This window comes from Eleutherodactylus coqui, chromosome 3 (assembly GCF_035609145.1).
Source record: "Eleutherodactylus coqui strain aEleCoq1 chromosome 3, aEleCoq1.hap1, whole genome shotgun sequence".
Taxonomy (NCBI): Eukaryota; Metazoa; Chordata; class Amphibia; order Anura; family Eleutherodactylidae; genus Eleutherodactylus; species Eleutherodactylus coqui.
Genome location: NC_089839.1, coordinates 201788108 through 201892993, shown reverse-complemented (window position 1 = coordinate 201892993; position 104886 = coordinate 201788108). Strand labels below are relative to the sequence as shown.

Sequence of the window (104886 nt, the reverse complement as noted above, 5' to 3'; positions counted from 1 at the left end):
GTACCCGCAGACAGTGTCAGCCAGGAAGTGTCACAAAAAATAGTGTTTATTAGAGAGTACCCTCTAAATAGTGTCAGCCAAAATGTCCCAACAAATACTGTTTACTAGAGAGTACCATCCTAAATAGTGTCAGCCAGTGTGTCCCAACAAATATTGTCTACTAGAGAGTACCCCCAAAAACAGCGTCAGCCAGAGAATCTCCCAACAAATAGTATCTACTATAGAGTACCTTCTGAATAGTGTCAGCCACAGTGACACAACAAATAGTGTTTACTAGAGAGTACCCTCCTAAAAAGTGTTAGCTAGAGAGTGTCCCAACAAATAGTGATTACTAGAGAGTACCATCCTAAATAGTGTCATTCAGAGTGTCCCAACAAATAGTGTCAGCTAAAGAGTGTCCCAACAAATACTGTCTATTAGAGAGTACCCCCATAAATAGTGTCAGTCAGTGAATACCCCCACAAACAATGTCAGCCAGAGACTGTCCCAACAAATAGTGTTTACTAGAAAATACCCTCCTAAATAGTATCAGCCACTGTGTCCCTACAAATAGTGTCTACTAGAGAGTACCCCCATAAGTAGTGTGAGCCTGACAGTACCCCCCATAAATAGTGTCAGCCAGACTGTCCCAAAAAATAGTTTGTGCTACAGAGTATCCCCAGAAGCCGTGTCACATAGATAGTATCTGCATAAACAGTGTGAACCAGAGTGCCCTTATATATTGTGTCACATACAGTGTCCCCATATATAGTGTCCGCTAGAAATTGTCCCTACGAACAGTATCAGATAGATAGTATCCCCATTAATAGCGTCAACCAGTGTCCCCATGAACAGTATCAGCCATTGGGTATCCCCATGAATAGTGTCTGACAGGCAGTACCTCCATAAACAGTGTGAACAGAAAGAGTCCCAAAAAATAGTGTCAACCAAAGTGTCCTCATGAAAAGTAAGTAGCTAAAGAATGTTCTCGTCAGCAGTGCGGCCAGAGTCCCCATAAATAGTGCCGTCAAAGGGTTTCCCTAAATGTATGTCTAGCAAGAAGGAGGGAACATACGGACACAGGGTTTGTTTGTAGTCTGTTACCATAGTGACACATAGGTCTGCATAGTAGCTTTATACACAAATTGGTAGATTTTTAAACAAGACCATTTACAAACTTGCCTGATGTTTTATTCTAGATGTACTGCAGAAAAGAAGATAACTGAAAAGGTGGACATGTTGTGTAGTCATGGCATCATTGATCCTATAGTGCCAATTACAAGACTGTGAATCTATACCCGTGTACCCCATGTGAGACAGTGAAGCGGGTTGGCTTAGTTATTGAAATCATCCAAAAATCTCTGCAAAGACATCACTGACAATCGAAAGTGGAAGAAGTCTCACAACCACATGAGTGGGCGATGCTAGCACCACTGGATCGGACTAGAAGGGATAAGCATTTTGGTGCCCGGATAACCCCTTTAAGGACACGGACCGTTTTTTTTAAGGCACTTTTAAAAAATTGTAACTCTTTTATTTATCCGTGACGTAGCTGTCTGAGGGCTTGTTTTTTGCGTGACAAGTTGTATTTTGTAATGGATGTAATGTACCGTATAATGGAAAGCTTTTAAAAATCTCTAAGTGGAGTGAAAAGGGGGAAAAACCGTCAATGCAGCATCTATGGGGGGGGGTCACAGCATAAGCATACATATTGCAGCTAAAATGACAACTTTATTCTGTGGGATTACAATGACACCCAATTTAGGGTGACTACCCACTACAGTTTTTTTTCACTGCGAAATTCGCAGCGTTTTTTTTCCTGCAGGGGTCTATGGGACTTGTCAATGTTAAAATCGCGATCGCGCAAAATCGTTAAAAAAATTATATCTTTGGAACATTTTTTTAATTATTTTCTGCCGTAATCTTCTGATAGCCATAACATTGAATTTTTTTGGTTGAGATAGTTGTGCGGGGCTCATTTTTTGCAGAACGTACTGAGGTTTCAATTGATACAGTTTTGACGTTTATGTAACATTTTGATCCCTTTATATTACATTTTTTCTTGAAGATTGGGTGACAAATAAGAGAACTTCTGGTGTTGTTTTCATTTTTTTCTTCTGATAACATTGACCATGCAGGATAATGTGTTACTTTGACAGATTGGTCTCTTTAAGATGCGGCGATACCAAATATGCTCTTATTTTATTTTTTCTTATTAATATGGGAAGTGTTTTTTTAATTTTTACTTTTATTTTTCCCAATAATTAATAAAACTTTTTTAACATTTATTTTGACTCTTTTTTTTAATTCCTTATAGGTATAACTTGAATTTATAATGGTTTGATTGCTTATATAGTATAATGTAATATTACATTAGACAGGCAATCTATTATGCTACGGCCACAGGTATGTCTTGATAGACATTTATTCATGGCAGCCCTGGAGGCCTTCAGAAGGCCCCCAGCTACCATGACAGCTGAACGCCACTCCGCCATCTGATCATGGAGGGGCCATTAGACCAGCATCAGCACTGATTACAGTTGTTTCAGACAGATGTCCACTCCATATACATCCTGCACACCCAAGGCGTTACTGTACGTTCTGTGGTGTTAAGGGGTTAAAGGGTCTATTAGGGTGGACTCACATGGACGTAAAAATTGTGTACGCAATTTGCAGAGAATAGAACACATTGATTTTCATGGGTTCATTCCCATTTTTCGTTTTTGCGTGCACGAAAAAAACAGCATGCTCTATTTTAGTGCGCATTTGCGTACCCAAAGCCCCATAACCCCATAACCACGTAATTGTACAATACGACACTCAATTTCATGGGAAATCGAAGACATCTGGTACTAATTAGGCTGCACTGCCTTTTAAATCACGGCACTGGTGTGTCCCGTGCCGATGTGAAGGTCCCTGACAGAGCAAAAAGTACAGTAAAATGCGCAGATGCGCACACAATAGTGTGAAGTCCACGGCTCAAAAGTTTTGCACTATCTTATGTCTTTTTACACATATGCGCGTGTAGGTCCGCCTGTATACTTACTGTCATTATCATACCCCCACTGTCAGACTACCCAGAACTACTACTTCTCATTCTATGTGTGTGCAGAAGTAGTCCCCGGGATGCAGGAAGCGACAGCTCTGCGGACGGATAGTGGGGGAACAATGAAGAAGGTAAGAGAAACATGAGAGGTATCCCTGGACTCAGCCCCTATAAGCCCAGTGGGTTAGTTAAGGCTCCCAGTCCCTTTAACCATATAAATGTCTCCTTAGCTAGAGGTGTATGAATTTACCTAACCAATCATAATCCGGTAACATTATGTAAGCGAATTACACCACCTAGTGGAGGGAAATGTCATTACAAGTACAAGGTAAGGTTTATAGGCTCTATGGCCCTGGTCTCCCACCACAGGAGAACACTTCTCTAGATAACCTAATGTATTTAATGTAGAGGTGCGTCTTCAGCCACTAAACCGCCCCTCTGCTGCGTTCACATGTCGCTGATCTGCGGCAGTTTTCATCCTTTACAATGTAGTCAAATTAACCCCTTCGCAACCACAGAATGTAACTTTCCGTCATGCGGTCGTGAAGTGTGGATGGTGCAGGCTCGGGAGTGGAGTCTACCTCATACCCAGAGGCGATCAGCTGATTCTGACGGCTGACAACCACCAGTAACTGCTGCAATCACACCTAACTCTCATTGCAGCAGTTAACTGTTAGGATGCCGCAGTCAAAGCTGATTGCAGACCTAAATAGTCAGTGGGACAGGTAGGTCCTCTATTCACACCACAATGACACCCCATATCATGTGCCAGTGGGTCCACATGGCAGCCCAGAGCCTACTGAAGACTCCCAGGGCTGTTATGCATAGATGCCTATCATAGGCAACACCACAATAGTGATATATTGCTTTACCGAAGTGATCAAATGTTTGCAAGTTCAAGTCCCCTGTGTGGACTAATTGAAAGAGTAAAAAAATTTTGATTTTTTTGTAACATTAAAAAAAAATTAAAAGTTCAAATCCCCTCCCCCTTTTTCTAATTAAAAAATCCAATCAATTAAAAAAAACAAAACACATATTCGGTATCGCTGTGTACGTAAAAGTCCAAATTTTTTAAATTTCACAATTTTCTGTATGGTATAGGGCGTCAAAAAAGAATGCTAGAAATGCTAAGTTTTTTGGTAAATCGGCTCCCAAAAAAATTTGCATAAAAATTGATCAAAAAGAGGTAAAAAAAACAAGCCCTCACACAGTGCAATTTGCAAAAAAGACAACGTTATGGGTCTTAGACTAGGGCGTTGGAAAGCAATTTTTGTGCAAGAAAAAATCTTGTTGACTTTTATATCTAAACACTGGCTGATATGCCCGGCTTCACCCGAGGTAACTTGGTAGAGGTGTTCTACTGTTGTTCGAGTGGTGGTTACTTCTGAGGAACCGAGGAATCAAATATGTATACACATAGAGGAGCTAGAAGGAGCTGCTCAGCACTTCTCATTAGCAGACAGGACTGGGGCTCCCTTTTTTGCGTATGATGCATACAAATTTTAACCCTCTAATTACCAGATAGACTATTTATTAGGGCATCTGATGCATGATCTAAAGATGAATTTTGGGCGCTGTGTTGTTGTCCAATGAAAAGAAGTCAGAACTATCTGATGGATAGAGGTCCGACTGCTGGTGTGCCAACTTATCAGGAGAACGGGGTCTTGAGTGTCCGTGAATAAATGGAGTGGTGGTCATGCTTGCATGCTGCTGCTCCATACATTTCAGCGGGGCGGTTGGAGATTGCTATTTCTGCAAGTTCCACTGAAATAAATGAAGCGGTGCCACGCATGTATAACTACAGGACCTCAGGACCCTCGTCTTCTGATAGGTGGATGTTCCAATGGTCAGATCCCTACCATCAGCTAGTTATCCCCTATCCTCTGAATAGGGGATAACTTATTTTTGTGGGTCAACCCCTTTATTAGGGGGCACTAAAAAGTACATCCTTACTGTGTGGGAGCAACACTAATGTGAGAGGGCACAAAAGGGTCCTACTCTGGTGGCACTAAGTAGGCATCCTGTGTGTGGGGCTACTAATAGAGGTATCACTACTGTGAGGAAGTTCAAAGGAGACAGGCATCCTTATTAATAGGTGGGTCTAAGGGGGCATCCTTACTGTGTGGAAAGCAATAATGGGGCAACACTACTGCGAAGGGGCACCAAACGGCCGTGCTGTAGTTGGGGCATACTTTGTGTCTGGCATTATTAGTGGAGGCATCACTACTGTGTCGGGGCACTGAGGGGGCAAGCATCCTTGTGATGTGGGCACTAAAGGGGCATTCTTACTGTGTGTGTTGGGAGGTACTAAGGCAACATCAGTAGAGGTACTTTTTTGTGTGGGGACACTAAGGAGACTTCTTTATTGTGTGGGGGCATCACTAGCTTGAGGGGGCATTAAGGAGGCAGACATCCTTATTGTGGGGGGCACTAAGGGGGCATTCTTTGTAAAGGGGGCATCCTTACTGTGTGGGGGCACTAAGAGGGCCTCATTACTGTGTGAGGACACTATTACTGTATGGTACACAAAGGAGGGTTAGAAGTATGGCTTTATAGCAAAAGATTTGCCACTACGAGCACTGTGAGGAATGTTTCTCTTTTCATCTTTGGATAGCTGGGAAGTATGTCCCTCCTATAACTACCCCTGTCAGGAGAATAGAGATAGCATGTGCGTGTACCCATGTATGATAGCCAACATGGCACACAAATAACATTTCCACCAAGCTTTCCCAGATCCACTTAGTCACTTGGCATTTTGGTAGTGTTCAATGCATTTTCCCATTCAGGGCTCTAGAAAAGCTGGGTGAGAACCCCTCTGGGGGCCATGTTTGTTATCGCATATTGTTTCTAGAACCAGCTATTGTCTTCAGTAGAATTGTCCTATTCTTGTTGGATGCGATTTTCCCAGACACCTTCAGTCCGGCGCACCTGTCCATCACAAATGCTATTTAATTACCACTAAGAAGATGGCTATTAATTATCATGAGGTCTGGGTGAGCGAGCGCAGTCTGCAATTACACAGTGGCTGCCGCACGCCTCTAAAGAAGAAAACAACAGCCCTCGCCGCCTGTTGAGGATGGCGGTGGGCACTCTGGGAGAGAAGAGATCCCTAAGCAGGTGACGTATCGGTGTATTGTTGGGGGTGGGCGGATACATCACAGATGGTCCCTGTAACCGACACTCTCATTATCCTCCTTCCCAGGAAAACTTTCCTACATAGAACAGGATTTGTTAACTCTTTCGCTACCGGGCTATAGAGCTGCATTCCGCCTCAAAGAGAAATTCACCCTAAAACTATAAGTTCCCAGTAAATATAATGGAAGTAATTGATTTGTTCTGTAAAAAGTCCTTATATTCCCTTTTGGGAAAGCTGGGTGGCAACCAGTATGTCCTCTCTTAGCTCTAACATGGATTGTCAGCTAGATTTCTCCAAAGGGGCTTCCAGCGCCACTCCTGCTCAGAGGTTGTGTTTGGTATTGCAGCTAAACCCCAGTCACTTTAAAGGATCTGAGATTCAATACTAGTCACAACCCATGGACTGTGTGATGCTGTACGTAGAAGAAATCAGCCATGTTTTTCTAATCCCTATAGCGGCAAATCTTTGGGCTCGTTCACATGACTCTATATCCATTGTTTTATGGAGCTTTGCTATCATATTGTTTTGTACGTTGGTCATATCTTACCTCTGGAGGCATTGTGTCACCAAAGATGGTCACCAAACCACTGGATTACCAGCAAAGGTCACTAAACCAGGATTACAGGTCACTAAATATAAAGAGAAGGGTACCAGACTAGAATGCTAGCCTCAGGTTAGGTGGCACCTTCTACAGAATTGTTTTGGCACTATCCTTCATAAGAAAAAAGTGATATATATATCCACGCCGGTGAGTAAATACTGTAGCAGAACCAAGGTCATAGCATAAATACAGCACCAGAACCAAGCTCATAACATGAATACAGCACCAGAACAGCTCAATGAATAATTGCAGCATCAGAACCAAGTACATAACATACATAAAGCACTAGAACAAAGCTCATAACATAAATACAGCACCAGAGTCAAGCACATAACATCCACGTCAGTAAGTAAATACTGTAGTAGAACCAAGGTCATAGCATAAATACAGCCCCAGAACTAACCTCATTGCATAAATACAGCACCAGAACTGAGCTCATAACATAAATACAGCACAACAACCAACTTATAAAATACAGCCCCAGAACAAAGCTCATAACATTGAAACAGCCACAGAACCAACCTCATAACATAAATACAGCACCACAATCAAGCTTATAACATAAATACAGCATGAACCAACCCGTGTACATAGATACAATACCAAAACAAAGCTCATAACAAATATACAGCTTCAGAACCCAGCTTATTACAGTAGCAAAACTAAGTGATTGTGTTATGGGCATCAATGGACTGACAACAGCACCTTAGAACATCAAAGGGAAGGAAATAGTGCAAGGAGGAGGATTACTCATGTAGGTCCACAAGACGCTGTTACACAGAGGAAGTAGATCATCTGGCTGAGTGGACCTAAAGGGTCCCCCCCCCCCCAGTTACCCCTGCAACTGCACGGATTGCATACCATAGCTAAGGCCAGCTAAAGAAAACCATGATCATAGATGATTACCGGATTTCCAGGATGATCAATAAATCACAAAAGGACCTTCAGGGATGCTCACCAAACCAGTTGATGATCGGGGAAGATCATCTAAGATGACAACTTAACCACTTTATCACTGGGTAGGTAGGATCAATACCTTGTTTTTCAGGGAGGATTATTATATTTCCCCAAATCGTCAATAAATCACTAGATTATCAATAAATACTACAGGTTTTCTAGATATGTTAATTATATGATTGAAATTACCATTAAACCATTTAGTTACCTGGAAGAGTAACTAAACCATTATCATGACCAATAGATCTCCTAAAATGGCTAATAAATCACAAAAGGTTCTTCAGGGATTATCACCAAACCATTTCATTACCAGTGATGACCACTAGATCTCCAACGATGTTGAATAAACCAGCAACAAAAATTGACATCCATGGGGTGTTCTGGAACCACCAGTAAATCACTGGATGATGGGTAATGACTTCGTAGAATGGACCATCAAGGATGATCGCTAAACTATTTGATCACCAGGAAAGGTCACTGAATCACCCAAGTTGGCAACTCAACTACTTTATCACCATAGGCACTAAGCTACTAGGTAGGCAAGATCAAGACATCGCCACAACAAAGATTGAGCGCTATATCAAAATATATCATGAAGCAGTGAATAGATTCTCTTTCACGTCCCATCGAACATAGTAGAGTATTGAGGTTTGTACTGTAGGCCTCCAAAATGTATGAAGTCAGCCATTATTGATCTATACTTGGGTTCTGCTTTGTTCTATTTCTAAATTTTCCACACAAGCCATGAACTGCCAATATGCTGAGCCAACGGCGTACCTAATTAGTCCGATAATTATAGGATAACTTTCAACAGAAACACACCATGTGAGGAACATCTGCCCCATAAATATTGCTTCATCGGCGTCTACCCTGTCAACAGGAATCAAGATTAATGATTCTGCGGTCAAGTTATGGACATTCACTATTGATAAATGAGATGATGATGTCGTAAAACCCAAGACAGCCAAGACCTAGGTACTTTCCACACCTTAATGGGCCCATTCCTTGCAGCTATCTGAAGCGGAACAGTAATGATGCCTGGTTTATGAATCAATTATGGTAGTGACCATGCATGGAGAGATCTTGACACCCCACCTGCCCTTTTCTCTCCATTCCCACAACTCCTATCCACTTCATCATCCTAGATATGGGAACGTCACATTAACCCCTTCATACCAACCATCTATAATAATGTATATAGCGAAGACATCTATATACAATGATGATATTATCAGAGTATAGTTCCCCGTGAACATTAGTTGACGTTGGCACCGATTTCGTGTCTCAAGTCTCCTGTGAGGGTAGATGTTAGGGGAAAGGAGAATCAGCGTGTTGAATTTCAAGATGTCGGATCCTTTATTCTCACGGGAGATAAGTCAGAACCAGAAGTGTTCGGCAGCGGCTGAAAGTAAATATAATAATAATCTTTATTTGTATAGCGCCAACTTACTTCCAAACAGCACCATAAACTAAGTTATAGTGCTGTTCAGCGAGGTGACGTGGAGCCAGGGGATGTCTTTTTGATATTCACCCGCTCCTCTGTTCCCTTGCTGTTTGCCGGTGAAGTCAGTGCAGAGTCTAAATGGATCAAGATAACTTGAACGGCAGTTTTGAGAGATCATTTTGCATAAACTAGGTAGCTACTCAGTAGGTAGCTACTCAGCTACTTAGTAGCTTATTAATGTGCAAATGGAGCTTTTGCTGAATGCAGATAACAGCTGGAGGTCTGTTATCTGCATTCAGCTCCATTGTTCTAAAGCAGGATAGCAGCTGAAAGAATGCTATCCTGCAGAGAACTCAGCGTGTGGTCTGATAAGATTGCACAATGATTTTCAGGCTGGCTTGAAGTCAGCGATAAACAAATAGTGTACGCGAAAAGTGCACGATGCTTGCGTGTTTAGACACAGCAATTATCGCTCAAAAGTTTACTTTTGAGCGAATTTTGAGCGATAATGGTTGTATCTAAATGGGCCTGAAGGCCCCTCTCACAAGTTCATTAGCATCTGAGTTTGCAACTGAATGCAGTCATTTACACGTGCGATGTTTTTTTCATAGACTGATGATCCGTGTTAAAAAATATTGTAGGATATTCTATTCTGGTGTGTTTTCATGTACCTAAATTGGCCAGTAAAATCAGCGCGTGCCTGAAAAAAAACAGAATGCACTCGCATGGCATGCGTCTGTGCTCCCTTTTTTACACGCACCCACTTACATCAATAGGTTGTGACTTAAATTACATCAATAGGGCCACCTTCCTTTTTTTATGCGTGTGAAAAACTAATGACTCTTGGATGACACATTGAAAGTATGTTCGCAAGGTGGAATTCACAGCAGACGCTTTCTATGACGAGTTCCACATAAACAAATGTGTAAAAATCCACAGCGTTTTGACGCAGTTTTTTGGCCCGGATCAGCGCGTGCAATTTGCTCGATCAATGGGCAGAAATAACGCATGCAATTCCGACAGGGACAATCGTATTTCATGTCACTTATTGATGCTGAAATGCTCGTTTCCATGTTGGAATTCTGCACACTGATTTTTCCCATTGATTGGGCAAATTTCATGGGCCTATCTATGCCAAAAACCATAGCAGAATGCTGCAGCTTTTGACACAGCCTGTTTCACACGGGCTACAAAATCTCGCTACCAAATCTCGCTACAAAACACATGTATGTGAAGCCCGTGGTTTTCAATGGGTTCATCCACATAAGAGATGTTTTGTAGCCTGAAAGAACCCATTGGAAATCATGGGCTTCACATACATGTGTTTTGTAGCGAGATTTTGTAGCCCGTGTGAAAGAGGGTCCGGGGTCCGTGCAATATCGCTTCTTTTTCCTCCGGCGATACCGTGATTTTGTGGCCCTCGCAAGTGGTGCTACAAAGTTACGCGACTTTGAAGCACCACTTGTGAAGATTTTCGGGGGTGGGGTGGTAAAATATAAGCCATATCCTGAAGATAAGGCCTAGCTGCAGAAAAAAAAGGAATACATCACCTTAGAAGTGCTGTCCGGCTCCACGGCATCTTTTTCCTGATCCTCAGCACTGTTTTTGATCATCTCTTCTGGCCGGGGACTGAAACATCCCGCCTCCTGGAAGCGCTGCCTCTGATTGGCTGAGTGCTGTGACGCTTAGCTTATCAGAGCCAGTGCTCGATGAACGAATTATAACCATTCAATGAATTAATGAACGGCTGTGATTGGTTCATTGAGCGCCAGCTCTGATTGGCTGAGCCCTTGGTGCTCATGAACCAATCACAGCCAGCCCTTCCTAGAGGCGGGGATTTTGATCCTCCAATCCAGGAAGGGCTGGCAGAAGACTGAAGACGAGTGCTGCAGCTGAAGAAGAGACCCGCGCCGGAGCTGACAGCGCTTCTTAGGTGATGTATTATTATTTTTTGTTTTTTTACTGCAGTTAGGGCTTATTTTTTGGGGTAGGGCTTCCGCAGCTTCTCCCTGTTTCTCTTCATCATGTTCTGCCTGGGGATTGAAAAATCTCCGCCTCCTGGAAGCACTGGCTGTAATTGGCTGATGATCAGCCAATCACAGTCAGTGTTTCATGAATGGCTGTGATTGAACAAACGTGGGAGTAGTAATGTATACTTATTTTTTACTTAGGCTTTTTACCTATGGGAATAAGGTTTAAGGCCCACATGTCAAACATAAGGCCCGCGAATGAATCCAGCCCACCACTTCATTTCATGTGGCCCACTGGCCGTGCAGCAACAGGCATTCCACTCACCCAGCCTGTAGCTCCGGTCCGGTTGTGACAGCAGTGCAGAGTCTGTGACCGCTGACCTTCCACCCCCCCACTGCGCCTGCATGCGCCATCCTGTATGTAGCGCAGACACTAAGGGGAGAGGTCAGCGGTTGCAGACTTAACAGTGGCCGCCTACCAAACCGAAGCTGCAGGTTGGGTGAGTGGCATGCCTGTAGGGATGCTGCCCGGCCAGTGGCCAATAGGGGGGACACTATTACTACTGGAACTACAATGGGGTCCCTTATTACTATTGGGGGACACTATTACTACTGGACCCACCATGTGGGGCACTATTACTACTGGGGCCAGCAATATAAGGGTCAATTACTACTGGGCCACTATGGGGATCACTATTACTATTGGAGCCACTATAGGGCACCCTATTACTACTGCGGTGACTATGTGGGTCACTATTACTATGGAGGTCACTTACTACAGGGGCCATTAGGAGGGCACTATTACTACTGAGGTCACTATGGGAGCACTATAACTGCTGAGGCCACTAGGGGGTCACTATTATTACTGGGACTACTATGAGGGTCACTTACTACTGGGGCCAGTATGGGGTACTCTATTACCATATAGTCTTACAATTACAATCGGCTTTTTGAAGGTAACCATAAAGCTGATGGTGCCCTTGGTGAAAATGAATTTGACATCCCTGGCCTGAAGCTAAGACTTCATGGCGACTTTGACCCTATTGTGGCCAAAGTCACTGTGTAGTACTATCCTAAGAAATCTGGAATGTGACCTACCTGTAAGTATGAGGTGTAAATAATCCAGGAGTGTGCTGGTTGGAGCGGAAAAAACATAGTTTGTAAAATCATCCATAAAGGTATTTGGGTGGGTTAGTGGCTTCATTGAACTGTTGATGTTGAAGTCAGAAAACCCCTTTAATTAAATGATAAAATTCTGACTGCTGTGGGCCTCCAGTAGGAGGCGCTCCTTCACATACAAATATAAAAATAACTAAATAAGGCTGCTGTCACGCCTGCGTTAGGGTCAGTTCATGGCTTCCGTTTCTCTGCTCTGTTCTGGGAGGAGACAAACAAAACGGAAAAAAAATGGATCTGTTCTATCTTCATTGATTTCAATAGGGTTTTGAAAAGCATGCGTTCTGTTAGATTCCATCTTTGGGACGGGAAAATAGCGCGGTCTGCAGTTATTTTTCCGTCCAACCCCTCCCCCCCCCCCCCCAGAAAATTGACGGAATGGATACAAATGGAAGCATCTCTGCTTTCCGTTTTTTTGTAACCTCATTAAAATCAATGGGGAAAAAATGGATCCGTTTTTATTTCAGTTTCTTTCTTCCAACGTCGGAGCAAAGCAACGCAAGCCCTAAGCCGACCCAAACGCAGGCGCGACGGCGGTCTGTCTCTGGTAATACAAGTATAAAATGAGATTTTAAGAAAGTGCTAATTGAGGCGTTAGGCCACCTGCACACAGGCGGGTCGGACCCCACAGTGGAGTTCGACCGGATGCTCAGCCGGTGATCCCTGCTTACCTCTCCGCTGTCCCATGGTGTTGATGTGCCATCCGACACGCCGGCGCACTTGCGCAGTAGAGATGACGCAGTGCCGTTGCTATGGCAAGGACGCGGCTGCCGCGACCATTCTGCAATGATGATTGCAGAATGGCGGTGGGATGGATGGCTTCCACTGACATCAATGGAAGCCGGCAGTGCGTAGTTCACACAAAATCGCAACCTGTTGCTATTCCTCCCACACGAGCGGAAAATCGCAATCGATTTCCACTCATGGGCAGGAAATCGCATTGTGGACATAGCATGCTATGTGCTGGATTTGCTGCAGCATCCGGAGGCGGAATCCCGTGTGCGGGAGGCCTTATTTACAATGGCGCAGGCACTTTTGGTCCATGAAAAAATGACCTTTTTCCATTCGATTTTCTTGTGCGTTTTTCTCTGCTCTGCGCTTCCTTTTTTTCATGCGGTCCTCATAGTTGCACATAAAACATATCGCGCTTGCAGGCAGATCACATGACGCGCAAGTACGATATGTTTTTTTAAATTCTCCCATAGAAAATAATGAAGAATCTCCCAAAAATGGGACATGCAGTGATATTTCTTACTAGGACCATGAGTCTGAGCGAAAATTTGCTTGTGTGAAATAACCCATTCAAAAACAATAAAATAAAATTTAGGCCTCATTTATCAAAACTGTAAAAGAAAATTAATTTTTCTTTCCGATAGCAACCAATCACAGCACAGCTTTCATTTTACCTCAGCCGTATAAGAAATAACAACCAATCACAGCGCAGCTTACATTTTACCTGTTACGCTGTGATTGGTTGCTATGGGTAACAAGGACAGGTCTTCCTTGGACAGTTTTGATAAACGGGGCCCACTGTGTACAAGTACAGTTAACTCACGCTGTAAATATGTCTACGCAGAATCTATTCCACTCCCAACCACAGGGGGGAGCAGCGAGCAGATGCTGCGGGGAGCTGTGCACTGGGTGTTCTCTATGATAAGTGTCGTGTCCTGGCGGCCATGTTGTGTGTACAAGGACATACATGTGCAGGAGGCTGGTTATGCAGCTGATACTTCTATAGGTGAGATATTTCCTTTACGTGGCTTCTCTGTCCTGGATGCTGTGTGGGTTTTGCAGTATGGAGCACTCTGTTTGCACTGCTGATTAATCATCATCCATTAGATTGTCAGCTCTGTGGCTTGTTTGCAGATCTGTTAGTTTGTGGATTCTTTTTCCTCCTGTCATTGGAAGTTGCTGACAGGAGGTTGGAGGCGCCTCAGTGATGGGATCTTTAAATGTTTTATTGTGTGATGTTCTGTCATGGCGGCTCCCAGGGATCAGCGTATCAAGACGGACCCATGAGATGGGATTATAGAATCCTTATTAACGCAACCTGTCATTTTCTCCCCATTTTCAAAAACGAAATCCTAAGGGCGCCTTCACAGTTGCGATCGCGATATCGCTGCGTTTTTCTTTTAACTCGACCGTCAATAGGACTTTATAATGTTAAAAATGCATCGGACAAACTTGCGATTTTTGTGCGATGCGTTTTTAACATTAGAAAGTCCCATTGACGCGTAAAAAAAGCGCTGCAACATTTTGCGACCGCAAGTGTGAAGGCGCCCTTATTCTTATTTTTCCATCGCCGTCGCTGTCTGAGCTTTATTTGCGGGACGAGATGTATTTCTCAATGTTACTATTTAATATACCATATAATGTGCTGAAAAACTTCTAGTTTATAAGACTTTTGCGCCGTACGGTTTTCAGCTTATTTTGCAGAAGCACAAGTGCACCTGCTCACTTAATTTTTGCGAAAAAACCCTGTTTTTTGTGTGTGCATCGGCATATTTAAATGTACGTTTTCTGCGCGCAGAACATAATCATTAGCGAACGGCACGCAAACACACTGATTTGAAATGGCTAATTAGTTCCAGGTCTTTTTTTTTCCTCGCTGAGTTACGCAGTGTTTAACGCATCTCCTTGCCTATGGGGTTGCACACATTTGTGCAACCCCATTGACTTCTATGGAAAATATGCAGAAAAATAGAACACATTCAATTTTTTTTTTTTTTGCACATGACTGAAATGCAAACGCAAAATCCGAAAAATGTGAATGAATCCATTGAAATCGATGGGCTCCATTCTCTGTATTGCACATGTGAAGCCGGCCTTAGCGCTCAGCAGTCTGCTGACTGTATCCGGACTGTAGAAGCAGCCTGAATCCGCCCTAGGGGCTCATTCACACAAGTGTTTGTGTAGCATATTACGCTTGCAGATTTTGCGCGCACAATATACAGTGAAGGGAAGCCATTGATTTCAATGCATTCTTTCAGATGAGCATAATTTTTCATGCGACTGCACGTTGCGTGAAAAAATACACAGCGTGACCTATCTTGTGCGCATTTGTGCACCACGAACCCATTGAAATCAATGGTCTTGTGTAAATGCGCACGACATACGCAGAAAACCTACATATTCGCTGTGTATGACGAAGAAAAGCAATGGGAATTCGTACGTTTTTTTTTAACTTTTGGTTGGACAAACACGCACTGCATTTGCGTACACAAATACACAGGAGCGGACAAAATATGTGGGTGAAAGCGTGTTTCAGTGGCGTATTTGCGCAGCTTACGCACTTCCACCGTGTGACCCAGCCTGTCGGTTAATAAGACCCTGTCACCTTCAGCGCTAAACAATAAGTCATGCTGCTGTTCGGGGAGCCGGGTGATGTATTTTTTTTAATACTCACCCGCTCCCTGGTCCCTTCGGCTACTGAAGATCACATGCCGCATGGCAATCCGACGCTTACATTGCGGTGCCATAGCCTTGTATAGAAGAGCGTACGCACGGCAATCTGAAAAGATTCGGATCGTCAAGCGCGTGTGATCATCGGCGACTAACGGCAAAGGAACCAGTTGCCGCGGGCTGTAGGTGTGACGTATTTTTGGATACATGTTCTGGATCCAGCACTTCAATTAGTCGACAGATTAGCAAACGTTCTTTCATCAGCTGATCATGTTGTCTCTGCAGGCTGATAAATCCTCATTCTTGGCAGCACATCTCCCCATGTGATTGGGGGATGTGCTTCGCAGAGTTACCATGCTCAATGTGGTATGAACGATTGTATAGACAGTCATTCATCACCCACTCTGAATCGCCTGGTGTGAAGGCCCAACAAACTAGCGCCAACCTCGTTGATCATTGCTTGTTACACGGCTCAGGTCAATCCTGACAGCGGGGGTCCCAGTGGTTCATGTATGAGTGGAGGTCACCCTTGCCCGCTGCCACCCATTCTTTTCAAAGACCATGCTTTAAATTGCTTTGCCTGCAGTAATTGTATTTTTCCTTTCCAGGGTTCTGCCCAGTTGCCCCCCATGGCTCCTTTAACTTCCTTAGGGCTTCCTCTGTTGCGGCTGTCCGCTCTGCACTTGGTGAAATCTGGGCCGGTCATCGGCGCACATGCGTGGTAAGTGATATACTGCCCCTTCTAGAACGGGCCTTGTGTATTTATTGTCCGCAGCAACCAATGAGGGTTTAGCTTGTATCTTCTCAGTGTAATTTTGGAAATGAAAGTTAAAACTTGATTGGTTGCCATTTACAAAAGACACTTTCGAAGAAACGGTCCGCCTCCGCTGTGAGGGGGGGGGGGGGGTGCACTTTAAATAATGTTACTTAATTTGTAGGCAACAAAGTAGATCTCACCGACTGTCGCCGACAGGAGACGAAATGTACCAGAAAACCACGATTATGCGTCTCGAAAGAGACTCTCCAGAGGTGGTGTTCATTGAGCGTTACAGCCCCACTGGGTTTATCATCAATGGAAACCACGTAGTGGGGCCCTGCGCTGTGATACCCCGCAGCATCCTGCAGTGGAATGTGAGTATGGACCCGCAGAACCTGATGTTTCCATGCATGTTCCTTCCGACTTTTTTCTTTTCATGTCATGTCTGGCATATTAAACTATTTCATTAGTACAGTGTAACTCCAACACTGTTTTCAGCGGTAAAATTGTGCCAATTTTCTTAATTCTGTAATCTATCTTTATAGGGGTTGGACTTCTGTTTATATTCAAATCCCCTCACCAGTAAGGGGAGCTCACTGGGCATAGATTTATAAATTTCCCATTATATGTCTGCAGTAAGCTCCTGAGCTCCCCCTAGTGCTGCTGGAATTTTGTTATTTTAATGCTTTACGAGAAGAAGCACAGGCCTTGGGTTTATTTTAAGAGTCCCTAGCCAGACCCCTAAATAAAAATGTGTCTCCCAACCATGTTGTATATTATGGTCCTCATCTGTTCTGTATTTAGGTGGGCTCTCATGAGGACATTTCAGTGGAAAGCTTATCCTTGTTTCATCTGCTGGTTCCCAAAATAGGTAAAGGCCTTTTTTTTTTTTCCCTCTTAACCCCTCATTAAAATTGCTGCCTGCTGTTACAAACACCGGCCACTATACAGGGATGAGAGCAGCAGCTCTGTGTGTAACAGTGCTGATGATGGGCACTTGATCAGCTATCAAATTCCTGAGGATAGGTCATTTAATAGTTATTTTCTGGAAAACCCCTTCCTCTCATGGTCATCATCCTGACATTTATTGATGCCACACATGCCCAGCTTACTCCATCCATCATGTATAACCATCTTTCTTCCTGTGGCAGAAATCCTGGTACTGGGCACAGGAAGCCGGGTGGAGAGATTAGACCCCGCCATCACCAGGTTTATGAGAGAGAAAGGAGTGGCCGTAGAGGTTCAAGACACAGTAAGTGAATTGTACTGATAATAAATATGTGCCCCCGGGCAAAATACCTGCTCACCTTATACAACAGCAGCCAGGATGTGTCTATGTAGTTTTCCCATGACTCTACATAGTAATCTCCAGTATTCAAACTGCTCATACATACGGCCGTATTAGGAGTCTGTAGGGCACTAGTAAAATCCATGGGCCTACATGCACACCGTACAGGCAGTTGATAAGCGGTGGCCTTTACATCTGGTGGCACTTATCTCATGGGAAACAAATGCTTGCGCATGATGAACTCCAGCAGGAAGTCTTTCATTTCCTGTGACAGTTTTCTTGGACTCCACTATTGATGGCCTATCCTTAAAAGGGTTGTACTACTATTGCAAGTTATCTCCTATCTTCAGGCTTGGGGATCTCACCCCAGAGACCCCTGCCAATCTCGAGAATAGGACTGTTGTGCTCTGCACCCCTGTCAGTGATGTCACCCGCTGTGGTGTGAACAGAGTAGGTGATCGATGCTGCATTCAGTCTCCTCACTGTAGAAGTTGGGGTGCAGAAACCCCACAGCGAGGAGGATGAGGGACACCCATTTAAGATCATCAGGGGTCTCAGCAATGAGATCCCACACCCTGTGGATAAGGAATAACTTGCAACTGTGGTACAAGCTTCTTAAGATGGATGGCGTTAGCTGGCTGGAGAGACCATAGTCCTTGGGCTCTTTACTGTATACCAGGCACAGTGCTGTACATTTCGTAGTGGCGGTGCCTGGTGTAGCAGCTCTGACCCGTTCACTTGAATGGGACTGAGCGGCTCTGACCACGTGCTGAATGAATATGATGGTGCTGGCCTCAGAAGAGGCTGCAGTGCTCATCCAAGCGCCACAGTCTCTTTAACCAGCTGCTGATTGATGATTTATTCTAAGGCTAAAGTTATTGATATTGGAGTCCTAGGAAACCACTTTAATTCCTCCCATTAATGAGCTGGGGCTATTAAGATCCCATTTATACTGTTTAGATCAGAACTATAGAAATGAGATGAAGCTCAGAGGTCCTTACTATGTTGAATGTGTAGTAGCGCTCTCGCATTCTAGCAACCCTCAGGGCCTGGATGAACAAAGATGGCTGCTCTGCTTCCCATACTGCACACTGCGTAAAGACTGATGTACACACAATGGTTATCGCTCAAAATTCATCCAAATGACAGCTTTTGAGCGATAGTCCTTGCGTGTAAATGTGTGCCCATCGTGCACTTGCTTTGCACTCTTCATCCATCAGCATAAAGCAGTTGTCCCTGAAAAGACAGACTGCATGCGGTGTTCTCCGCAGGCAGCGCTGCTGCCCATGGCAGAACAAAAGTGATGTATTTAAGGAACAGAACACCCGCTGTTCTCTAAATACATGCAAATGAAGCTAGTAAGCTACTAATGGGCTAATTAGCCCATTAGTACCTAATGCAAAAATGATAACTCAAAACGGGTCAGTTTCTGATGAATTTTGAGTGATCGTCTTTGCGTGTAAATGGACCTTTGGTATACACTGCATGCTGATATGACTGGCTAATCAAAACAGCCTGTAGCGTCTTAAGGCTCTTCTATATACAAAGATTATCACTCAAAAGCCATCTTTTGAGCGATAATCGTTGCATGTAAATGTGCCCATCTTTCACTTTTCTGCTGAACGATTATTTTATGGTCGGTGTAAAATCCATTGTTCGGTAGAAGAGCTGATAGCAGGACTTCACACGGTCTTCTCCGCAGGGTGAGTTGATAACATTATCTCAGCTATCAGCCCTTCAGCAGAACAAAGGGAATATACCTTGTTCTCTTATTATAGCTCCTGGCGGCTCACACGCTTTAATAACCTAATTGGCATTATTAATTAGTAGTTTATGCAAACCGATCGCTGGAAACCCATCTTTGGAGTAATCATTATGTGTGTAAAAGGGCCTTTAGGTTAATGAGGCATAGAAATGCAGTGTGCATCAGGTACTCAGAAGTGGATGCAGCTATCTTTGTTCAGAACTGGAGCTGCCCCTTTATTAAATCACCCCCTTGTACCATTCACATGCCTGTTCTTTGTTCTTCACAGCCCAATGCTTGTGCCACATATAACTTTATGATCAGTGAGAGACGAGTCACCGCAGCTGCCTTAATCCCAGTAACGGAGTAGAGGAGAACTGTTTGTTTATTGAAATCTGGATGTGTAGCAGAGGACGCCCCCTGCTGGTCAACGGTGTACAGCAGAAGACCAATCACAACTGATGCCGCTTTATGAATCTTCCACTATCCTCTTACTGAACAGGTTTGACCCAAGTGCTCTGTTCTACATCTGGCCCAATAGAAAAACGCAGAAGATTTTAGACTTTTATTGTAAAACTTCAGTTGCAGCAGTGAGAACAACAAACAGTATGTTCTAATTACCCACAATCCCCTTTTATGAAGACTGACCCATGAGAACAAGGCAGCGATTGGTGTGATGATCTCCTCGCAGACGACATGCAATGCAGGCAGCAGTTACATTCTGTGCTGTGGACGGTGGCGGAGGATGATGTTCAGCAGCATTAAAAGAGTCGCTTCTCATATCTGGAAGAGGAAGGAACAATTACTAAGTGTTCACTATTGGGCTACGTTCACCTGGGAGAGTGCGAGATTTTTCATTCAAAACGCCTCTCGTTGCGCTCCTCAGGTGTGTTTTACGTGCGTCAGATGATCACAAGGATTTCCCATTAACTTCAATATTAAACCTTGCATGCACATGTCTTTTATGGTCCCATTAATAACAATGGGCGAGGCGTTCTGAGGGAAAGTCAAAAGATAGAAGATGCTGTGATTTGTATCCTAGCAGCATCGCTACAAGGGCAAATAAATTTGAAAAAGAAAATTGCTCATGTGAATAAGTCCATTCGACAGCATGGAGTTCATGTTCGTGTGTCTTGCAATGCACAAAACCTGCGTGAGATTCTCACCCTTGTGAATATAGCCTTAGAGGTGTTGAGGCAAACCTGCTACCCTTATGCTTGAGGGGGTAGAGCACGACAGACTCTTTAGTGTCCTTTCACGTTCTGCCCCCTGCCGCCCTGAACTAGGTATAACTTTGCATTGGTTTTGCCTCAAGTGTTCCTTTAAATATTTATGAATAGACAATAAATCAGAGTCTGATCATAGTAATTACTATACTGAGACATACTGATCTGCTCTACTCAGCTATGGGGGTTGCCCCATTACAGATGATTAAACTTAGGCTCCGTGCTGTGATCGGAGCCTTCAGCCGGAAGTATGTTAGGAAGGCTCTGACATATGTCACCATATATGCAATGTAAGAAGTAAACTGCACACTATACCGTAACCCTCTGTATAGGAAAGCACAGTCCTAAAAGAAATACCATTCCGATGGCCTCTGTCTGATGAATGAAGCCCTACCGATAGGTTTGACTGGTATGCTGAGCACTTTTCCTAGCCTGTAGCCTAACTATAGGACTCTAATGTGTGATCATACCCTTAGGCTGCATCCATAATACGGACGAGTGTTCTGACCCAAATCTAACCATTTTAGGGATTGATGATGCTCAGTGTCAGTCAGGATAGCAGTCCACATTACAGGCACATAAATGCAGCTAGAATAAGTTCATCTGTCATTAGCCTTAGGGTGTATTCACATGGTCATATGCTTGGTCTGTGTGCAGTCCATGTATTTCACGGTCAGCACACAGAACCATTATGGCCAATTATGCTCTACAAATGGATTTTAATCAGTCCCTGTGGAAAAAAGAAGTCCTACTTTTGTTCATCACGGACGTGTGTCATTCAATACGAGTTGGGCCTGGGAATCCTGGGTGCAACTTGCACATGGCTGTGTGACTCCAGCAGAGTAAATGTGTGGGAAAACGCATGCAGATTTTCATTGTAGAAATCACTCGTTGAAATGAATGAATGACATCTCCATGGTTGTGTTCCTGCGCCGGAGCATGCGGTGGAGTGGAGAAGCCCCAGCTTGTCTATTTTCTGCAGTGACTGAATGCGGTTTGGTAAAACTGTTCAATTACATTGTTGTGAAATGTCAGCTTGCATTCCACAGTGTGTGAACGGACCCCTGCAGTGGCACATGGTGCTCACAAGGCCTTCCGTGTAACAAACCTTCCACCATGGGCCAGGTTTTCTTTACAGTAGCCTTATGCATAGGAAAATGCTGCTGCGCTTTCTTACACAGCTGAAATAAAGGTGTACCAGGACAGAGGAAAATATCAGTGTTAGGGGAGCCGATGGCTGCGTTGGGCATATACAGCCTTCACTACATTCATGTAGGAGTTTCCAGAAGTGCCAATTTGCATTCACTCAGATGCTGCACTTAGCTTTTATGCCACGTTCACCAACCCCTGGCTCTTTAGCTGCCGGCTACAGTATAACGGGCTCTGACCCTGCAATCTGTAAACTATGCAGTAATGGAAGTGTTCCATGCTACTTCACGTCCGGCTTTATACAAGGAGGGAAGCGCTGAGCATTTATATCCAGCGATATTTTTTATGCAGACAATCTCAGCGATAACGAGATCAGAACAGATAATTTTTTTTGTATTCACAAGGGATGATTATCGTTGACGTTCGTCCATTTGAACACATTTTGAGCAATAATCATCCTGTGTAGAAAAACTGTTTGGGACCTTTCACACGGGCCAGAACTGGCCCCAGGAGGCTACATAGATGTGGATTTAGTTGCGTTTAACTGCAGCATGGGTTTTGTTTCTGCAGACTTTAATAATTGCAGAACTGCATTTCCTGTATATTAGAACTCTGCAACAATTCCATAAGACGCCCTTAATGCTGCAGCAGAAAGCTGTTCACTGCGAAGTTTAACCTTGCGTCTCTGAAGTAAAGACGTGTGAATTTTAACAGGTACAGAATTCAAGGCTCATAGGGATAACACTAACACAAGTGTACGTTTTTTAACTGTACGTCTTGGCAGGGAGGTACTTAGCGCAACAGGACATACAGTTACGCCCTGAGGATAGCACAAGATCAGAAGAGATCCCGCGCTATCCGGCAGTGGGAGCCAGCTGTCACCGATAGCCAGGCTCCCCCTGCAACAGTGGAGTGCATGAGGACAGCGACAACTGCTGTTAACACCTTCCCTGCCGCGATCTATGTAGATTGCGGCATGTAAAGGCTTCAAAGAGGGAGCGTGATCTCTCTGTGATGCCATCAGACTCTCGCGGTGCCATGGCAATCCGTCAGGCTCTCTGCGATTACAACAGGATGCCAGCTACAGGCGACCTGCTTTGCCATTGCCTCTGATCGCTGTAACAAGTGATAAGGCATTGCAGGACAGAAGTCCTGCAATGCTTCATCATAGCGATCATAGGTGTTATGGTGCAAGTTCCCCACAGGGAAACAAAAAAAAAAAAAAGCTAAAAATAATGTAAGGAAAAAAAAAAAAAAAAAGTTTTTTTTTTGTACTTTTCCATATTAGCATACTCGTACTGAATGGCTGCTGTTTAAACTGATTGTTCAGTTTAAACACCATCCGTTCAGTACTGAACGGCTGCTGTGTATCTCAATGGAGGGGGGCAGGGGAGCGAGAGGAGAGAAATTTCCTGCCCCCTGCTGGCCACTCCGTGAGCAAGCTAGCAGCAGTAGCTCCCGTGCGACAGCACAGGAGCGCGGACACACAGGGACGAGTGGCAGGCATCGTTTGCCAGACAGTCATCCCGTGTAAATTGACCTTTATACAGCCGTGTCGACGAAAAAATAAAAGTTATGGCTTTTGAAAAATGGAGATGCAAAACCGCCAAAAATCGTTGCATCCTTAAGGGGTTGATTAGATCTTCTTAGTATAGGTCATAAATGGCTGATTAACTGGGATCCGCCGTCTAGGACCTCAGACGACCAGCTATTCCAACAGGCCCCTGCACTAACGCATCGAGCTACTGCGGTGCTGGAAGCACAGAGCTCCGGCTGTTGTGCAGCAGCCCAGGTTGGCGTTGCCTCTGAGGCCCATTGAAGTGAATGGGAGTTAGGTTTCCAGTGGAGAAAACTGGAAAGGGCACAGTACAGAAGCATTCATCCGAACAACAAATGCAATATGTGATACGAAACTTACGAGTGAAGCCCATGGACGCCTCCCTCCACCTGTGCAGACATGGTTCTCTTCTCAAACTTGAGCTCACCAGCATACATCATGGCCCTACAATGAAGCGGATAGTTTATAGGACGCATCGGTGCACCTACCAGCTGTCTCGAATCCACAAGACAATGTTCTCAGATGCTCATTCACTACAGGAGAAGCGGTTGTGTTCTCGGATGTAACAGAGAGCTGATCACTTACCTGACTTGCGTTAAGCTCTTAGCGCCTATATCCTGGCAGGAGTGCTGGATGCCAGCAATCAAATATGGGATAAACTTGTGGATGGATCCTTTGTCCTGTACAGCGCCAGACACGCCCTGCGCCACTTTAATCTTATCTGCCTCACTGAAATAAAAAGCTATTAATGAGGTCCCTGAGGCACCATCGTGCAAAGTGACAGAGTTTGGAACTAGAATTCACCTGAAATATCTCTTCTGGCTGCTCACGTTCTTGTCCATGGCGTCTAGCGAGCCCATACCACGGTACTTCTTCAGCCGTATGCCATCCGAGAAGAAGTATTCACCCGGAGCTTCTGTGGTCGCTGCCAACAATGACCCCATCATCACTGCAAACAAGTAGCTGGTTATAGACCTGGAAATGCACTAACAACCCAATGTTATCAACTCTCATCCTGTCCCAGGATACTCCACATTACATAGAATCTCCATAACGGAGCAGCTTAAAGGGGTTGTCCCACTGCTAGGTGTTTACAGACAACTCTGTACCTTGTGCAGTGGACAGGGTTGGTACTGCACCCTGGGTCCTATTCAATAGGATTCAGCCTGCAGTACCAACCTGGGCCACTGTGCAATGTACAGAGCTGTTTGAAAACAGTAAGAAGTGGAACAGCCCCTTTAATACTTTGCTCATGATCACCCCATGCTGATCTATGGTTTTTGTATGAGCTGCTAAGAACAGTGAAGAAAGGGAAGTGACAATTGCTCTGAGTACAAGTCTGGCGCACAAGTGATTGTTGGGTCACTATTACAAATTACTACTCTGCTCAAATAAATGAAAGGGGCTTTCTGGGACTAAACTATTAGAGGGGTATTCCCATCTGTGCTTTTCACAGGTGGGAAACCACTGCTATAGATACCAGTCACATGGCTGGTAACTACTAAAAGAGCAAAGTGCTTCAGTGCAGCGCTCTTTTCATAGCTCCAACTGAAGTGAAGGGAAACAGCATAGCACGGCATGCTGCACTTTCTCCATAACTCGGTAAGATACAGATACAGAGTAGTGCATTGTGCTAATCTGCTTCCGTAACTTCCATTAAGTTCAATGAGAGCTACACTCAAGTGCTCAACTATTTGACACGTTGTCGGAAACACAGGGTCAAGTTTTCCCATCTCGGCCATGAAAACCTGGGATAAGAACACTCCTTTAATATCTTAAGGATAGGTCATCAATTATAGATCACTGGTGGTCCACCGCTCAGGATCCCAGCTGATTGAGGCGGCCATGGGATTTGGGCGAGTTCTGCAGCCTCTTCTCAGGCCTGTGATGTCACATTCATTGGTCACATGACCCGAGAGCTGCTCAGTCCCATGCAAGTGAATTGGGATTGTGCTGAAATACCAGGGATAGACGCTATACAATGTATAAGGCTGTGCTTCGTATGGACTGAAGTGAAAGCCATGTTCACACAAATGCTGTGGCCACTTTAAATAGCTGATCAACTGTTAGCCTTTCCGATTAAACTATTGAGGACTTATCCTCTGGATTGGTCATCCATAGTTGGGGTCATATGTTTATGCTCAAATGTTCCATTAAAGGGGTTTTCTGAAACTAAGTTACTTACACTTCAGGGAAAGCAAACTGTCTAGTTAGGAGACAGAAGGGATTGGGAATCCATTTCACCTGCTTTGGTGTAAATGAACGTTATATCAGGCGCACTGAAGAGACAACAGCGAAACACCCTCAAAAAGGGACTGGAGACTATTCCTCTCTCCTCCTTCACAGATTATTCTGTAGTTCTGCTGGTGTCACTACTGGTACATGAGGGGGGTACCTGCAGCCTCATCAGGCTGTACAGGTGATCCCGCTCCTCCAGGATAGCACATCCATGGTGGGGGACAAGGAGGTTGGCTGCCTCTCTGAGCACAAGAGCGTGAAGCAGATAGCAGGACACGAGGAGAGCTGGACAGACGGGCATCAACCTAGCATCAGGATAGGAGGAACAAGAGGAGCGCTACAAAACTACCTCCAGTGCCTACTGACCAAACTATCATACACAGACTCCATGAGGGCCCGACGTCCTCTAGTGGGACCTGCATGCTCAGCTTAGTTGGCATTCAGCAGGAGACACTAGAATTGGCAGGTCCACCATGGGTGCTTCCCGTTCTCTTTAGGGAGGACAGCAAATTCACACTGAGTGCATGTAACAGACGTTAAAATGTCTGAAGACGCTATGGTGAATGTTATGTTGCCGGCGACATTAGGGTTTCCTTAATTTTTTTTTCAGCAATGTATACTACTATGTCTAAGAAATTGTCAGATTTCTACAGATAGGAGCAGTTTCCAACAAACATGGCTGATTAACTGTCCCTGAGTTACACCCTGGAGGCTGGGGCACAACTCACATGAACACCTGGCCATGTGCTGTCCTATATACCGTAGGCCCGCACATTCTATGTCCTAATTCTAGTCTAGGATATGGACAAGAATAGGACATGTGATCAGTTTTTTTTAGTCTGCGTGAAAAAAAACAGCAGTCTGTATAGACCTATGGGCTATAATGGGTCCGTGTATTATAACACAAAGCACACAGAACTAAATACACTAGTGTGCCGGGAGGCCTAAGGTTGCTATTACACAAGCGTTTCTCCCCTGCAAAATGCAGGCAGGGCTACACTGATGGCGGCCGGCAAAGGCTTATTAACACAAATAACAAAAACTCACAGGAGTGAATCTATTCTTTTGAATGGATTTATTCATATGAACAATTTGTTCTACTTTTGGGTGTTCCCGGATGAGGGACTGCCCGTTTCCTATGGTAACTTGGAAAAGAAAAATCATTCGGCACTCGCATGCCATGCGATGTGCATGCAAGTGTGATGTGATTTTTTTCCCATTAAAGTCAATGGGATATACTTGTGATCCTTTCATGCGAATGAAGATCGCAATTTCACAAATGCGATGCAATTTTATCAAAAACGTATCACCGTAAAAAGTCGCACATTGGCCCGATATCTCGCTTACCCATGAGAATGTAGCTTAACAAGCGCGGCGGAATAAGTTATTACAAGTAAAGGTTCTGGCTGCATTTTGCAGGGCAGAAACACTTCTGTGCGGTGGTGGTCCAAGGCCTCCCTCACAGGGACGTTCGTTTACAGCGTTTAGCGCTGCCTTTTTAGCAAAGCGCTAAACACTGTACAAAGCCCCTATTCATTTCAATGAGACTGTTCACACAAGCATCAACACTTGACAGCGATGCAGGTCCTATCTTTGCCTGCCTTCAGCTCTGCTTCGCCTACTGAAATGAAGGGGCAGCGTTAGCAGCGCTGCTGACAATGCGACACAACTTGGTGGCACGTTTTGGGCAGCGCTAAACGCAGCGCTAGCTGCACTACAAAAAAAAAAGCTATACTCGCCTAGCTGCCGCCATCGGGTCCCTGCAGCTGCTTTCCGGGGCTCCGGGCACTTGTCAAAGGATCTTTTGCTAGTGATGGAGTTTGAAGACCCTGCCTCCAGCAAGAGATTGCTCAGATTGGCTAATCCTGCGCCAATTACAGCCAGTGCTGGCTGCATCAATCACAGCCATTCAATGAATTGCTCACGGCTCAGCCAATCTGGGCAATCTCTTGCTGGAGGCGTGGTCTTGAAACCCTATTACCAGCAAGAGATGCTCTGCAGGCAGAGACAAGTGCCTGGAAGCCTGCACGGACGGCGTTTATTAGGCGAGTATTTTTTTCAGCTTCCTTGGCTACGTTATCCGCTGTGCTGAAAACACAGCCGAAACGCTGGCATAACGCACGCCACGCTGCTGAAATCGCAGTAAACTCAGCGTTGAAAAGCGCTGTGTTTACTGCAAACGCCAGTGTGAGGGGGGTCTAACGCTGCTATTAACCCCTTAATAACACGGCCTATTTTGGCGTTGAGGACCAAGCGATTTTTTGGTATTTTTCCATCTCCATTTTTCAAAAGCCATAACTTTTTTATTTTTCCGTCGATGCGGCCGTATAAGGGCTTGTTTTTTGCGTGGCGAGCTGTAGTTTTTAATCGGTGCCACTTTTGGGTACATAGACAATCTCGTAAAATTTTTTAATTTTTTTTTTAATGATAACAGGGAGAGAAAACGCATCAATTCTGCCATAGATTTCTTTTTCTTTTTTTTTACAGCGTTAATCATCCAGCGTAAATGACATACTAAATTTTTTCTGCGGGTCGGTACGGTAACAACGATACCAAAATTGTTATATTTTTTTTTAGGTTTTTACACTTTTTTTTGGAAATCTTTTTTTTCCTCTATAGCTGCATTCAAAGTCCTGTAACTTTTTTATTTTTCTATGTACGGAGCTCTATGAGGGCTTATGTACGGCTTTTTTGATCCCTTTTATTTCATTTTTTGGGAGGCAAAATGCTAAAAATTAGCATTTTGCCAATTAGCATTTTGCCTCTGCTTTTTAGCGTTGTTTTTTACGCTTTTTATCGTACAAAATAAAAAGGGTGTTCAACTTTTTGTACACTTCATTACGGACGCGTCAATACCAAATATGTGGGGTTTTAATTTTTTCCCCCTTTTTTATGCTAATATTAGAAAAAGCATAAAAAAGGGGGTTTTTTTACATTTTTTTTTAACATTTTTCTTTTTTTTACACTTTTCTTTTTTTTATACTATTTGAGTCCCTCTGAGGGACTTACAACACTGTGCCTATGATCGCTGGTATAAGGCATGGCAGAGCTACTGCTCTGCCATGCCTTATCGCTTATACAGCGATTATAGGCACAGGCAATACAGGACGCCAGTGTCTGGCGTCCTGTTACCATGGCGACAGGCCGGGCTCTCGCGATGACATCGCGAGTTCCGGCCGGAGACACAGAAGGAGCGCGATCCTTCTGTGAACTCTTTCCCTGCCGCGATCTACTTAGATCGCGGCAGGGAAGGGGTTAACAGCGGGCGGCGCATCTCCGATGCCCCCCCGCTGCGGGATAGCGCTGGATCTTATGTGATCCCGCGCTATCTCCAGGACGTACCGGTACGCCCTGTTGCGGGAAGTACCAGGCTGCCAGGACGTACCGGTACACCCTGGAGCGGGAAGGGGTTAATGCTTGTATAATAATGCTAATTGCCATGTCACTCCCCGGCCGCCGGCTCCGCTCTGCACATGCACCAGCTGCTGGTACATCAAAGAGCCGAAGCCGCGGGAGAGGTGAGTGCCGCGCTGGTCCTTGCAGGGGCTCAGAATCCGACCCGGCTGTCTGCAGGCGGCCTAAGGGTCATTTTACACTAATCAATTTTACTCAGACAGGCACTGATCAAGACGATCAATCCTGGTTTGTCCAACCTTCACACATGCTAATCAGACTTTATTACAGGAAGAACAATCATGGACAACGACAATATTTTTGTGCCGCATAAAAGATGCAATTATCAAATAAACAAGCTTTTGCTCTGAGTGGATGACTGGCGGCACATTCATTCAGCCCAAGAATTCGGCAAAGAACATTCCTAGGAACGTTCTTGCCCGATCACCGGGCCATTTAAAAGGCTGCACAGAAATAAAGTGTCAATAACAGAGCGCTGTGAACTTGTTAAGTTTTCACCCCTTTTTGTGTACACAAAACATATCACCCAGATAAAGGTCTATTTACCTGTGGAAGCGCCGAGGGCCAGAGCTTTTGCAATGTGTCCGACCGTCTGAATTCCACCATCGGCGATGACCGGCACCCCAAACCTTCTTGCATATTCAGAAACTTTGTAGACGGCAGTGGCCTGAGGCCTCCCGCATGCCAGCACTGCAGTAAGAACACATGTATGTATCAGATACTAGAGGTCCATTATACAAACGGCTTCCTAATATTGGCTACGGGGGCATATACGTCATACATGATCAACCAAGATGCAGTGAGATGATTATATTGGCTGTAACTATGATATAATGGTACCAGAAGGCATAACAAGGAGATTAAAGTAATTATCCCACCTAAATACTTTATCATCTACACTAATTGCTGGACCTCCAGGGGACACAGGAACAGCGCACCTCCAGTGTGGTGTCCATGCGTGATCACTGCTCCAATAATGGTGTATGGAGACAGCCAAATGCACCGCGTGTTCTACAGAAGTGAATAGAGCGGTGGTCATGCATGTGCACTATCCCCTCTATTCACCTGGTGACTTTCGGTATGAGGTTTTTGTTTCCAGTCAGGTGCAGATGCCCGACAGGTTGTCCCAGCAATAATCGTTCCAGTGCTTTCGCACTGGAGTAAGAATTGCTCAGTGAATGGAGGTGGAGCAGCCGGGGATTGTTCAGGCCCACCTGCTTCCATTCACTGTAAACAGGTTGTCATTCATAAACTGCCTGTTTACACGGAACAATATGTTCCTCCATGCATAAATTGAAGAACGAATGAGAAGCTCATGAATTCCCATTTGGCGTTTAGTAAGGGAATGCGTTCACACTGAACGATAATGGCTAAGATTCTGGCTGGATGCGAGAATCAGAACGATTTATCAGCCCCGTGTAAAAAGGCTCTAAGTGAATTTTGGTGGAACAACCCCTTTAATTCAATGTAGGGACGGATGCTTTACAGTTACAGAAGTGAAGCCGGAGCTTGATCTGATGGTTAAAGGTGTTGAGAATTGTGTTTGACTAAGGCTGTAGTTACACGGGCGAGTGGGATATTGCACTCGTGAAACCTACGATTTTACCAGTGGTTGCGATGTGCTTTGCAAGAAAAATGCATCACATCAGTGTACATGCGATATCCACAGGTGTGAAAATAGCATGCTGTTCCAAAAGTAAAAATAAAAGGCATCACACTAACATGGTAAGAAGAAAAAAAAAAAAGATAGCCTTAACATGCGAAATAATGCATGATTCTTGAACAGAATTGCCCAAATATAGGACATGCTGCAATTTTCCACAACTGCATTTTCGTTGTGAGCCTCATGTAAGTTAACCCATAGAAAAGAATGGGTTCTATTCACATGTGCGTTACATGTGTTTTGCAACACACAGAACTCGAATGTAAAAAAAAAAAAGCCCTGTGTAAATACTTTCCAAGGGCTTATTCCAACGTACGTATATCGGCGCGGTTTTCCCTCCGGCCGATATACGCTGTCTCTCTGCAGGGTGCTGAGGTGAGCCGGGAGCAGTGCACTGAGCTCCAGCCCCCTCTCCGCCCTTCGCCGCTATTTGCAATGAGGGGGAAGGGGCGCAGAACCTTGCTCCGCCCCTGACCCGCTCCTCCCATTGCAAATAGTGGCGAAGGGCGGAAGTTCAGTGCACTGCTCTTGGCCCGCCTGCTCCCCCTGCAGAGAGGAACAGCATATAGCGGCCGCGCGTGACAACCTGGCCGATATATGCACGTCGGAATAAGCCCTAAGGCTACACGCACACAGACGTGTATTCTGTCCAACTTTTGGACTAAAATCCAGAAAAGTTATTGGACTGCTGTGAGGAAAGCGAGATACGTGACTCTTTTCCTTGAAAGCGGTGGGAATCTCAGCAGAGACCCTCATGATCAGTCTTATTACCTAACCTATGGATAGGTAATAAAAATCCATTGGTATTATTCCTGTAATAGACATTCTTCTTTCTTCCCCTACTTGAATAGGTATGGGGGTCTATGGTGAACCACTGCACCTAAACCACAGACTTCCCACCATTTGCTGTAATATAATCATATATTGGGGGAGGGCTGGATGAGAACGATCCTTTTTACACACAACATTTTTTGGGGTAATGATTCAGGGAACAATATGGCGGCCTCCAGTGTATTAAAGTGACAGGTCCACTGTGGTGACATGAACACATGCAAGATTAGTAATCCAGGTGCAGAGACCCCAACCAATGACAAAATACAGAATGGATGACACTTTTTGGGATTTTCGTGCTCCTGTAAAGGCAAATCGGCATAACACAAGGCAGCGGTCTATTTCCCAGAGTTCGAACGTCAGTAACAGGCAGGCGGATTAGAGTTCTTATCTGGTACTAAGCATCATGAAGCCTGACTGTCACTGACAGCACACGGCACCTGCAAGATCATCAGAGAGAATGTCCCCCCTATTAAAAACCAGCCTAACACGTCACGCTGACAACAGCTGGTGTGGGGAGATTAAGTGTCACAGCTAAGAAGTCCCAAGTCCTTGTGCCAGAGAGTTAGGAGGGTGCAAACACTTTCCCAAAAAGCAGGGTTCAGAGGTGAGCTAAACAGAATGGATTCCTCTTTATTTGGGGGTTTCAGCATCTCCTTCCCAATTTTATCAATGAAGAGGGGAAGTGAACTCTGCAGAAAAGGCTACAAAGGCTTTCTACAATGGCGGGGTAATGTGAAAGATGAACAAAGGCAATTAAAAATGTAATGACTGCCTTTGTACACAATTTTACATATAAAGTGGAGTCACTGTGTCCAAACATCACATATCCTGTACTGCTCCCGAGTTACATCCTCCACTATACTCCAGAGCTGCACTCACTATTCTGCTGGTGGAGTCACTGTGTACATACATTACTTATCCTGTACTGCTCCTGAGTTACATCCTGTATTATACTCCAGAGCTGCACTCACTATTCTGCTGGTGGAGTCACTATGTACATACATTACTTATCCTGTACTGATCCCGAGTTACATCCTCCACTATACTCCAGAGCTGCACCCACTATTCTGCTGGTGGAGTCACTATGTACATACATTACTTATCCTGTTCTGATCCTGAGTTACATCCTCCACTATACTCCAGAGCTGCACTCACTATTCTGCTGGTGGAGTCACTGTGTACATACATTACATTACCTAACCTGAGTTAAAAGACTTTATACTCCTTACAATTCTGCAAGGTTAAAATTCCACAGCATTCTCTGCAAGTTCGGTGTCTGCACATATTGTATTCTAAATAGTGCTGGCTTTACATCAGGCACTGTATAGTAATCTGCATTATAGGAGATCGGCTTCGCTTTTTGCTTAACGTATCTTATTTAAAGTTGGTTGTCCAATTACACATAAACATCAGCAGTTACTCACCTGTCAACATTCTACCATTCGCCGTGGTCTACCTGTGACGTCAGTTTGCATACTAAGCCTGTCTACAAGCAAGCGTTCAGCGATTATGGCTGAGGGCTGTCTCTGGCAGCTACAGCAGGTTTACCGGATGCCACAGCTGCCTGTAAGCAGACAGCGGAGACCGGAGCCAGCAATGGGGAATAAACGGGAGAGCAAGGAGAGGCGAGAAAGATCACGGTGACAGGGGTTTCCCTTATCTCGGACAACTCCTTTAAGTCCAAATGAGTTAAAACAGTACAACAAAGGGTACTTATTCATCCTCGTCGCCCACGATCCAGCACTGCAGTCCTGCGATTCCCCTGGTCTCTTAACAGCAGAGGTCAGATGACTGCTGCCTGCCAATCAGAGGCCACAGAATCACTGCCCATTCTCCTGGCATCAACACTCACATCCTGGGCACCATGATACTAGGAGTTTGGAACAGTGATGCTGCGGCCACTCATTAGCAGGAACGGGCAACTGACTTTTGCTATCAACAGAGACTGAGGGAGTCGTGGGACTGCAATGCTGGATTGTGGGTGCGGAGGATGTTTTACAGTTTTAACTCATTTTGACTTAATTTTAAGACTTATATATGTACACGGAAAACCCCCGTTAAAGCTTGATAATTGTTTTTGATAACTGATTGCAGAATTGTGAGTGCAGCTGTGGAGTATAATAATGTAATGTAATAAGTCCAAAATGATGTTCAAGGTGGACATAGGCTTTTCACTGAAGACTTGAGTAATGTGGGACATATTGATTGTTAAGGACAGGCTTCCTGATACCCTCATGTAAAGACTGTAGGCAAGAAGTGTATACGAGCAGCCTAGTTGTCTTAAACAACCAAGTAACGCAACTTAAATCCAACACGGCACAGTGCTGACAGAAGAGAGGGAGGGCTCAGAAGATGGAGAGATGGAGTTGTAGTCTTCCAAGTGTGAGAAGGAGGGCAGCTGTCAGTATAAGATATGCTTGGAGGAATTGAAGAGGGGGGTTACGTTTTCATTAGAAGAGCTGAATCCCAAGTACTGAGGAGTATTATGTAGGAACCCTGCTTTCTCAAACGCTCCCTCCCCAACCCTCAAAACATTCAACCAGTCCCCCAAAGCCGCAAAACCCCAAAGTGCATCTACAACTACCAATCAGTCAAGCAGGGCGCTGCCTCGGGGCTCAGGCCAGACAAGCCTGTGACTTACTATAGGAGCCTGTCACAGTAGAGGGGCATTTGGGGCTGTGAGACTTTAGGTCTGGAGGGATCGTTGGAGCAGCTAAATAGAGAAGATAAATACAGTGAAATCATTCAGCAGCAGAGACCCTGCGGTGGTGGCAGCTGGCACAGCAACAGACAAGAGGATTTTGTCTAGCGCAGCAGGCATCACTTTCAAGCAGCATCAGTTGCAACCCCAGAACAGTCATGCATGAAGTCTATAAGTGTTTGAGATGTGACTTTCATGAAATTTAAAAAGGGACACCATCAGCAAAATAATTACAATAGGGCACAGATCAACTGATGTTTTATCTTGATTTAGTCTGTATTATTCCATCTACTTCTTAGTCGACCCCCCTCATTGTAGGAGATGGATTCTTTATAGTCAATGAAGTCTGAAAGTTAAGAAGGGTAGTGATATCACATTAGCCCTTCCCTTATAGCCCCACCTCCTCACTATGACATCAGCAGCCCTCCTAAGATAATGCCGTCACTGTGACATGACTAGCCCTCCCAAAATAATCCCTTCCCCTCACTGTGACATCACTAGCCCTCTCAAGATAATCCCTTCCCTGTCACTGTGACATCACTAGCCCTCCCAAAATAATCCCTTCTCCTCACTGTGTTATTCCCATAACACTAGCCCTCCCAAGATAATCCCTTCTCCTCACTGTGACTTTACTAGCCCTCGCAAAATAATCCCTTACCCTCACTGTGACATCACTAACCCTCCCAAGATAATCCCCTCTCTTCACTGTGACATCACTAACCCTCCCAAGATAATCCCCTCTCTTCATTGTGACATCACTAGCCCTCCCAAGATAATCCCATTAGCCCTCCCAAGATAATCCCATTCCTCACTAGGTCATTACTAGCCCTCCTAAAATAATCTCTTTCCCTCACTGTGAAATCACTAGCTCTCTCAAGATTCTTCACTGTGACATCAGCCCCCCTAAAGAATCCCCCTTACTGTGACATCACTAGTCCTCCATAAAATATTGCTCCCTCTCACAGTGACATCACTAGCCCTCCAAAAATAATCCCTTTCCTCACTGTAACCTCCCTGGTCTTCTCAGGTCTTCTTATTGTGACATCACTAGCCTTCCCCAAAATAATCCCTTTCCTCACTGTGACCTCCCTAGCCTTCTCAGGTCTTCCTATTGTGACATCACTAGCCTTCCCCAAAATAATCCCTTTCCGCACTGTGACATCACTAGCTCTCCAAAAATAATCCCTCTCCTCACTGACTTTACTACTGTAGTCTTCTCACTATGACATCACTAGCTCTCCAAAAACAATCCCTCCCCCTCAAGGTCTTATCAATAGCTCTTCTAAAATAAACCTTCCCCCTCACTATGAGATCACTGGTCTTGCCAAGATAATCCCATCCTGCAATATGTTTATTCCCTACACTCTTATCTGAGGCAGTACGATGGCCCTTGCCATACATTTTCTGCCAGCTAGTGAGAATGAGTTGATCTCATTTAGTTTGTGAAAAAAAAGTGTTGTGCCATGTGATGCCACCTGAAGATTTAGGGATCATTAGAAAGGCCACAGCAACTTTTACATTCCATCAAATGTCATTTTATAGGATGCAAAATCCCTCCAAACACCTCGGGGCCCATTCACACGGGGGTATTTCCTATCCATGTGTTGTCTGTACATTTCACAGACGGCACATGGATCCCTTATATCCAAGCAGGCATTTTGTGAAAAATGAAACACCGCATAATCTATTCTGGTCTAAAATGTGATTGTTCTCAGCAAGAGAAACCAGGTAATCTTGTAGATATGATACCTTTCAATGGCTAACAAAAATACATGATGTCATAGCGAGCTTTCGAACCTACTTGGGGTTTTGCCTCAGGCTTTTGGAGTAGATCTGAAGAAAGATGTATTTATCTATTCTGGTCTGTATCACGAACCAGAATCGGGCATGCAATGTCCACTGCTGTGCGTATCGGACATCACACAGATGGGGTATTTGTGTTCTGTCTGATGCGAGTTGTGCCTGAGAGTCCTGGGCGTGAGTCACATACGCTCGGGTGAAAAGGCCCTAAGAGGTAAAACTGCTCTGCAATCATATTGACATCTAAAGTACCCTTTTCAGTGCAAATTTAATCCCTCAGGAAACAGAACATGCAATAAAGCAAAAAAATAAATAAATAAATACGATAGAGATGGGATGCAAATATTTCAGGGATTGGCTGTTCTTTTACCTTCTTGAGTTATGCAAATTGATCCACTTCCCATTCCCACCCTCAATGCATCAGCTCCGGCGTCAATCAAGTTCTTGGCTTGGGCGGCAGTGACCACTGGAAATAGAAAAAGGCGTTATAATTGTAACCATTTCATTACACCAAAACCACCCATATGGTAATAAACGGTTATTCCAGATCCTGCCACAAGGTGGCAGTAATGAGTTCTTGGGCACAATAGTGTTTGGCGTTATTTACTGCAGTGATAGCTTTGTTTGCATGTGACTTAAAAGGAAAGTATTAAAGATAGTAAATTATAAAGATAGCTCTGAGCCACCGCCACGCGGGCACACACTTGTCACTGACTGTCAAGCTATTTGGGCATCGCATTCCACTTGTCCTGTTACTGATGTGTCAGTGGCCATTTATAGAAGATCTAGACACTTGCCAAAGGCTGAGGAAAGTCCAGCGTTCACACCTTGTGTGCTATGTCTGGCTTCAATGAGTTTGACTTGGAAAGGGGAAAAAAAAGAGTGAAGTTCTTAGCCGGCAAGAACCAGGAAAGTCGTGCAGACGCTCACTGATACCTGCGCAGCATTGACTCTGCTGAATAGAGGAACTGCACCCATTTATTACCTTTCCTAGAGTATCTTAGATTACATTTAAAGGGACAGGCATACTGTGAAATCACATTCCAGATATTTGTACAAATACATTAAAAATTTACCATTTCCAGCGATCACCTGGAGGTCTGAATACTTCTCTTTTATGAACTTGATCATATTTATCTGATATATGGAGTTTCCCTGAGAGGAATCCTAAAATTCAGGAAAAAAAAGCTTGTCAATTGAAAATCTTTACAGGCAAGGTGTGTTACTACTTGTGAACTGTCAACAAGCAGGCTGGCTTCTGCTGACAGATAACCAGGGTATTCACACAAACTGTACTAACATATGGTCTCGTCAATTGTCCAATTACCATAGATATCCAATACCTGCCCTTCGTGCTGACTGTCTGATAAAGACCCGAGCACAGGGTCGATACGTGGCTGCTTGCTTCCTCATGGCTATTTAATAAAGAAGACTTCAATGAATGCTGCCTAGTTCCTCCTCTCTACATGACTGTCTGTTAGATGGCACCCTATGTGGAATGCTTTTTGGTTACCCCAGTCATAAGAAAAAAAAAAAAAAGGATATATACTGCACATTGCAAGCAGTCTGCCTGTATGCTGCTTGTTCAGAAAGCTGCAAGATAGCAACATACTCACACCAGAACAGCTTAATGAATAAATAAAGCAACATAACCAATTCAGTACATACATACGGCACCAGACCCAAACTCACAGCATAAATACAGCACCAGAACCAAGCTCATAGCATAGATACTATACCAGAACCAAGTTCATAACATACATTACCAACACACCTCAGTACATAGATATAAAACCAGAATCAAGCTCAACCATATGATGCGAGGGCAGAGATGAGTGAAGACAGGAGAACTATAACTCATGTAGCACTATATGACGCTGCCGCACAGTGGGAAAACTATCATCTGACCTTAAAGGGGTTGTCCCGAGGCAGCAAGTGGGTCTATACACTTCTGTATGGCCATATTAATGCACTTTGTAATGTACATTGTGCATTAATTATGAGCCATACAGAAGTTATAAAAAGTTTTATACTTACCTGCTCCGTTGCTGGCGTCTTCGTCTCCATGGTGCCGACTAATTTTCGCCCTCCGATGGCCAAATTAGCCGCGCTTGCGCAGTCCGGGTCTTCTTCTTTTCTGAATGGGGCTCCGTGTAGCTCCGCCCCGTCACGTGCCGATTCCAGCCAATCAGGAGGCTGGAATCGGCAATGGACCGCACAGAAGCCCTGCGGTCCATGAAGACAGAGGATCCCGGCGGCCATCTTCAGCAGGTGAGTATGAAGACGCCGGACCGCCGGGATTCAGGTAAGCGCTGTGCGGGTGGTTTTTTAAACCCCTGCATCGGGGTTGTCTCGTGCCGAACGGGGGGGAGGGTTTAAAAAAAAAAAAACCCGTTTCGGCGCGGGACATCTCCTTTAAGGGAAGGAAGGGGGGTTGGGCAAGTGGGCGATCACCCCCAACGTGCATCTGCCTGGTGCCTCTTTACAAGCTGGTGGCAAGTGTCACACATAGCCAAGCCAAGACACTCCTGCTCTGGGATATCATGTATTAAGATGGTATTTACATGGCTGAGAAAATTGCACAAATTCACATGATTTATTAGCCCATTGTTTCCAATGGGTTAATTTCCATGGGCGTTTTTTCCATTCTCAGCGATGCTGCAAGATTGAAAAACTACAGCACGTTCTATTTTTCTGGGATATTGCAGAAAACTCACCCATTATTTGCTATGGGTGAATTAAAAAAAAACAAAAAACACACCTGTAGAAACTGAAAGAAGTTTCTCAGACCGATTTGCATTAGGACAACACTATCCTCTACGAAATAGAGACACGTAAGTAACAGATCTGTCTGTGGCAGCAACTTGTTGGCAGTATCAAGGTATCAACAGGTGTAAAAACGAAACTTTAACTATGCTGGCAGCTCTGCTTGTTTCCAATTGTTCTCCAATTTGCCACATGGTCAGTCATTGACTGTAAAAAGCCATGTCCTCCAAAGAAAGGCAAGTCGGAGAACAAATGGAGCGAAGTACAAAAAAACCTAAAGCCTCAAGACGCACCAAGACCACAGCGTCCACTCCGGCCTGCGCTAGGAGATCCAGCCGATATTTATCATCCTCGTGGGTCCCTATAGCAGCGCCGCACAGCAGCTGTTTCTTAGCATCCTTTGAAGCCAGTGGGTAATCCCGGTTCTTTTTCAAGTCTGTTCGTGCGATTATGGCCACAAGCTCATCGTTCGGATTAACAATAGGTAATTTGCCTAAAATGAAGCATAAATCACAAATCAGGAAAACCAGCAGCAGCTGAGACGTCATGATGGATACAAAGACTCTTAATACCTTTTTTACTTCTCTGAAGAATTTCGTTTGCTTCTTTCAGTGTAACGCCGGCCGGAGCAACCACAAGATCTTCTCGTTTGGTCATGATCTAAATAGAAGACCAAATATACAATATAAAAAAGGGAGGGGGGGGGGGGGGGAAGCTGTCATTATGGAGTTTAGCCCCACCCACTTTATGTAAATATCAGTACCCAGCACTCACCTCACTCAGGGGTACATTGTTCTCCTCAGATTTAAGGAAGTCGATATCCCTGGATGATATAATTCCCACCAGTTTACTCCCCATCTTTCCATTGTCTGTGATAGGAATCCCACAGAAGCCGTGACGAGCCTTCGCCTCAAAGACATCTCGTACCCGATGCGCAGGGCTCAGCACAACCGGGTCTGTGATGAATCCTTGCTCGTATTTCTGAGGAGAAGGAATCAAGATACCATCTACCTGACTTATTACTTATCCCTCAGGAGAGTACATAAAAACGGAGCAACTCACTTTTACTTTGCGAACTTCATTAGCTTGGAACTCAGGTGTGCAGTTGTGATGTATGACGCCGATGCCACCAGTCAGCTAGAAAACAGGCGAAAAATGATAATAAAATGCAAAGTGTGAGGAAAAAAAAAATTATATATATATATATATATATATATATATATATATAAATAAATAAATAAATCACAAAACAAGAAAAATTAGAACTTACCGCCATAGCGATCGCCATGTTTGCTTCTGTTACGGTATCCATTGGGGATGAAACTAGTGGGGTTTTTAGCGTTATTTTCTTAGTAAGGGCAGAGGTCAGGTCCTAAAAGAGAAAAACTAATTCACTACAGCACAGCATAAAAGTATCCTGCTGAGCCCACAGTCACACTCAGGGACCTTTCACACGGGACAGAATTAGTCCACACGGACATTTCTGCGTCACAATGTTATCCCCATGGGGCTTGAATTCCACATCTGCTAATATCCGAACGTCTTTACGTCAGAACCACAAGATTAAATTCCGCAACGGAAAAGCTTTCTGAGGAATTGTTGCTGCGAATTTCTGACATACAAATAAAGTCTGCCGAAAAAAAATACAAAAAATTCCTCAAGATGTTCCAGAGCAATATCAGCAGTATGGATGGGATTTCATGCAGGCTTATCCACAAACTGCAGAAAAAATCCACAGCAGAAACTGACTTGTGGAGCAGGCTTTATATCCACCGTATAGCAATTTATGCTGTGGATTTTCAGAACAGATTTCATCTCTTCAACCGAGGGGTTAAAATCTGCGTCAAAAAAAGTGTGATCAGAAACCACTACATGCAATGCAGCCCAGGGACCTGTTCACACAGCAGATTTTTGATGTAAGATTTGATGTTGTATTCCCACCGATTTTGCAGCAAATTTGTACCTTGTTACTTTCTATAAAAATCCACACTGTAGTCTATTCAGTGCGGGTTTGAAATGATCATGGGGAAAAAAAACAGAAGTGAAATGTCACTTCTTAACCTGGATTTCGGGTCGGAATTCTGCATGCAGAGTTGCCCAATGAAAATGGCTACATCCGCGTACGTCTTCACAGCCCGACATTGTGGCAGAAATCCACAGCTGCAGATTTCTGCTGTGGTTTTTATAGGCGGCATGGGTGCTCACAAATCCACATTGGATTCTGCCATCTGAACATGTGAAGGGGTTGGCATGCATGGCATAAATGCTGTGGAATTTCTGCATGGAAAATCCACTGCATTTACAGTATAAGTCGTGCGGATGAGATTTTAACACATTGTGCAGAAAAACAATCAGTGCGGAATCTACAGAGGAGCGGATATGCAGATTTCAACTTGCGCTACGCACTTTTAGCACGGATTTCACCTTTTCAAAATGAAATCAGTGTCAAAATCCACAACAAAATCTGTGTATTACATGCAATTCTGAGGTGGATTTTAATGCAGATCTGTGAAAAATCTGCGGCGTGTGGATGTAGCCATGAATGTTTATTCTTAAAACTTTTTTTTTTATTAAGTGCAGATTAATTTTATAATATAGCTTCATAGGGTCAGAAATCCACTATTCTGATACATAGCTCCAACCCTCCTGCTGTAGTCAGCCAGAATGTCATCATTTAAAGGGGTTTCCAAGACTTTGCTATTGATGACCCATCTTCAGGATAGGCAATCAATAGTTTATGGATTGAGGTTCATGGCCAGGGATCCCGACAATCAGTAAGCAGTCAGATCTGTCTGTAGGCATTTGCGTCAATGGGAGCAGCAGCTGCAATGCCAACCTGCAAAATGGGCACAGCTGTTTCCTTCAAGCTCTGTCACCATTGACAGTGGATTGGGCAAACAGCTGATTGGTGGGAATCCTGAGCAGTGGGCTCCTGCTGATCAACTACTGATGGTCTATCCTGAGGATCCGGCATCAATAGTAAAGTCCCAGGAAACCCCTTTTAAGTAAAAACAAATCTCATCCATCAGGAAGTTGAAGCACTACAAACGCTAGTAACAATATAGTTTTCATGTCTATAGTGTTACCAGAAACCTAAGGGACCGTTCACACGGGACGGAATAGGCCGCACCGCAAGCCGTGGTAAAGGCCGCACCATTATGATGCGCAATTGAAAAGGTCTTAAAACCTGCCTGCAATTTCGTATCAATTGCCACAGTTAGACCTGCGGATCTTGGTGTGGAATTCCGTAGCTCCGGATTTGGCTGCGTCCCGTCGTGTAATTCCATCCCGTGTGAAAGGTCCCCAAGTATCCCCATACTGTATGAATCAAAGACTTAAGACCATTGCTCACCACTTGATCTGCTGTGAAGTCTATGTACCCGGGAAGAATAAGAAAGTCACTGTAAAGAAAGAAGAAATAAAGCAATCAACCATTAATCAGCAACTAAATACCAGGACCTCGGTTTTATCCTCAAGTGAAATCGTGAATGGGCTGTCCAGGATAAGAAAAACATGGCTGCTTTCTTCCAAAAACAGTGCCACACCTGGGCACAGGTCACATATGGTATTGCAACTTAGTCCCATTCACTTCAATGGAGCTGAGCTGCAATACCAGAGACAACCTCAGGACCACTGTAGCGCCATTTTAAGAAGAAAGCAACGATTTTTTAAAATCCTGGATGATTCCTTTAAAAGGGCCTTTGTCATCACCTTTCAGCTCTAAAAGTATGCTATGGGGCTCAGAAGATGATGGGACAGGGGTGCCGGGAGCTGCTTTTTATACTCGCTGGTTCTCAGTCTCCAGCGCTGTGCCCAAAGAAAGCTTTATGAGAAATAGCAACCAATCACAGCAAAGCTTACATTTCTTGTACTGCTGAGATAAAGTGAAAGCTGCGCTGTGATTAGTTGCTATAGGCAACAAGGGCAGATTTTCTTTTAGTGGCGCTGGGCACATTTTCCGTGGCCCATCCTAGGCTTTGGAGCCCATAGCAACCAATCAAAGCTCAGTTTATATTTTTCCACAGGAGACTGAACAGGCAATAGTTGCTATGGGCAGTTACACAGATTTTATAAACCTTCCCTCATATCTTTTGCTATATGACACAGCAGCCATTGTAAATGAGGATCGAATATAATAAATGGCATACAGAAACCATGGTCTTAACCAGGCAATGATGCCCCTCATAAGAAAGCACAATGGCCGCCCCCCTGGACCGTATATATAGAACTAGTGACAGGACAGCTGCACGGTAACATGAACCGTATCAGCCTCACATCACATAGATAACACAGGGCAGCCGACACGTGATAAGAGGGACCGGGCACAGGAAGACCCCATGGAAAGAAACAAGACCCCAACCCAAACACGGGACGTCATGGTGTGTGTTTACATCCTGTGAGGCGAAAATACACAACCTGACAGAAGAAAATGTCTTCTCTTCACCATCGCTGCCACTCCTGAATACTCCCAGCGTCCTCACAACCAGCCCTCACTAATAGAGACCGGTCACCGGCTCTTATTACATCCGTAACTTCATTACCTGAAATACTCTGTGCTGCTGGGGACTTCTGTTCCTTCAACTTGTCCAAAGTCTCTTCCTAAGGCCAGCGCCACACGGGCGTACGTGGACACGCAATACGCAGAGAATAGAACCCATTGATTTCAATGGATTCCTACACATGCGCGTATTTCCTGCGTATTTTCGTAGCGCAGATAACCCTGCAGCATGCTCTAATTTCCTGCGTAACAAAGATCCCCATGTAAGTCCATGGGGGATGCGTCAATACGCTAAATATGGGATATGCTGCGTAATTGCGTGGGGAAAAACATCTAGAAGTCATTAGACGAATTAGACATTTAAATCAGTGTGTTTTGGTTTGCCGCTCGCAAATGAACATGCCTTGCGGGTGCAAAAAGTACAGTTAAATACGCCAATGCATGCGCAAAAAAGCATTGTTTATTCCGTAAAAATTCTACGCTTAGGCACACGCAAAAACACATAAGCTCATTTAAAAGGAATTCTCAAGGTCCTGTTAGAAAAGATGAATTTTCGGCCCAATATACCGAGTGTCGCAATAGTTTCATTTTCCTTTAAATGGTCCAAGAATCAACTTACGGGGACGAACGAACGTTGATGCCCAGAGGCCAGCTGTCCATCTCGGTCTTCAGACAGGCCAATCGGCGAGCATTTTTATCCTTCCTGAAACTGAACGCTCAACCCATGACCGGGCGTTTACTCCGCCGTCCGCTAAGCGTTGTCCTTTCGCACGGCCCGATTGTCAGGTGAACGCGCCCTCCAAGGACTATTCGGGCCCGATAGCTGGCCTGTGTAAAAGGACCGTTCTATCATGACATTACTCCTGGCACGAGCACCCCTGATGTGACCAATGTAGCCACGTGTGTATGGGCCATGGCCCCCTTAATGGCACACACTGCTCTCCTGAAATACTCTGTGCTGCCAACATGGCTCACCAAGGTGTTCTCTATAGGAGGGCGATGCATTTTGCAAGAAAGACGCAGTGCAATATGTGATTTTCACATGAACGAAAAACAAATATTTTAACAGGAAATTTAAAAAACAACAAAACAAAAAAAAACCAAAAACACATCACACTTGTATGAAAATCGCATCTGCAATCGATCAAAACGCAATTTTTTTGTGGTCCAATAGTAAATAATGGGCGAGATCGCCCAAAAAAATAGCACATACTTTGAGAGCAAAGTCGCCCATATAAATAAAATCCATTATTTACAATGGGCATATATCCAAGCAAATCATCCATGTTAATACAGCCTAAATTAGTGCATAGAAAGCTGGGAGACCATTAATATGGCGCCATTAAGGTACGCCCGCATAGGATGTATTTTCTGCAGTGGATAATTCGCAGATGGACTTTCAGAATTATTGGTTTTCCTGGTCGTCTATGGTCAGTAGGAGGCCTGATCCGCCATTTACCTGAATACACAGCACCCCAAACACAAATACAGAGGGGAAAGAGGAAGAAAGACTGAAGAACAAAAGTGGACATGAGCCCGGGTTAGGGGGCTCCTAAAATAGACCTCCATAGAAGCAGCGTACAACACCCGGGGGTCTCTACCTACCTATAAGGCGGGTATAAATTGCATGCTATTTCAGGTGGTGGTAAAACAATTGTAGAACTACAAGTGTCAGACCGGTCAGCGCATTGTGGATATTGTAGTGGAGCCACAGTGCAGCATGCCGAGTCATCTGGCAACATTTACTGTGTTTTCTAATACTTGACGTGTCGGGTCTTATAGTGCCATCTATGCTGGCACGGCAAATGGGCATTCTGGCGCAGTTTTCAAAAATCATAGTACATACAAAAAAAAAAATTGACAAACTTTTCTATTGGCTTAGAATGAAGCATACTGGGTCTTGTAGTACCACAACATCTACTACCAGAAGATCACATACTGATGGACACCCTACACGGTACCTGACAGGGCATGCTGTACCTTATATTGCTGCCTCAAACTGACAAGGACTGCAGTCTTCCAGAACATTCCAGCACTTTGAAGGAACCCGATAGGTCATGCTAGGTGTTCCCATAACAGAACCTAGTAGAGGATGCTGAATCTTGTAGTACCACCACAAGAAACAACATAGCTGGATATTCTGGTACTACCAGGAAGGCTGTGAGAGTATTTTGGGCACTACAGTATGACCAGGGAGGCTGGCAAGGTATGACAAGTCTTCTAATACCGTAGTAGCAGAAAGGCTGTGAGGGCACCCTGGGCACTATAGTAGCAGCATGGAGGCTGGCAGAACATAGCAGAGGATGTTACATCTTGTAGTACCACCACAAAGAATGGTATATTGGGTTTTATAGTACTAGCAGGAAGGCTGTGAGGGTACTATGGGCAATATAGTATACCATGGAGGTTGGAGGGGCATGCTGGGTCTCGCAGTACTAGCAGGAAGGCTGTGGGGGTATCATGGGCACTATAATACACCATGGAGGCTGGCAGGGCATGCTGACTCTTCTAGTAATGGAGCTCGGCAGAAGAGGTTATGTCTTGTAGTACCACCACAGAGAGTTGTACTAAGGCTGTGGTGGCACTCTAAGCACTATAGTATTATTAGGGAGGCTGGCAGGGCATGCTGGCTCTTCCAGTACTAGCAGGGAAGCTTTTCTGGGCATAATAGCCTTTCAGTGAGGCTGGCATGGGCATGCCGGGTCTTACAGTACTAGCAGGAAGGATACTGTAGGAACTATACTCTGACCAGGGCAGGGTTTACAGTCTTTTCTTACTAGCAGGAAGGCTATGAGGGTGCTCTAGGCATTATAGCAATACCAGAGTGGCCTGGGAGGGCATGCTGGGTCTTAACAGTACTAGCAGGGAGGCTGCGAGGGCACCATAGTATTACCAAAGAGGCTCATAGGGCATGCTGGCTCTTATAGTACTAGCAGGAAGGTATAAGGGTACTCTGGGCACTACGCCACTAAAGGGTGAGGCTGGCAGGGCATGCAGAGTCTTACAGTACTATCAAGAGGCTGCGAAGGTACCGTGTGCTTATACAGTAGTAGTGCCATTGAGGCTGGCAAGGCATGCTGGATCTTTTAGTACCAGCAGGAAGGCTGTGAGGGTACCTTTGGGCACTACAGTAGTACCATGGAAGCTTTGTGGAGCTTGCTGGGTCTTGTATTACTACCAAGGAGCCTGGCATGCTAGGTCTTGCAATACTACCGGGAGGCTGTGAGGGCACCTTGGGCACTATAGTAGTAGCTTTGAGGCTGGCATGGCATACTGGGTCTTACAGTACTACCTGGAGGCTGTGGGGGCACTATAGTACCATGGAGGCTAGCAGAGCATGCTGGGACTTACAGTACTCCCGGAAGGCTATGAGGGCACTATAGTAGTACCATGGAGGTTGGCAGGGCATGCTGAGTCTTACAGTACTACCAGGAAGCTGTGAGGGTACCTTGAACCCTATAGTAATATCATTGAGGCTGGCATGGCAGGTCTTACAGTACTACCTGGAGGCTGTGAGGGCACTATAGTAGTACCATGGAGGCTAGCAGAGCATGCTGGGTCTTACAGTACTCCCGGAAGGCTATGAGGGCACTATAGTAGTACCATGGAGGCTAGCAGAGCATGCTGGGTCTTACAGTACTCCCGGAAGGCTATGAGGGCACTATAGTAGTACCATGGAGGTTGGCAGGGCATCCTGAGTCTTACAGTACTACCGGGAGGCTGTGAGGGTGCTCTAGTAGTACCATGGAGGTTGACAGGGCATGCTGGGTCTTACAGTACTACCGAGAGCCTCTACAAGCACTATAGTAGTACTATGGAGGTTGGCAGGGCATGCTGGGGCTTACAGTACTACCGGGAGGCTGTGAGGGCACTATAGTAATACCATGGAGATTGGCAGAGCATGCTGGGTCTTACAGTACTACCGAGAGCCTGTACGAGCACTATAGTAGTACCATGGAGGTTGGCAGGGCATGCTGGGGCTTACAGTACTACCGGGAGGCTGTGAGGGCACTATAGTAATACCATGGAGATTGGCAGAGCATGCTGGGTCTTGCAGTACTACCGGGGGCCTGTACGAGCACTGTAGTAGTAGTACCATGGAGGTTGGCAGGGGATGCTGGGTCTTACAGTACTACCAGGAAGCTGTGAGGGCACTATAGTAGTACCATGGAGCACTGTAGTAGTAGTACCATGGAGGTTGGCAGGGGATGCTGAGTCTTACAGTACTACCAGGAGGCTGTGAGGGCACTCTAGTAGTACCATGGAGGTTGGCAGGGGATGCTGAGTCTTACAGTACTACCAGGAGGCTGTGAGGGCACTATAGTAGTACCATGGAGGTTGGCAGGGCATGCTGGGTCTTACAGTACTACCGGGAGGCTGTGAGGGCGCTCTAGTAATACCATGGAGGTTGGCAGGGCATGCTGGTAAAGTCTGATCCTACCCCCCACACACAACATAAAGGTCACACAATGGCTTCAGCCAGTGACATTGAGGAGCGAGTACAGGGGTCACCGGCTCACTGCCCCATACTCACTTATACGTGAGTCCATCCCCAGCCCCAAAGAGCTGCTGGGCACTGAGGCCATCGTCCGGCACATAGGAGGTGCCCCCGCTGATCAGGTAGTCCGCCATCCTACCCGCCTCTGCCCAGCCTGCGCCTTCTTACAAGAGGCCAAGCAGCCCGGCGCTGCCCGCTTATATACCGTCCCCCAGCACCACCCACCGGTGACTTCATCTCCCTGCGCCGCGCACGTGTGTATACAAAGTAACCGTCTGGTCTCAGGCGGTGCAGGAGGCATATTAACTTTTTCCACCAGACTTCTGCCCTATTCTGCAATTTCAGCAACCTGATTGGTTGTTTGGGTTGGCTGATTCCCCGCCCCCGTTAGAGATGTGCACGAGGATAGAGTTTATGTCTACAGCAGCCTAGAATATACCCCGTATCTGGTGTTCTTCTCTTCTTTCTAGGGGTCATGGTTGGAATGGGACAGAAGGATAGCTATGTAGGAGACGAAGCTCAGAGCAAGAGGGGTATCTTGACCCTGAAGTACCCCAAAGGAGGCAGTGAATTAGCCAACCCAAACAACCAATCAGGTTGCTGGAATTGCTGAATAGGGCAGAAGTCTGCTGGAAAAAGTGAGTATGCAGACAGTGAGCCAGAATCCTACTATTGTGAGAGGTTTAGTATCTGCCCCTGCGAAAGCTGGGTGATAAACAATATGGCTGCCATTACATCCCCCTCCTCTCTTGTAAGTTATGATCCGAGTCTATCGCGACACAGCGCAATATTAAAGGGGATGTCCCAAAATGACAAATTATCCCCTTTCTACAGGATAGGGGACAACTTGCTGTACAATGCTGAGCCTGTGTATCTCTCATATCACCAGTTTTCCTGTCTTTGGCCCCATTTATACTGCACTACTCTGCATCAGTATTTATAAGCCTTTATTGCAATGGGAGGACCAGACCTTGTTCAGCACTTGAACTCTATTTCTAGCAATGCACATGTGTGATTCTTGTGATGGTTGGTGGTTGTAGCGATTAGACCGCCACTGATCATCGCTATTCCGTTTCCTGTAGATAGAGAACTTCATTGTGTGGGACGACCTTTTTTTTAGTGCAGAGGTCAGGCAGCCGTGGCGATCAGCTGGTCTTAGCCCCACACCATAGGAGGCTGGATGGTGACTTACAGCTCCAACCCCAACACTGATAACTGATCCTAAAGAGGTCATCTGTACTACAAGGGGGGTTCAATACCCAGAATACTCCACAGGATAACTACAATCCCTGGGGGTTCAACCACCGCAAACCCGACCAAGCACGGGGGCATTAATGTACACTGCATCTACATTCATATAGATTTACTTTTAACAGGACCACCACAGATGTTTAGTGCTTGAAGTTGGCGAAGCTCCAGCGGGGAGAATGAAAAGAACGGCGCGCGTGAACTTGGGTGACCTGTACACTCTTCTTAGAGACCTTTGGCACCCCCATTCTTGTGATTGCTGATGGTCCCAGTGGTTGTACCCCACAAATCATACCAAAGTTATCAGAGCTAACTTCATTTTGTCAGGCAACCACTTTAATACACGAGTTAAGATGCAGCCATGCAGGGTGGACTCATGCAACCTAACTTAAAAGGAAGAGAGAAGGGGATGTAATGGTGGCCAAATTGGCAGTCACCCAGCTTTCCCAGGAGCAGATACTAAACCTCAAAACGGGTTAAACGCATAGAATACCCATTTAAGGCCGCACAAAAAAGATGGCCACACCAGGTTCTCTGACTACCTGAAGAACACTATTACCCCTACATGCTGCTTTAATTAACCAGTTCTGCACAATGAGCAGGCTCACATTAATGGAAGCGTATCTCCCATATCACCATTTTTCCTGGCTTTGGCCCCATTTACACTGCAGTACTCTGCATTAGCATTTATAAGCCAAGACCAGGGATGGAAGCAACAGAGGAAAATGGAAAGTTTGCAACTCTACCATATTTTGTACCCACACCAGTTTTCACTTTGAAAAAAATTGATGCAAAATACTGTCCAGAATACATCTGTGTGAATGGGACCCAATAGAAAAAGTTCTGAATTAAATCAGAAGTCTGATACATGTCCATGGGTACCGTATAATGGCTTCATACAACGCTGATTGTACAGAGTGGTGACTTCTATGACACTCATATACTCCAACATGACTATTAAAGGGACATGTACTGTACCGCCTTACATGCTGTGCGACGATGTGGCATCTCTAAACAGATATTACTTTGTAGATGGTGTGATAGCTGTAGCCAATAAGAGTACCATAAACTGCATCCAACAGCTGGGATGGGGGAGACGCACTTTGTTTAGTACCTCAATCATTTGGGCCCCATATTGCACTCCCCACCATGTGAATTCCCCAGGGATGAGAGGCGGATTCATATGAAAACTGCCGACATCACTTCGGGGATGAAGGGAATCCTTCTTTGCTGCAGCAGATAGCAGTTTCTTCTATTGTTTTCAATGGGAGACCTCGCAATGCGTGCACCTAGCACATGGTGCGATGCTGCCGCCAGCCCCATTCAAAGCAATGGGCACTGCGATGCAAGAGCACTCACCACATAGCACTGTGGTGCCATGCGGAAAAACACTCAACGGTATGCCCCTATTCAAAAGGATGGGGTTCATATTTGTGCGTCTCAAAAAATCTCATGTGATTTTATCGCCCGTGTGAAGCCGGCCTGAAAGGTTGTTAATCTTTTTATAGTACTTTACAAAAACACAATTTCCATCATCTTTTGCTGCCATGTTTCTTTTGTTCTGAAGGAGATGGGCTCTGAGTAGAATCAGTCTCCTGCCCCCTTTGGCAGCTGACTATAATGCCCTTTTACTACCCATGGCCCTACTACATTTTTCTCTCAAACAATCTATATATTGAACATATTTAATGGTGAGACAACCCCTGTAATGCAAAGTTGTGACCCATCAATTCATACCAAAAGCAGACCACAGCACTGTTGTACTCTATAATGACAACACTCAGACACAGACCCCCTCCCCAAGTTCTACTGAACAGATTCATTTAAGCTATAGCCACCCATCTGCCCATCTAGAGGTCTTTCCCATTCTGCACATAGACATTTTCCAGAAAGATTAGCAAAACCTTTACAAAAGCCACCAATCCAATATCATCATTTCTTTTTCTCTACTTTTACACGGGTTAACAGACACCCAAGTAATCACTCAAAAAATTATAGGCGACTGTCAGTTTGTGTGAATACAGGACTCAACGGGTCATTTGCACGAGTGTGTATCCATTTTAAGTTCACCTAAAAACCAAGCAACTATCAGTCCCTTTAAACAAGCAGTCATTCATCTATGAACAACTTGCTGTTTACTCTGAATGGAGGTTGGCGGCCAGAGGAGACCTCCATTCAGTGAGCGATCCTTGCTCCTGTTTGAAAGCGCAGGAGCAACATTCTTTGGGACAGCTCTCAAGTGCTTATATGCAGACAGTCATCCTATGCAAAAGTACCTACATAAGCTCTGGGCTGGCAGGGGACAAACAGATCCTGTTAGACATCTTCATTCTAGCCACACATATAAATGAAGCCCTGGTTATACAGTGCCATGCTTACATCACCATGGGGTGATCTAACTGTAGCAGAGGTACAGGTAAGTCCATGAACTGAGAAAATGGAAGTTAGTTGGCTGGATTTTGACCTTCCCAACATTCCCTGCTCTTCTAGCCCTCTTAAGAAACAGGACTGGATCCCCAGGGGAGGTTATGTGAATAAAACTTTTCAGAAAGGAAGGGCTGAGGGCGCTGCACAAGGCCCCTAGACACGCAGGTGCTCCAAGGACACAAGGGGATGGGAGCTCAATGGCAACAGACCCGCACCCCCAAGGAAACCAACCTGAAAATAAAACACACTGCTCAGTTGCATGTTAAAAAGACATGCTTATCATTCTTAATAAAACAAGGAGTATTAGGAACAAATGAGAAATCTGGATATATCTGCCGCAGATACACAATATTATTTTACAAGAAATGTACAAAGGCTCATGTGCCAGCAGTTTAAGGCCTTGATACCTGGGCCGGAGGAAAAGTTGATATATTTAGGCTTATGTGAATTTTTTTTTATACATTTCAGAATATAAAATCATTACACATTTTCAATTTCCTTCCCTTCTAGCAAAAAAACAAAAACTGAATCCAAGTCTTTAGAGAGTAGGCAAGAAAATAGGCAACCGCTTTCACAAAAGTCCTTGAAACAAAAAGGAAGACAAAATGTATTCTGTCTACAAGTTTCTCGTCTCCCCTCCCCCCATGCTGATCATATAAAGATTGAAGGACTTTTTTTTTTCTTCCAGATACTTCTAGAATTTGGAACTCGGAGACTTAAGTTTTGTATAGTTTGCCGAGATGCGCATGAATGTTTTTGTCTTATACTTTATTTTAAACAGGAGAAGCCTAAAGGGGCTTCATAACTACATCAATAGAATAAAAAAAAAGTAGGCATTGTCTTTTTAGTGTAAAAGTCTGTACATTTTTATTTCATCATCACATTCCCTCCTCGGCTGTAATTGGTTGTCGTTTAGTGCATGTTGGTGGCGCTGGCCACCACGATGGCTTCCTGGATTTCACGGACAATTAGAATTCGGGTCAGCATCTGTTCCATCTGATCTCGGCTGATTGGCTGGGTGGAGTACCAGATTGGACTGTTAGGAGCCACCACCGGCTCTGGCGTCAGGTAAAAAGTGTCATTTCGACCTTTCACGCTCTGTGGGCTGGAAGTGAGAGACAAAAGGATTGAAGTGCATGTTTTCCAACACTGATGTGACTTTCACGTTACAGTATTTGTAAAAGAAAACTGAAAAAGTGGGTAAAAAAGGGAAGTAAAGAATGTTTTTAACTTACAGGTTTTAGCTTACAAATACTGATCAGAATGCTGCCGCATAAAATTGGCCTATGCTGTGTAAGGCTAGTGCTGCATGGGATGCACATTCTATTATACACCATGCATATGCCTTTTGGGTAAAGTCATACAGCCTTAAGGCTGGTTTACAAAGCCATTATCTCGGAAAAAAACCTTTTCAGCGATAATCGTTGTGTTCTAAATGCAAGGTGATCGCTTAAACGTTATGCGATCACCTTGCGCTCCGAGCGGAGGATGCAGAAGACAAGCGGGGTTTTGGGATTGATATAATCTTGTAGCCCCACTCCCATTACAGGGGGCTGTCCCATACAGAGGGTGTAGTTCACATCAGCACTGTCATTCCAGTTTTTCCCTGTCAGCAAAGCAGAACAAAAATATCTGAATTGCTGGATCCCTGACACGATGGACACCAACTATTCCATTGACTAGTGGAGTCTATTGGGTTTTAGTCAATTGTGTCTGCCATTTTCTTTTTTATGGAATCAGCAATGGAGGCTCCTAATGAAGGCTGCAACGAAGATGTGAACACAGCCTAACGTAAATGAATGAAACTGGAAAACCCATTTCCATAGTTATTTGCTTTTGTATTTCTATGCTGTTGGGTTAATCCCCAATTCATCTACCAAAAAAGTAATCCTATTTTTCATACCATTTGAAGAGGTAGAAATCATAAAGTTTAATTGGGCATCGCAGTGGATTTTCAGGATTCTCAGTTTGCTCAGCATACATGTCATCTGTAACGGGAAAACCTGAAGCGAGAAGAAGGATTACGTGCGTAAAATATAGACTTAAGTATAGCCAAAACTCAATAAGATGTTAAGAAATACCTTTCTGCTGCCCTGTCTGGTGGATGCCCAGGGCCTTAAGATATCGGATGCTGGTGCTTTTATCCTTTGGGTTTGATGGATTCTTTTTAGTTTGTCTCAGAACCTTTGAGAAAGCCAATCGCATGTGCTGGTCAACAGTTTTCAACAAAAAATACCTGGTAAAGGAGGGGAGAACAAAACAAAAAAGGGGAAAAAAGTGAAGGTATTGTTGCTAGACAAAAAAAAACAAAAAAAACAAAAAAAACGGTCAAATCTCTAGTTTCGTTGTCTTCTAGCTTTGCCGGTTTCCAGTTTCGCTGATTTTTCAAGCCAGAATTTTGCCTCTAGTTTACCGGCTGCTTTTAGTTTTGCCGGCTGGCTGCGATTGGCTGAGAGGGTCGTCACTCAGCCAATTAAACCAATCAGAGGAATCTCTTGCTGGGAGGCGGGGAATTCAATCCCTGTCACTAGTAATAGATGCTTTACCAGCTTGACAAGCCCCCAGCAGCCGGCCAGAAGCTCCGAAAGCATCGGTGGGGACCCCGACAGCACCTGAAAGGCGAGTATTGGATGCTGCCACTTTATTTCTATTGCTGCTGCTTTTGGGATTGGATCAGCATCCTGGTGGCTGTTGCATCCCAAGACTGTGTCCCAGCCTTATGGCAATAGGAGTGCTGCTTCTGCGCATATAATTGTCCTGAAAGGCAAGTATTGATGCCATCTGAAGTCCTATGTAACACCGCAGATAATAGTGATAACTCTTAGGACTGCAGGTGGCATCATTATCTGTCCTATGTAATACCACACAACAGTGATAACTCTTAGGACAGATAATGCAGCAAATGTGACCTACAGTCCTATGTAACACCACAGATAACACGGAGCTCTAAATTAGGATGATTTTTGGTATTAAAAACCATATTTATTCTCTATTAAATGTGGTTTGGTGTTTTTTTTTTTGGAATGTCTAGAACAAATTGGATTTACATTGATTCCTATGAAAATAATTACCTAGAATTTCATTGGTTTCAAGTTTGGCTAACTGCTTTCAGACATTACCAACGAAATTAGAGGTTTGACTGTGTATATATAATTCTTTTTTTGCCTTTCCACATTTCAGTAGTCAATTTTTTGATTGCTTCATTAACCCTTTCAAAAACTAGAGGTATTTAACTTATTTTTGTTTTTTGTCTCCGCTTGCCAAGAGCCATAATTTATTTTATATTCTATACAGCTGTATGGGGGCTTGTTTTCCCCCATACAAGTTGCACTTTTTATTGGTACCATTTAATGTACTGAAAATTTTTAAGGGGCACTAACTTCAGGTAACTTCTGCTCATCTACTACAGTGTTTCCCTGAAAATAAGCTCTAACCCTCATAAGCCCTACCCTGATTTTCGAGGGGGTGGAGGCCTTGAAACATACATCATTGAATGGCTGTGATTGGTTCATCGAGCGCCGGCTCTGATTAGCTGAGCCACAGCGCTCGTGATCCAATGACAGCACTCTCTTGCTTGAGGCAGGGTATTCAAGCCCTATTACCAGGAAGAGAATGCTCTCTCAGCGATGAGAACTACACAGAAGACTGCCGAAGCGCTGCAGCCCAGCGTAAGTATTAAGACACCCGCACGAAAATAAGACACTGTGCCTCTTTGGAGGCAAAAATCAATAGAATACAGTTTTATTTTCGGGTGAAACATGGTAGCTTGTGTTAAGGTCCTTTTAGACGAAACGATTATAGTTAAAAAAAAAAACAAACACGAAAGTGAACGATAATTGTTCCGCCTAAACGCGGCTAACAAACGGACAGTCATTCAATTTTCGCTCATTCTTCACTTTATAAAAAGGTACAAAAGTCATCGTTAGATTGTTCACTTAACGTTCAGTTTAAATAGCGCTCGTTCAGTCGTTCTCATTCACTTACACAGTCTGCACACATTATAGCGGGTTTATTAACCATTCGGCCAGAATGTCTCTGAATGCCTGATTGTTCTGGGAAATCAGAGAAGTTGGCATTCAGAAACTGCCTTCCTGCTAACAGGACCACAGACCATGCAATGCAGCATGGGAAGGGCAAGGAAGTACAGGGCAGTGTACTACTGGCACAATGCTAGGCTTTCTATATACCCCATCGCTAAAAGTGGGCTGCAAACAGCAGAGAAACAGGAAATGGGGAAAGACCACCTGAAAGTCATTTGCAAGTTAGTTACTAGGTCATTCACAGTGCAGCAAAAATGATTTATTCTACGGGGCAGTACAATTACAGGGATACTAAAATAAAGAGGTTTTTTTTTTAGCTTTACTAGTAATTAAAGTTAAAAAAATAAAAAAATAGACAATAGCAGCTTTCCGTCCACATATTCTGAGAGCCATTTTGTTGATTGGGCTGTTAGAGGGCTTGTTTTTTTGCTGGGCGAGCCATAGTTTTTAACCACCATTTTCGTGGTACATTTATAAGTCAATCACTATATTAATTTTTTGGAAAACAAAGCATAAGAAAATCAAAATCTGGCATTCTGTACTTCTAATTTTTAACAGTGTTCTCCAAGCGGTATAGATGATGCAGTATTTCAATAGTTTTGATTTAACAAACACGATGATTTAAAACAAAACGTAACAAAAAAACTCCATAAACTCAGTTTTTTGGCTGCGGAAGGTTGACAGGATGTCACAGGCTGCCACAGCCTGTAAACAAACCGTCAGCAAACATTTTGCAGCTATAGAGAGAATTCAAGGGATGATGCTCTGATCACATTATATCCCGTGACCACTGTGTATCCTCAGATTTCCTAAACATACACATTGCATACAACACTTACTTTGTGTTAAAAAACATAAGCGTCGTTAATAATGTAGCAGGAGAGTGGGCACCCAACTGTTTGCACTCCCACAGCATCTCTTCTGTCACGTGGCTGGGAATAACAAAACCTGGGAATATAAATTAAGCAAAGTAAAAAAAAAATTAAAAAAAAATAAGTAAGTGAAATACACCAGTACCTGGAATGAATCAGGAAGGATGAAATCTATTCACAAATTGTCCTTTGACTTAAAGGGGTTGTCTCGTGAAAGCAAGTGGGGTTAAGCACTTCTGTATGGCCATATTAATGCACTTTGTAATGTACATCGTGCGTTAAATATGAGCAATACAGAAGTTATTCACTTACCTGCTCCATTGCTAGCGTCCACGTCGCCATGGATCCGTCTAATTCTGATGTCTTCTGGCGTTTTTAGACGCGCTTGCGCTGTGCGGTCTTCTGCCTGGTGAATGGGGCCGCTCGTGCCGGAGAGCTGGTCACCGCGTCGTCATCGTAGCTCCGCCCCGTCACGTGTGCCAATTCCAGCCAATCAGGAGGCTGGAATCGGCAATGGAACACACAGAGCCCATGGTGCACCATGGGAGAAGACCCGCGGTGCACCATGGGAGAAAACCGCAGTGCATCCCTGGGAAAGGACCGGCGGCCATCTTTGGGAGATTTTTTAAAGTCCTTATTTCGTCGGATCGGTGAGTAGCAAGCGGTTTAAAAACCGCTTTAATTTGCTATTTTATGCCGGGGGGGGGGGGGGGGAGTGACAGGGGGAATGGGGTAATGTAAAATTTTGAGGTTTGCCGCGAGACAACCCCTTTAAATATTTTAGATGTAGATGGGTAATATCAAGAGTAATCGTATAATTTAGCACCGTTTATATTACCCATAAGTATCTGCTTGATCAAATTGATAAAACTAAATGCTATACTCACATCTGCGTTGGAGGAGCTGTTAAGAGTCTCTTTCACAGATTGTTAGATTTGATAGGAAGAACAGTGTAGCATGCAGTCCTTAAAGACTCCTGCCTCCCACAAAATTATGTTTTCCACCACTCTAAGCCGCTTTTGAAGCTTTATTACCTGGTTAAACCCCTTATTACATATACTACGTTACACAATTTAAAACTACTAAAATACGACTGAATGGGCAAGACTGCTATTGGCACTTACCAAGGGGTGTAACTCTTGGCTGAAATGTCTTTAGAACTTGGTGAAGCCACTCCGTGAACTTGATGTAGTAAGGATCTGAAAATATATCATCTACTCTTCCATTTTCACAAAGGTACTGGGAAGATAAATTAAATAAAGGTCATTGTTAAAAAAATAAATAAAATAATACACACAAAAAAAAGAGAAGAAGAACCTGTCATGTCCACCAATCAGAGGTGCCAGCTGCAGTTTGTTTTTTCATCTTTTTCCCCAATGATTTCCCCCAGACAATATCATTTGAGATTTTACTCACTTTCTGAATACAAAGAAAAATATAGTAGAGTACGTCCGGGTCATAGGGTTCTCCTTCGCCATTACGAGACTCTTTTGTCATAAGACATAGTCCATAATTCAACTCGGCAACTGCTGAAGAGATGAGATCTTCCTGAAATCTTAATAGCTGGCGCCCTGGAAAGACACAACAGACCAATGTCATACCTGCGTAGAGTCTTATTACTCGATACCTATAGAATTAGCACTATGCATGTCTCAACTTGTAATTCCTGACAATCACTCTCAAGACTTCAACTATTGTACCTGTCTATTTCATTAAAATCATGGTCTGTAGTTAAACGAGTTCACACTTTACTATAAAAGATTTACAATCTGATTCCTGTGTATCAGAAAGCGGGTTCTGTTGGAATCAGGGGGTAAGGGTTAAAGAGGTGGTACCAAGTTTCAAGTTATTCCCTATCTACAGGACACGGAATCATTTGCTGATTGGTGGGGTTCTCACTACTGAGACCCCAGTCGATCTGCAAAATGGAATTCTCGTGTCCAGCTCTACCGGTCACTGCAGGGAGGAAGGGGGTAAGGGTCGCTTGTACACCTGCAGTGACGTCAGCATGAAGGAAGTACTGGCTGAGTATGCGTGGTCAGTGCTCTATTCATTTCAATGGGGCTGAGAGAACTACTCAAGCACTTGCCGTCTAGGTATCTTAGCAGTTTCATTGAAAGTGAATGCAGTGCTAGTGCACTGCACAACCAGCCCTCCCATTCAGTCTCTCCTCACCGCAAGGAATACAGTAACCCTACAGTTAGGACAATGGGGGCCTCAGTGGTGAGACCTCCACCGATCAGCAAATTATCCCTTAGCCACAGGAGAGAGGATAACTTGCAACTATGCTACAACCTCTAATATGAGGGGGTATGAGGAAGCTGGTGGTATGCTTTAAAGGGTTAAAACAAATACTGAGCTTTGGACAATCTGGTAGCCCTCAATCCATGATGTAAGTTAGGTGTTCTATCTAGTCCCATAGAAGAATAGTCACATTTTGCATGCCCACATTTACCAGCAGACCTAGAATACAGAGTTAAGCAACATCTCTTCTGTTGAAGGATTCTATACGTACTTCCTATGGGTGCCAGTCTGTTTTGAGAGTCCTTTTCCAGTTCGGCATTCTTTGTCTGAGCCCAGTTCTTCCATACCTCCAAACCCTCTTCTGGTTTCAGAACATTTGGTAGCATCAGTTCAGGGGAAGGCTGTGGTGGCGGCTCAACCTCTGTAACCTGAATTGGTTGGGCCTGAGGAGGGGGGAGGGAAAAAAGTTACTCTATTAAATACATCCGTAACTCATGCCTATTGGTGAGAGCTCGTACACCTGATAGCAGTACAAACTGTCCTGGGTTTAAAATACATGTTTCAGGAGGTCTCATCAGAAACTCATTACCATTATTCTGTAACACTGTAGAGTGCCCTATAAAAGCTGACCAAATGTGGTCACATGCAACACCCCTCCCAATCTGTAAATCAAAGCAGTAAGAATTTCAGGGTTTTTATCTCATCATTCTGGAACTATTAACTATTTTTGCAGAAATATTGGGTTTTAGTATTCGCAGGACATGTTGTCTCTACATGTACCATTTTGGTTTACATACAGGTTAGCGGTAAATTTTTTAAATCAATTTAAGCTTGGCAGGACAAGCAAATAAAGAAAAGAAGAAAAAAAAAAAAGGAAAATGGCAGAATGCTCTATGTTATTAATTGCTGGCCCATAAGTAGTAGAGGGTATCTGAACAGTAAGAAATAAAATAATATATAGCAGGTGGTAAGATACAAAAGAATGAGGAAGTCAGTTAGGCCACATCACGAACATGGAGGCCATCTTGGATTCAACTTCAGTTTTTTTAAATGGGAAAGTAGGTGTGCAACACAAAACTGCAGAATTTCACAAAAAAAAAAAAAAATTGTTATGCGCGTTCCTGCCAGTCAGGGTCCTGGAAGGGACTGCTGTTTGTACGCGCCATTCATCCTTTATGTAACCACTCAGCCAATCACAGATGATAGTGGTCACATGCAATTTACACACAGATGCCCAGAGGCCAGTGATTGGGGAACGGCCATGTGAGCGATGAACAGCATGTGACCACGGTTAAGTCACCTCCAGAATCAGAAAGGCAAGTATAACTCCCCCCCCCCCCCTCCCATTTTACATTATCAACCTTGTAATTTTTAATGTTCGAAAACTTTTAAGTGTATTTTATTGCAAGTAGTAGTTAAATAAAAAAAAAATAAAAAAATAAATAATGAAATTCCATAAAAGGGACTTTCATTTAGCACATAAGCTAAAAATTATAATATACCGGTATACTCACAACGTTTAAGTAGTAGCCCACAAGTCTTCTATCTCTTATTCTACTCAAAAGGATAAAAGTATCAGAGTGCAAGTAAAACATCTCCTGCAACACGCCTGACCCCAGAATCACTACTGCAGCTCTGAGATTTTATCCTCACCAGTAGAATATAGGCTTTTCCTTTGATTCCAAGCATATCCAGCTATTCCTGTTGTGTCCACTTGTTTCAGGGACATCTGCCCATAAGATCAGGAATTCATTTGTCAGCATGATCTCTTTCAGAACAGGATGGACACAAATGCGGGTTGAGCTTGAACACATTTTTTTTTATACATTAACTTCAAGGATGCATTTAAGTTCTGGACTTCAGTGACACCTTTAGCAGTGAGATACTTATGGAATAAAAAAGCTGCCTTGCACAGCAAGGGCCACTCATCTCATCGGACATATTACACACGGTTAATATACAGTCCTAAAAGCCTATTAATTTACACTGAGAAATTCAGAGATGCTTTTTTTTCTCACGCAGGTGTAAAGAAAAAAAAACAGACCACAGCACAGCATGTCCTATTTTGGTGGGTAACACACCCATTATATGTTATGGGGGTTTTAAATACTCAGTAAATATGCCTTTTACATTTATATTTAAACTGTGCACTACACATTATGTGCTTGAAAATTCTGTGCATAATGCACAACCCCCATACGCTTCTGTGAGTGATCCCCAAAGTCTGGTTAATTTTCGCTGGTTGTTCCCAGCACAGATCTTCAGAATTTGTGCCAAGAAGTTATTGTCAATTGGTACGAGCTAATACAGGCACGCTGACATCACTTGGGGCTGCGTGTGTGCAAGACAAATGTCTAAGGAGATCTATTTCACATACCGGATTTCCAGCGCCAGGATAAGTAACACACACGATGTCAGTCATACACTTACAGTACATGTGGGAGTGCTGGCCTACAATCAGAATAGTCATAAAATGATTCACAGATCATAATTAGACGCACTGAACATCATTCCTTCAGGCGAGACCTTTTGCAAATGACTGGCTCAACATACCTGTAATTATGCTAATGTAACAAGTACAAGGTTGTTCCAGCATACGCTTGTAACATTCACTCACATACACCCGTACTTCTTAAGGCCCTTTTAGACAACGATTTCACTCAAAAATTGCTCAAGGCCATCTTTTGAGCGATAATCGTTGTGTCTAACTGCACTGATATCATGCAGTTTTCGTTAAGCCGTTGATGATCTTTCAGCATCAGTTATCAGGAATTCACAAAGGGCTACAGTGGAGAGTATTGTTTCAGCTGTATCCCGCTCCCTGATGACAGGTGGGGTATGAAGAACAGAGCAGTCCAACTGTGTTCTCCATACCCCACGCGGAGCACTCTGCTGTATAACAGCCAGGCGCTCCGAGCAGAGAACAGTTGGATGTAGAAGTCAAGCGGGGACACCTGCTTCAGACACAACGATTATAGCTCAAAACCAGCTTTAAGTGAGGATTTGGAAATCTGTAGTAGAATACAAAAGTGAAGGGATTTTCTGGGCAAAACCTATTGTTGAGAGAGCTCAATAGTTAATAATCAGGCACCCCTGCGATGAGCTGATCGCCTGACTCACTGTCAATGCAGCAGACCAGATGGCACCCATAGGAGACGAGAGAGGAAGTGCCCTAGGTGGATTCACTCCCAATGAAGTCAAACAGAGCTGAAGCCTCCTTTTACACTTCTGGCACTTATGTCTCCGATATCGGGGACAGACGAGAAAGTGTAATAGCCATTTCAGCTCCCATTGATTTCAATGGAAGTGAAGTCAGGTAGTAATTTTAGTTTTCTCCAAGCCATTATAAAAAATGGCAGGACATGAATACACAGGCCATGCAAATGTTAGAATAGTCACTTGCATTGTACTATCAATTCACAAGCAGAGGTAAAAGGGAACGCAATTGCCTATACATTTCCTTTTTTTTCCTTCTATTGTCTGTACATGACTGTGGGGTGCGGCCATCTTGCGCGACATGCTTTACAGAAGTCTTAAAGGGGTTGTCTCGCGGCAGCAAGTGGGGTTAAGCACTTCTGTATGGCCATATTAATGCACTTTGTAATATACATCGTGCATTAAATATGAGCCATACAGAAGTTATTCACTTACCTGCTCCGTTGCTGGCGTCCCCGTCTCCATGGCTCCGGCTAATTCTGATGTCTTCTGGCGTTTTTAGACGCGCTTGCGCAGTCCGTGCTTCTGCCTGGTGAATGGGGCCGCTCGTGCCGGAGAGCTGCTCACCGCGTCGTCATCGTAGCTCCGCCCCGCCACGTGTGCCGATTCCAGCCAATCAGGAGGCTGGAATCGGCAATGGAACGCACAGAGCCCATGGTGCACCATGGGAGAAAACTGCAGTGCATCCCTGGGAAAGGACCTGCGGCCATCTTGGGAGAAGAATTTTATATGTTCATATTTCATCACATCGGTGAGTAGCAAGCGGTTTAAAAACCGCTTTAAAATGCTATTTTAGGCCGGGGGGGGGGGGGGGTGGCAGGGGAAATGGGCTAATGTAAAATTTTGATGTTTTGCCTCGGGACAACCCCTTTAAAGGGCCAAAGACACAAAAGACAGGAGGGGACCCATTGACTCCTATGGGATAATGTTGTGATCAAGCCCTATGACCTGTGCAGGAATGGGGAGGTGGTGAGCCATGGTAGATCCTCTGCTATCTATATGTAGGTGTCACCTCTCATTGTATTCCTGTCTGTGATAATGACATGACAGCTGAGAAGTTCTCTCTCTAGAACAAGTGTCAGACTGTTATTAGGCTTAGTGGTTAGTGAGAGAACTGCAACTATAGATTGGGACATTGCAAAAAAAAACAACAATCTTCAAAAATTTTTAACCTTGATTTTTGCAATAAGTAGTTTTCGGATTGCACATTCGCTTTAAGAATTCGTAAAGGGGAAGATAGTTGCAATTCTATGTAAAAGGGGTATTCTCATCTCACGAATCATGGCCAAGATGGGAAAACCCTAAGGCTCCATTCCAGGCATCTATTAGAAAGAGCTGAGCGCTGAGTGCGGCACTCTTTCTGTAGCTCTCATTGAAGTGAATGGCAGCTACAGAAACAATGCAGAACACTGTTAAGCACTCGGTTCTTTCTGTAGGCTCCTGCCGGGTGGCCAGTAACCAAGGCAGCAGTTTCACATCTTAGCTTTGAAAAGCTGAGATGGGAATACCCCTTTAAGCTTCAAAATCCTAGCCATTTTAAAAACCTCTGCTTGCGTTAGATAATGGAAACATTCTTGCTGAATCTGGACAGGTTTTTAGGTTTTTTTTCCCAGGTGGTTATAGATCCAGAATGTCATGACTTGTTGCTAGACAGCTCCAATACATCGTGTCCCGTGTCGGTACAGGTTTTCAGGCCCGTTTTATTCACTGACAGCACACAATCTTGACAGTGATGAGAAAAGTCAAGACAAAAAGGACATTTGCAATTTTGTCAAAATTTTCAATAAGCAATTAATATACTTTTACTACAGAAGAGCAGACCGGCCCTTTATCATTATTCAGCATGTAATGAAGTTTAATGCTGCCAGAACCATATGCTATGAATTACTACTCTGATTGGGGTCTGAATACTTTCTGAAGGCTTTTCAGAGCACAAAAATGCTTATTTAAGCAGAATTTAAAAAAAAAAAAAAATTATACTGTGTTTTGAAAAAATGTGAAACAAAACATTTAGCTGTTCAATGAGAATCCTGAGTATTTAGGCTTCATAAAGGAATACTTATACATTTCCACAAAAGTAAAGCTTTATGGTATATATTAAAATATCCTCAGATGAGAGGATACTGTACCACATAATAGCCGCCAGAAGCCATTTAGTATTTGTACTTGGATGAAACTCACATTTGCATACGAGTGCAGCGCAATTTTTTTTTCACCTATTTGAAATTTGTGATTCTAAAACAAGAATCATCCAAAAATAGGACCTGTAGCGAGTTTTCTTTCTTGTACCATCGGTCCGAGGAGAATTGCTAATATGAGTAAAAAGATTAAAATCTTTTATGCTCTTTTCACATGTGAGTTCCGTCGATATCGCAATCAGACAGAACTTGCACATCAAGTTCGCCTACATGAAAGCGGTACAACATGACAAGTGACAATACCAGGTGATTCTCAATCAAACTTTTGAAAGTTTTGATTAGATGTGTCATGGTAATTTATTAGGATTAGCAGCTGTACATTTTCCCCTCTCTTCATACAAACAAAACCCACATCTGGTGAAAAAGATTTACTCTAAAAATGTCAACGTCAGTCCTGGAAGAAGAAAGAGCCTGTTTCTCACTCTTCCCATAATGTTCTCTCAGTGTAGCCAAAAATAACTAAACTTAACCAGCCAAGCTTTACGTGTGCAAACACTTGTGAATTGTACGGCAAGGAGACACCAAGGAAAGATTAAAAGCCTGAAAGTAAACAGAGAAACTGGAGAACATTACAACATGGAGTGCATGAGTGCACCTATACGTTGAGTTATTTCTTTATGCGTTCTCTCTTCCTCACAAATTAGGCCTCTTTCACACGGGTGTACTTGCTGCGTGTCAACAATCCACATACACTATCTTGGCATGTATGCACACACAATATGTGCATTTATTTTTTTCGAGTGGGTGTTTAACTGTGAGAGGGGCAGTTCAAGTCTACGGGAGATTGATACCACGTATTACATGTGCAAAAACTGCACAGTGACCATATGCTCGTATGAGAGTGGCCTTAGCTGCAAAAACAAAGAAAAAAAAATCTGCAATAATCTGCAATGTTACAGCTTAAGAACCATAGACGTTCATTAAAATTGGTGTCCGCACTGCCAATAGTAAGGAGTAGTGCAGCAAAAAGATGCCAAATTGGTCGCTATTAGCAACATTAGTAATAGTTACATGTTTGCAGGAGTGGTTATAACAGAATGGCTGGTCTTCGGCACCATTAGAAACTACATAGGAAAGAGGAATGGACACACACACACACAGATCCAAAGACTATGTCAGGTATTGCAGATCATTTGCTTTCCAGTGATACCAAATATTCAATAAAAATAAACAACCACACACTTTCTCCAATCATACAACCCTTTTGGTCAAGCTCATATATTCACTTTGGATTCCTTATAAGTAAGTCTGGCACAGTTCAAAAAAATCTTCAGCAGAAATCTGAAGCTGGTGTGGATTTCTATTGTAGGTGTGCCAGCATATTTGAACACGGGTTAGTAATTCAAAATGGGATAATTTGCTCATAAATTAGACTTAAAGGGAACCTGTCACGTTCCCACAACACCATAAACGAAGTTATCATACTTTTAGGTGATGTATTTTTATAGTCTCCCCCCCCCCCCCCACACTCCCTGGATCCAGCGTCGTTATCCTCCGAAATGGGCATGAAAATCTGACTCTCGTCAGAGTCCAGTGCCCACGTTCTCATATAGTCTTGTATGGAAGAGTGCACACGTGGGACTCTGAAATAGTCAGATTTTAGTGTGCTGTCAAGCCTCAGGAGGAGGACACCGCTCAATCCAGGGAGTGGGCGAGTATAAAAAAAAAAAAAACATCACCCAGCTCCCTGTCACATCCGCTAACAGCACCATAATTTAGTTTATGGTGCCGTGGGACGTGACAGGTTCCCTTTAAGGTGTAATAGTATCTGGAACACTTCCAGCATATTACAAGTATATAACAAATGTGTTATTCGTAAAGATTTGATTGCTCAGCTTTTAAGCAAATGACCCTTTACTATTTTGTTTAGGGACCCTTTCCTTACCCTGGAGGAAAAAAACAAACCAAAAAACAGAAAAAAAAACATACAGAAATGTATACAAACATTCAGTGTACAGATGCACACGTATGCCCATGACTTTCATCGTAAAAAACAAAACCCGTATACCAGCCTATATTATTCTAAGAAGGATAAAATAAAGTATAAGGTTCAGAGGCAAATAGGCCATTTCTCCCTCACTTGTAGGCCCTCTGTAGGTTACCTGTAGTGAATGCTGCTGTTGTACTTGCTCATGTAGTGCTGCCTGCTGCTGAGGGTCCCATATGTGGACAGTCTGTGCAGTATTCTGATATGCCCCCGCCACAGCCTGGACAGCTACCGGAATGTGGATATTTCCATTCATAAACTGAGCCGGGAAAAGGGAATTTGCCAGAGTCTGAACAACTTCCTCGTGATTTTTGGCCATTTTGTCCTTTTCCTCCTCTAATTTGACAGCAGCCACAGTGGTAGGAGAGCCTGTTACATGGACGGCATTATAGGCCTCTTGGGGGATGGCAATATGGGTTATATTTTGCTGTTGCAAATCACTGCGGGTGTTAGCGGAATAAACCGGGATGGTCCACGTCTCTCCAGTTGGGCTTGTAATGGTGCCTGTGGCCCCATACAAGTGAGCGCTGTCCACTGTCAGCAAGTCTGGCCTCAGGGAAACATAACTCTGCTGCTGGCCTTGGGGAATTGCAAGTACAGCTGCAACTGGCTGCCCTGAAATTGCATATGACAAAGTAATGGGCATGTCCACTTTACGTTTCTTTACAGGCTGAAGGACGCTTGAAGTGCTAGATCGCCGCTCCCCTTCTCTGGGGGAGCCTTGTTGTGAGGGTGGTGGTGAAAGCGCACCTGGCGTCTGTATCTGAATTCCACTGCCTACCGACTGTCCGGCCACCAACTGGGCCTGGATCTGTTGGTGTTGTATATGGTCGTCCTGCAGGTCCGTGGGCTGAACATGCTGCACCTGGATCTGAGCCACCTGTAACTGGGAGTTTGAAAGTTGCTGTGAAGGATTGGTGGATTGAAGAGACTGAGTCTGTATTGTCTGTGCGTTTTGTGCCGTTTGCGACTGAGCCGATCCCTGGATCTGTACTTGGATTGTATGCTCATTGGACTGGTGAACATTGAGTTGTGGCGAGAGCTGCTGGGCCGTCACCTGCTGAGGGGATTGCTGCACCTGGAAAACAAATTAACATCTATTAATAGGACCGGGGCAAATGACTCATACTGGATAATAAAATTAAACTATTAGTTGCAAAGTAAAAGAAAGCCATCATGTAGCAAAGTTAAGGGGATTATGCGGCATCCAAAAGCATTAAAGAAAAAAGAAAAAAAAAAAAAAAAAAAAAAGAAAAGTAACTTTTATACGCTTCCCCACATGTATACTAGTAATTTTTAGTTCACACAAGTTTTATTGGAGTTTTTTTTGCAAAGATACAAAATAAGAATGACCTAAATGGTCAACTGAGTAATACTACAACATAATAAAGGGCCCATTACTGGTATAACAGGAGGATGTTTAGCTATCACAGCATCTGAAAGTAAGGAAAATCATCCAGCAGATGTATTGCGGAGAATAAAATAAACTGTCGTAACGGACCCCAATAAACCTAGAATAAAACTGGAGACACAAAAAGGGATAGGTGGGAAAGAGAAATGTAATGGGAGACACGTATATGTACGGGTGCAGGAATGAGATGAAGCCTAGGGTAGAGCTCTTCTAAAGTAAGAAAGACGAAGAAGCATAAATAGATTATTATTGAGTCTGGGCTCAGGCAGTAGGGTTCCACAATCACCTAGCAAGGGAGTATTGGTACCATGAGGACCAAGTTCTTTTTCTTCAAAACGTGCCTTGCAGTCTGCGAGAATGGCCTCCTGCTTCTCCTTGACCACTATCCCAAGACCGCTTAAGATTAATAATAGTCATTGATGTTTTCCTCCAGGAGCTGCAATCGCTATTCTGGCAGACAGAAATCACAAGGAGATCCATCTAAATACATGTCTAGGTAATGTCAGGTATCCGCCTCCCAGGGTGATTTACGTATGCTAATTTTATCACAACGACTCAGACCCCTGATGCTGCCGTGGACATCAACTCTGATCAGAAGCAGGGCTAGTAGTTTTTCAAACTTCATATTCCAGTATCCTCTGCTTAACTTTCACCCACATAACCTCAAGGGGCTGATAAAAGTAATCTGTTCTACAACTAAGCCAGCACCTTGCTTACCCTCCCGATCACTTTGGCATGCCAACAATTATTTGACTGCAACATTTTGGCAATCTTACACGACATGATATGCCAATACAAACAGGAAGGCGGAGGAAACCTTCAGTCGTGGCACTGTGTCACTACGTCACAGCACAACAAGAACAAACTACACAGCTTACAGTTTCACACTGGCTGAGGATCGAATACAGGTGTTTAAAAGAGACAGTCAACAACTTTTAACCCTATAAGCAAAGATTATGGGCTAAAAGTAGATAAGCCATGGAGTCTAGGGATGTATGCATTATGCTTACCTCCCCAATTGTTCCCTCGGTGCGAGTGCTGGAACCCGCTACTATAGTCCACTGAACAGCACTGATAAGTAGTCCGCCCATTATAAAATTTGAATGGGTAGACTACTTAATGCGCCACTCAATGCACTGAATGACAGCTTTCAACGCTGGCACTGAGGTAACGATGGGAAAGGTAACACTTACATTCCTGGACAGACTACACTGGTCACCTACTTTCAGCCTATAAGCTTAGCTTATAGGGCTAAAAGTAGGTGACAGATTCCCTTTAAGCACCCTATAGAAAAAAAATGGTAATGCCCAGTCATCAATTTATACATATAGTTCCAAGAAAAGATGCTCTGGCATTATTTTTTTATAAGGAAAGCGAGTCTTCAATAAAACAGGGAGGTATCAGGATATCTCACCAGCCATCTGGCTCTCACAAAAGATTAAGGGGGATGAAAGAAAAAAAAAAAAAAAAAAGTTATGTTATACAGATACACACACGGAAACATTGGGAGCTTTTAAATAGAACGATTAATCGGTCTAAACGCGAACTAACGATTGAACAATAATAGTACGCTTTTCACACATTTTATGCAGGCATAAAAATGGTTGGCACTTATCGTTCGGTATAAACATCGCTCATTCAGTGCGTCTTAAATCACTTCTCCATTGAATGTTAAACACTGAACAATTTCTTGTTTGAACAAGCCAATGATGTACCTGTCTGTATAAACAGATTGCATGAGCAAACGGTGACATCATTCACTGGTTCAAATGATAAATCTTCTCATCTAAAAAGGGCCCATAATTACAAGTGAGAAAAGATCAAGCTGTAAAAGGTAAATGACTGTACAGGAACAACCATCACCAAAGAAAAATATAGCAGAAGGGAAGGAAATGATTAGCCTGAGTCAACATGAAACTGGATCCATCTGCACATAATTATAATCTCGCTCTCATTACTGTGCTTGATAAAAGAAGTCTACCTTTCAGGATGGAAATGCAGACATAGGTGGGGAAGGTTGTAGGTGTAGGTAATGCAAATGTGATATCTCCCAGAGAAATCATGTAGCCATTAGTTTTTTTGTTTTTTTTTAACCACTTGTGTGCATGACTCATTTGGAAGTCATCTTTTAGTTAGGGCTCCTTCACATAAAATGAAAATAGCCATTATGCCCTTTCCAACAGTTCGACAGTTTTTGCCTGTCCTGTCACTCAAAAAAAAAAAAAAAAAAAAAAAAAAGCAGAGCCAACCGTTAGTGGGTGTGGTCCCACGTGGCTTGTCACATTTAGAATAATGTATGCCAGAAACTGCTGTCCATTATACTGCGAACCTACACAAGCTCCTAGCTGGCACAGGTTTTCATCTGGAGCACAGGTGGCAGCCAGATGAGACAAAATGTTTGCACCTCTTAATACATTTATCTTCTGTAGCTGGGCACAGTTTATTTAGACTGGTATATGAAATGCCAGTCTAAGTAAATATGCTCCAATATTCTTAGAGGAAGTCACCTGATTCCCGCATCCAAAACTAATTCTATCACAAGATGTGGAACAGTGTGTTTATAATAACAGTACCTTGAAATTTGTTCAACAGATCATTGTTGAAATACATCTATTCTGTGTGGTATGTAAATGACCGGTAAACTTCCTGGTGGGCGGTTCACCTTGCATCCTCATCCAAGCTCTCTTCCCCCTTTTTTCAGCAAAACATTCCCAGCATGTTCTTGACTGACATCTCCAGCTCATGCAGCCGGAGACACAGTGCATTTCAGATAATTGGCGCCTGTGCTTTACGTCATTAGAGACTTGAATGGCTGAGAGTGTCTCTGCACATTCTTTGGATCCCCAAGTGAGGCAAAGACCATCTGAAAAGCACAGCGTCTCCGCTAGCCTGAACTGTAGATGTCAATAAAAGGACATTGTGCCAGTGATTTCCTGAGATAAGGGGAATAGAGCTGGACAAGTCTGCAAGGTGAAACACCTACTCTGAGATAGTTTACCAGCAATTTATATAATGTAAAAAGATGATTTTTTAAATAGCAATAAAGGATCTCTTAAACAAAGATAATGTTATTTTCAAACACACTGTCCCACATCCTATAGTAGAATTACAGTAGTTGATATGCAGGAATCAGCCGACAGACTTCCTTTAAAATTAAAGAAAAAAAATAAATAGAATGAATGTGCATTCTATAAAAACCATCAAAAAAGGAAGAAAAAGGCCCCGAAAGACACAAATCAAAGCACCTTCTGTGTATAATTACTTTAAAATCCATTGAGAAATACAGAACACATCAGAGTACAAAACTGTAAAATAACTCTTATTAGCAGCATTTTCAATTAGAACACGTTGGATTAACTTTTTGCCATGTTGTTACCTTTACATAAGATTTAGATTGAAAAGGACTATATGGCCTTTATTGTGCCCCCATCCAGTAGTCCCGTCCATTCAAAACCCAATCAATTTCTTGGGAACTTTGTGTCCCTAGATCTTTAACTTCATAAAACTAGACCTTATGCCCCCTGCCTAACACAGATGGGAGACAAGAATTTTAATACAACATTGCTAACATTATTAGAATGCATCATGTATAAAGCCCGTGTTGCTATCCAGCTTTGCACCAGATTTGCATAAAGCACAAGCTTATACGGCCAACAGAAAATGAATCTGTATTTGGAGACTTTGCCCAAAGTTTTTGAGGGAGAATATTTTGTTGCAGATTATAAATAGCCTGGATTTGGGAAACTGACCAACAAATCTTCTGAAATACCAGAGTCCTGTGACCCCTCGGGAGAGAGGTTGATTCGATTCAGCTGAGGGGCAGGGTGGTGGATCCAAGGTCTGATGAGCGCTTCGGGAATCTGAAATCAACAATGGAAACTCAGCCACTAACATCTCTCTAAGGTGAGCTAAAAATAAGAAGTGTCAGACATCTCAAAAATCTCCAGGCATATGAAAATATCTTGACCCTTGCATTTATGGAGGTCAGCAAAGACATCTCTAATTGTCAATAGTTCGAATGCGCGTTATTTATGATGTTCTTTAGCTGTATATGAAACGAGTGTCAATTTAGTCCCCCAACTAGGCTGCAAATATGGGCATATACCAGTCCATATAAGCAGTTGTATGTATGAGGTCCATTTTTAGATCTATATAATAATCGGCATTCACCTTTTACCCAAAAAAGTCTATGAATTGTAGAACCCCTTCATGCAACCGCAAGACAGCCAAACTAAAGTTACGTGGGAACGTTATGCAGGGACAGCGATATACAGAGCACTGGTTAATGAAAAGTAAAAGGGGGATCAGTCACCTGCACCTGATGGGATTGAACCTGGATTTGCTGTTCTTGCTGGGTCTGTTGCTGGACACTTGTAGTCACAGGGCAAGCCAGTTCCAGCAGCGATCCTGCCACTTCTGTGTTGTCTGTGTATATACAGTTCACTCCCTGCTGATACACCATGGTGCTGGTAGGGGGCTGATGGAACTCCTGCAAGGCGTCCGGACCTTTCGCGGCCAAAGAGTCCAAGAATTCCTTCATCCTGTGTTGTGGAACGGTCCTAGCTTTCATGCGGACATACTCTTCGAACGAAATGGCGTTTTCCAAAGAATTATTCATAGTGCACGCTCAGGTCCTGCATTAAGAAGAAATCAGTTAGTCTATGCTGCAAAAATCAATTAGAAATTACACTAAACTGACAAGACTTTACTAATTTCACAAAAACCTTGGGACAAAATGAAAAGATTTTTTGACAATATGTTTTGGGGGAGAGGGGAATTTGCAAACGTTCACACGGTTTGCCTGAACGACCAAGTAATAAGTTGTCAAGTCTACCAAAGGAGTAGACCTCCTTTCTTAAGGTCCTTTTACACAGGATGACTTGTTGGCACAGATACCCGACAGGTCATCCCAGCAATAATCGTTCCTCTACTTTTACACAGGAATGAGCACAACTGAGTGAATTGAGGCAGAGCGGGCGAAAACTGTTGTGGCCCGCCCACCTCCATTCACAGTCAACGGCAGTCATTCAGAAATGAACCACTGTATTCACACGGGCCAATTTGACATTCAGTTTTACGCATGCAGAAATTGAACGACGATCGAGAAGAGAATTCTTGTTAATCAGTCGGTGCGGGTATTCACACTGAATGGGATCCAGCGGAAATCTGAACTATTTATTGGCCCATGCAAAAGGGCCCTTAGCATTGCCCTTTCTGACGGCCCATATGGACAAGTATGGTCATTGAGCTAACACCAAAACTTTTGAGAGGGATTTGCGATATTACAGATATTTATACATATTAGTGAATTCCTCATGTGATATAGATAGTCATGGCTTTATACTGTAACTACTCAGCCCAACACCGACATTATTATGAGACTGGGGGAGGGGTTCTGCCCAGCCACGTCGCACCAGATTATGTCAATCATCAAAACGCTTTAGAACACGAAGCGCGGCTTCATATAGTGGTTTTTGAATATAGTTTTTGGAGTTAAAGCCAGAAGTGGATCCAGCAGGGAGTAGACGCATAAAGCTGCTTTTACATAGTGTTTTTCAGATACTGCAGTGGTTCCGTCCTCCATGCAGAAGACTAGATAGGAAAGCAACCAGGGCAGCACTAGGTTGGATACAATGTAAGACAGGACACTTTCATACAACTGAGAGTCTCGTGCGAGAATTGTGCCCTGCGAGACGCACGAATATGCACTCCATTCTTTTGAATGGGGTCATACATATGAGCGATTTTTTTTTTCTCCCCCGACCAGAGGATCAGTACTTCCCCAAAGTGATGAGATGTTTTTGAAACAAAAATGCCTCGCATCTGCGGGGAATTCGCATATTGGTGAGTGCAATATCGGACCACGCTTCGCGACCCGATATTGCACTCATCCGTGTGAAATTAGCCTAAGGCTACATTCACACTGACTAGCGCAATCTTAGGCCGTGGAACCCCCCCCCCCCCAAAAAAATAAACTGAAACCTAGCATGCAGAATTTACTGGTAGATGCGGCTGAACTACTACTCCATGTTCCCAATTGACAGTAAAAACCACAGCAAAAATACTGTAGTGGAGTGCGTTCCCACATCGCTGATCTGCTGCAAATCTGCAGATTTCACCCATTTCCTTAGAATGCAAATAAAGGGGTGAAATAAGCTGCAGCTCTGCACCAAAATCCGCAACAAATCTTTCTCCATTTAAAGAAGCCATGAATTATTAAATCTCATTTCAAAGTGCAAATTATGTGTCCTTATTAGAGATGAGCGAACGTACTCGGTAAGGGCGATTTCGCAATCGAGCACCGCGATTTTCGAGTACTTCACTACTCGGGTGCGCTGTGGGTGAGCGGGGGGTTGCAGCGAGAGAGGGCACCCCCCTGTTCCCCGCTGCTACCCCCCGGGGCTCCCCTCTGCAAGCCCCCACCCCACAGCGCACCCGAGTACTTTTCACCCGAGTAGTGAAGTACTCGAAAATTGCGGTGCTCGATTGCGAAATCGCCCTTACCGAGTACGTTCGCTCATCTCTAGTCCTTATATCAAAAGTTAAAAGCAGGAACCTATTCCATGCAATAGCAATGTTCCCTAAAGCGGCACATTAAGAGGGAAAAAAAATATATAAAAATCGCCCCCAACAATTATTGTTTTTCGCTTTTAGGACACTCCTTGGGAAAGGGACAAACCGTGCAATACAACCATGCTAAATATTCTCCCAATGCAGAACTGTTCGCATCCTTACAAACATGATATACAGGCATTGCCTCGGAGGTAGTTTCCTCAAGTGGCAATTAATGACTAAAAGAAAACGTACGGACAGAACTGATGGCGCCACGGTCGGCAATTAACGCCATTGAGGAACATTAACTGCAAAGGTTATGTCTTTGGTCACATCTTATTGTGCCCCACGGAGCGCCTCCTTCACCCCGAATAAGACTGATCTGTACAGAGATTTCCTGCGATCCCACTGAGAAGTGACCTGGGGACAGAGTGGCCTCCTGCTGAACCCAGGCCGTGTTCTCCCTCCCTTCTTGTCTCTGTCAGGGAATTCCCTTCCTACAAAAGCGTCTGTGCTTCCGGGAGCGCGCCTGAGAGTAACACAGGACTCCGCTACTACAATGGAGGCTCGTACACAACGCCAACGGGGAGGGTAGGAGGCAAGATGATCCAGGAACATGTGGAAAGAGCCGAGGCCCAGCATGGCACATCCTCCTTTCTGTTCTCCTGTGTAACAACCTCCATTCTACTACACCGAGGCATTATAGGAGCGAAGCCAGACATCTGCCATCATCTGTGAGCCACGACAGCTATATGGGATGTAATATAATTATATACACAATGATGAACTAGACATAGGACCTCATCATACACATAAACCACAGGAGAAACATCACAGGCAACACAGAACTGTCCCATGTGATTTATATAGACTAATAAATATAAAACAGGACTACAGACAGCAAGAACAACCTCGATCATGCTGCATCCACACGGACGTTCTCACATGATTTCTAGCGATGCGACAGTGCTACAAATCGCATGTATGTAGAGCCCAATCTTTCCTATAGGTTCTTCAATGCGAGAGGTTTTGTAGGCTGCTACATTGCGAGACTACAGAATTGCGGCACGCTCTATACAGCCGTGATTTGCTATGTTTTCTAGCCCATGTTTCCCTATGGAGCCTTCTTGTTTATCACATCGCACAAACGTGTGATTTTCACGCTATGCGATTGTAACATTAGAAGGTCCTATTAACTTTCTCACTACAAAAATCAAGCCATTTTATCTCGTGAGAAAATGGCATGTAGCGGTGACAGGAGGATACATTTTTAACAAGAAAAAAAAAGCATCACTGACGCTAAAAGTTGCGCGTACATAGCAGCGATATCGCAGCTATTTTGTATCAGCTATATCGCTTTTGCCCGTGTGGATGCGGCCTTAAACTGCTCACACACCAACCACCGCCAGATCAACAATCGTTCGATAGCAGTTTCCCCAACTCCCACATACACATGTTTAGGGAGATAAGCCGCAGCCAGACAGCTCATCTCCCAGGGACCAACAGGATCAGCTGCTGAGATTCATCGTCCCCGTCCTTCATTCCCTTCCATTTAAACTGCCAGGGGAAGCAGAGGTACCGCCATACATACAGGAGAATTGTCTGTCCACAGTCATGGTAGGTTCGGATGACTAATGGCCATTTACACGGGATGACTGTCGGCTACACGATCTGTACGAGCGAGTGACGTCACCGCTAGTTGTTAGATCTCATGCAGAACATGTAGACAGGCAGATCATTGCTGAGTATTGCCGACTTCCCTCTCAGCGCTCCACCTTCTATGTGGAACACTGAGCAGGGAGAGTTTAGACGCAGCGAGAAGCGAGCGAACCAGCAATGGATTTTTATGCTGTTTGAAAATGAGCGACCGATGAAATGTAAACAATTGCGTTGCATTTAGACGCAGCGATTATTGCGTATTTTTATTCTTTGAATGAATTTTGCGCAATCATTGTCCCACGTAAACAGCCCTTAAGGCCCAGGCTTATACAACCGTCTGTGCTGGCATGACACGTGTGGGAATGCAGCAAGTGCCCAATGACATGCATACTTGCTGCATGCCGATATTCCCCATGCACTCACTATCTTGGCATGTATGCGAGCAAAGTAAGTGTCAGGATAGAACATGCTGCGATTTTTTTGTGCAAGTAATATTCGCGAAAAAAAAATCCCAAAACACTGGTATGAGTGGCCCAATACAAGTCACTGAGTGGCCTTAGCTTGTCTGTATAACAGACTTCTGTGCTGCACCTCCAGTACTGCGTAAGATTACAGGCAGGTGTTGAGAAAAAAAAAACTACAAAGTAATCCCCATTTACCTGGGACGGGCAAACTATGCCAGACGCTCATCCCAGTAATGCTCGCTCCTGGACTATTACATAGGAGTGTATCGGTCCTATCGCTCACAGCGCTACTAGAGTGGAGGTGAAGCGGGCCAGAAAGCGTTCTTCCCACCCGCCTCCATTAACAGTAAGCAGACAGTCGTTCAGAAGTGAATGACTCCCGTTTACATGGAATGACCCGTTCTGTTTTTTGCATGCAGAAACTACACGATTCACCAATTCTTGTCTAGTCGCTGCATGCATTTGCACGTGGCGATTATCATTCTAATTCGCGCAGGAGCGATGAAATCTGAACGATTCTGTACAATACTTGTCCTTCACAACAACATCAGTTCCTGCAGGTTGCAAGTTCAATCCCTGCATGATTCGGGTAGCCAACTCAAGGTTGACTCAGCCTTTCATCCTTCCAAGGTCGGTAAAATGAGTTCCCAGCTTGGTGGTGGTGGTGAATAAATAAATGACCTGAAAGCGTTGCAGAATAAACTGGCGCTATACAAACAAGATTAAGTCATTTATTTTATTTCTAGGGACAGTGTGAGGGATTTTGTAGGATTACAGTCAGGTGTATGGTTAACTAATTAATGATCATCATGTGTAGGTAGAAACAGTCATTAACTGAAACAGCTGTGTAGGAGGCTTAAAATGGGCAAGTAACAGCCAAACTGCTACTACAAAAGATGAGGTTGTGGAAAACAGTTTCATGTCGCCTGGCAGGACTAAGCACAGCAACAAGACGAAAACAAGCAACATTGAGGACTGTAGACGCAGTGGTCGGCCAAGAAATCTGACTGCAGCAATTGAAAGACATCATCCTTACTTTCTCTATAATCAGATTATGTCCAGCAGTACCATCAGCTCAGAACTGGCAGAAACCAGTGAGGGCCAGGTATACCCATCTACTGTTCAGAGATGTCCAGGCAGAAGACTTTCATGGAAGAATTGCGGCCAAAAAGCCATACCTTCCATGTAGAAAAAAGTCCAAGTAAGGCCGCCTGCAGACGAGCGGAAATCCCGCCGCGGGATTTCCGCCGCTGAAAGTCTGCATAGGAGTGCATTACAATACGCACTCCTATGCAGACGGCCGCGGTTTGGCCGCGCGAAATCTCGCGCGGCAAACAAACCGCGGCATGTTCTAATTTTCTGCGGGGCACGCACTCACCTGGCCGCCGGCTCCGGTCTGCGCATGCGCCGGCTGCACGGCAGCCGGCACATCAAAGAGCCGGGGCCGCCAGGCGCGGGTGAGTACGCGCTCGTCCCTGCAGGCTCTGGGGTCGGATCGCGCGGCGAGATTTCTCGCTGCCGGATCCGACCCGCTCGTCTGCAGGCGGCCTAACTCAACTAAGCACAAAAACGGCAGCAGGCGCTCTGGACTGAGGTACAATAATGAGTGTCTGCAAGAAGCAGAGCGATACAATGAGTGTCTGCAAGCAGCAGTGAAACATTGTAGAGGGTCCTTGAAAATTAGAGGGTTGCATTTCAGCAAATGGAGTTGGTCAGGATTTAATGGTGTCCTCAGTGCTGAGAAACACAGGCAGATAGTTAATCATGAAATACCATCAGGGAGACGTCCGATTGGTTCCAATTTTATTCTGCAGCAGAACAAGCACCCAAAACATCCAGCCAATGTCATGAAGAAATATCTTCAGCGTAAGAAAGTACAAAGTCCTGGAAGTGATTTGACCCCCACAGAGCCCCAACCTCAGCATCATCCAGTCCGTCTGGGATTATATGAAGACAGACGGATTGGAGTAAGTCCACATCCACAGAAGATCTGTGCTTAGTTCTCCAAGCCATCTGGAACAACCTCCCTGCCGAGTTCCTTCAAACACCTTGTAGAAGTGTACCTGGACGAACTGCTGCTGTTGTGAAGGTAGGGGCCATAACACCAAATACTGATGGGATTTACAGTTCTCTTTTGTTCACTCACTTTGCATTTTATTGACAGAAAAAATATTAACGCTTCTATTTGTGAAAACATTCTTACTTCGCAGCATTTTTTTCCACACCTGCCTAAAACATTTACATAGTGCTGTATACTGGAGCATCAGACTGCCGACACCAACCCTTCTGGCCATTTCTGACAGGGTTTGTGTGGCAAGACTGATGCACCGGGGTTTTGCCAAAATTTATTAGATCCTAAAGAGAAAAGCTCCAGTCTCAGGAAGGAAATAAGGATAAGAGAACAGGAAATACTGGACTATGGTGATAAATGGCTCAACTGATTGCATCCATCTTACTTGATGCAATCCTTATGTGTTCATGTCCCCTCTTGGCTACAAAGATTCATCTTCACCTGATACATTACACGTTGCTACAAGCCTTTGTCAGTAACAATCTGGTATCATTTAAAGGGATACCAACTTCTTGTAAAGTGATGCCAGATGGCCTAGGAAACCTCATCATCACCCATCAATTTATGATCAGTGGAGGGGTCTGAACTCACAGATCTTGTGAGCCGTGCTACACCCCATCATTGCAGAAGTCACAATGGTTGAACCCCAACAGATTTTAAATTATAGCATATCTTAGTGCAGCGTTTCCGAACTCCAGTCCTCAGTTCCCCCAACAGGTCATGTTTTCTGGACTTCCTCAGTATTGCACAGGTGATGTAGTTATTGTCGGTGCCTCAGGCATTGCCACGGGTGTTCTTACTATAGGATATCCTGAAAACATGACCTGTTGGGGCACCATGAGGACTGGAGTTGGGGAACACGGTCCTAGTGATATGCCATACTTTATCAGACAGAAATAGTTGCAGCAATAGTCCTCAACCTGTGTCTCCAAGACTGCTGGTACTTGCTGAGAGTTGTAGTTTTACAACATCTGGGAAACTAAAGAATGAGCACACATGCTTTATAACCACAGCTCAGCCATGTAACGGTAATAACCAGTGAGGTCTGCTGGGGTTCTGCTATTCTTTCCATCAAAAATACCAAAAAGGGCGACAACCTGCAACAAAGGCTCTCAGCGCAAAGGGGTTTAAACTAAACTATGCTAAGGCTACAGCTCAGGGGCGATCTAATAACTATATAAAAATACATCGGAGGACACTACGGAGATTTCTCACATCATCTATTTATACCCAGGACTGTGACAAGGGGGCTCTCTCCGTGTCTAGAGGAAAGAAGGTTTCTACACTGACACGAAGGGGGTTCTTTACTGTAAGAGCAGTGAGACTATGGAACTCTCTGCCTGAGGATGCGGTGAGGAGCCTGGATGCCTTTCTTGAGTGATACAATATTATATGTTCTAGTCACTGATTACTTCAGGAGGGTCGGTGATCCGGGGATTGTTTAGATTGCCAGATTGGAATCGGGAAGGAATTTTAAATGAGAAAAATTGGCTACACAGCTCTGCTAGGCCTACATGGCAATTTCAGCTTCGACACGTCACATGGCCAGTGATTGCAGTGTTGCCTTGCTAGATCAGCATCATAATGAAAGTTAATGCTATCGTGTTGTGACTTGCTGCAATCATGACCCCCATAATCACAAGTAGTTCAGACTCATGAATACGATCACTTACATTAGGTTTTGATGTAGTGCAGCAATATTGCTCTCTTTGACCAAGCGGCATGTGTTGCCATATAGCCCTAGCCAAATATTTAAAAAGAGACATAGTCATGACATTTGAGCCCTATAGACTAAGCTGTGGCACACAAAGGTGAGGGAATGTCTAGGGAGGCATCTTTCATACTCACCCGGTCCCTCGTTCCAGCGCTGTGCCCCTGAGATGTCAGTGTGCTCCAGCAAACTTGACACTTTCTGCAAACGCACTTCCCATAGAGATAAGTGGGAGATGCGTGCGCAGAAAGTCAAGCTGCTGGCGTGTGCCGACTTCACAGGGACACAGCGCTGGAATGAGGGACCGGGTGAATATGAAAGACACCTCCCCAGACTTCTCATTTCCTCACCCTTGAGGCCCATAACTTGGTTTATGGGCCTCAAAGCGATGACCGCTTATCTTTAAAGGCGTTATCGAATCTCAGCAAGTTCTCCCCTACCCACAGAATAGGGAATAACTAGTTATTGGAGGGGGTGCCCATCACTAGGGCTCTCACTGGTCCAGCATACAGCCCTGATGTGTCCCGAAGTTCTGGCAGCAGATGTCTGACACCAATCTATTCTATGGGAACAATGGAGAGAGTGCTTGAACTCCATTATCTCCAGGAGTCCCATTGAAGTGAATGGAGCAGTGATGTGCATGTTTGTCTTCTACTACCCACACTTCAGGACGCGCCAGTGCCAAAGTCTTGGGATTTGTGAAAGCCCCAGCGATCAGCAAGCTATCCCCTATCCTGTGGATAGGGGATAGCTTACTTAGATGGGAAAACCTCAATTAAAAGGGCTGGTTAGGGTTGAAAATAAATGGCTGTTTTCTTCCAATCACAGCACCACCTTTGTCCATTGGGTTATGTGTAGTATTGCAGCTGGGCTTCATTGAAGTGAATGGGAGCTGAGCTGTAATAGCAGACAACCCACAGACAAGGAGGACACTGTGTTTGGAAGAAAACAGCCATGTTTTTCAAACCCTGGACAACCCCTTCAAGGGCTTCTGAATATAACCCCTGAACAGAACCATTTGCTCTGCATTTCAGACACTAATGGCTCCTTCACAGAGGCGTAAATATTTTTACACTCACCTCAGCGCAACGTATTTGCCCAGTGAACAAGGCGCATTTTACTAAACTACTTTGCACATGCAGAGCAGGTTCACATGTCCAGCACACCCTCCGACATTATTTAAAAGGCTATTTAGCCTAATGAGATCCAGATTTGTTCTTTCCCCCATGTTTTTGTGCTGTATTTTGGGCATTCCCTTGCATATTGCAGGCGCATATCCGCACCCTACTCCCATCACCCACCCTCCACCCCAATAGACTTCTATGAGGCCCTTTGGTGCACAAATGCACACAAAGGACAGGTTCTATTTTTTGTTGCATGCTCAAAAAAGAAAATGTGAATGAACCTATTGAAAGCAATAGCTTTTACTCTCTGTGTATTGTGTGCGCAATTACGCCCGTGTAAAGGAGCCCTAAGGCCTTATGTCTGGGCACATCCGCTGGGCCAAAGAAAGAAGATCCGGCCGCGACAGAGGGTAGATCCACAGCGTCCGAACAGGTGAGTAATTCTTATTTCTAGGCCTCATGTCTGCGGGGAAGGAGGGACCCGCTGCGGGATTCTGCATGGAGAATTCGCGACGGGCCTGATTTTCCCCATGGACATGAGGCTTAAGGGCTCATGTCCACGGGCAAAATGTGATTTAAAATCCGCAGCGGATCTCCCGCGCGCGGATCCGCACCCCATAGGGATGCATTGACCACCCGCGGGTAGATAAATACCCGCGGATCGTCAATAAAAGGCATTTAAAAAAAAAATGGAGCATGAAAAAATCTGGACCATGCTCCATTTTCGTGCGGGTCTCCCGCGGGGTCGGCTCCCGCGGGCTTCTATTGAAGCCTATGGAAGCCGTCCGGATCCGCGGGAGACCTAAAATAGGAATTTAAAGCATTTACTCACCGCAGCGGACCGCGAAGCTCTTCTCTTCCTCACGGCCGCATCTCCCTTGCTTCGGCTCGGCGGATGTGCCCGGCGCATGCGCGCGGCACGTCGACGACGTGACGGCGATGTGCCGCCGGCGTAAGGAATTCACCCGCCGGCCGAAAATGAAGATCCGGCCGTGAGGAAGAGCAGAGCTTCGCCGACCGCTACGGAAAGGTAAATGCTTTTAAATTGCTATTTTTAGCGCTCATGTCCGCGGGGCAGGAGGGACCCGCTGCAGATTCTACATGTAGAATCTGCAGCGGATCTGATTTTCCCCGTGGACATGAGGCCTAAAGGGGTTGTCCCGTGATAGCAAGTGGTGTTCAGCACTTCTGTATGGCCATATTAATGCACTTTGTAATATATATCGTGCATTAAATATTGGCCATACAGAAGTTATACACTTACCCCTCGGGTGCCGGCGTCCTCATCTCCATGGCGCCGACTAAAGCTGCCTTCTCCCTGGATTAGACGCGCTTGCGCTGTCTGCCCTCTTCTGTCCGGCTCCGGCGTGCTTGTGCTGCAGAGGTCTTCTGCGCATGCACCGGAGTAGACCTCTGCAGCGCGAGCACGCCGGAGTCGGACAGAAGAGGGCAGACAGCGCAAGCGCGTCTAATCCAGGGAGAAGGCAGCTTTAGTCGGCGCCATGGAGACGAGGACGCCAGCACCGGAGGGGTAAGTGTATAACTTCTGTATGGCCAATATTTAATGCACGATGTATATTACAAAGTGCATTAATATGGCCATACAGAAGTGTATAGACCCACTTGCTATCACGGGACAACCCCTTTAAGCCTCATGTCCATGGGGAAACTATATTTATCAAATCCACAGTTCTCCTGCGTGTGAAATCCACTTCCCATGGGAAAGCATTGATCATCCGCGGTTCAATAAATAACTGCGGATGGTATTTTAGCGATTTGCGGATTTCACGCACGGGGAAAAAACTGCAGCATGCTCCATTTTAGCCCAGATGGGCTCAATTGTCCACCATCTCAATGGATCTCCTGCATGCAAAAAAAGACAATGTAAAGTGCATCCGCTGTGGAAATCTGGGAGCCCCATTTTTCTGTGGACATGAGGCCTTAGCCTACCTTCACACATGACGTCTGAGCTGCGGAAACTCTGCGGCTTTTCTGACAAGCGTTAATGAGCTGTGTGGCATTAGATGCGGTGTTTGTATATGTAGCTGCGTCTTTATGTGCGGATTTTCTGCTGCGGACAGAATTGCTTTTTTGTTACGTTAGTGATCCTTCCAGAGCTCGATGCTCAAACATAAGAATCTTTATTTGTACAGCGCCAACTTATTCCGCAGCGCTCATTTCCACAGTGGAAAAGCTTCAAAATCTGCAACAAAAGTGCATTTACGGATTTCGTTGCGGTTTTTTTGTATTCTCCATTGATCTCTATGGCTGCAGTACCGCAACAAACACACACGCTCCGGCTCCGGACTATGCAGCAGGTTTCAAATTTCCGCAGGAAAAAAAATAAATAAATAAAAATCCACGAAATGTGAAGATTTTGAAAATCTCATTCACTTGGCTTGTACTGTAAACGCTGCAGAGATCCTTCAGCGGATCCCACATGGCGGCCTTAGGGCTCATTCACACGGGGGGCACGCACTTATGGTGCCGGTTAATTACCCCGCTTTCACTGCATAGTGTGCATTTGTGCTGTTTGTTCTTCACATGCGCAAAAGTAAATACAGACCAACCGATGATTTTTTTTGGAGCCGATTCACACCAGTGTACGCAATTTAAGTGGATGAAGGATAAAAAACTAAATTAAAAAAATATATATATATATTTTCCCTGCATGCATCAGTACATATTTAGCACACATGCAGCATTCTGCGCATTTATTCACGCATAGAAATAAGAAAAAAAGAAAACGGACCAATTGATTTTTTTCTTCTCTTACAATCAACCAGCGTGATCCGTAAAAATGTAGCGAACACAAGGCGTTGGGACCACTTTTTTTTTAATGCGCCCATAGACCCAAATAGGGATTTAGATCGGTAATACGGACCAACGCAGGGCGCGCCGCTGGGTTTTTTATTCCACGCACATAAAAAAAAAAGCAGAATACAGCGATGGGGATCTATGCGTCCGTAAAAACATGAACATGGCGCGGACACAAAATACGCCCTTGTGAATGAGCCCTTAACCCCCTTCAGTGCTGTGTGGCTGAATGCAGTCTATTGTTCCCTGTTATCAGTCATTTTAGTGCATTCTTTAATGGCATGAACACCAAAACATCTAGAATACAACTCCTATCCCCGCATTATCGCCGCCTCATACTGCAGACCAACACCAAAAACATCCCCACAATACCCCGACATGTACTTTATTAGGTGGCCATGGCGCACTTCACACAGCCCTCCTGACAAAAGGCCTCCCTTTTAGCACCATAGAAGCCTATAGGGGAGTGCCATCTCTAGGACGCCTGTGAGACAGGCAAACCCAACATAAGGTGGCCGTGTTGCTCCATACCAGGGTAACACTTCCTGGCAGTCAGTAGATACCACACGGTTTAGCCTGGAGGCCGCAGGGTTTCCTCTCCTACCTCCATCTTTCCCCCTTCTCCCTGGCCCCGCCCTCTTGGCTCGCGCACAGCTCCACAGAGAGAAGCGAGGGAACGGCGCGCGCTCGGCTGAGAATGGGGGGGCATGAGGAGCGGACGCGGTGACGCGCACCGAGCTCTCCACAACGGTGACGAGGGTCGTTAAATACGTCGCCATAGATTAAAATGGCGAATAATAAACCGCCGTCAGGTACACGAGCGCCACGTATAACATAATCCAGAGGAGGAAGCGACGGAGCTGCTGCAGTTGTCCTTCCGCTGCCTCTGAGGGAAGGAAAGGTGGCGGCGGAGGGATATGGTGAATGCAACGCGCGCGGGTGAAGGGAAAGATAGACTAAACTAGGAATCCCGCGCTTTTCCTAGCGCATTGTTGAGGGAAGAGAGCGGCGCTCGGGGCCGCGCACAGGCTGTGACAGGACCGTCGGGGGCGCGCACAGCGCTGAGGTAAGGCGGACATTCCTCACCCCGCCCGCCCCGGGGGGAGCCTTTTCTGAGGTGATAGCAGCTGCTGGTGCGGGCGCTGAGGCCCTGCGGTCCCGCCCGTAGCACTCACCTCCCCCGCTGCTCGTTGTCCGGAGGCAGCCCGTCCCCCTCCTCCGGCACGGCCTTGGCTCCTTCCTCTCTCTGTGTCCGCCACCACCACGTCGCGCCCGGCGGCTCCGCTACCGGAACCTTTCTTCCGTCCTGACGGTTTCCGTTTTTTTTATTTCCTCCTCGCGTTTTTTTTTAGCTCCTCCGATAGATTATTTTCGCCTCACAGCTCCCTGGGCGCCATCTTACATTCAGAAGCCGTCAGCCAATCGCGGCCCCGCGGCCCCTCCTCGCGAGATCTGCCCGGAGAAATCTCGCGAGGTTTGGGGGGCGGCCCCTGAGTCCACTTAAAGGAGACGTGCAGCCATGAAACTGAAAGCTGAAGCAGAACTCCCCAAAGCATCAAATAACCCCCCTAAATCTGGTGGTTGATGTGAACAGAGGAGTGTAGCCGTCTGCAGAGGACCTTTATATAGTAGAAATGCAATGAGGACTGCTAATAGAGTCTCCACATTCTAGTTGGAGGGTATACCCCCCTTCGTCATCGCCCGCTGTAGGATGAACCCTTCTGTATTCTTAGTCTATCATAGTGCATAATGCTGAATAAAAGATACATGACCACCAGTTAAGCCTAGTACCCCCAATGTTGATCAAGAGGCAAGTAAAAAACCCCTATGAGGTAGAAGCCAATTTTCCTAATTTGAAGTGGAAATCCTTCCCGCCCCGATCTGGCAATTGGAATAATCCTTGGATCACCAACCCTGCTAAAGTAATCAGCGATAGAACATGTAAGCGTCCATTTGGAGCCTCCGTTGGTGATAGCTGTTAAAAACAGGAGAAAATGCTGCAAGTTTTGCCAGAAACCGAATAAACCCCTTTAAGTCTAGGAGGTCCATTTGACTCCGGCATATGACTGGGTGCCATTTGCCTGTCCATAACGGATGCGATATGGGAAGAGCATAAAATCCAGGTGACCTACATAGCGCTACTGTTCTGTTAGCAGGTAGAAGCAGATACGGAGCGTTACACCCTCTTACACGGGCTGAGGATCCCACGATTCTCGTTTTCCTGAGCGAAGGAGCTGCGGATGTCCTCATCGGCGCCCGGGTGGTGGGGTTAGACGGCTCGAGTTGTCATGGACAAGCAGCGGGGTCTGTTATAAAATTTAAAAAAAAATAGATCAATCCTCTCCTCGGACCCCTGAAGCGCACCTGAGCGGCTCCCGCTGCCACGGCCTCCAGGTGGAAACACATGACCGCTGCAGCATCACATCCCCAAACACCTGACATCATGACGCCCAGGATATGAGTGCTGTGACCTCTGATTGGCTGCAGTGGTCACGTGCTTCTGCCCAGCCATCTACCTGGGAGTCGGGGCAGTGTGAGCCACTGAGTTCTGCTTCGGGGTCCGAGGACAGGTGAGTATGATCTATTGTTTTTTTATTTTATAGTGGATCCAGAGCTTTTATGCTCAGGATAAAACTCCTTTAAAACGACCCTCCACACCTGGACAAAGAAAGTTGGCCAAACCGCTTCTCTGACTATGATAGTGTGTTAGGCTGCTTGTACACGGGGGGATTTAAAAGTTGCGCCCAAGATTCTTGGGTGCAATTCCCATCAGACGCCCCATCCTTATGCCGTCCAATGTGCTGAACACCACCCACTGACGTGTGCGTTTCTCGTCCAAGAATAGGACATGCTGAGATTTTTTTACATGGAACTTCAGAAAAGACGTCCGTGTGCAAGTCGCCTTGGGGCTCATTTACATAGCCGTATTGCGTATTTTGGTCTGTTAATACGTGGCATATCCACAGACCAAAATATGCTGATTCTGTGTGTATTTGTTTGCCTATCGAGATTGATCTTACATGGTTAAAAAGATTGCAAATACGCAAGCTCTGGGCTTATTCAGACGAGGCGTGTGCAATATAGCATACTGTGTGAAGCCGCCCTGAGGCGCTACATGCTGCTCTTACTTGCCAGCACTGGTTAATCATAGCAGGTGTAGGGTCTTATACCAACGATGTTACTAATACACTGCGTGCACCAGGTAGTCAGAGAAGCGGTGCGGCCATCTTTGTTTGTCTAGAGCTGGTGGGCCACTGTAACTTATTGTGCTAGGCTTAATAAAATGCCAGGAGCAGATTCATACATGATGGACCCGTCTCACATAGTGATCACTAACACAGTAAGATTGTGTCAGGAGGGAGTAGCAGCTGGACTGGAAGTAGCTGAGGCCTACTAATAAAGGGGAATCAAGCTGGGATGTAGTCATTGCTAGCCGGCCCTGGAGCCTTAGGGGGCCAAAAAGCCTTTCTATCAGATAAGAAGACACCAGTATTAAAAAATGGCCGTGGTAGGTAGGGGGCTGTTACAGATTCTGCATTGTGGCCCAAGTGCTTGTAGTCACACCTATGGATTTAGGCAAAAACCTCTGAAATCATCTGCATCAGTTCGCCTATCTGAAGGTAGTATTATTGCTGCCATGAATAGAGTGAGCCTGTGAGTCCTGCTTCCACCGCAACACTCAGTGATTGACACCTTTTTTTATACGTGGAGTTCTGCTTCATTGGACCACTCATAGAGAAAGCTTGTGAGTTCTGCTTCCCTTGTCCATTTGTAGTGAAAGCCTGTGAGTCCTGCTAGCCCAACCCACTCATAGAGAAAGCTGTGTCCTACTAGCCCAACCCACTCATAGAGAAAGCTGTGAGTCCTACTAGCCCCACCCACTCAGAGAAAGCCTTGAGTCCTGCTAGCCCCACCCACTCATAGAAAAAGCCATGAGTCCTGCTAGCCCCACCCACTCATAGAAAAAGCCATGAGTCCTGCTAGCCCCACCCACTCATAGAAAAAGCCTGAGTCCTGCTAGCCCCAGCCACTCATAGAAAAAGCCTGTGAGTCCTGCTAGCCCCAGCCACTCATAGAAAAAGCCTGTGAGTCCTGCTAGCCCCACCCACTCATAGAAAAAGCCTGTGAGTCCTGCTAGCCCCACCCACTCATAGAAAAAGCCTGTGAGTCCTGCTAGCTCCACCTACTCATAGAGAAAGCCTGTGAGTCCTGCTAGCTCTTGCACAGTAATTGACAACTTTTGCTGTGTGAGCTGTACACGGAAGCTGTCAATCACTGTGTGGCAGGGGTACAGGACTCACAGGCTAACTTTATAAGTGGGTGGGGGAAGCAGGACTCTCAGGCTTTCTCTGATGCTCAACCCTGGGCATCATTCTGTGATGGCAGTCTGCTAGAGAATAAGAAGTGTGTTGCTAGGGGCAATGGCACAGGTCTTTGCATTAAATGCCCAAGCCAATAGCTGACTGCAGTATCATGGGAACATAAAGGGCTTGTTGGATACTTTATCATTGATGTTCTAGCCTCACGCTAGGTCATCAGTAGTTGGATCAGCAGGTGTGTACCGCTCGGGATCCAGACAGCTCTGTGCGTAGTGCAGCTCCCATTGAATTCAATGCCTGCATTAGCAACCCAGGCCATTGCACTACAGACAGAGCTGTCTGCTTCTGGCCAAGTCTACAACTACAGCTGGCCCAATATCAGCTGAATGGTGGGGATCCTGGGTCATGGACCCCCACTGATCAACTATTGATGACCTATCCTGAGGATTGGTCATCCATAGTAAAGTTCCCAAAAAACCCTTTAATCATATTCTATCGTTACATTTGGCCCTGTTGAACATTGCATCATTATCAGAGTTCGGAATTGACTCCTTTCCTGCCACCTACTTCTTTCCCTATAAGCTAAGCTTACAGACTGTAAGTAGGTGACCCACTGAGTCCGGTGTTTGTAAGTGTTATACTTACCTCCGCCGCTGAATGCATTGAGCGGTGCGCTAAGTAGTCCGCCTGATCTACTTTGATAGTGGGCGGACTACTTAGCAGCGGCACTAATTGAGCGGCAGCTTTCAGCACTCACAATGGGGGAGGTAAGTATAGCACTTACATCCCCGGACGCGGCGGGTCACCTACTTACAGTCCATAAGCTTAGCGGATACGGCTGAAGGTAGGTGACCGATTCCCCTCAGGTCTCCTGTTAGTCTGATTTCTTCTTATTACCTGACTTTATAACAGAACAACAACTCCCCATAATATGGAGAAGCGGGCCGTGGTCTGGTTTGCTTACATGTCGCCACTTCACTTTCCTTACCTGATCGCCATGTTTTATCATACGACAGGATGGGGTTTTATTAATCAGCATTGTTTTGGGGTGGACTTTATGGGAGTCATTGATCACAATGGATCTGCAGATGGAAGGGGCGTAATAAGGCCGGGTACATACCAGCGTATTTGGGTCAACTCACGGACAGAACACGCACCCATTATAGCCTATGGGGCTCCGTTATTTTACGCTGAGCGATGGTCTTTGTGAAAAAGGTCATCGCATTTCCTATTCTTGGCGAGAATTAGGACATCCAAATGCATGTCAATGTGTGGGCCTCCGTAAATCGGATACCACATGGACAGGTATCCATGTGGGGTCTGTGAATGCGTCAGAGCCTCTCGGGCACGCAGTAAGTGTGCGCCCGGCCTTACACTGTAGGGCAGCGGTCTGCCATCTCTAGGCTCCAAGCATGCAACAGCTGGAGAGTTACAGGTTGGTGACCATTGAGATTAGCGCTGGCAGGTCCTGCTGGGTTTTGTACTTCCACTTTATCATAGGTTGCTACTACATTAGAGATTAAGTGAAGTGATACGATTGGCAGGGCATGCTGGGAGTTATGGTGCAGCACATGCAGAGAGACGGATTGACCAAACTTCCTGGTGACGGGGTGCAGCGGATGTTCTGCAGCATCTGCGGGTACTTGGATTGTAACTCCCATCAGGCATCACTCTGGGGTTTGTAGTTGTAGAAAGTAGCTGCTGAGACAATCCAGATCCAGTGCATCCCACTTAACCCCTGTGAGTCAGGTAGATGCTGCTCTGCTCCTTCTACTATGCCAGGACCCAGGGCGCCCTGTAGGGACAGGATAGCTTTAACATATCCATGTGCTACTCTATAACCTCCCACTCTACACAGCAACACTTCAGCTTAAGGAGGCACAAGAGTTCTCACAGCACTGTGCACTAGGGCAAGTTGGCTTTCTACCTTAACTAGTAGATGGGCCTGCAGAGCACTGTGTTCCTTAAGGTGTGTTCAACATAAGGAGTTGATCTGTCCCCTGGCAGAGCAGAGTTTCTGTAGCAGGTGCACTATCCCATCCGCTCCACCTTAAATAAAGACTTGACTAGCTGGGAGCCAGTGATTAGTTACTGTGTTTGTATACAAGGGGAAATGTGCTGAACTTTAAAGCTACAGTGTCAGGAATTAGAGAGGTGGCCACAATACAGGGATGGAGGGGGCTGTGCATGAAGGAGATAACTTGTGGTTAATGACAGGGGCTTAGTGAACATTCTTCTTATTAGTGATCAGAGCTGAAGACCTGGATGTGATATCCACACATCCCGTGTTATTTGTATAAGATTAGTATAGTTTATAGTTCTAGTTTGTAAAGATAAAAAATATATATATATATACATACAGTTCATCCTATTATACTGCAATGTTGATCCAGAGGAAAGTAAAAACCTTTCCTGCGGCAAAAGCCAATTTTCCTCATCTTGGGGAAAACTTTCCTTCCTAACGCCAAATTGGACAATCAGAAAAAATCCCAGGATCACCGACTCTTCTCCAGTAGTCTCGTAACCATAACCTGTAATATAACACTCAAGAAAGGCGCCCGGGCCCCTCTTGTACTCTGTTATTAAATTTGCCATCATCATGTCCTCAGAGAGTTCTGTAGCCTCACTGCGCTTACAGTAAAGAACCCCCCTCTATGTCTGTGTAGAAACCTTCTTTCCTCTAGATGCAGAGGATGCCCCCTTGTTACAGTCACAGTCCTGGGTATAGTAGGTAATGGGAGAGATCTCTGTATTGTCCCCCAACATATTTATACATAGTTATTAGGTCACTTCTCAGCCGTCTCTTTTCTAAAATAACTAACCTTAATTTAAATAATCTCTCTTGGTAAGTCAGATATCATTCCATCAAAAACATTCTTAGGCTGCATTCACACGAACGTATATCGGCTTGGTTTTCACGCCGAGCCGATATACATCGTCCTCATCTGCCCGGGGGGGGGGGGGGGGGGGTAGGATGGAAGAGCCAGGAGCAGGAACTGAGCTCCCGCCTCCTCTCCGCCCCTCTGCACTATTTGCAATGGGGAGAGGTGGGATGGGGCGGGTCTAATTCTCAGAACTTGGCCCCACCCCCATCCCGCCTCTTTTCATTGCAAATAGTGCAGAGGGGCGGAGAGGAGGCAGAGAGGGGGCGGGAGCTCAGTTCCTGCTCCTGGCTCTTCCATCTTACCCCCCCTGCAGACGAGGACGACGTATACCGGCTCGGCGTGAAAACCGAGCCGATATACGTTCGTGTGAATGCAGCCTTAGGCTTTTATTCAACCTTTTAGTGATGGCTAATACGCCTTTTTTACTGACCTCACTAATGGGCTTTAGGCGATGCAGCATCTCTACAAAACGCCTGTATGTGAAGCCCATGGTTTTCTATGGGTTCTTTAAGGCTTCAAAACAGCGCTCATGTGAAAGAACCCATTGGACACCATGGGCTTCACATACATGCGTTTTATAGCGATGTTGCATCGCTACAAAATCGTGCGATTTTGTAGCCCATGTGAAACAGGCCTTAAACTCGCACATACATCTTTATAGGGCGATGGATTGGCTGACTGCTGACAGCCAGGCTCCTGCTCTAACCAGCAGAAATGGACAAACCTCATATCCTGGCAATTTAAACCCTTACATGCCCAAATCAATAGCAACTAGCAGCATGTAATTAGATAACAGGGGGATGGGGGGGCTCTTTCTGTCACCGATCAGCACTATGCAGTGCAATTGGAAGGTACCAATGACATCCATAAGCCTGACAAAGGCCTCCGTGTCTGCCATCTAACTAAGCCTATTAGACCCTGCCTGTGGCAGAGTCTAATAGTCTGCTGTCATAGGCTTTGTAGAATGCACTTTATAGATAATACAGTGTACTATACAAGTAATTGAATAATCACATCGTAAAGCTCCCATCAGGGGCTAACAATAGCATAAAAGAGTTCAAGTTTAATTTACAGAAAAAGAAAGCCAGTTTAAAAAAAGTCCCCACAAAATCCATTTTAAATAAATAAAATACAAAAAAATGCTTAAAAAAAGCAAGTTATTACTTCATGATCCAAACAATGAAAATATTTTATTCATCGCGCACTGTAAAACTAATTTAAAAAAGGAACGCCTGAATTCCTATTTTTGTTTTGTTCGCCTCCCATAAAACACAATTAAAAGCAATCCAAAAGTCACATGTTATTCCACTGACGGAATAAGATTAATGTTACGAGTCAGATTCGATTGTCTTTCTTTAAGGGTGCATTCCAACGAACGTATATCGGCTCGTTTTTCACGCCGAGCCAATATACGTCGTCCTCATCTGCAGAGGGGGGGGGGGGGGGGAGGATGGAAGAGCCAGGAGCAGGAACTGAGCTTCCGTCCCCTCTCTGCCAACTCTCCGCCCCTCTGCACTATTTGCAATGAAAGGAGGCCGGGCGGGGGCAGGGCTAAGTGAGAATAATTAGCCCCGCCCCACCCCGCCTCTCCCCATTGCAAATAGTGCAGAGGGGCGGGGAGGAGGCAGAGAGCGGGTGGGAGCTCAGTTCCTGCTCCTGGCTCTTCCATCCTTCTCCCCCCCTGCAGATAAGGACAAAATATATCGGCTTGGCGTGAAAACCGAGCCGATATACGTTCGTCTCAATGCACCCTAAAAATGTGTCTTCATTGTGCAAAGTAGTAAAAAATAAGAATCTCTATAAACTTGGTATCACAGTAATCGTGCTGATCCAGATAAGGAAATTATCATGTTGTTGTTACTGAATGGTGAATGCTCTAAAAACAACTCAAAACAATAGCGACATTTCTGCAGGACTCTTCAATCCCCTGACCCCACAAAATGTAATAATTGTACAGCATGTTATATGTACCCCAACGTACAATTTGTCAAAGGAAAACAACCCCTCATACTTCTATGTCAACAAATTATGAAAATCATGATCATCTTAAGGCCGCCTGCAGACGATCGGGTCAGATCCTGAGAATTCTCGCAGCGGGATTCGACCCGCGCCCCTGCAGGGACCAGTGCGGGTCTGACCTGCTGCCGCACCTCCGCTCTGTGATGTGTCGGCTGCCGGCCAGGTGGCACATGCGCAGAGCGGAGACGGCCCGGGAGTGACATTTCTGTGCAGGCCTCTGCGAGACTCGCACAAAAATAGGATATGCCGCGATTTGTTTTCCGCGTGTGACTTCACACGGACAAATCACGGCTGTCTGCCTAGGATTGCGTTTTCTAATGCAATCCTATGCAGCAGCCACGGGCGGAAATTCCACTCATGTACAGGGGGCCGTAGGCAAAAATAAATAGGCTCATGACCGAGGGGTTAAATTCCCAGGTGATCTTTCTCTCCCGCCTGTTTGGAGGGACGATATCTGTGTAATAAATTATCCCCCATAATCCAGTGTTGCTTGATCTCATGGTTTTCAAGGCATACATACACATGGCTTTTTTTATGACCCTTTAGGCCGGCTGCACATGGCCGTGACGGCCTCCGCCGCGAAATTCCGCGGCGGAGCCCGTCTCGGCGCCCCCCAGGAGACCCCGTATCTACATGCGGATCTGGCGTCCCCGCCCACCTCCGCCGCGTCACGTGACACGCCCACCGCGTCACATGACGCGCCGGCGGTGGGCGGGGAAGCGTTTTCACGCTATCTTCCGCTGTGCTACATTGACTGCAATGGAAGCCGTCCGCGTGTACACCCACAGCAAATAGAGCATGCTGCGGGTGAGAACGGGTGAATTCACGGGGTGGAATTTCGCACCGTGAGCACTGAGCTATTAGGTTCAATAGAACCTAATAGCAGTGGGCAACGCAGCGGATTTCCGCAGCGAATTACGCAGCGTAAATCCGTTCGTGGGAAGGAGGCCTTAAGGACGAAGTGCAGTAAATATACAGTGCTTCGTCCTAGACTTTAAGGGGTTAACCATAAAGTGTTTCAATTCATGCACAGCAAGCCAGGGTAGTGACAAGAAAAGAGGGCAGAGGCACGTTGGCACCAGCAGCAACGTTCCAGGAACCCCCCATGCCTTCCTCAGGCATCCGTGACCGACTGACTGGCACTCCCCACCCCTATATACAATAATCACATCCCAGCTGTGAAAAACAATAAATGTACAAATCTGAAGAAATGCGATTCATAAATATAAGAAGGACTGAATGCAGCAAGAGCAGAAATCATCTTCATAAAAATGCAATTAGGGAATTAATTAGGACTCCTAAAAATACACCAACATTGCAGATCTCGTTTAACCCTTTCGGGGACCAGTGTGAATTGAAAGTCTAAAACATTTCCTTTTGAATCTATGCATTTTTTTCTAGCAGCATCACCTCTCTCCTCCAACTCCATTCATTTTAGATCGAAAACCTTATGTCCCATTTCAAAGAAGTGCCGCGCTACCCCCGCTTTGCTATGAAACGTACCACCCTCATCCACCCTTCTCTCTCGGTGAGCGGCCTCTGGGGATATATTTTAATAGCAGATCGCTGCTCATTGAATCCAGCTTTTACTGACCGACTAGTCTGTCCAGTGTACACCTTGCCGCACGGACAGCGCAGCGTATACACAACTCCTGGGCTATTACTAGCCTTATTTATACCATAATTATCTTTATTTCTGCAATCAGGATAAAGTCCTTCGCCTATTTATTTATATTTGTATATTTTTTAAAAGGTGGTGGGTGCATGGATCCGGAGGAAGGAGGGGGTTCCCCAAAACATTGCTGCGGTTGCCGACGTGCCTCCACGCTCTGCTTTCCTGTCTCGGCACTACCTTGGCTTGCTGTGCATGAATTGAAGCACTGTATGGTATGTACGCCTTGAAAATCATGAGATAAAAAAAGTAACAAGCAAGCACTAGATTAGGGTGTCTGTGAGTATATGTATATATGAATGCAGGAGCCTTTGCACATGACACCTATGAGCAAGCCTTGTTTTTGGAAGGAAGATATCTTGGCAGCAAAGGGCCTTATTCCTCATGTCAGCAGATGCAGTTCCTTGAGCTTTATGACACTTATGCTTCCTACAGAGAGAGATCCTGAGCCCAGAGGGGTTGAACAGTTGGTGCATCTTACCATCTGAAGCTTGTCAATCCCTCCTCGGATGGTAGAAACATCTTAAGAGACGACTGATTCTTCACCCAGTCAGTTTGGATCCTCTTGATTACTAGTATACCTCAACTACACCTGTTTAGGTCTTCCAAAGAACTACTATCCATATGGTGTGCAGTCAGTGTAAGATCGCCTTCACACAAGTGTATGCGTATTTGTGCTCGCCTGAGCGCTGGGTATTTGCAGAATGAACCATGCTATTTTGCGAGTGCATCATTTGTATTTTACTGCACTTTTTTCTCCCACAAGGCTTGCTCATTTGTGCACAGCATAAAAAAAAATACACACTGCTTGAAAAGGCTAATTAGTCTGAGTTCCAGGTGTGTTATTTTTTCTGCACAATTACATAGTGTTTTATGCATCTCCCAGCATTTTGTGCATGCATTTGCACACCCCCATTGATCCTATGGATACTTTTGGAAAATAGAGCGTGCTACGTTTTTATTTTGCGCAAGCAAAATAGCCAGGAAAAATGTGAATGAACCCATAGAAACCAATGTGTTGTATTCACTGCGTATTGTGCGCACAGATATGCCTGTGTGAAGGGGATGTAATGCAGACAACATGGCATCAGTGCTCTACATTAACAGGGGTACATATGCTCATAATCCCCTCCGGACGGAAGTGAAAAGGATCCTTGCACGGACAGAGTTGAACCTAAATCATGTCTGCAGTGCATAATAAAAGCACCATGAGGCTACATTCACACGAGCATGAATGTCGCACGAGTTTTGTGCTTTTCAAGACTCACAAAATTCGCATGAATATGTACTCTATTCTTTTGGCGTCCACATAAGCAATATTTTTTTCTCCCTCAAAACGATGCTAAAAATTGCTGCATGTCCTATTTTTTTCGCATTCCTTGGAATGCATTGACCATTGTTTTCAATAGGACCTTAACACCATCGCAGCCGGTGCTCACGGGTTTTTGGTCTGAGGTGTGGCGTATTGCCTCCAAATTCACAGACTTCGCTCTGCCAAAAGCAGAGTGGCCCCTGCACCCAGTATATGTATACACCTACATAGATCCTCCAGCTATAGTCCTAGTAGAGTGTTACCCCACTATAATATACAGGGTTCAGCAAAGCGCCACGATTTACCTTTGTTTTCGCTACAACCCACAACAGTCTTCAGCACTCCCCATCATTGATGAGGTGCGCTAAATGCTGACAAATAGAACAGACTCTACTTCGAAATTCGTGGTGCTGGATAGCGTTGCGATCGAGTGCCAGTGTGAGAAGCTCCATTCAAAACAATGGGAGCATTATTGCTGCACGCAATGCGGTAATCACGTAAAAAAGCGCCTGTGTGAGGGAGGCCTAAGGGTACATTCACATGGGATGGGGGATGCGGTATAATCTGCGTTAAAAACCACATTGGGAAAAAACTGGTGTGATTTTGTCATCTTCAGCAAAAAAAAAAAGAAGCAAAGACACGCATGATTTTTAGTGCATATTTTATCGCATTTAAAAGGTACCTTTCACACGGGATTGAATTACGCGACCAAATCCACAGCTGCAGAATTTCATACCAGAATCTTCAGGCCTAAATGTGAATTTTGATGCTGAATTGCAGCCAGGTTTTAGGCCATTTTCAATTCGGCATTAAACTTTAGGGCTAATAGTGGCAAGGGGCTATTTCCTGCCCCTTGCCACTATTTGCAATTGGACAGGGGCGGGGCTAAGTGCCAGTACTTAGCTCTGCCCCCATCTCGCCCCCTCCTATTGCAAATAGTGGAGAGGGGCGGGAGCTCAGTTCCTGCTCCTGGCTCTTCCATCCTCCTCCCCCTGCAGACAAGGACACCGTATATCGGCTCGGCCTGAAAACCGAGCCGATATACGGTCGTCTAAATAAGCCCTCACAGTGTATTTTGGTGCAGGTTGTGGTGCATCATGCAGCCTATTCCATCCTGTGTTAAAGGTCCCTAATAGAGATGAGCGAACGTACTCGGTAAGGCCGATTTCGCAATCAAGCGCCGCGATTTTCGAGTACTTCACTACTCAGGTGAAAAGTACTCGGGGGCGCTGTGGGGCGGGGCGTGGTGTGGTGGAGCAGGGGGTAGCAGTGCGGAACGGGGGGGAGCTCTCTCTCTCTCCCTCTCCCCCCCATTCCCCTCTGCAACCCCCCGCTCACCCACAGCGCCCCCGAGTACTTTTCACCCGAGAAAGAAAGATCGGACACGCTGCGATTTTTTTTTCACGCCATATTGCATCGGTGAAAACATTTAGAATTAAACTATTGATAATCATTGCTTTCATAATTTTGTGTTTTCACTCATTCTCGCATCACTCAAAAATCGCACAATTTTCTCCTCTGTGAAGGAACCCTTAGGCCTAATGTCCACGGCACACAGCGCTTTTACTGCATATGTGATGCTGATATCTGCAGCGGATCGTGGACATTAGGCCTAAGGGTTCCTTAGGCCCAATGTCCACCTACGGATTTTATTTGTGGATTTGAGCCGAGAATTGCTGCCCATAGAAATGAATGGAGGTATTGTCGGCACACCGGCAGCATGCTCACTTTTTTTCCCCCCGCAGATCCGCGGCACAGCCACAATGACATCTGTGGGTGTGCCGTGGCGGGGAACGGCTTCCCTTGACTTTAATGGAAGCGGTCCCTGCAGGATCCTTAGGAAAATGGAGCGTGCTGCGATTTATTCCCGCATCTGTGATCCGCACACCTGGGAAAAAATTACATCCGCATGCATTAAGATTCCTTACGGATGCTAATGCGTCCCTACGGGCTTCTAGAGCTGCGGATCTTATAATTAAAATCCGCTCGTGGAGATTGGGCCTTAGACTTCCTGCTAAAGGATTTGAGAAAAGCCTCAACCCGTGGCCCTCAAAGTCCAGAGCTTCAGCCAGGTCTGTCCTTTTAGGTAAATCCTTGTTACAAGAGTCCTTGCTGAAAAGGTTTCTGAAGTGGTCTGCTTTTCACTAGCCCTATGGCAAAATGGTTCTTAAGGCTGCCTTCACACTGTAAATCAGGAGTGTCAAACTCATTTTCCCTGAGGGCCACATCAGCATTATGGTTGCCTTCAAAGGGCCGTTTATATGTGCTCCGTATTAGGTGGACTGTTCTTACACTGGTAGTACGGCCAGCCTGGACACTAATGCATTGGTGTATTCAGACGCGGTTTAACATAAATCTTATGTGCGTGAATAAAAAAAAATGGCATCATGTCCTATTTTGGTCGGCTCTACGGCCTGAAACTGTTCATTGCCATCTATGGGATTACATAAATATGCAGTCAATACATGCATATTCAGGAAGGAGGGGGAAAGTTGTGGGACCTTCTTGCATTTTCTTTGGCGCATATGGAAAATACATGTGAATACATGTGCATATTTCACGGATCGGAACTGCAACCGCTCGTGTGAATGAGCCCTAAATGTAACTATACCTTACCATGTTTGTGGAGCTCTATGCACTATGATGGGGTTTCTCCCCTTTCACCTCTTTATCACCGAGCTTCCTACCTTGAAGGGTGGCTAGGGTACCCGGGTAGGGCTGGCAGAGCTGTACCACCACCTGTGAGTTGCTAAACAGAGCAGTATGGAGGTGTATGACAGAACTCAAAACCACCCGCTCCTTGTGCCAAACGCTAGCTACGTACTCCGGCGACAGTCCTTCTCCGTCCAGACCTTGCTGCGGGCCGCATAAATGACATAGCGAGCCTCAAGTTTGACACGCAGTATAAACACATGCCCCGCGTGAATGACGAACAGAAGGTTGTCTGATTATCATTCAGTTTCTGCATACAGAAAACAGAACAATGAATCAGCACGTGTAAGCAGGCAGCCGTCACATATGAACACCTGCCTGCTTACTGTGAATGGAGGTGGACTCCCCCCGCCTCCATTCACTAATGATAATCGTTCCTCTGTAAAAGCATAGGCACAGTTATCACTGGAACAAGCGGTCAGGCATCCTGCGCCCCACTCACAGCAGTATCACTATTTTGAAACCTGTATCTGTGAGTCTGAGTTGCAGGTAATGTTTCTCCCTGTGGAGAGAGTCTTATATATGCCATGGAATGCTCCCTGGGAAATAGGTGTGTATGTGAACATGGAGATTCTGGTTGGACACATCATCGAATAGTAGAGTTTGGAGGGACTTGCAGGGTCATCGGGTCCAAAGCCCTGCTCAGTGCAGGATTCACTAATTCAGCCTTTGTTTGAACACTTCCATTGAAGGAGAACTCACCACCTCCCATGGTAACCTGTTCCACTCATTGATCACCCTCACTGACTAATATCTAATCTGTGTCTCCTCCCTTTCAGTTTCATCCCATTGCTTCTGGTCTTTCCTTGTGCAAATGAGAATAGTGCTGAGCCCTCTCCACTGTGACAACCCTTCAGATATTTGTAGACCGCTATTAACTCCTTAGTGACAAAGCTTTTGTTTTTTTTCCTATTTTTATTTTTTCTTCACCCCTTTAAAAAAAAAAATCGTAACTCCTTTATTAACCCCTTAAGGACAGGCTGTTTTGTACCTTAAGGACCAGACACTTTTTAGGGATTTTACCCATGTGGCGGTTTTACTGCTCCATTTTTTTTCCTTTAGATACCAAAATTATTTTTGCTGCGTTTTTTTCCCCATGACATAATGGGACTATTTTTTTAATATTTTTAATATTTTTTTCACTGACCTTTTTTTTTCAGTTTTTTAGTTTTATTGGGGGTAAAATGCTAAAAAAAAGATTTTTTTTAACATTTATAGTTTTTTTTAAAAATTATTTTTATATTTACACTAAAATAAAGTATGGAAATGGGTTCCTCTATTTATTTCGGACGTGTTGATATATAGTATGTATGGTTTTGATTTACAGGGCGCATACGGCGACGGTTTTTGTTGGCGTCTGCTTTGTGTTATTCTCTAAAAACCCCTCCTGCCTTGTGCTCCGGGTTATCAGCTGTCACTAACAGCTGATAACCCGTTACTTCCTCTGACTGATTGCAGAGGCAGGAGACTTAGAGCACTGCAGTATTTTTACTATCAGCGGTCCTCTAAGCCCAGGACCAGCCGCCGTATATATACAGTGGCTGGTCCTAAATGGGTTAATCCATCGATGTAGCTGTATGGGGCTTGTTTGGGGGGATAAGTTGTATTTTTCAAATGGTAATATTAAATGAACTGAAAAAAAAGTGGAGAGAAATGGAAAAAAAATGAATTCCACCATCTTTCGGGGTGCTTTGTTTCTATGGCGCACAAACTGCACAAAAATGACACGATAACTTTATTCTATGGGTCAATACAATTATAATACCAAACGTACTTTTTTTTTAAAAAAAAAAAGATATTAAATTTTTTTTAAATTATTTTCTGCCGCCATCTTCTTTGCACAATAGCTTTTTTTATTCTTCCGTCGACATAGTTGTGCAAGGGCTCATTTTTTGTGCCCTGTAGTTTGAAATGGTACTATTTTGGGTTATATACAACTTTTTGATCTCTTTTTATTGCATTTTTTCTTGGAGACAAGGTGACCAAAAAAAGCACATTTCTGCCGTTCCTTATTTTTTATTTTCTGAAGATGTTCATTGCGTGGGGTAAATAATGCGTTACTTTGATAGATCAGACTTTTACGGAGGCAGGAATACTAAATATATATTTTTTTTATTTAGATTCTTTTAGTATAAATATAGCAAAAGGTTTTTTTTTTTTTATAATTGGCAAAACTTTATTGTACTTACTTTTACTTTCTTTTTTTTAGTCCCCAGAGGGGACAACAACTTGTGATGCTTTGATCGCTCATGCAGTATGATGTAATGCCATAGTATTACATCATACTGCAATCAGACAGGCAGTCTATCAAGCCACCCCACAGGAATGATAGCCATTCTGCCATGATAGCCTTTGGGCCTTTCAGAATGCCCCCAGCCCCCATGAGACCCACAGGGCTCCCTGGAATCTCAATGCAGGCAGCTGTACGGGATCCCCAACCATGGTGCGGGGGATTTAGACTCAATGCGTCTCTTAATACAGCCCAGAAGTGTGTTTGTCTTTTTTGCTGTTGCATCACACTGTTGACTCATGCTTAGTCTGTAATCTATTAGTATACGCAGGTCTTTTTGACATGGGCTGCTGCTCAGCCTAATTCCTACCATTCTGTATATGCTTTATTTTTCATTTTTCTTGCTTGTCAAGTATCATTCGGTTAGTCGCCACCCACTATTCAAGTTTGTCTAGATCTTTTTTTGTATCCTTGCTACAGAAGAGAGAGTTAGCTATCCCTCCTAACTTTGTCTCATTGGCAAATTTGGTCAGTTTCACCTCAATTCCCTCTTCTAGATTCTTTATAAAAATGTTAAACACCACTGGGCCTAGGACAAAGCCCTGTGCTACCCCAATCGGATGTGCAACAATTTATGACCACTCTTTTTGAGTACGATCACTCAGCCAGTTGTGAATCCACCTAGCAGTTACCTTGTCAATCCCATATTTGGTCATTTTTTCCCCATTAAGTATGGTATGAGATACTTTGCCAAATGCTTTACTGAAGTCAAGATACTATATCTGCTGAATTCTCCTACTCAACCCAGTACGTGATTCTCTCTAAGTAAGAAATTACACTGTAACAAACAAGCCATGCCAGACTAAACCCATGCTGTTTTTGGTTATTTAGGCTGGGTTCACAGAGGGCGCATTTGCCACGGAAATTCTGTGCAGAATTTTGCTGCTGCAAATGCGCCTGTGGCCGCTAATCTCGCGATTAGCCAGCCATCAGGACAAGATTTGTCAAAAATCTCATCCAGCCAGAACATCCAATCTGTCACGACAAAGCCGGTAATAGGTGGCGCTGCGGCGCGGAAGCCCCGGCCACAGCAAATCTTTTTTTTTTTTTTTTTTTACTGTTGTGGCCACGCTCTCCTCTATGGAGAAGCCGGCTGCAATGAAAAAGCATGGAGCCAAGCCACTCCAAATCCCGCCACGGGTTTTGAAGCTGCGCTTTCCCAGCAGAAATCTCACGGTTTTCGCTGCAGCAAAACCACGAGATTTCCGCTGAAAATGCATCCCGTGGGAGCCCAGCCTTAGGTTGGGTTCACACAGGGCGGATTTGCCGCGTGGAATTCAGCCACGGCAAATCCGCCCGCGGCCGCTAATCTCGGGATTAGCCAGCCATGTGGACGAGATTTCTCAGAAATCTCATCCACACTGGCCGGCCAATCCGCTGCGGTAAGTCCGGCTGAAACCGCGGCTGCGGCCGTCGCGGTTTCAGAATATGCAGCATGTCTGTTTATCTTTTGTTTCCGTCGCGGCCGCGCTCTCCTCTATGAAAGCGCCGACCGCAACGGAAAAGCGAGCGGCAGGGCCGCTTCAAAGCCGCCGTGGGTTTTTACGCGGCGGTTCTCCCGGCGGAAATCTCGACAGATATTTAGGACTATGGTCAGAGTGAAAGATGCTCAGAAATTTATACTCCCAAAGGAGTGTTTTGGGGATTGGAAGTTGCCTTTTAATGTAACCCTTGTGTGTTCTATTCTGTGTCTTTGTCTAAGTTGTTCAGCCACAGGTAGAGGTAATTTTAGACAGAACAATTCATTCAATGAGCAAAAGAGAACGGTGATCAGTCTAAACAAAGCCAATGACTGAACGACCAACGATAATCCTTCACTTTGTTAGTCGTTCATTTTACGCAGACATAAAAATCATCATTGGCGTGCTTACTCATAATTCAGGTTACACAGCGCTCATTCAGTCCTTCTCCTCACTTATACAGCGAATGTGAGAGACTGAATGAAGCTCCTTCGAACAAGCAAACGACATATCTGCCTGTATAAACAGGTTGCACGAGAGCCAGGGATGTCACTCACTCATTCAAATAATAATCAGTTAGGCCGGGTCGGATCCGGCTGCGAGAATTCTCGCTGTGGGACCTGACCCGAGCGTCTGCAGAGAGCAGCGTGACACTCACCTGCTCCCGCGGCCCCGGCCCTTTCATGTGCCGGCAGCCGACGCATGCGCAGAGCGGAGCCGGTGAGAAATAGAGCATGCCGCACAGAAATAGAGCATGCCGCGATTTGTTTGCTGCGCAAGACTTCGCGCGGCCGTCTGCATAGGATTGCGTTTGTTAACACAATCCTCTGGCAGCTTCCAGGGGCAGAAATTCCGTGGAATTTCCGCCCGTCTGCAGGCAGCCTCTGTCTAAAAGGGATCTTTATTCGGCCTTCAGGCGTGTGGAAGGTGGGAATCCGACCCGCCTATGTACACGAGGCCTTAAGGTCTACATATACAGAGTGAGGATTGCTCAAAAATCGCTTAAAGGCGAATACTTGAGTGTTAATCATTGCATCTAAACGCACGGCTATTGTGCACTGCTAGCTGATCGGTAAATTCAGGTCAACCTAAAAATCATCCTGTCTTATCAGGAGTTCTCCATGGCGAGTGCTGATAGCATTGTTTCCCATTGGAGAACAAAACTGAAAGCAGATAAGAGCCCTCTGGCTATTAACTGCATTCCGCTAAAGGCTTAATTTGCACACCTAATTGCTACACAGTTACTTAATAGTTTATGCAAAATGATCGCTCAAAGCGGTCACTCAAACTGTCGTTTGAGCGATCATCGCTCCATGTAAATGGGCCTTTAGTGTTTAAAAAGCAGTTTGTACCTCAATCTGCAAAAAGCAATCCCCCACATCCTGCAGCTCCATTGATGGGAAAATAAAGTGACGGCTCTCAGAATATGGCAAGTTAAAGTGTTCTATAAAGTAGTATGAAAAAATTCCTATACATATTGTGTATTAATGTAGCATTAGCTTAATTTATATGTAATTATTACTACAGGCCTTGTTTTAACCCTGGGTATGCCAGACCTTCACCTGAGGGCAGAACCAGGTAAGTGGACCTTTACATAAACTAGTTGAACGCCCCTAGACTTGAGAACCTAGTGAAGCAGTGAGATGTCACACAGTATGGAGCGACAAGACAGATCCCAACCTCTAACTAGCAGGCTGTGTTCTCTGCCGGCTGTTGGGCTCCCTTTCCCCTCATTTCTCTGCTTATTCCAGCACTTGACAATACTTCACAGCTCTTCTTTACTAACAGAGACACTCCAACGGTCCCCATTTATCACCTAGCCCTTGGTACACAGTGGTGAAAGTCTGACAGCTGAGACTTGCACCAAGCTGACCTTTAACTTTAGTATCCCCTCCCTTGACACACATGGCTCCAGGAAGCTGGGATACAAGGAGATGTTTGCTGGTGTCCTCACACTGCTGAGATGCTTTAGCGGTCATTGTGCTGCCTGTGACAGGGAGGTGTAATACCTGAATGGTAAAGGGGTTTTTCCATATTGTAAAGTGATGTGATATAGCTACGATACGCCATCATTTTAACAAATCAGTGGTGGACTAACCGAGACTCCCATGGATGCAGAGGATGAAGGTGCTGGACTATACCAAGTGCTGTATATTTATGGCAGGACTGCACATACAAAATGGCATCTGGAGGTATAGTAGGCTTTCAGTCATAAGAGAGTTATCTCCAAGATGTGATGGCAATAAGGTGGTATCTGTAAAAGGTATATTCACATGGCAGAATCCAGCATGGATTTTTCTGCACAGATTCCACTTCTAAAACCGCAGCTAG

General features: G+C 44.9%; 3 protein-coding genes across 6 annotated transcripts; 1 reads left to right on the top strand and 2 right to left on the bottom strand.

The window, feature by feature from the left end:
* The first annotated feature begins 13963 nt into the window (after window positions 1–13963).
* On the top strand, window positions 13964–20581 carry NDUFAF3 (NADH:ubiquinone oxidoreductase complex assembly factor 3). Of its 2 annotated transcripts, none has more exons than XM_066596794.1 (6): window positions 13964–14047; window positions 16320–16432; window positions 16650–16842; window positions 17273–17339; window positions 17620–17720; window positions 19790–20581. In XM_066596794.1, the coding sequence occupies exons 2-6, from the start codon at window positions 16341–16343 to the stop codon at window positions 19868–19870; spliced, it is 534 nt and encodes a 177-aa protein (XP_066452891.1). In that variant the 5' UTR covers window positions 13964–14047; window positions 16320–16340; the 3' UTR covers window positions 19871–20581. The 2 variants fall into 2 exon arrangements, with proteins under 2 accessions (XP_066452891.1, XP_066452892.1); XM_066596795.1 differs by having other exon boundaries at window positions 13993–14043.
* On the bottom strand, window positions 20052–48040 carry IMPDH2 (inosine monophosphate dehydrogenase 2). Of its 2 annotated transcripts, XM_066596792.1 has the most exons (15): window positions 47882–48040; window positions 42202–42250; window positions 40120–40221; window positions 39912–39986; window positions 39624–39830; window positions 39422–39509; window positions 39143–39342; window positions 37160–37250; window positions 36454–36549; window positions 34224–34295; window positions 29632–29775; window positions 24238–24382; window positions 24019–24162; window positions 23794–23877; window positions 20052–20283 (listed from the first exon to the last, which is right to left on the bottom strand). In XM_066596792.1, the coding sequence occupies exons 1-15, from the start codon at window positions 47977–47979 to the stop codon at window positions 20262–20264; spliced, it is 1617 nt and encodes a 538-aa protein (XP_066452889.1). In that variant the 5' UTR covers window positions 47980–48040; the 3' UTR covers window positions 20052–20261. The 2 variants fall into 2 exon arrangements, with proteins under 2 accessions (XP_066452889.1, XP_066452890.1); XM_066596793.1 differs by lacking the exon at window positions 34224–34295 and having other exon boundaries at window positions 47882–48039.
* Window positions 48041–51847: 3807 nt separating this feature from the next.
* Window positions 51848–85313, bottom strand: QRICH1 (glutamine rich 1). 2 transcript variants are annotated; one of them, XM_066596789.1, is made up of 11 exons: window positions 85062–85313; window positions 71801–72122; window positions 71238–71348; window positions 66193–67155; window positions 58948–59119; window positions 57849–58003; window positions 57557–57671; window positions 56400–56508; window positions 53602–53756; window positions 53424–53523; window positions 51848–52625 (listed from the first exon to the last, which is right to left on the bottom strand). In XM_066596789.1, the coding sequence occupies exons 2-11, from the start codon at window positions 72104–72106 to the stop codon at window positions 52433–52435; spliced, it is 2379 nt and encodes a 792-aa protein (XP_066452886.1). In that variant the 5' UTR covers window positions 72107–72122; window positions 85062–85313; the 3' UTR covers window positions 51848–52432. The 2 variants fall into 2 exon arrangements, with proteins under 2 accessions (XP_066452886.1, XP_066452887.1); XM_066596790.1 differs by lacking the exon at window positions 71238–71348.
* Window positions 85314–104886: the final 19573 nt, after the last annotated feature.

Bases quoted from the DNA above. Each gene is read 5' to 3' on its own strand.
- IMPDH2 (XM_066596792.1), bottom strand. From the start codon at position 47,979: ATGGCGGACTACCTGATCAGCGGGGGCACCTCCTATGTGCCGGACGAT. The intron at 42,251-47,881 runs GTGAGTATGGGG...CTTTCTTTACAG, and splicing joins GGGGATGGACTCACGTATAA to TGACTTTCTTATTCTTCCCG. The intron at 24,383-29,631 runs GTAAATAGACCT...ACTTGTTTGCAG, and splicing joins GGCCCTCGGCGCTTCCACAG to TGATGATGGGGTCATTGTTG.
- QRICH1 (XM_066596789.1), bottom strand. From the start codon at position 72,106: ATGAATAATTCTTTGGAAAACGCCATTTCGTTCGAAGAGTATGTCCGC. The intron at 71,349-71,800 runs GTGACTGATCCC...TGTTGATTTCAG, and splicing joins TTCAATCCCATCAGGTGCAG to ATTCCCGAAGCGCTCATCAG. The intron at 59,120-66,192 runs GTAACCTACAGA...CCCCCTCCTCAG, and splicing joins AACAGCAGCATTCACTACAG to GCCCAACCAATTCAGGTTAC.
- NDUFAF3 (XM_066596794.1), top strand. From the start codon at position 16,341: ATGGCTCCTTTAACTTCCTTAGGGCTTCCTCTGTTGCGGCTGTCCGCT. The intron at 16,433-16,649 runs GTAAGTGATATA...CTTAATTTGTAG, and splicing joins GTCATCGGCGCACATGCGTG to GCAACAAAGTAGATCTCACC. The intron at 17,721-19,789 runs GTAAGTGAATTG...TGTTCTTCACAG, and splicing joins CCGTAGAGGTTCAAGACACA to CCCAATGCTTGTGCCACATA.